General features: G+C 40.0%; 1 protein-coding gene across 7 annotated transcripts; it reads right to left on the minus strand.

Moving 5' to 3' along the window:
- Window positions 1-48,279: 48,279 nt before the first annotated feature.
- On the minus strand, window positions 48,280-103,574 carry cenpe (centromere protein E). Of its 7 annotated transcripts, none has more exons than XM_036144653.1 (47): window positions 103,434-103,573; window positions 99,706-99,818; window positions 99,530-99,619; window positions 98,223-98,341; window positions 96,105-96,224; window positions 95,863-95,944; window positions 95,702-95,769; window positions 95,546-95,620; window positions 95,412-95,463; window positions 95,180-95,267; window positions 94,229-94,358; window positions 93,309-93,428; window positions 93,059-93,211; window positions 92,842-92,983; window positions 92,641-92,737; window positions 92,017-92,509; window positions 90,305-90,361; window positions 88,906-89,064; window positions 85,476-85,685; window positions 84,047-84,250; window positions 83,281-83,484; window positions 80,688-80,891; window positions 79,090-79,293; window positions 77,488-77,691; window positions 76,739-76,942; window positions 72,827-73,027; window positions 71,232-71,435; window positions 69,619-69,822; window positions 68,753-68,836; window positions 68,514-68,627; window positions 68,206-68,427; window positions 68,031-68,126; window positions 67,539-67,619; window positions 67,116-67,238; window positions 66,798-66,992; window positions 66,490-66,699; window positions 61,131-61,337; window positions 60,796-60,999; window positions 57,951-58,154; window positions 54,400-54,576; window positions 54,206-54,306; window positions 53,104-53,198; window positions 52,591-52,726; window positions 50,194-50,294; window positions 50,038-50,112; window positions 49,635-49,667; window positions 48,280-48,445 (listed from the first exon to the last, which is right to left on the minus strand). In XM_036144653.1, exons 1-47 carry the CDS (start codon window positions 103,487-103,489, stop codon window positions 48,360-48,362), a joined length of 6,801 nt encoding a protein of 2,266 aa, XP_036000546.1. In that variant the 5' UTR covers window positions 103,490-103,573; the 3' UTR covers window positions 48,280-48,359. The 7 variants fall into 7 exon arrangements, with proteins under 7 accessions (XP_036000546.1, XP_036000545.1, XP_036000549.1 ...); XM_036144652.1 differs by having other exon boundaries at window positions 50,038-50,115; XM_036144656.1 differs by lacking the exon at window positions 57,951-58,154 and having other exon boundaries at window positions 50,038-50,115.
- Window positions 103,575-144,179: the final 40,605 nt, after the last annotated feature.

Genomic DNA, 144,179 nt, shown 5'->3' on the forward strand with positions numbered 1-144,179 from the left:
TTTAAAGAAAGAAGTTTGAGGGCATTCAAATCAAAAATATTTATTTTAATTATGCAACCATAATGAATATTTGGTGGGATGTTGGCTCTGAATGTAAATTAAAAACACAGACACAAATCCGAAACCCCCATGGCAAAAAAATAAGAAGGAAGGTTCCTAGAGAAGACCCCCAGAAATGCAAAAACACAATATGAAAAAAGCTACGTTTAAGGTAAAGCTATAAAACAAAGGAGAAAAATGTATCAAAAGGGGAACTATACTGTGCAGTTATTAGATAATATACCATATTAAGATAATGAGACGTTCAAGAAGGAAAAGAAGATAAGCAACTATCAATTCGCAGAGCGATGTAAAAAACATCAGTTTGCGTGAATGTAAAAGAGAATTACTCTGAGAAGCTAAAATGTGTGCCAGTAGTCATTAGTATCATACAAAAGTGACATCAAGTTAAAGAGGAAGAAAAGTCTATTTACAGAACAATGTAAAAAAATTGTGCAATTCGCTTGAATGTCCAAATAAAACCTCCCTGAGAAAATAAAAGACCACAAATAGACACCAGCATGTGAGAGACAGTTTAATCATTCTCAGTCGGATCAAGAACACGTGGAAGCAGTAGGAATGCTATGCTTGTAAACATTTAAACATGGTAGCCTTTTCAGATTGTGCTTGGTAGAGTCAAAAGCATTGTAAAAATCCAGAAGAAGGATAAAACCATCACCCTCTGTAAGATGATTGTAATCAAGGATGTCCTGGATAAGGTGAATCTTATTATTATGAATCCCTTCCCCTTATTATCCCTTCATAAACCCAGATTGTGCATCACTGATGATATGATGCATGCTTGTTTTTAATCTGTTCAGAAATATCCGTGTGAAAGGTTTAGAATCAGCATTTAATAATGCAATTAAATGATCTAAAATAGTAATTCTAAAATGGTCCTTACCGGATTTGGGGATGAGTGTTATAATGCCGTGCTTCATTGTGAATGGGAAGGAAAGATTATTTACTGCTTCTGTCATCATTAGATAAAAGGGTCCTCTTGGAACATCTCAATTTTTCTCTCTATGGCTCTGGAACATCCCAATTCTTTTTTAAAAAGCCAACTGTGAGGCCGTCACATCCATGGGATTTATTTAAGGGATAAACTTTCTATTGCATTGTCCAGTTAACTACTATTAATATCTGCATCACAAAGCTGAAAGAAGTCACAGTCAATGTGGGGGATAAATAATAATAATAATAATAATAATAATAATAATAATAATAATAATAATAATAATAATAATAATAATAATAATAATAATAATGATAATAGATTTTATTAGTAATGCACTTAACATACCCTGCGATAGACTGGCGACCTGTCCAGGGTCCACCTCTTGCCCATTGACAGCTGGAGATAGGCAGATAAGCGTGTTAGATAATGGATGGATGGATGGTTGGATGGATGGATGGATGGATGCACTTTACATTTCCAACAAATATCAAAGTACAGTTAATAGAAAACAGAGAATAAAATAGGCAGAGGGATATTAAAATGTAATTAAAATACACAAGTAAAAGTTTCAGGACAAGAAAACTAAAAGAAAAACAAAGCGGGACCATTAAAAACATTGTGTAAATAGGAAGGTTTTAAGGCCTGTTTTAAAATGTGACAGGGTCTGTAGAACCCTCAGATGTGAAGGCAGATTGTCCCACAGCAGTGGGGCGGCGCAGGAAAAGGCCTTGTATCCCATGGTGCGGGATGGAGTACAGGGAACGTGTAAAATATCAGTGTTAGAAGAACAGAGAGTGCATGAGGGACAGTAAAGAGTGAGAAGGTCTGGATAAGACGACACATTACCATGCAGGCACTGGAAGGTAAGCAGAGAAATCTCATCAGGATCCTGGCAGCGCAGTTTATTTAAGTTTATTTGGTAGGGACAGACACACATCGACATAGACAAACTGAACAAAACAGCAGTCCCGTGTTTGCGTCATAGTGCAATAGCAGCAGCTAATTCGCAGCACTTATCCCTAGTTCTGAACATACTGTAATTTCTGTGTGTTCTTGCCAGGAATCTGAAATAGAAGTGCGTTGCAGTAGTCAAGTCTGGAGGAGACAAAGGCATGGATGAGCCTTAATTTATTTCAATCAAAGAAAGGTTTAGAGTCATTAGTAGTGAAGGTTGTAGAATATAGTTTTGAATAAAAGGACCCAATTTTGTAAATTCAAGAGGATTAGTTGGGATCTGCTCATCTATAAGTGAAGTCTTAATAGAGTTTCTATCCGGCCTCTTTTTTACCAGACGACATAGGTAGGCAGAACGTCCCTCTCCTTTCCCGATCCATTTAGCCCTGGATCTTACATAAGCCCCCTTAGCGTTCTTCAGATAAATATCATTTAGTTTAGTTGACAAGGTTAATATTTTCTGCTTATCAGTCTCAGATGGGCTAGTTTTACAGTGGAGGAGGTTTATTTATTTTTTAATATATTTTGTTAAATCATTTTAGATGCTTTGTTGTGATCTTGGGGCAATAGTGGCGCAGGAGTTATTCTACAGCGTTAGGATGTTTGCAGCACCATGGATCTGGTCAAATTATGTACACAGCAAAAGTCAGTGAGGATGGGATTGAAGGAGCTATCCTGATATTTTGATAGGACTTTGTCCAAGTATTCATCACAAACCAAATTAAAGTCACCTCCAATGATTATATATGCATTTGGGTAAGAGAAGTTTAGGTCTAAAAAAATTTTTGACAACAGTGTCTTAATCAAGGAGGGATTGATATGAATATTAAAATGTAAAATTGACCATCTAAGTCTAAGAACCATGAGAGCCAGTGACTGTTTCCACTTGAGCTGCATGTAATTACATTACCAAGTGAGTTGTAGAAAAGAATAGCCACCCATGCACATGCAGATGAGCCTTGGTCAAATAAAAGCTTGCCACCCCACTGATTAATACAAAACCTCTCATCCACAGTTGTTGAATGTGTTTCTTGCAAAAAATAACATTTTCATTATTGCCCTTACAAAAATGAAATTAAAGATTTTCTTTTTCGAATGTCTCTGAAACCCCTTGAATTTAGAGGAAAAACAAGAAAAGGCATCCACAAACCAACTATAGACCAGTGACTGCTAGTTAGAAAAGTAAAGTTAGCCATCCCTTGTCTATATTCACAGAATTAACCATCCAACCAGAGGTAATAATTAAACAGAAGCACATAACAGCAAACATTTAGGTGATTTCCTTCCTTTATACCTTGTTCATATCATGTGGTGATTTTTTTTAACCTTCGATGTATCCATCTCCACTCTGGTAAAACGTTGTTTCGCTGCAGCTCTTGCAAACCAAATATAATTTATAAATTCTGTGCATATTTTTCACATTTTAAATACTGAATTAAAGGATAACTGTGGATGAAAAATATAAAAGGAATAGATTATATTCAATATGAAATTAATTGCATAAGTACACTAAAATAATAACAACATTTAGCTGTATTTGAAGTAACGTGATGATAAGCCATAGTTGTCCAAAAACATGTGCTGTAATTAGATTAAAATGCTGAAATTGTGAAAAAGGGTATAGAAATTCTTGGGATTAAGCAGCCCAGTGATTTGACTACAGTAGAAACACTGTTATGATTAAAAAGCTTGTAAACAAATATTTTGTAACTGTATTTAAGAAAATACCAGCTTGATTAAAGTAATCATAATAGTTGAGTCTGGAAAACATTGTATCTTTTATTCTTCATCTAATTTTGCCAGTACACTATCTACTCAGATTTCTGACACGCAGAAACAACAAGTACTTTTTTTCTTTTTTACATAGATATACATTTAGGCATCAGGGGTTAATTCTTATCAGCAATATGTTCTCCAAATAAGCAATTTATTGTAAATTTTTTTGATTTGATTGAAGTTTCAGAAAGTATCTTTTTTGAGCAGCTAAAGTTTGTTTACAGTTAACCACAATGATATACCTGGCTGTAGGATGTTCGTCAGACTCAGCTTGGGGATAGAAACTGGCTCTGTGTCAGCTCATTTTATCCATCAGCGCTCTAAGAGTAAATGTCTGAATAACCTGTGACCAGGATGTGTTGGGTTGACAGCTATGCTGGCTGTCCTTTACTGGCTCTGGACCTGTACATGTCAAGAAAGGATGGAAGGACAATCATCATGGTCCTCTACGCAGATCCAATTGTTTGTTTGCAGGTTACATTTGTAACGTTTTGTGGATGAGATGGGCCACACAGAGATGGATGAGCACAAGACGGACTAAATGGTGGCAATGTAGAAGGTGATCAGTAGCTCCTGCAGAATGTTGCACTTCTTAATTTGCTGCATGAAGTCCAGTCTCTGCTGGACCTTCGTACTAATAAGTGTCAAGGTGTAAGGACCATCTCAGGTCCCGAGAGAAGGGGGTTCCTAGGAACCAGAAGTGATCCAGAGTACACACAGTGTTGTTGAGGATAGTTTGGGGGGGGGGGGGGGGGGGGGGGTAGAGTGGTGGGGTTCTCCTAAAGTCCACCATCATCTGAACTTTCTTTGGGAGGATTAGCTCCAGGTGGTTCTTGGCACACCACTGGACCAGCCGATCCACCTCCTGTCTGTGTGCAGACTCATCACCGTCCTGGATCAGACCGATGACACTGGTGTCATCTGCAAACTTCAGGAGTTTCAGAGGGAAGAGAAGAGGGGAGGGGACAGACCTCTGGGGGGCGCCGGTGTTGCTTGTTCTTGGGTGGGAGGAGATGCTCCCCAGCCTCCCCTGCTGCTGGCGGTCGGTCAGGAAGCTGGTTACCCTCTGACATGTGGAGGGCGGCGCTGTGAGCTGGGTGAGCTTCTGGTGGAGGATGTCAGGGCTGATCACGTTGAAGGCTGAGCTGACGTGGACAAACAGGATCCTGGCGTACGTCCCTGGGTCGTCCCAGGTTGACGGCGTCCTCTGCTGACTTGTTTGACTAGTGAGCAAACGGCAGGGGGTCCAGCAGGCGGACTGTGATGCCTTTAAGGTGTTACAGCACCAGGCGCTCAAACGGGCAACAGGTCCATAGTCATTTAAACCGTGATGGTCCGTTTCTTAGGGACAGGGATGATGGTAGAGCATTTTAAGTGGGTGGAAACAATGTTCTGGAGACTTATGTAGAACATGTTGGTAAAGATGGGACTCAGTTGATCACTGCATGTTTTTAGACAGAGGGGAGGGGGGGGGGACGCCATCAGGATCTGGAGCTTTCCTCCCACTCAGATGCTTGAAGACCTTGTTGACATCAGCCTCTGTGATCCTAGGTGCAGGCAGCGGTGGAGGCCAGGCAAGTCCAGGCCATTGCAAGGGCAAAGACAGATTAAGATAGAGGACGGCCTTGATGCTTGCCACACTCAAGCGTGAAGCATGCAGAGTCTGTGTTATCTGTACGAACACTAGCTTTTGGGGACGTTTAAAGCAGTCTCAGTTAATGAATTTCTTACCTAGTGCAATTTGTATTTATTTCGTTTTTCAATAAACATGTAAGGCCACTCCACTCTATCAAATGGCTTCTGGGCATATAATGAAATTACTATTTGAAGTAAACCATCAGACGGTGGAGTATTAATAATAATGAGAAGAGTTTGAGTATCAGAAAATATATAGCGTTCTTTAATGAAATCCTGGTTTTCCTCAGAAATAATGTGAGGCAAAATCTTCAGTCAAAGAGCAATCATTTTGGTCAAAGGTTTGACATCCAAAGGTTCTTCATGTCAGCAGCCAAAGAATGGAGCACAATTAAAGATGTTCTCCACAATCAGAAGAACTGAGAAGCATTAACCTGCAGATGCTGGGTGTCTTTTTGCACAATCAGTATGACTTTGTTTTAAGAAGACTGAGGCTGGGTGTTTTAGCAAGATGATGGAAACTATTGGAGAGGCTGTATGGCCTTTCCTAATCTTGCTTTTCTTTCTGTCTTTTCCTTTTGAACATTGAAATATTTTCAAATAAAACTACGCTCATATCACACCAACATATTCTGCCAGTTTTCTTTCTGTTAATGACCTCACTTACCACTGGCTGCGGCTCTTTAACAAGCTAGCACATCACAACAAAGAGTATTGAATGAACATGTACGTTCAGATTATAGTAACCAAACCCTGTATTCGTAACTGGGTTTAGATGGAAAATACTTGAATGTGTTTGAAACAGTGTACTTAAGCAAGTTTTCATTATACACCCACTCTTTTCTGAGCCCTTAAGTTTGGTTTGTGCTTGATGCTGATATGTCCCGCACAAAGAAATTAGAAGCACTGAATCAAGCCGACACCACTTTTGCAGCATTTATACTCCGTGCTGCTTTTTCTCGATGTAGCCAGTATTCTCCGAGACCTTAGAGAAGTGGTCTCAATCTTCAGTCCCCGAGGCTCGGTGTCTTGCAACTTTTGGATGCGTCTATGTTTCAATACTCCTGACTCCAAATCATTAGAAGAGCCCTGCAGAGCTTGGCTGCATGCTAATGTGGTAGTTTAGCCATTAAGTAGATAACACAGTTGTTTCTAAAATTTTTAATACCTTCTTGTGTTTTTCAACGGTGACATAAGTTTCTTTCCAAGAATTGTTCATAATCTGTTAATCATGCTGTTCTTATTTGTTGGATTATAATGGCCAATCACCACTGACAGAAGTTCTTGCTCATCCGCCATGTTTATTTACATGGGATTGTAGTTAGAAAACTTCCTAGGCTCACGGTGTGGAAAATCGGGGCATCGTGGAGGCCGTGCTGGTTGCTGAAATGATGTACGTTGGCTGCGCTGCGCCGGGTGTCAAGCCAAAACCAAGCTTTATTGTAAGGAAATGTGGAAATTAACATTTAATAATATCCAACAGCAGTCATTCGTTTTGCACAAATCAACTTCCCACTCGGATTAGAACAACAAGGGAAACAAGTAGGCTATAACATACAATCTTTCAATAACACACATTTAAATTCTATGTAAGAAATGTGGATTCATGATTATAACTCTAAAAAAGCCAAAGATCCAGCAACTCTAATAGTTAAAAATAACAATCAAGCACAACTGATCTTCTCTATTAAATGTGCCAAGCACATAATAATTCACTGTAAAAACATACAAATCCTAGACAGACATGAAAGAATAAAGCCCAATTAATTTAAGACAAAAAATTTAATGGAATTTAATGGATAGATACATATTTACCAAAATAAAAAATAAGATAAATAATAAATACATAAACAAACAAACAAACTGTCCATTCACTAGATGGCAGTAAACTCCACATCAGGAATGTGTCATAAACCCTTTCCTGTTAAATTAAGAAAACAAATGCCTCCTGCATTTCCTAACATGCTCATATTGTCACTATCTAAACAAAAGCTTCAGGCTACTACCCTGTAACTATTTACATGTGTCACAGGGGCTTCAAAAACCACTTTATACTCACATTTTCAGAAGTAATGCTTTTGAGCACATTGGCTGTAAAACTGTTTTTCTTGTAGGTCCTGTTCTTAAAACATCTCTTCCCTTCTTTTTGTCTGCTCGCACCTTTTTATGCTGCAGTTTCAAGTTGCAACTACAGTGCAGGGAAAATGGGTTCTTTTGCTTTTGCCTTTTCTGGCACCCTTTCACATTATCAAACAAATTGTATTATCAGACAAAGATCACCTGAGCAAATTAAAAACCTTAGATTTTAAATGAAGAAGAAAGAAAAAGAAGAAGCTCTCCAAACATGCCTGGCTCTATGTGAAAATATAATTGCTCACTTGTTAAATCTTTAATGAGCCATGATTACGGTACATACATTGTTTAGGTTGCATTTGACTAACTACACCTTAGCCTTATTATGGACTGAACTGTCAAAAATACAATAACTTTATTTATATAGGATCTTTAAAAAAAATGCTTGACAAAGTGCTTCACAATATGAAAAGCTACTAAGAACCAATACAAACTGGATAAAGCAAAAATAAAAAAAAATTATTTAAATTATTTTAAATTCTTGCACGAATCTGGGCAAACCCAGTCCCTACTGGGGATTTTCATAAGAACGCCCATGGAAACAATATTTACTTCTGCATCCTTCGCACTCTGCTCCTTGCAACGTTGCAAAATTGTCTACATTTTTCAGTTTGTTTATAATGGGCTCATATGGGTTTTCTATACTTCAGATTGTCTGATTTTAATTACTGCATTATTGTATAAGTAAGCAGTTCGTGAGTATTGTACAATCCAGAGTCAAATTCCTTATATGTGTACACACACCTGGCAAATCGAGATGATTCTGACATATGATAATAGTTGTATTTTGTAGTGGTTGTAGTCTGTTCTTCATCTGTAAGTCATAGAGCTTTGTGATGCTTTGTCTTCTTGTTGGACTTTTCACTCTGCACAGCGTGGGACCACAGAGCAGGGCTCCACGTTGGCTCCTTGGCATCAATCTGTTGTTGAAGCTCTTCAGAATGTGTATGACGACAACAGAAAGTCTACAGTAATCCTTTGGCACTTCTGCAACTTGCACATTTTGATCCACAAGACCAGAAAGACGCATTTCATGTACACTTTAAATTGTGGATTTGAGTATGATAAAGCAAAGCCATGACTTAGAGCGTGTTTGTGTGCTCAGTAATATTTGCATGTTGTGAGAAAAGCACTTCGTGGTGATGTATGGTTGTGGCATTAAAACCTAAATGAGTCTGTACTCTGTATGCATGAGCAGAGAAAAATCATCCCCCCCCCCCCTCCCCACATACATGTGTCGGCATGCAGCGGAGACGCATAAAAACTGAGCATTCATCTTTTCAGCAGATGCCTCAGCTCTTACACTTTGCAAAGCACATCTGATCGATTTCTCTCGCCTGCTCATTGATTGCAGATGATGACAACTATTAAACGTTTCAATTTTTCTCTGCTCTCTTTTTTTTTCCCCCACTAAAAATATTCAGAGCATGTCTCAGAGGACATTGAACCTTTTCTAGCCTTATGTTCTTGTTAGCAGCCTGCTCGGCTGTGTTCCTGTTTAATTGCCTCTTCTGACGCAAGAACTCGCTTTGGTTTTGGGATTTGACACGCTCTTGTTAGAGAAGAGTTTCAATTACAATGATCTTTTAGCACTTTCAAATTAAAACTGTGATGAGGACCTTTATGTGTCTGTGCTCATGTGAGTGTGCCTGGGAGGGGCAAGGACGAGCTGACGTCTAAGTCAATCCTAATAAAGAACTGACCCGGTCCAGTGCTCTTCATGAAATTACTAAGCAGAGAAGAGCTGTAAAGACTCAGTTGTTAAATCCAGAATAGACACAAGCAGTAAACCAAAACTTAAAGAAAGGTATCTGGCACACACTCCTTCTGTTTCAGGCTTTTATACACAGCACAAAATAAAAATGAGGATAATGTCAAGTGTATAGGAAATGGGCAACAAATTCCTAACTGGTTTTATGTATTCAAAAGTGAAGTTAAGATGGAGAAACTTCACATGAAAACCTAAGTACACCCATGGTGTCTCTCTAGGATTAAGGCGAAAAAACGGAGCTGGCCCTTTAAAAGCTGAGGGTTTTTGGCTGTTGGCTGGTTTGGAGCACAGTGGTGCCAATGCCAAGGAGGGAAGGAACATCAGCAGTGACCTTTAACAAAGACATTCCTGCTGCACATCAATCTTTCCAAACAATTTAAAGTCCATTAAGACATAATAAGACTGATTTCTCACAAGTCGAAAACATTTAGGATGTCTGAAAATGTTCTGGAGAATTATATCCCAGCATCTTTATCCCAAGGTCAGTTCAGCATTCACATAAAATGCAAAAAAGAAAAGAAAAAAAAAAGCCCAAAAACAAAACATGAACTACATTTCATACCCTGCAGGCCCCAGTCACTGTGTTGGGTGTTAAGATTCATGACAGCCCAATTAGAAAAACTCTCACTAAGAACGTCTCGTTTGGAAAGGTTGTCAGGAAAAAGGCTCTTATCTCTAAAAAGAATATGACAGATCAGACCAAATTAGGGATTTCTGGCCATATCGCACGCTGCCATATTTGAAGAAACCCAAATGCAGCACATTCAGCGCGATCCCTTTGTTCCAGCTGTCAATCATGGAGCTGAGAACCCGATGATGTGGATTTGTTTTGCTGCCACTGGGCCCAGGTTCCTTGCAAAGGGACTCCATACATCAATGTGTTTCAGAGTCAAATATGAGGTCATCTGTCTGACAACTAAATCTGGGCCAGGAATTGGTGATGAAACAAAGGTTGTTTAAAGAAGACTGAACCAGGGTTCCTACACAACAATGTGAGACAGACATGAGCAAATTAAAGCTACTGCTAAATGTGGATAATGTTACATTTAGCATCAATGTATTTTCAAAACAGTCTATTTTGTCTAAAATGCTTCGACTGCTGATTTGTAATTTGTCTTTCTTTGGTCCAATACTTCATGTTTTAGAGCGGGGTAACACACGTCTGCCAGGTTTATATTTGTTTTCCAGTTATTCAAATTCAAGTTGGATTCTGTGGATTCCTTATGTGTCTGTAGGCCCCATCCTTTCCGGTGCTGAATGAATGTTTGTCTGATTTGCATTTGTTTCTTGGATTCCCTGCCTTGCAGCACCTTTGTTATTAAAGTTGTTTAGTTTAGTCAGTCTGCTGGCTTCTTTCTTCACCATTTGATTCCTGCCTCATCAACCTGTGACATATTGTCGATATTGTGGAGTCACACTGAAGCAAGAACCCTCAGGAAAACACGAGAGAGGTGTCTGGTGCAACTTTCTCAGAAGCAGATATGAATTGTAAAACTTATTTGACTAGGCCCCAGGAATTCTCAGGAAACCCTGGGTAAATTTACAGACATGTTTTTGGTCGCTGTCCTGCTTCTGGATATAGTTTTGCTTCAGCTTATTTTTTCTTTTATTACAGATTATCTTATTTTTTCCACAAGCTCCCTCTGATAATTTATAGTGGATTCTGTGACAGGGAGCTGGCCAGGTCCTACTGCAACAAAGCATTTCAACATCATGACTCTTAGTATGCTCTTTATTTTGTCGTCCCAATTATTATATTTTAAAGACATCTGTCCAAAGAACAATGTTCCGGGACCATGGTCTTTGTCTACGCCCTCTCTGGCAAACTTCAGTCTGACCCTTCCTGTTTGTCTTGGAAACCAAAGGATTCCTTCTTGCAAACCTCCCATGATAGTAAAACTTGCTCAATCTTTATTTTTCAACAGTAAGTTCAGTCTGCAGCGTTTTTTGGAGACTTCTTTTAGCATTTTGATTAATCTGCTTTCAGGAAGAACATGCCTGGATAGCAAGTTGGGCATTTTTACAAGTTGTTTTTGACTGTCCTCCACTATTTACCTTACAGTGAAATGGCAGATTTTTTTTTTTTAGATTTCTTTAAACCCCTTCTACACATTTAATGTTACAATCTTCTTTCAGAAGGTCTGAAACACAGCTGTCAAGCTGAAAATTGTTTCCTCTCATTTCAACACGCACAAGCACACCAAACTAAATGTCTGGGCATACATCCAAATGCAGAGAAACAATGTTCTGATCACATGCACCTGATTTGATCCCACTGTGTGAAGCTCCAGCTGTATAAAGTAGGGATAAATCGAGAGTGTTCTCATTTCTTTATTAGAAATTGCATTTAATTGCATCTTATCCATGTGTCAAACTAAGATTAAAACACAGAGGCATTTATAGGCTGTTCTGTTTTTTTCATGGCTGCACGTCACTGTGCGGCTCTGGGAAGGCTTATTGTAAAATATGTGTTAGAATAACTTGGAAAGGCTAGTCTTCTCAGCAGCAGACTCTTTGATTTGAGCGTCTGATGTTTATTACCTATGACTGCTTTGATTCTTTCATAGTCTGTTGGAAAGGGTGGGCAGGCAGGTGAGTTACATCAGCAGGTTGGAAGAGTAGGACCTACAGACCTTAGTGTGCAGACCTGAGTTTGCAATATTGTTGTGGTTTGAACCAGGAAGTGAATTTAGGATCTGAGGAGGCCTCCATGTTTCAGGCTGGTTGTTCCTGAGCACACAAGGGAAAGAATGAGTCACAGGAAATAAATAGGAGCACATTGACTTGGAGAGCTGAATTACAGTAGCAAAGTTGGATCCTCTGTCGGCGCTAAAAAGTTCTGCACGGTGATGTTCTCTTTGTGAGCAGGTACAGGATGAGGTTATGGGAAACAGGTGAGAGAGGAGCACAACAGGAGCGACCATCGTCCTTGGAAAGAATCGGCAGGGGTCACGACACACAAAAGCATGCAGCCATTGAACTGCTGCTCACATATCCAATTGGACGTTGAAATGCAAGACTATGTATTTTCATCTTTATATTTCAAAATAAATCCAAAAATCCCCCCAAAGCCCTCTGAAGGGATAATGCCCAGACATCCCACAAGAAAAAAAGTCAGAATTAATTATTTAAAATTAAATATAAGACTTTTATCAACATTAGAGTTGCAAAGCAACAGAAGCATTAAGCCTAGTCTTTCATAAATCAAAGACATCTCCATTATTATCCCAAATGATAATGTGTTAATAATTCAGTGCTTAATTAACATGCCTGATTAAAACACTGACTGCATGCACAGCAAGCAACGAGGAATACATAATATCAGTTTAACTACCAAAGATTGAGCTATATTTCAAATTCCAAGGCACTCCAGTTTGTAATGTTGCAGCATTTAAGTAAAAGGCAAACATGTCTTTATGTCATGGTTTTATGACCTTCAATCATGCTCTAAGGATGTGTCAGGAGCAGCAGTGCAGATGAAATAGCTTTCCAAACATGATTCTTAAAACAAGAGTGTCATGATTAGGCCATGTTAAATTATTTTAAGGTTCATAAACCAGTCTTACAATCTACCAAAAATTAATAAACATTATTTTACTACATACACAAGCGCACACACACACACACACACACACACACACACACACATATATATATATATATATATATATATATATATATATATATATATATATATTTATATATACTATATATATATACATATCTATATATATATATATACATAAAATATATATATATATATACATACAACATATAATATATCATACACAAATATATACATATATATACACACAAACACATATATATATATATATATATATATATATATATATATATATATATATATATATATATATATATATATATATAAATAATACAAAAATGTACTTGACCTAAAAATTAGAGCAAAAATCTGTATGGGCCTGTAATCAAATAAATTACAAAATGGATAACAAATAATTTCCCCCACTAATAATTTCACTAGGCGAAAGAAAAACAAACAGAAAATATACCAAACTATTTCTGCTATATAACTGATATTCAAAATATTATTGACTGCACTGATTAAATATCTGATACTTATCAGCCATCTTTGGAGAATTTGGTGGGCCCAAACGTGCAAGAAGGCAGAATCATGGGCATGTTCACTTTTAATGGCAAAAATATCAAAAACTAAGGAAGCCACTTTAGGAAAACAAGGAGCCAGCAATTGATCTCATGAAGTACATTCAGAACTATGAGGAGGAACCACAGAGGAATCCAATGTACATTGACTTAAAAACAGATACTGACGAAACAGGACACTGTAATTAACACAACACACTGTACCTGTTAAGCCAGACATACACTGTACGATGTTTTCAATCGTTGTACTCAGATACAGCTTAAACTGTACGACGAAACTGCAGGGTTTAAAAGTTCACACCTCACCATATCTGTTCTTAAACTGTACGGCCCAATGCTCAATACAAGCTGGCTGCTCACACAGTACGTCTAAAAACCACACGTTGGACTTAGCCCTGTAGAGAGATCGGACAAGTCTATTCGGAAGCCAAACGTAAACAGTAGAAGAAGAAAAAGACGGAAATGTCAATGCTCACTGTTAAATATGAGGCTCACTAGAACATTGGCAATTCTGAGTTGCTGCTCCGTAGTTTGACTCCATGTCAAACGTACCGCTGCCCTGCTTCTCTCCACTCCTATGTTTTCATTTGAGAAGAAGGAGAAGAAGAATTTCCTTGTTTGCACATGCGCAGTGCGCGAGGTTGGGGACATCAGCTCGTAGTCGCTCGTAGCTCTGCTTCAACAGCAGGATGCACTCACGATCATTCAGAATCAAAATCAAGTTTATTGCCAAGTAGGTTTGCACTTACAAGGAATTTGACTTGGAGTTGATGGTGCAGACAAAAAAAATTAAAATAAAAAATATAATAAAATAAAATGGATACAATAAAATGGACTCACAGGGGCCGACTGAATTTCAAACATGTTTGATTTTCATCCGACCGTTCGATTCCTGATCAAGAGGTGGTCGTGAGAGGCTAATTGCTTCTCGTTACCCCCTATATACTGCATGACGCAGGACGCCTGATGAAGCTGAAACTCAGCCCGATCCAAAAAATTCTCGTAGAGTGCCCAGCTTTAGGGGAGAGAGACAGAAGCCTTACAGAGAAAATGACTAAAAACAGGATGAAAGCACATGGATCAGAGGACTGACAGGAGACAGCAAACATGACCCCACTTCTGCAATGACACTAAACTGTAAGCCAAAACGACTAAGTGTAGCATGACAAGGAACTGGGAGAGGATATGGTGCTATGTTAAGGCCCGGCTGTCTGCCCGCTCCATCACTTTCCTTCAGAACCTTGATAATTAATTTCATGCACCTGTGAGCTCTACGCTGCAGCTCAATCAAGCTAACCGTCTGCATCTGTTTACCTGCCTTTATATACTGGGTTCCCACAGCCTCCTGCTGCCAGATTACTGAAAGCCTTTGGTTAGTAAATGTCCAATGCTCCCTGCATACCTTGCTGAGTGTCATGATCTCGGCACCGATGCTGGTCTGATTACTCACTCTACACACCTGCTCAGCTCCGCCCCGTTTCTCATTACCTCTCACCTGATCCACCTGCACCTGCCAGTATATAACCCGTCTTCAGACCAGACATCAGTGCCAGATTATTTCGAGCCTTTGCTGAGGCTTATTCCAGCATTCTTCTGATTCTGATTACCTGATCCTGACCATCCTCTTGACCTCTGAGCCTGCCTGATCCCTTTCTGAGCTGATTGCCTGTTGCGTCTGCCTGACCTGACCACCTGTCTGATCTCTGCCTGCTTGTGTACAGAATCAAACCTGCTACCTGACCACTGAGCCTGCCTGACCTCGTCTAGCCCGTTAGCCTGACCGTGTACCGCACCTGGAACTGTGTCCCAATCTTGTCCTGAATTTCCCTCTGGCGCTCCATCGGACATCTGATCACCTGGCTCTGACCTCGGACCTCGTCCCCGACATCGGCTTCTGGTTTGTCCTCCTGATCATCCTGCCTATAATTGTCTCCATGGTTCTGACCCTCTGCTTGTCCTCTGACCACCGTCTGTCTGCACTGGAACTTCCCAAGCTGGACCGCCGCACCGCCTCAGCAGCCAGCCGGCTGGAGCCCACACTTATCACATGTCCCGGACTAAACACAGAGAAAAGGTTAGTGACCAATAGGTTTGTGTATTATCAGTGCCAGATAAACGTGGTCACTAACCTGCTGTCTCTGTCCCCAGAGATTCCTGCCGTAGACGCAGACGCAGCTTGCTTCAGTTTAGTTTTAAATAAACTGTTACGAATCCTACCCTGCTTGTCTGATTTGAATACTGGGTCCATTAGCTCCGTTCACTACACTGAGATTCTGAGCAAGTTCTTGTTTCTATATTTTCTCATTTCCCCTTGCCCTTGTCTTGCACCTCACTGGCTTTCTGTTTTGCTGGACATTAAAGAGGACTGTTTCACTACCATGGTCATAGCCAAACAAGTAAGCATGCCATGGACCCCGCTATCAGAGAGTGTCTGCCCAGAGCAAAGAGTCATCTGAGATCACCTGCCCTGAACCATCAGGGATGATTTAATTTATTTCTAATAAACCTTTTAAATCACAATTTGGGCTTGTTGCTTATGTTTTTTGGACTGATTAGCTGATCTCTCCTCGGTCCCTTCTTCACTCTTCATAATCAGCATCACCTGCTGTCACCAATTAACACCAAGCTGTTCCACCTGTGACTCTACTTAAACCTGCCTCACACAACCACTCCCTGCCAGAACGTCTAATCTTGCTGCCTGCTTGGATGTTCCACTGAGTTTGTATGCTCAGTCAACCAAGCCCTTATTCCTGTGCTCGCCCCGCCCTCATTGGTCTCCCAGTGCCTGTGTGCATCGCTGCTATCCTGCGTTCCTGTGTCTGGTGTGCTTTTTTTTCCCCTCTTGAGCAATTAATTGGCTGCCTTGCTTTGGTCATGACCTCTGATTATTGGAGTCAGCCAAGCCCCTAGGACTGTTTCTAGAGCCTGCTCACTCTCAACCTGTTCAGCCAGCATCTGCCTCTGAAACCTGTCTATACCTGGTTCTGCTCTCATCTCCTGTACTGCTTGTCACCTTTTAATAAAACCTTTTAAGCGTAACTCCATGTTCAGTCGAATTATCGGGTTCTACATCTGCTGCATTACAACAATACCGTTTCTGGCTAGAATATTGGGTTCTCTGTTTGCTCAGGCGCCATAATAGGAGTCGTGTTGCTATGGGGCAGTGCCTTCTGGGGGCATTTGTTAGTCTTGATCCTCAAAAAGTTCACTCATGATTTAGGATTTTTTGGAGTTCGAGTTTTTGGAGCGTTGCATGTTTCTCACATGATCATTTCCATGGGATCATTAAATCATCATGAATTTATTGACCTACTTCTAAATTCCAATCTCTTCTTTTATCTGGAAGAGGAACTGAAAAGGGAAAGGACCAAGACATTTTAACTGCTTTGACCTGTCAGCTTTCAGCACCAAAACCACCACCACAGAATATTAAAACAGTGCCCTAACTTCCACCAAATGTGTCTGTTATCTTTCTCAGAAACATCTTGGATTTTTGCTTAAGTGATTCTCTCCTGATCTATACCAGTTGGAGGGATAGTCACCTCACTCCTTAACTATGATTCAGCAGTTGGTACTAGTCTCCTCTGACTTATGGGTATCTGGAGATACTTTACTCTGCATTACGATAGGAAAGCGGTTGAAGAAAAAAAGTTTATTTGCTATGTCAAGTACACTCTCAACTATTTAGAGGAAACTGAACCTCGCAAAGTAGACACATTTAGACACATTTAGCAAAATGTATGACTCAAACAAAAACATTTACCACAACCAAATCTGAAAAATGGATTATGCTCATCTCCGATCCGGTCAGGTAAAGCTTCTTGGTAGGTTCTAAGATTGGGTCTGAGTCACAGAACTCAGCAGGTTGTCAACAGTTTGAGCTTCTGGCAAAAAGACGATCTGAGGTGCTGATCACGCAAGTAAAAAAAAAAAAAAAAAAAAAAAAAAAAGAATTCTTACTATTTTTTTTAAAACCACATTCTTAGGACCAAAGGAGACATTGCAAAGCTTCGAAAATATTATCACCTTAGGTATATTAATTAATCCCCGAAGCTGTTTTCACATTACTTTTACAACATATAAACCTTCCACTGATTTAAAGACAGTGTAGTTGATGGTTGTTTGCTCATCTTGAAAATGCCTATGTGACAATGCGCCAAGGAAAACACTCTGTTGACACAGACCAAGGGAAGATTTTATTCCAAATAGGCCCATATACACAATACGGCACTTGTAAGCCATTATAAGAAAAGTTTGTTTATTGTAATGCCAATAAAGATTGCTAGGTAGTGATGTGTTTAAGACCCCACCCACTACATCTTTGTCCTTGTTAGCCCCTTCACCGCTCCGATTCTCCTTTATTTCTATACTTGCACTCTGTCTTGAGGAGATAAAGGCATGGAAGCAAAAAACATTTTCTCAACTCTAATGGTTAAAAAACTGAAGTGATTCAGACTAGTACTTAAAATCAAGTTCAACAAAAAAAAAAAGAATTCTCAGTATTACTTTTTCTGGCTGCATAATATTTCCTTCCAGTATGGTCATCAATCTAGGTGTTACTTTTGATCCACAGCTCACCTTTGAAAGCCACATCAAGCGCATCTGCAAAATCTCATTCTTTAACCTCTAAAATATTGCAAAACTACAACCTTTACTCTCCCTTTCGGATGCAGAGAGGCTTGTCCATGCCTTTGTCTCCTCCAGACTTGACTGTTGCAACACACTTCTCATTGGGATTCCTGGCAAAAACATACAGAGATTACAGTTTTTATTAGAACTGCGCCACCAGGATCCTGATGAGAGCATGTTAACATGATCATGTCACCCCGTTTGCTACGCTGGGTTCCCGTTTCTGCCCGGACCACTCACAAAATTGCTCTGCTCACCTTCCACTGCTTGCATGATAATGTGCCATCTTATTTACAGGGCCTTTTCCTGTGCTACCCCTCAGCTATGGATTACTCTGCCTCCCCTTCTGAGGGTTTCACAGACTGTGGCATGCTTTAAAACCTTTTATACAATATTTCTAATCATATCACCTAAATGCTTTGTTCTGTGTTTATATATATATATATATATATATATATATATATATATATATTGGTTGTCTCTATTGCTAGAATGGTTATATAGATGGGACTTTTTTGCTATAGTTGTACTTGGTTTCATTCCCAGCCCAGGCAATTTCTTCCCCCTTCGCTGCCATGTTTCTTTTTAACCTCTGTTTAAAGATAACTATAGCCACAGATTCTTTGAAAAACTATGTATAACCACATAATATAAACTCCATCCATCCATCCATTTTCTTACTCGCTTTATCCCTCATGGGGTCGTGAGGGGGGCTGGTGCCTATCTCCAGCATTTCAATGGGCGAGAAGCAGGGTACACCCTGGACATGTCGCCAGTCTGTCGCAGTAATATAAAGTCAGTGAGAGAAATCAAATATCCTGATGTCACGTTACAATACAACTTTTTTTCTGAGATTGTATGAGCGAGATTGTTTGTTGGGTAGTCTCTCTGTTGCCTCAATTTACTGACAGGGGGTTTGAGAAGACAGAGCAGAAATACAAAAAGAGCACGGAAGCACCCATTGATCCCAGAATATTTTCTATGTTAGAGAGGGTAATGGCAGACAATCACCACCCCCCCATCCCCACCCCACTACACACACTCCATACACACACACATAGGATGGTGTCACAGCTAAACAGAATGACAGGCCAGATGTACCCACTATGAAGAGAAAAAACAGAGAGAACATAAAGTCAACATAATGTGAACAGGCTTAGGTTACTCTGAGCTATCTCTAAGTTGTGCTGTTATAGTCTTAGGCTGCTGGAGGACATCAGGGTCTATTTTTCTCACTCTGTTGATTTCTCCTACTGTTCTTCAATTTACATTGTTTATTTTCATAGTAGGTACACCTGGTCTGGCGTTCTGTTAGCTGTGACATCATCCACTGGAGGCAGATCATCCGCTATTACCATCTAATGTACAAAGTATTCCTGGATCAATGTGTGCTTCTGTGCTTTTTGTGTCTCTGCTCTGTCTTCTCTAACCTTCAGTCGGTCGAGGCAGATGACCGTTCATACTGAGCCTGGTTCTGCTGGAGGTTTTTCCTTCCTGTTAAAGGGGAGTTTTCCTCTCCACTGTCGCTTCATGCATGGTCAGTATGAGGGATTGCTGCAAAACCATCAACAATGCAGACGACTGTCCACTGTGGTTCTACGCTTTTTCTGGAGGAGTGAATGTCAAGACTCGATGTAATCTGCTGAGTTTCCTTAGATAGGAATGTTTTTGACCAATCTGTCTGTATGATTTGATTGAAATTGACTTGTGCCTTGAGATGACATGTGCTGTGAATTGGCGTTATATAAATACAATTGAATTGAACTGAATGTCCTCCAGCAGCCTAATCCTATAGCAGCATAACTACAGAGATAGCTCAGGATAACCTAAAGCCTTTCTAACTAGATGCTTTGTCAAAAAGGAAAGTTTTAAGCCTGGTCTTAAAAGTAGACAAGACATTGGCAGTGTTTAGTCTCAAAACAAGGCACCCCCCCTCCAAAAATACATAAATAAATAAATAAATAAAAGAAATAAAAAACAACAACAAGGAAATAAAGCAATACGTTCCCTCTACCAGATTCATGACATCCATTTAAATATTTTAATGTGCATCAAGGCTAAATAGATAAAATCAGCACTCTGTGATGCCCCTAATGGAGTTCCATCACCTTTCTCTGCAGAATGCTGAAGTGATCCATGCATACTGATGGCTTCTATTAGGAAGGCAGGTGGTGTCAGTCCAAATATTGATTTGATTTCTAAATCTAAAATATCGTCAATACAAAGACTGACAGGTGCGTAATTACTGTTCAATCCGAGCCTGCGCTCGATGACATGGAAAATCGGACTTTTGGTGCTGAAAACTTTTATGACATCCTTGAATTAGGAATCAGTGATGCGCGTATGATCATTGCAATTTTCTTCAAGATTACATCCGGTGCGGCCTGGGGCTAATATATAAAATAATAAATAGCTTTTCCTTTGACGGTCTGAACAGAAAGTACTTGCAATTTATAGTATTCCGGACCTATGCCCATGAAAAATAAGACTGTAATTTTATGATATCTAAAGGACCAAGACTGCATTATTACTGCAGTTAGACATGGTACTGGCAAAAAAGAAATGCAGAAAAAAAACTCTAAAAGGGTACAATAAAATTGACATCAAGGTAAATGACATCTCATTCAGTGGTCGTTGCCTAAAGCAGAATGCTTCGAGGGACGTTTTGGTTCCCTGGCAACAGAGCATCTTGAATAAAATCCATCCCATTTTCAGGAGAGGCAGGTGGCAAGGCATCCACAATTTTGCATTGGAAGGGGAGACAGCAAGATGAACAGAAAACCTATAACCACTGTCACTGATGTAATGATAGGGAGATAGAAATGTACACAACACAGCACAACAGCCTCATCTATGAGTTTAAAGACCTTTTAAAAATATATCCAATTAATCTCCCCTGTATTTGTTCTTAAAGAAATAAGCAAGGATTCAATGCCGCTGCAAGATGTGCACAACAACAGGAAATATTCTATCGGTTCCCAAGGATACACAGAATTGTTTGTAACCATGTTGACTGCATTTGTCTTTTATAATGTGGTGCGTTAATTTTCTGACTTTTGTAAAGAGTCATTCACTGAAGACAGGTAGAAAGCACTGCGAGGAGATGACGGAGAAACAGGTATGAGAAAAATATGCAAGCACTTTGATGAAAAGACAGGAGAGTAAAATTGAATGGAAATAAGCAACCCTTGTGGTCTGTGGTAACTTTACTATAAGATTACAGATGCTTAAGCACTTGTCATTACACCGATTTAGGTTTCATTATGGGGGAGATGCAGGTGTATTCACACCAGTAAAACCTGTATTCAAATTCAAACTTATGTGGAATGTCATTTGTAGGAATCCACAGCCACTTAACAACAGGATCAGAAAAATAAATCTGTCATGATTCTTTGGTGTAAGCCCTTGATTTTCATTCATGTGTGTGCTCTCTTTGTCTCCCTGTGGTTTATTTTGTGCTATAAGGTCTTGTCATATTCTGTAAATTTCTCTGTGTTGATTATTCTCTCCCTTGTGCCTAGTTTCATTATCTATTTTTTCATTCTGTTCTGAGTGTGTTCCCCTTTGGTACTTGTCCTTTCCACTTGGCTAAAGGGCCTATATCCTGCAAAATCAACTTTGAGCTTTTAACTATGTTATAGTGCTAGTCTACCGCCCTGCCTGTAATGATCTGGAGTGGAGATGAGCCCGGTATTCAGCCAGACACGGTAGTAATGCTTTTTGCGGTGTTTATTGAGGGGAAGGTGAGGGAATCAGACGGGCAAACAGACATGATCCAGACCGATGGTAAGGCAGACATCCAGGCAACAACTTGACGGGTAAACAGACAGGACAGGTTAATGAGCAGGATGAAGGTGCTGGGAGCTCTTACCGGAAACAGGACCGAAAAAAGGGGATGCACATATGGGTGAATATGTGCATCCCCTAATGAACCGACAGGTAGCAGAGAACTGAGGGAGGTTTAAATGAACGGACAAACAGGTGAGCGGACTCAAACTAATAAATTAAGAGCAGGTGGGAACAATCGAGAGGAGCTGACAGGTACCGGAGAATAAAACCTAGGACTGAACAAAACACAGCTGAAATCAGAACTAATAAAGAGACCAGATAACTAAAACAGTAAACGGGCTAAACATGAATCCAACACAATACAAATAGAAACAGAAATAAACCCTAAGGCAGGAAAGCTAACTTAACCAAAATAATATGAAGCAGAACAGAACATTACACTGCCCATAAGCAACACGGCCACTTTCTCCTGTACTGCTTGAGAGTAACTGCCCCCCAACCACCCGCTAGGCTAATCGTTATTTCTTTAAATTAAAACATTAAATATGTAATAATCACTGCTGGTGAACCACAAAGGTGAGGAAGGCAAACAGAACCAAACTAGGCAGATGAATCTTGGCTGAAGGTGCAGGCAGGCAGGGATGAGCAGGAGACCAGAGGATGCAGGAAGATAAACATCAGAACAGGCAATGTGAACTGGGGAACCACCAGAACAAGGAGAGCAAGCGGCTGAAAAATCACGGGGAAATAGGCAGAACTGCAGCACTCAGACAGAGGCAACTTTAACTGAGGAGTCCAGCTGGCTGAGCCAGACTATGCAGGTCTGCCTAGGAACTGGTAGAGGAGAAAGACGAGATCAGATCAGACATTCTGGCAGGGATGAGTTGGCTAAAGCAGGTATATGTAGACCGGTGAGCCAAGTTGACTAATTAGTGGCAGCAGGTGGAGTGATCTAGAGTAGGGTGATGGCTGGAGAGGAGACTGAGCTGATTGGATGATGACGGGTGGCTGAGAGACTATGAGTCTGTTAAATAAATAAATAAATAAATAAATAAATATATATATATATATATATATATATATATATATATATATATATATATATATATATATATATATATATATATATACCCAAACAATATCAGTGACACATTATATATATTTTTTTATCATTAAAAAGTAAGATAGTAAATACACAAAGCCCACGAGTGAAAGCGAATAGGATGAAATATGAAATAAATCAGCATATATTTTTTTAATAATAATAGGTCATTATCTTAAGTGGGCCAGTCTGAGGCATGAATCTCCAGGGCTGAAAATGAGTCCCTCTCTGGCCATGACTGTCAGCCGCTACTGAAGGGCGCCAACAGCTCCTCTGAGAGCGCCAGTGAAGAGATGGCAGGAGGCAGGACAGAGCAGAGCTGTCTCCCTGACTTTTTATGAAAAGGAAAAAGCAGTAATAAGGCTCAAAGTACCACGTAAACGAGGTCCAAGTATGGAAGCATGTGCGTTGTGCAGTGTGTAAATGTATCGTTCTGCCTAGATGAATGATATATTTGGTCTAAAAATATCTCAGGTTAGGTTATAACTATTGACAACGGAATAGCACTGAAATATTTTTGTTATTAGCAGCTTGTGGCTTTTACCTGGAGGCACGTTCACCTATCTTTTCTCTGATGGTTTAATGAAAGTTCTGCTGCTTTTCCCCACTTGCATAGTATAATCAAATGTAACCCTGTCTCACTAGCGAGCCACAATGATATATTTGTGGAGTGCAGCAATGATTTGAGGAACGTCATAGGAATGAGCTGAAACTTATAATCATGCAGGTCTCCTGCTGGGCTTCACAATGCCAGATCAGCTCCCTCCGTGTGCGCTCTAAGATTGCCATGAGAAATGAGGAGCGGCACTGGTGTTGAGAGAAGGGTGGTGATTACAGGCTGACGTGGGTGAGTGGACAAGAGTTTCAGCTACTTTATGTTTCAGTGTTATAGCAAAGTAGAGCTCAGTGTCCATTTTCTTAGCTAAAGAACTACGGTACATTTGTGGAGAGGTCTGTCTAAAAGTTACTAAAAGGAAATTTTGTGTCACTTTACAAACTATAGGCCACCAGTTATAAGTCCTAGACGAAAAAAGTTGTGCAAATACCACACAAAAGCCAAAACGTATATGGTTTTCAAAGTGTTTTACCAAGAAAAATCTGAGAAAAGAAGGGAGGGAAACTGAATTCACATCATGATGCTCGTGTGTGTGTGTGTGTGTGTGTGTGTGTGTGTGTGTGTGTGTGTGTGTGTGTGTGTGTGTGTGTGTGTGTAAGTGTTAGGTCTCTCCAGGGCACAAGATGTTTGTTGGTGGGTGTGGTCTGCAGCAGCAGCTAATGGAGATCTTCTCATCAACCCGCTAGAGTTAAAAAGAGCTGTGATATTACCCTGATTTAGTAACAAAGGTTGTGTGGTTGTTAAAATGTTGCTTGTTTTGCAGTCATTAGCCTGATTGGGTCTTGTTACGCTCCAATCTTTATCCTTGAATTTTTGGGACCAAAATTAATAACCTCTTTATGAAGCTGGAGAACATTCTCTTCCATCCACTCCTTGATATTATGGACATGCTGACTCAGTGACTGTGTTGGTCTGTGGTTAAGTAGTGGCACAAAGATATACACTTATGTTTGTCATCAGCATACATATAAGAAATATTGTAGTTTTTAAGACTGTAAGATGGCGGGATCTATAGATGTTAAAGAAAAATGTCCTGAGAATGGATTACTCATTAGCCGCTCAATTGACTTTTGCTTGCCCAAATTGATTTGATCAAGCACCAACTTAGTAAGTCACCTTCCGCTTGAAGCAACCATCACTAATGAACAAGACACCACGATAATTAGAGCCAGATATGTCTGAATTGCTTGCAAATAATCAGAATTTGCTGGACTCCATGAAAAGGGATCAAAACCACAGCCTGGAGAGTATAAAGCATTAATGTATTGCACGTTACTTATTTAGTTGTTATTGTATTTAGTTTGAATGCATTAGAAGTAAGAGTGAACAGGACTGCTTAGAGCTGCGTTCTACTTGTTTTACTGCTGTTAGCAGATTGAAATCAGATGCTAACTTCATGTTTTACACCTGAAACAGTGTCATGTTCAAAAATGTTCAGTGTGAACGTGAACTAAACGAAGCCGTTAAACACACAACACTGGGTTTAGCAGGTGAATGGTTGTTGAGAAAGTGTTTCATCTCTCAGTAGGGTAAGGATAACTCCTGACAGAACATATGTATCTATTTGTATCATGTTTTTGTGTTGTTCAGGACCCAGGGGCAGAGAGGAGGCCAGCAGGAGACTACAGAAAAAACATGTTTTGATAACAGAACATTTTAGCTTCGAATGGACCGGAAACGTCAGGTTGTGGACAGAGGCGTTACCATGAAGTAACTGAACCAGGGAGTATTTAGACTGGGAAGTTTGGTTACTGAATGCTTAACAGCTGAGTGAATGAACAGATGGGGAACAACTGTTTAAAACCAGTGCATATATTCTCAAGAATACTAAGACTAAAAGTAGCTCTTATTGACAACATTTTAAGAAGAATCTTAGAATTTCCAGAAGGCTATGATTTTTCTCCTGATTGTACGTCAGTAAGATAAAAGTTATTCACAAAGCACCCTTGGTCTTAAGATAGCTAGTTGAGAATGTATGACTTTATTTTAGTGATGTATAAACTTGAATTGCATAGGTCCCCTTTTACCTTCTGGGAAAAAGGTAACCCGTAGAGGTATAAATCACACCATGGATAGCCCTCTTGATTTGGGCAGGGTTGAAAGCTCGTGTAGGCTCTCCAGCGGATGTAACAGGAGAATCTAACAAAAGAAAGAGAGAAAGTGAAGCAAAGGAAGGACGTTCCATACGCTTAATAAAAATATATGTAATTTAAAAATAGAAATTGTTGTTATACACCACTGTGTCTGTGTAACAGCAGTGGTGTATAATGGAAGTGAATCAATCCAAATGAAGTGGTGAAATAATTGGGCATTCTCCACCCCACTGAACTGAGTCCCCTAAAGTATTCTGGTGTGAAAACACCTTGGGTTCCTGAGCTTGAGGCACAGTACATCCTTCTTTGAAGGAGAACCATAACTGTAAACTTAAGGGACTTTCTATCACCCATGTCTACGCCACACCACCCTGTTTAAATAAATGAATAAATACAGTTTTTGTAGAGAATTTCTTAAGGTATATATTTTTTATGCAATGCCTTGTAGTTCACAAACAACCATTTTCACTCTCACTGAAACGAGTGGGAGCAAATCCAAGCCAGTCTTTATCTACTCCATAAACTCTGTAGGATGCGTGCTGTAGAGTGAGATAATTCACATTTTTTTCCAGTATGGAGGAGGTGTTTACAGCTGCTTGCCATCTTTTATTTGACCATGAGAATCTTGCAGTGGCAAGCCACTTGTGCTTTGAGATAGAGACAAAACTCCATAGGCATGAACTGAATTAATGCCTTCATTTCCATATTTCCTTTTGAACTGTACGAAATGACTTGCAGGGATGGTTAGGGCACGATTTCAGCCCACAGACTTACAGCTATAAACATTTAACAGTCAAATATAAGCATTTGTGCTGCTGCAGTAAGTATTGGACTTTTCATAAAATCCAACTCTGAAACATTTTGAAAACTAAACTAAAGTGAAACTCTGACTTCACTTCAAGATGGTTGTTGGGCCTTGAGTCAAATGCGTCGACATTTCCCGAGCTCATAAGGCTTCAGTTTTGCCTCTGGTAAATGTTGATGCACACTTGATGGTCTGCCTGATTGAGTGTCACCCCTAATTAAGAACTTCTTACCTGCTCCTTCGCTCCTCCGGGGGATCACGTGGGAAAAAAAACTCCTAAATCCACTCTGGTCTTATTTCTTTCTACTGAGGCCTTCCTCTTCTTCTCTTAAATTTGTAAGCGGTTCGCTTCTTGCGATTCTCATGTTAAAAATATACAGTGAGAGCAGTGGAGCTACAATGAACGGCTAACACTGAAGCTAACCGCTAAGCTAACCGGATACATAAACACTAGCAGTGCGCATACGCAGCCAGCAAGCGGAAACTAACCAGGAACGTGCACACATACTGGTGTAATGTGAGCATGTCAGAATGATGGCATGTGGGACAACCAATAGATAAGGGGATACCCCTGAAACTCGAGGGACAGAGGGGGTGAGGGCAGGATCAAAGCTCTGACCAATCCCTGCCATTGGGTCCAAAAGACAGGACTGGTCAGAGTTTTACAGGCCTACTGCTCTCACAGAGATCTATTTTTGAATCCTTCTTTCTCTGAACACATAATGTATTGACAACTGTCAGGATGGAGGGCCCATTTCAGCCAGTATAAGGTGTACATTTACTCATTTATTGAAAAACAAAACAATTACTGGATACAAATAGAAGCGTGATAGAAGGTCAAGTAGAGCGGCTGCCTTGCTGGCTGTGCATAATCGGATTAAATGCTAAACTGATGCTGCTACAATTTACACTGGCTAGTGGGGTGACCAGTGGGGCGGCCAAGAAATGGCATGGGGGGGCCATGGCCACCCCTGGCCACCCCCTGGTGGCGCCACTCCCCGAGACACTGCCCCAAGGTTTTAAAAAAAATACACAGAGAGATATATAGGTCATAATTTCTTTCGCAAAAAATATCACAATCAAACAAATTTTGGTAAATTTGAATTAGAAATCTCCGATCATTTCATTGAGATTTTATGTAAAGGAGTAACACAAAGTCGTCATAATTGTGAAATAGAAGAAACAGTAGAGGAAAAATAACCCTGTTTTTTTCATTAAAAAAACATTATACGAGACTGTGATATGCATTTGTTTTCAGCCTATGTCAGTTAATACTTTGTTGAACCACCTTTCACTCCTTGGAGTCTATCTCAACCAGCCTTGTACATCCATGGCTTCAACCATTCGAGAAGCGACCCAGCATGAGGCGGCCAAACATGTTGCAGTATTATGCTTTAAGGTGGAACATACAGCTGTGACAAAAGAAAGAGTTGCATTATCGTGCTTCAAAAACGTTAAAAAAGAAAAATCACTCGACATGAATACATCAGTGTTGCTATCCAAGTACGCGTGCCTTACCAGCCTAACTTGTTGCGGTTTCTCATGGCACCTGCTGCTTACAGCATTTTCATTTGATACCGTGATTTGCTAAAACCTGACTGTCCCTCCTTTCCCTGAACAGATTTGGTGAGAGCAGATTGATAATGTGCAGAAGAGTGCCACACATTATCGGTTTGGCTTGCCAGGTTATGGTCTACGTAGGTTTACACTTTGGGCAATTTTTCAGATGATGCATTGAAAAGTTCTAAGTGAAATTGTAAAACCTCGGGATACTGTTTTATAACCTGATCTTGCCTTTAACTTCCCAAAAGCTTTCTCCCTGACATGTCTGCTGGGTTCCTTCATGATGCTGTTTATTTTGTAATGTTCTCCAACAAACCGGCCTTCACAGAACAGCTGCATTTATACTCAGATTCAGTTATACACACATGGAATCTGTTTACTAATTGGTTAACTTCTGAATGCAACAGGATGAACAATTTTTTTATGGTATCAGAGTAAAGAGGGCTGAATACAAACGTTCACCACACCTGTTATCCATCACATGATATCCAAATAAAACACACTGGAGGGTGTGGTAGTAACAGGACAGAATGTAAATGAACAGCTCTTGCAGCTAACACTAGGTTTTATATGCACGGCTGATATTGGATTTGGAAGTTAGGGTTGATTAATAAAAAACAAAAACAAAACAACAGCTTTCAGTTGATGTCCGACTTGAATCTTGTAAACCCAAACTTTTCTCTGCAGACACATACATAATTATTGCTGTCACTGTCCGTGACAGCAGACAAATACAGAAGTAGTTTTGGTCATTTTCTCATACAAAGTGTAGCATCATATTTGCATCTTTGTAATCCCTCTGGTCCATACATTTACATTATATGTGTAAAACAAGTCTGGACAAGCCTGATATGCTTGAACAGATGATAAAATGTAATTTAAACAGGATTTACAACCATGCAGACTGGGAATAGTTGCACTTCTGACATTACCTCATACTACATAAATTAGACCACAATTATTTCCCTAAATTTATTTTGTTTCTCAGTGCGCAGATCACGGTTGTACATTTTCTGACATGGGTTTATAGATCAGGTGTACTGCTTTGCTAAGTGTAAAATCTTGGCACACTGAATGTGTCAGAGGCAGTCAGGCTCACACTGCTGCGTTTTCACGGCTTATTTCACTCCCGATGTCTTCTATAAAAATATATATGGACAGATTGACAAGAACAAAACTTTGATTTTTCATGTCTGACCTTCAAATGGGTCCTGACCTGAAGGGAAGATGAGTTTTTGTTGCAGCCCTCCCACGTCTTCTGTTGAACCTTTGTAACTGCAAACTGCAGACTCTTGAAGTTCTCTCGAAGCCATACAATTATTTTTTTTCTGAACAAAGACATAAATACAGGTGGAAAATCCATTTAGAGCAATCTGCCCCCAAGATATTTTTGTTGACGAAAAGTGGATGCAGGCCGAAAAAAGCAGAACGGTCAGAAGTTTCTGTGCAAGCATTCTGAACGAACTCAGCGTTTCCTGAGCTGAAAGTACATGTGCTGCAGAGAGCTGTAAAAAGTGTTGCCCAAATAGCTTGAGTAAATAAAAAAGGATGTTTTCAGATGATGATTTCATTTATCAGGGGGAAAAAAGCTATCCAAACCAACCTGGCTCATTCTGCCAAAGGATTTGTCCCTGAAAACCTAGTACCTGCCTGTCCAACCCTCTGCAGCAACAACTGCCATCAAGACTTTGTGATAACTCACAATGGGTCTTTTATATCAACATGGAGGAATTTTGACCCACTCTGCTTTGCAGGAATTATTTAATTTAATCTAAATCACTTTGGAGGGTTCTTTCATAAATCTGTTTAAGGTAATGCTGCAGGGTCTCAGTTTGATGATGTCCGAACTTGAGTAGCCCACTCCAGCTTCAGATTCAGAAGTGGAGTTGCTGGTCTGCTTTGGATCACAGCTCTGCTACATAAGCCCAGTGTGCTTGATCTGAAAGTCACAAACTGATTTAACAATCTCATTCACAATTTGTGTAATTGTAATTCCTCCAACTCCTGAAGCAGTAAAGCAGCCCAGGCCACCACACTACCACCAGAATCAGAATCAGAATCAGAAATACTTTAATAATCCCAGAGGGAAATTGTTGTTTCAGTACAATCGCCATAACATAAACAAACAAACATCACAAACATTTCAGGGGGAGATGATTTACTGAGGCCTTGCTGCTAAGGAAGCGCCTTACACGGTGCCCACATGGCGCTGCCATTACTCTGTGGAAAAATAGAGGAAGGTGAGAGGAAAAAAAACATTATTTATACTTTATCCTATAACAGGATACAGTTTGATGTATCAAAAACCTCTTGCACAAAAAGCACAAATAAGACGAGACACATATAGCAGAAGGTAAACATTTGAGACTAGTCGCGTGTACATAAGTTCATCAGTTTATATGAGCATCAGTTATGAGTGTCTGTTTGGGTGAAAGTCTTTATATTTCCGTGAACAGTCTCCAGAGGCCATTGTCCTTGATGTTATCAGCCAGTCAACAGTTCAGTTTGTTATGAGGGCAGGCTGCACTACTTTCCTGTCAGCTTTAAGTCTTTTGCTGGCTCCAAATGGTGAAATCCAATTTTCCAAATTGTTGGGCTTTTCCGTGCTTCACATCCAGATTTTATCCCAAACTCCCCTTGAGTCCAACCACCGAAGCCAGTCGGCGTCCCAGCAAATCCAGCTTTTCGGCTCTGCTCCTCCACCTTCCAGAACTGTCCGTTCACCGCCTTAGTGAGCGCGTCATATGCAGCCCGCAGCCTGATCAAGGCCAAATGGCTACCGACATATGCTGAATTTGCTGATACTTCAAAAATCCACCAGATCCAATAAGTAGAAATCCAAGTATCCTGAATCCAAACATGCAAACGTTTCAAACGTCCAGGAATGACAAAGTCGAAAGACACACCGTTTTCCATCCCACAAATGAGTCAAATCAGGACCGGACGGGTCCCCCTTTTGTTGCCTACCCCTCAAAAAAAATCGATCAATAGCATTGAGAGACCAGCCTACCAGATCCATGTTTTTCAGAGTTCGGTTGATATGAAGAAAGTGCTCAGAAATACAAGACATAGCAGCAGAAGCAGGAGAGGGTGAGGGGTGGGGTGGGGGGGGGGGGGGGGGGGGGTGGGGGGTGGGGGGGGGGGGTGAAAGCTGGAGAGGAGAGAAAGACACGACCAACCTCGAAGAGAGACAGAACAGAAGAGGCAAAACACCTTCCAAAAAGTCCCCCTCTAGTCTCATCAGCCTGCAAAATATTTTGCGAGTAGGATAATTAGCCCAATTCTTGCCCCGTTCTTACCCTTCCAACTTGTCCCGATTATCGGGACGTTTCCTAAGATAATGTTTATTATATTCCTGCAGTATGTGATGTGTTAAGCGTGATCTAGTCTACTTGGAAGGACGTCGGGACTGCATGTAGGATTGTAATGGCGTGACATTCTAGTGTGTGATGTGTTTCTAGAGGACAAACGAGCACGCAGAAATCGAGGGGAAGGAAACACAGAGAAACCCCCCACAACAACTCACCTCTATATCATAGAGCAGCAAACATAGAGCCCCCGTTCACCTGTCTCCACTCCTTTAACCAACACCTTTTCTTTTGTAATGTTTTTTTCTCTGTTAAAATCAGTCCACAAACTATCGCCATTGTTCTTCACGAGAGGTGTTTTGCAATTTTCCCGCCTGACATCTGAATGTTCCATCATAAACTGTGTGTTTTTCTGTGGTGTGTCATGCTTGCCGTCTGACCGGACACCGCATTTTACAAGCAAACCTGTTATAAATATGACTTATTTTTTTTTAAAAATTTTTTATCGAAAATTGGCTGACAATTTAAAAATCCCGCCATGTGAACCAGGCATTAGAGGTCGTCAAGATATTTTCCGGCTGACAAAGCTTTGTGTTCTTTTTGTACAGCAGGTATTTTTTCGTCTTGGAACTCTTCCATTAATCCTATTTTGCCCATCCTCTTCATGTTATTGTTGAACCATGAACACTGAGCTTAACTTTTCTTACTTGATTCTAAAGGTCTAATCAAGTATAGTGTGGATGGTGAAAATGAAGTTGTGATCCAGTCTCATTATTTAACAAGGGGGGAGTTACTGTTTCAAATAGGATGGTTTAGATAGCGTTTCCCCCTTAATAAATGACACCATCTATTGAAAGCAGCCTCTTGCATTTTCTCAGGTTATCTTTGTGTTATCAAAATCTGGTTGATGATCTGAAGGATTTAAGGAACAAACCTGTAAAGGGGCAAACCTTTTTTCATGCCATTTTATTTTCTATGTGTTCACTCTTTCCTTTTGCAATAAAATGCACCGACGTACGGCGCATGAATCCGCCTCGCTTTACAGTATGTCTACAGAGAGTATATTTCACGGCACATGTGCTCACAGCACTAACTAGTTTAAGTGAATAATCTTATTTGGCCAAAAAGGCGCCCCAGGTTGAGCTAACCAACTGGAAAAATGCCATTACGTTAAATAAATCATTGCTGTCATTTCTGCATGCGTGCGACACCAACTCTAACCAACCATTCGCTAAAATACAAATCCCAGCCATGTTCAGACACATCTAAAATACATGAGCTTCCCACTTGATGCTCCTTTATAGTTTAAAATGCACGTTTGCTCCCCCTGATCAGCTGGCCTGGCTTACCATGCGGGCCTGCGGAGCCTCCTCTCATTAGAGAACGACATGCCGAGCTGTGGCAATTAACTTCAGCACGCTTACAGTTAATGACTGGCAATGCTTTGGTGGCATCTAGAGTTGGAGAGTGATGTGTGTGTGTGTGTGTGTGTTTACTGCTTCATATGTTTTATAATAGATAAACCAGCCGCCCCTTGTGGTGATAATCACCGGTGGCATCAGAGAGCAAATGCTGCAGTGATAGCACGGAGAGCCATGAGGTGTACTGTGTCTGGGAGACTTTCTCAGTCCACGACCAGGACAGACGACAGAGAAAAGAGGGAAGTAGCTGCTCTGTCGTCAGGATGACTTTCAAGCCGAGTTTAATAGAACGTGTCCTGTCCTGCAGTGATCTGGCGGTAAAGACCGAGGCATTAATATTCAGCTTTCACCTTGCCTCCTCAGGGCCTTTATGAGGTCAGCATCCCCCACATAAAAGTGTGTCCAACCCACCAGTGAGAGCAGACAACCTCTTAAACAATTGTGGCTCGCTTGATTTTAAAAGCTTTCTTTCATTTCACAAGTAGAAAATACTTTATGTTGGTCAATCACATAAAATCCTAGTAACAGGCATTTCAGTTTGTGGTTGTAATGGAATAAGATATGAAAACGTGAAAGGTATCACTAATTTAAAACAAGATAGGAAAAAGGAGCCTTTGTGTTTCCGTCAGAATCGTCAGGACCAATGAAGGAACCCTAACGATGGTGAAAGTGAATTCCTCTTAATTATCCATTCAGAAGGTTGTTTGGATCTAAATTATGTCTGAGAATCTAATCTGCATAAATGGCTAATGAATATTCCCTTCACTTTAACTGTAGACAGACCTGAAAAAACTGAATAAGGTGTTTACTAAAGCCACCTTATTCACTGACTCTAGACACAGTTAGAGTTTTAAAGTTTAAACCTTAAATCAAGTGTATTAGCCTTGTCACAGAAACGTGAGTACCAATTTAACAGGCAGTTTTATAAACACACATAATGTCAGCTTGCTGTTTCAACAATAATTAGCTTAAGAGGCAAAACATTGGCTAAATAACTGAAGGCTCCCATTTTATTCTGGATTCATGTATAAAGGTTATGGAACCAATATGAGCTAAAAAATAATATTTTCAAAGTGAACAGAGGGGCTGATCATCTCTGTCTGTTACGTCAATGGTTCTTTGTTGATTTGAATCTCAAAACTAAATCTGAAACAAAGTAAAAAAAAAAAAATCTAAGTACTAATGTTTAATGAAAGACAACTGAAATAAATCATCCTCACTAAAATAAATTTTAGCTTAATTTATTTTTATTTTAAATACAAATTTTCATTTTTCAGATTCCAAGATCAAAATTAGACATTTAGTTTTCTTGTTTTAAGTTGTCTGTTTAACATACAAACATTATAGCCCCTCATTAGGCTCTTTAAAGTGTTTATTGCTTGCAAAGATGAACAACATTATTTGGTTCCACGGGTCAAGCTGAGGATGTCTGGTCTGGAAGAGAAGGAAACAATTGAAGGTAAGGTAAGTTTATTTATATAGCACTTTTCAATAATAAGACATTCAAAGTGCTTAAAGGAGCTCAGGTGGACGGTTTGTGATGTAGATTTTGATGATTCTTCTTCCTGGCCTTGCAGTTAGCAAGTGTCAGACGGCTGAAAATACAAAAGCTTGGAAGATAATGAGTGGTCCTTGTCTTTTATTGCAGGTAGGAGTTCTTGCTGATTACAAGGAGGCTTGGAAAACACTCGATGAGATGTAAGTGGAGAAACTGAGGACGACAAGGTGGAGGACGACAAAATGTTTTCCTTATTTTCCTTTGACAGTAGCTCCATGGATGTTACAGATAGTGAGGACCAGTACCTCCTCTAGACAAGGCGGGAAGATCCAGTGAGTTGTTTTTTTCTAAAGTGCCCTGAGACAACACTTGCTGTGAACTGGCACTATTGAAACTGAAGGCTGCAGCTAGACGTTCATTTTCGAAGTGTTACGAATATTGAAAGGTCATGAGGAGCAACTCAGAGTCCAGAGAGTGGGGTAAGCTTCGATTTATACAACTTTATTGTCATTTTCTATGTACAGAGCGCATGCAGAACGAAATTTTGTTGCATGCAGTTTACGACAGTGTAATGAGATTGCAGTTGGAATAAGATAACATTACAATATAAAGTGCAGCAGTGATGAGAATGTAACAGTGCAGGAGAAAAACAGTATGCAGAAGAATGTTCAACCATGTTTATGGTGCAAAAATAATGGTGCAAAAGGCAGTAATATGAAAAGGTTCGGTGCAGTGCAAAATAATACGGTGCAAAAATAGAGTAAACATTCCGTTGTGTTCCGTTAAGTGGGTTATAAAAGTTTGGCAACGTTGGTAGATGCAAAATAATGATGCAAGTGTGATGCAGAGTCCAGTTAGAGTTCAGCAGTTCAACTGTGTGATGGCAATAAGGAAAAAGCTGTTGCAGAACCTGATGGATCTGCAGCGGGAGCTGCTGTAAAGAGGGAAAAGAGCAATTTAATCATAGTGATCTGGGACAATTATCCTTTTTTTGTGCCACTTTGAAAATTCTGAAAATATGAACAACAATCCTTCTCCCCGTGCCCCTGTTGTTCCTCATTCTGATGGACCTCCCAACTGCTGTCAGTCCAACGCGCTGAAAAGGAAAACTGGACCTACCTAGCGGTGCAGCGAAATCAGCTGATCCTGCGTAAGCAAGTAAAAAAAAAGTTTGAATCAATCAGTTTGTGTTTGAATGAATTTGCAGAGTGTCTTAGAATAAATGTTAATCTTTTTTTTAACATGTTCCTTAAGTTACAGTTGAGCTAAGTAATGTTAGCCAAACCATAAAATAGAGCCGGTTCTGCTCAGAATACATGTTAATTTTTTTCCCCTATTACCCAGAAATAAAACATGAACCTATTTTTACAAGTTTTTCCATTCATCTTTACCCAGGATGGCAATGAATGTGCCCCCATCCATGAACAGCACCCCATTACAATCAGCGGATGAAGACCACAGCAGTGAAGATGAAAACACTATTAGTCGTAAGAAAAGGTCATCGTTAAATTTCTTAAAATAAGGCATTTTTCCTTCATTTTATCACACGTTGTCATGGTAGCACTGATTAACTAACAGGTAAGGACTGGGAAATACACCGGTGAATAAAATTGCTTTAAAGGTCAAAATTAACACCAGATTGTGTGTTCCAGTTGGATGTTCATTGATCCATCCATCCAGTCAAATCCAATATGTGAAAATAAACAAACAGCTGATCTACTATGAAACATCTTAAAAATGCTTCAAACTCTTACCCCCCCCCCCCCAAAAAAACCCCAACAAAAAACAAAAACAAAACTGATCTTAATTGTTAACATTTCTTGTTATGATCAAATAAACGCAGCATAAAAGAATGAAGGTACAATCCTCCCACATCTCAATTTGATTATCTACACTTCCTTTAGTTTTATATGTTAACTGGGAAAGTAAAATTAATTTTATCATTCGATTGCCGTCATTACAGGCTCTACTTCCTCTGCTGAGCACCATTTATATTATTCATTAATATTAACAGCTGGATTTGCTTTTTATCAGAGCACACAGTCATCTGGTCGTAAACACCAACACACAGGCTTAATGAACACATTGTTAGATCTTCAACAAAAAGGAGGGCCTAATCAGAAGCTGTTGGAAAGTGAAAAGTCTTATTTCTTGTTGAGATGATAGCTCCTATATTTCTTTTGATTGCAATGACTGTTTTGATATTGTGGTGTAATAGTCAGACGTCGGGTGTCTTAATGGCCTCAGAATTGGCACCTGCGTCTGGTTCGCTCATTACATGACAGAGCTAATAGCTGTTTCCTTTGTCAGTCAGGCTTTAAAATGAGCCCGAGGCTGCAATACTCTGTTCGTGAGCGGGAATCACACCATTAAATTAGATGCAAATGAAATATTTGTTGGAGATGAAATGGATGAGCCTCTGGCAGCTGGGATTGGAGTTAGTTATGTCTGAGGTGTAGATGCATTTTGGGATGCTGGACCTCCTTGGATACCACAAGAAAAAAAAAAAACAGAGGCCGTGTGGTGGGCGTGGAAGGCAGAAACAATCTGGAATCTAATGGAAAGTATTTGGTGGAATGAGCTTGACCGGCTACCTGGTTCCTGGAGGTTTGTGTGTGGTGTGGTACTGTACAGTACGGTGGTTTTGGTTCTTTTACTTTAGCATAAGGGATCTAAACCCAATAAGTGCCAGAAAAAAAAAAACTGTTCTGCTGAGTTGATCCTTAATTGTTCTTGCATTCTTAGCAGTTAAAGTGTCCTCCAAAAGTATTCACACCCTTGAACTTTGGCACATTGTTTTGCATTTTATAGGGATTTTAGGTGATAGAATGGGACAAAGTAGAGCATAGCTGAGAATTAGAGGGAAAAGACATGGTTTTAAAATGTTTCACAGATAAAGTAAAGGGAAAAGTGTGTTACCCAATTAGTAAATAGAGTCCACCTGTGTGTGTGATTTAATCCCCTGGTTCTGTGAAGGCTTCAAAGTTTTTTTTTTGTTTTTTTTAAACCATTAGTTTACGTGCAGCATCTGGTCTGCGACAGGGGATCTGGTCTGAGTTGTGGGGAAGATGAATGGTACTAAATAAAAATGGAATGGTTTAACTTTAAGCATATTAGTAAAAACACAATAATGTCAATTGTCATAATGCTAAGCAAAATGCCCGATAACAAGTGACAACGCCAGAGACAGGGAAGCAGTTTGAGAGCTTTTTTGGATAAGGTAGGGATGGTTCCAGGAGGAGGCAAGTCACCCACTGAGCTGAGGTCGACTGGAGGCGTAGTGGATGAGGACTGATTCTGGCAGTTCTGTCAGGGAGCGTTGGAGGGTGAACAGGCAGGTACAGCGGGATCAGTGGAGCGAAGGTGAATCAAACTTCACACAGGAAGAACATGGAGAGGGAAGGAAGGCCATAGCTGAGCCCACATGGAGGAGATCTCAACAGAAGATGGATTAGAGTCAGGACATGGAAACAAGTGGAACATCTAAGGGAGGTGATAACACAGGAGGTAAGAACAGGCTAAAACCTGAGAAGACAAGGAGCTCTATGCAGGACTAAGCCAGGTTACCACACTGTAGGCACTAACAATCTGACATTTTCCTCCTTCTTTTAGAATTTTGACTGGCGGTTGGCAAACCAACTTCAGGTGCATTTACCGCCACCTACTGGACTGGAGTGTAGACGTTGATGGAAATCAGAGGGAAAATATATATGGTATACACGGTTATGCATAAAGCAGGGGTTTTCAATAGGTGAGGTGCGCCTCCCCTGGGGGGCGCCAAAGAGTCACAGTGGAGGCGCGAGAAGACAGTGAAGAAGACAGCGCTGCCGCTCAACTCTGTAAAACTATGTAGCGATATTCGTGCATTCTGTTTGAGCGCGCAGGAACCAATCCAAGCGCGCAGTGAGACAACTCTCAACGCTCAAAACCGGTCTGGCACGGTCTGAAAAACTCTTCTCAACCCACTGTCCTCGCGGTGAGCAGTGTTGGGCAAGTTACTTGTCCAGTGTAGTGAGCTAAGCTATCAGTTACTCAAGAATAAATTAAGCTTCACTACACAAAAGCTACCACCTATAGAAATATAGCAAGCTAAGTTACACAAATGTGTTAAAAGTAGCTTAACTACATCAGAAGCTACTTAACGTTGTACCAACCTAATGTCAGAACAATTCAAAATGAGTCTGATACACTGGTTAAAACATTTATTAAAGATCAGCCAATGACCTAACACAGTGTAGACATTGCTTTATGAGCAGCATAATAAAATACAAACTGAAGTAATTACTGCTAGAAATAAAACAAAAAGGTTATTGGCCTAGTACGTGCGGTGGTGTTAATAAAGTTTGGTGGCGTTTTTTGCATATTATATTATCAGGAGGTTGTCTTTTATGTGCTCAGCCACTAGATTTAAAGGTGTTTTACCCAATAAGAACACTGCAGCACCAGACACAACCAGGAGGTCCCTGATCGTTGGGGAAAGGCAGAAAGAAGATGCACCATAAGCTTCTTCATATTTCTTTTGTTATTTTAAACGTGAAACTACCAAAGCACAAGCCAAGTAGTAGAACTTAATGTTGAAAAGAAATTAAAAGCTAAATAAAATAAACCAGGTCAGAGTGAGTTTTGTGTAATATCAGACTTTATTATTGAACTAAGCAGGATTTAGACAGGATCAGAAAGGAAGGTGCAACTTCTTTCTGCCTTTCCCCAACGATCAGGGACCTCCTGGTGGTGTCTGGTGCTGCAGTGTTCTTATTGGGTAAAACACCTTTAAATCTAGTGGCTGAGCACATAAAAGACAACCTCCTGATAATATAATATGCAAAAAACGGGTTGGAACTGCACGTTATTGTAAGGACGATAATTTGCCTAATCGGCTTGCCATAAGTTCCACTGCCGTACGCATGTGCATGTTTCGATAGATACAGACAGGAGAGGCAAAGTAGAAGCTCGCGCATGAACATGTCCAACCAACAACTCAGACTGATTGTTCACTCTGAATGTTGTTTCAAAATAGCAAACCTGGTTTCATTTCTTGGTTATGTCCTGGATTTTGTAGCGTTTGTGGACGCTACGTCGCTACTTGATCAAAAAAATAACGTCACTACAGGAAAGTTACTTGATTCATAAAGCAGCGACGCTACGGTCAAGCTACTGGAAAATGTAGTTTAACTAATAGCTTCGCTACATGTAGCGGCGCTACTGCCCATCACTGGCGGTGAGTTCCATCTCTGGAAGTAGCGCGCGCACCTGCTCATTCCACGCTCAACACCAGCTGTGCGCTCTCTCGGCTGTTTCAGTCAATCACAGACAGTTTCCATCCAATCAGAGTATGGCTTGCAAATACTGCATTCAGATGAATTAAATCAAAATGCTGCAGCCTTTGGCAGAAATTATTAAACATCACCGAGGGATTGAAGAAAAACAAATAAAAAGTGTAATATTTTAGCCTAAAATAGTTTAGGCTAAAGTATTTAGACTAAAATATTAGAGTTACTAAGTGAGGTGTGAAAAAGAGACAAAATGTTTTTGTCTCTTTTCTTTCCAGCTTCTGGGAGGTGATGCAAAAGTTTATTCTGATCATAATCATCATCGTTGTCATCATTATTTAAAGAACACTTTAACACGAGGTAAAACAAAGTGCCAAACATCAGAAATAACAACTAACAACTAATAAAATGCTTGTTTGTTAAAATAGCACTAGGTCTAATTTGTGTATAATTAGCCTAAAAAGTAGATTGGAATATGGAATATGTTGACGTCTGTTAAATTCAGGTTATCTTTTTTATTATTATTTCAGTTGACATCTCCTGTTGACGTGAGTTCAGTTTGACATTGGCGTCTGTTTAATCCAGTTTGTCCGCTGTATGAATTTGCTCTAATGACAGTTCAGTTTTAAAACTAAGCCCTCTGTCTGTGATGTTTCAGTAAAAGTAGCATGTAAGATGGAAATATTTGGATGTATATTTTCTGAATAGGCCTTTTTTATGAATGTACTTTGTTAAAAGAAATACAATAAAAAACATTTGTTGGGCTATCAGTTGTTTTTGAAACACAGCATTGTAGGAACACAAAAGAAAGATGCATTTACTGCAGGGACCTATGTGTGGTAGGTTTGTGGATGGGGGGGGGGGGGGGGGGGGGGGGGCGTGGTTATCTTTACCTATTCCAAGGGGAGGCTCACATTGAATGAATTTGAAAACCCCTGGCCTAAAGGTATACATGAATTAATTAACCAATTACATAACTGTTTAAGATAGCTTATTAACTGATTCCTGATGTTTTTTTATATATTCCCCAATTACTTAAATTTTTTTTTTTAAACAATTACGTTCTTCTCTGTATTTGCTGCATTCTATTAAGACATGTTTAACACTTTCTAATTGATTACAATAATTACAGATCCCCGTTTGATGTTTTTCTATTCTGAAAAGAGTATTATGAAGACCGGTGTGTCTGATTCTTAATCGTATTATAATTATTTTCTCTCTTCAGCTTCCATTACTAGGTCTATGACCTTCTACATTTCTTCCAATATAGACACAGGAAGGCATACAAATGCCTTCCTGTGTCTTCACTTTCCCATTGTTCCTGTCATATCTTAAGGACTTAGATATAAATAAAGGAGTTCCCTTCAGTTTTACTCAAAGACATGTTTAAGTCAATCGGATCCACCTTGATGGGCTCTTTAGCTAAATATCCGCCTCTTCATTACTTTTTAAATCTACATGTGCTGCATATAAACCTAACAAACATTTTTATTACTTAACTGAAATAATATGTGATGGATTTGAAACACTAAATCACTACAAGATTTACATGATTTGATGATTAATAATGCAGCTTGACTATCTGATCCAATAATACTTGGTTTATTTCCCCAGTATCATTGACAAACAACCACTTGACAGCTCGTGCAATGGCAGCCAGTTCAACAGTATACACTGCAAGATAACCAGTTCCTTTGATGCTATACTGTAGGATGTCTGCTGCAGCTCCTGTTCTGCCACTGTTTGGGTTTTTAGATCCATCAGTATATATCTGTCACAATTTGTTCTGATGAATCCGAACACAACCACACACACAGCTTCGCTTCAAGAGTTTTATTGAAGGTTGATGGATTATGGAGGATGAGAGCCAGAGAGTCTTTACCAGGTGGAGCAAGTGGATGTAGATGGCAGGAGCTGGCAGACAGGAGGAAGCTGGAGGACCGTGGGTGAGCCCTGGGACGGAACCCAAGGCTGGCTAATGAGCTTCAGAACAGGATCCAAGCAGGTTGCGTCTTGGCGTGGGATCCTGAGCGCTTCGAGGGAAGTGGAGAGAAAAGAGACGAACCGGCAGGGAGGAGCAGACTGAACTGAGCTTATATAGTAGGGCTTGCAGGTGGAAGTGATCAGGTGAGTGGAAAAACTGGGCTGCATGGGAGGTGGAAGGTGCTGGAACTGTCCAGGGTGAAGCAGGCAAAAACTGAACCCTGACAATATCAGCAGACTCTTTTCCAGTTCCTCAAAATATGTTTTAACTGGAAACAATTAAGGAGTGTTCCTGCTTTCCTTTCGAAGTGCCTTTTGTTATTGGAAGTCAACTACTGGTTTAATTAACAACCATGGGGGATTTGGTGAGCAAGGTTCTGCATGATTATATTGGAATTGAGTCAGGGCCAAATTTTGAGCTTTTATATCTCCAATCCATCAAAAAGTTTTGAAATCTGACTCCTGATGCTCCCATCACTTTTGTAGAAGAGCTTTTGCTGGATGATCATAGGTTATGTCCCTGAAGAATTATCCAATATGCAAACATTCGTTTTATTCGTCTCAACCTAAGAGGAAGCTCTCCAGCCGCAACTTGCAAAGCAGTCACAGGAGATGACCTAAAAACTAAACAGCAAATACTCAAGCCTTGAATTGCTCTTTATCAAGCTTGCTCAGGTGACTTTCAGCTGCTGCCATGTATGCAACACAAGCATAATCAAGAGAAGATCCTTCCCAGACAGACATCTGAATAAATTATTACCCTATTTACATTTATTTTGAACATATTCGATATGCTTCTTCCAGATAAGCTTTTCATCAAAAATGCCTCCTAAAAACCGTACCTCACTCCCTGACACCTTCCTCCTGGTTCTAGCTCCTTATAAAGCACCACTGATGAGCGGTAGATGGAAAACACCTGTGGAGCAGCACCTTCCAGTCACACCCTGCAGAGAGGAGGAGGAGAAAGCAGCACCCAAACAGCACAGATCTTCACATAGCTAAGTGGAAATGACATCCATAGAGAATCTGTGCCAAGGCTTGAAAACTAATATTCATAGATGCCCTCTGTCCAATCTGACTGAGGCTGAACTATTTTACAAATGAGCATGATTTCAGTCTGCAGATGTCCAAAGCTGTAAAACATGTCAAGACCATGCATCCTTTTCCTTTCACTTCACGAGCATGTGCTGCTTTGTGCTGGTTTACAGCAATAAAACCCCATTAAAATACATTGTGGTTGAAATGTGCCAAAATTTGAAAAGGTTTAAGGGTTATGAAATGTCTTCCCAGGCGGTGTATCTTAAGTTAGACATTCTTTGGTCTGTTTAGGATGAATGGACTGGGCTCCTTGTGCAGTCAGAGGCTGCCTGGTGAGAATATAAAGTCAACATTGACATGGTTAAAACCAGAGGTCACTGATCTGTAAGCAGACAGCTACACTCTGACTTGGCAAGTTGGATTATTCAGGATTCATTATGGAACCACTACAGAGCTCTCAGTCAGTTCAAAAACATCAGGCCCAAATATTCAAGAAGGTAAAAGTTAACTTATGGCTTTCTCAGGAGAATATTTGTGTGTGAACAATTGTGCATCTTCCAGTGTGCACAAAGATTATGCAGCCACACAAAAAATGTACATTTTTCCAACATGTTGGTTTAGTCCAGGCAAAGAAAGAGGCCCATAATTAAGTGTGCCTTTCTTTCTTACCATGTTTCTTGCAGTCCTATTTATAACAAAGCATTTGATAATTCTGTAATCACGCTCCAGTATCTTGGCAATTTTAGGAACACTGATCCCTCTGAAAGACCTTGCATCATTTTTGACTTTCAGAGTCAGTTAAATCTCTTTTGTGCCTGGTTATAGCCTGAGCAATAGAAACCAGCTAATATATATGCACTCTGTCACATAAGGTGTTGATCACCTTAGGGCATAAATCCAGAGGTGGTGGTAACTAATTACATTTACTCAATCACTTAAAAAAAAATCACTTATTGGATTAGTTTTACTGCACTATACATTTTAGTTAATTTTTTTTAAAGCATGTTAATATAAGTAATATGAAAATATTTGCTTGAGAAAAAGATGGACAGCCCTCTAGTCTCCCCTCCATGAGCCCAATATGTTTTTGAGTAGTGAATAAAGGTACCCAAGCTACAGGTGATACTTTAACAAGGTCATGGGTTGAAGAATGGAAAAACGATTGGCAACGGGAATGGTGAAAAAAAAAAAAAAACAACTTGCAAAAATATGTTTTTTTTAAACTGTTGTAGACAACAAATAGCAAAACATCATTTCACATGCAGTTTTTCCACTAAGGAAACAGTAAACAATGAACAAATGAAAAATGTTAAACACAAAAGTAACAAAGACATGAGATTTGATCCCATGTTCAGCCTGTGACGTCTGTCCTAATTCAAAAATGATTTACTATGAACAGCAGTGTTAGTCTGTTAATCTAAAATAATTTGCAGAATTTCTGCAGACTTCGATGAGCTTTGGTTTTATTGACCTCCCTATGAATCTTCCCCAGAAAAGCTAAACTTTTCATGATCACATTGTTCAGTTTCCTCTGGAAAGTCTGACATTTATGATGTTTTTAGGGGTTTTCATCAAACAAAACAGGACAAAAATAAGTATTATTCTAAGAGAACTCTATAGGATGAGTCCTACTTTTGTATTACACTGCCCGTTATTGCATTTTACTCATAGCACTTTAGTTAATTTCAATCCCACTTTAAAGCTATTGCCTGTTAATTTTCCTCCTTGATAGGTAAAAGTTATCTTGTGAGGAAGTATATCCATCATTGTAGATACAAGATTAGTTTAATTTTTTTCAGGATTTAAAACTCTCCTCGTACTTATAGCAATGGTTTTCAAAACTTTAATATTGAGAATTTATTTTGGAAATAAAGAGAAATACAATGACAAATCCCTTATTGTTGGTCATTTCCATGTGGGGGCACCACACATTTGTGCTCAGGGCCCCCAAACAACTAGCACCGCTCCTGTTCTTACCGAGGCGTTTGTGCAGCAGCAGATCTCCGTTTTCTTGTGCAGTGAAGGACTGTTCAGAGTTAACTCTGCTACAGTTCAGGTCCTCTTTGAGCCCTGCTGCAGCCAGCTGAACATCACAGTCGTGAACGATTTCCTCTGCTTTTCCTCAAGCGTTGTGCGCCACAGCAATGGGTTTCTTAGGAGGTAATTTTTTCTTTGAAATAACAAATAGGCTACAAGCTGTAAACTGTGGAGAGGTCATGTGGGGTGGGAATGCAGGTAGAAGTCCCAGTAATCACCGCATGTAGAAAAGAAGTCCTGGTATGCTGTGGGGTAAACTCTAGAAGTGCCGGTGCTGCATACCGATCCATATCGTCTCACTTAAAGCACTGGCAGTAACGCTGCTCTTGAGGGCAAATTTTGGCTACTCTACCCACATCTGCTTAAATCCAATAAGCATTCAAGTTTACACAGCATGGAATTGGAATATAAGCACCAGAATCATTGCCAGATCTGGAGGGTCAAAATCATTTAAATAAAACCTGTCTAACTGTAATGTGTCAAAGAAACTGGACAGACTGGTGAGCGTAGAGGAGCCTGGCAGTGGTGACCTGGCTGCTCACAGCAAGCGGTGACGTTCAGGTGGGCTGAAACTGGAATCCACCAGGACATAGTGGACATCCATAACTTGTGGCAAGGGGGATTTTTCTCACTCCCTCGATGTTGCTTACAGGCTTTGTACAAAGAACAGATATGTTGTATTAAATTATGGCCCTGCCTTGTTTAATATTTTGGGTCAAGTGGCTGTTGTGAGGAGTTGGTGGAGGTAAATCCAGCTGATTAGAGATGAATCTCGCTTTAAGTCTGACTGTACACTCCCTTCCCAAACTAAACTGTCAGAGGGAGATCAGGGAGGAGCTGACAGTCATCTTCTCCAAGTTTGATGATTGATATTTAATTCTTTAAATTTGAGATACTTAAATTGCACTATAAATGTTCATTATCATCAAGGTTACTTTTTTTTAAATGGTCACCATCGTTTTTACCTCTAACTTCATTGCTCAGAACTTCATCTTTCTTTTACAGCCACTCTCAAACTGCCAGTAGCACATGCAGTTTACTCATTTAAATGGGGTGGACCGAGTTGATCACCCGCCACACGCCTACCTCTTGCACATAGTTTATCTTTTTTTGCCCACAAAATGTAGCACTCCTTATTTGGAATGTTTGAAGATCAGATTTATGTGGATAATTATTTAGGCATTAAGGAGAGGTGCGGGAGGATGATTTTGGAATGGGCTAGTCGAAATCTGGACATCAAACTGATTCAAATACTAGAAACATCCTTAAAAGCCCTAAGGATTAGGATTAATTTAGCTAAAATGGCAACACCTTACAGATAACAGAAAAATGAACCGAATATGACAAGACCTCTTAGTACATAATAAAATACAGAAAAATTGCAGAAACACAAATACAAAAAAATCCCCCAAACCCAAATAATTACGGTTTGTAACACAGTGATATAATTTATTCATTGATTTGCTTAACGGCAGTCAATGGTGCCCAGGGTGGAACGGCCTGTTATTAGATTTGGGGGCAATTACTCCTTCATGTTTGGCCATGTTGATTTGGACAGCTTTTTCTTTAACTTAATATATACAAACATAATTTGAAAACTGAATTTTCTATTTTTTATGTATTCACAACTAATATTAAAGGTCAGAACAAAACTTTAATAAAAAAAGAGAAATCTGAAAGGTGTAAACACTTTTGAACAGCTCACGACTTATAAAAAAAACCTACCTAAATGATACCTACTTGTTTTCCATGATATTTTAATGCACAACTGTCCTCCATCCAGACAAATTGTACTTGAAGTTGAAAGATAAAGTTGTTGGAGAGACCTTGCAGAAGGCTCATACTGACGTAAATTACTGAAACAACACAGCAGCCAATACTGAATCACAACAATAAAGAGGATTTCTGTGTGCTTGCCAATATGACAGAAATGACCATGAAGTGGTAGAAATAACTAATGCCCCTGAGTGGCTCTCAAGAGACTATAAACAAATATCCAGCAGACAAGGCCTTGCAACTTTGATTATAGGATACTGATTGCAGATGTCACTTTTTTTCTGCCTGTTGCAGCTTCCATTTGCTCGCCATATGGCACTACAAAGCCCCTCATTTAAGATATGACTGCCCCTGAAACCATGCAATTCTAACCACTTACCCTTCCTGATGAAAGAAAAAGAAAACTAATATTCAGAAAACAATCCACTGAAAGCCTGCATGCAACCTTAGCTCTAATGCAGTTTAACAGAAACAAATACCAGGTGTCCATCAAAAACTCTGAAGCTGTGATCAAAGGGACTGAGAAGGAACATTGGACACAAAGCAAATCAAGGTATAAACAGGCACGAGTTTGTCTCTGAGAAAAAAAAAAAAACATTTCAGACAACGCAAAATAGTTTACTAGATGGTCTACCATCTAATTATAATTTATTAATGAGATATGATGGAATGCTAATAAAGTTTTTTTTATTTCCTGCTTTAGAGTAACTTAACTAGGCAGTGTCGTTGTCAACTGTTACAGATGCAAAACTTAACTCAGACTCAGCCATACTTTAATGATCCCAGGGGGAAATTACTTTTGTTACATGCTCCAGAACACACACATTGTTATATATATATATTTACAACATTCCACACAAGGTATTACCATATCACAATAGTCATATTACTTCCTTTGGGAATCCCATTGAAGTGATGGTGACTTGTGCAAGAACAGTGCAGAGAATGCATAAATGACAGTTACAGAGGGGGGGTGTTAGGATAACTGAGGGAGGAGTTGTAGAGATTGATGGCCACAGGCAGGAATGATTTCCTGTGGCGCTCTGTGGTGCATCTAGGTAAGAGGAGTCTCCTGCTAAAAGAGCTCATCTGCTGGGTCAGTGTGTCATGGAGAGAATGTGAGACATTGTCTAAGATGGACTGAAGCCTGGACTGCATCCTCCTCTCTGCCACGGTCGTCAGAGTTTCCAGCTCCTCCCCCACAACATCCCCCGCCCTCCTGATCACTTTGTTCAGTCTGTTGTTGTCGGCAGCCCACAGCCCACTGCCCCAGCATGTGACAGCAAAGGGGATCTTGTGTGACAGTTCCACAGAAAAGTAGTGTACAGTTGTGAGATAGAAATTTCAGTTTGACAAATAGAAATCTGAAAAATGTGTGGAGTGCATTTCTACTGTGCCCTTTTCACTGATACCCCTAATGCCCCTTTTCCATGGGCTTTATTTAAGCCACACAGCTCCACTCCACTTGGCCTCACTCCACTCTACTTGGAACCTGTTGTGTTTCCATTGATCCAGTAAGGGCTGGGGGGGACAGGACGGACACCAGGTGTCATATGCCATGTGTTGTGTTTCATAATGTTAGATATTATCTGAGACTACAGATTGTTGGAGCTGCTGAAAGCAGTTACTGAGAAATAACCAGAGCTCTCAACTCACGCAATGACCGTGACACACGCATTTCCCTGACTTCACATGCACACACATGGCATTTCTCATGCATAAAAAATAAGTCATATAAGTCTATATGTCATCCGGAATGCCAACTTGCCAAGCACAGATCAGTGTAGTTGGAACATAGGAATAATAATCGATACATCGATGTAGCAGACGATTCGTTACACACACACACAGACTAATTATTTTTTGCTTTTTATAAAAGTTTCTTTGCTTTTTAGTAGAACGTTTCTTTGCCTTGAGGTAACAAACTGACAGCAATGTGAAATACATTTATTTATTACAAATTGTTAAACCATTAAAAAGAGTTTTCAGTTCACTTAAAACATTACAAATTACACAGGGTTACTGAGACTTGCAGTAATCCTGTTCTTTTGGAGAGCCTTGCAAAATGTCACATGTGTCTGGTTCCACTTCTGCATCTGTAAAGGCTGAGACAAAAAAAAAAAAAACATTTACCAGACAGAACCATGCGCATCATTGAAGGTTTATAAAGCTAATTTGATCCAACTTCTTTGCCGTTGCCTAATAATTTCATACAATTATAATAATAGTAGTCTAGATTTCTCTATATTTTCAGAACAGTTTGTTGTGTTTTATAATATAATCAAAAACCCATTTCGATAAATAAATTGAAAGACTGAAACTGATAGGCTCCAAGTGCTCAAATTTGATGATTAAGACTCATAGCCAAGGAAAACCCAAAATTCAGTTTCTCAGAAAATCTGACTATCTATAACAAAAGTTTTTTTTTTTTTATACAGGAATATCAGCCAACTGAAAAGTACTATAAAGCAGAAAGGAGGAGCAAGCAACAAGCAGATGACATCCCATATAATCAGACTGAAAACTTCTCACTGAACCTGAAGCCCTTGAATTCTGTACCGCCCCAGTCTTACTCCAGAATCTGCGATGTTCATTTCCAAAAGGAAAATTGCTAAATGTACTTTTCTCTGAAATAAAGACTTTTGAATGCAGTAAGCCATTATACTTAAAACTATTTGAGATAAAGACTAATATATTACTCTCTAATAAAGATATGAACAATGTTATCTGAATTAAATTACTAAAATAAATGGACTTTTGGATGAATTTTTAATTTATCAAGATGTTCTGAAGTGTTTCCACACAAGAGTCAATGAATATATATTGACAGAAACAAACTAAGTGCACCGACTTCAGACAGCCCCCACCCCCCCTTTCTCTCAACCTTATTTATTTTCTTTCAGCCTACTTTCAAATAAGGCCCACCGGTGCCACAACAAGGAAAAAAACAAATTGAAAATAATAGTGAATGTTTGTGAATCAACATCCTATTCCCAACCTAATGCCCCCCCCCCCCCCTTTTTCTCTGCTTCCAGCTACTGGAATGAAAATAAATAAATATTGAAGAAAAAAATACCAAAAGTTCAAATTGAACAGGACACAAAATGACAGATATTAACTATTAGAAAAGAAAAACAGATGATTTTATGTCTGTGGATGTGTCTCAAACCAAAGTTACCTTTGAGATTAATATTCAGTGTAAATTAACTATTTGATGAACTGTTTAAGTCCCAGCACCGCTCACAGAAAGTGACAAAAAGTGACTGCCCCACAAAACATTTCTATATGCTTTACCTTCATCACTTGGGGCAGGAACATGGGAGCTTTCTGACAAAACAAACAGCCCAGGTATATGTAAGGGGATTTGTTCAATCTCTACACTGCAAAAAGGGAACTAAAAGTAAGTGCAATTTTCTTGAAATTAGTATATTTTTCTTTGATTTAAGCAGGTAAATAAGACTATTTGCCAATGGAATAAGATTTTTGCACTTAAAATAAAAACAATTCATCTCCATCATCTTATTTCAAGTGCAGGATGTCTAATTATCTTATTTTAGGGGTAAAAATACTCATTCCATTGGCAAATAGTCTTATTTAGCTGTTCAAATCAAGGAAAAATGTACTAATTTCAAGAAAATTGCACTTAATTTAGTTCCCTTTTTGCAGTGTACTGTAAAGCACCACAGACCACACCCACCTGGTTTGATTCCAAGGTCAGAGTTATCGAAGAAGTGTCTGGGTCGGTTTCTGGACAACGTCTCTGAGCTGTCACCTGCTACAAAAAGAAATTATTTTTTTAAGTCAAGTGAAGAACAAGTTAGAATCAAAGTTGTAGGAAGGCCTCTGTTCTTACATTGGGATGATTGTTTGTCCAGCTCAGCTTTGCTCTTCCCTTTGAGACTGATGGCTCTGCTCTTCCACTTATTAGTCTCTGCTTGCTGGCTGGAAACCAGGCTGAAGGGAGAAAAGGTACTAGAGGTCAGAAATTACAGGCCTGACTTTTCCCAGCACTACACCCCAACAGCAGCTTTTCAGTATTTTTTCTGGTCCAGTTCAGATAGAGACCACTGCATGCAAGAAGGGTTTGAGTGAAATAAGTTTTACTGAAAATAAAACCAACTTATTTTAAAGTACAAATGGCTCCCAAATCGACTTTTTTTCAAATAAGCTGTATACATGGATGCCTTATGGTGTGCGTTTACCTGTCCCGGTCATTATGTTGACAATTTGGTAAACATTTGTTGGAATATATTTATTAATAAGGGACAATGCATATTAATGGACATGTACATGCAAATATGCCAGATTATAGCCTATGGCTAATTTCCATCTGTAGTCCCTTCAGCAGGTTGAGTCAACATAAAGTAATAAAATAAATAAAACAGTAATAACAATTAGAACAGGGTCCCAGTTTAAGAAAGCTGGGTAATTTCTGGGGTAAATTCCTGCATACCCTGGCTTTTCCGTTTCAAAAAACTCAGAAGCGTTGACCCTGAGTTGAACAAATTACTCTGGGAAATAACTTTGCTCGGTAGCAGGGTAGTTAGGGCTAACTCAAGAGTTTTTCCTCCTTTTTAGCTGAGATCTGAGAAGGACGTGTCGGAAAAGGCGTGTTCTTTTCTGGAGGAGCCTGTATACTGGAGCGCAAATACTCCACAGAAATCTCTGTTAGGAGAGACTGATCAAACCACAATTAAATGTCTTTTCATTTCTGGATTAATATATTACATTATATTGCGTTACAGTTTTTTTTACCGCCATCAATGATTTATCTCAATATTCTCAGCGCGCATATCGCTTCAACAGAAGCAGGTTTTTGAAAAATTTACTTATGAAACAGGCCTGGACGAAAATTATGTTACCCATAATATTTTGTTGCAGAACCTTTTGAGACAATCCCTGCAATCAAATGATTCATGTCTTCATGAATCATGTCTATGAGACTTCTGCACCTCTCAGCGGGTATTTTGGCCCACTCCTCATGAGCATAATGCCCCAGTTGTCTCAGGTTTGAAGAGTGCCTTTTCCAGGCGGCATGGTTCCTTCCACAGATGCTCAATAGAATTTAGGTCAGGGCTCATAGAAGGCCACTTCAGAATAGTCCAATGTTTCCTCTTAGCCATTCTTGGGTGTTTTAAGCTGTGTGTTTTGTGTCATTTTCCTGTTACAAGACCCATGACCTGCGACTGAGACCAAGCTTTCTGACACTGGGCAGCACATTTCTCTCTAGAATTCTCTGAGCGTCTTGAGATCTCATTGCACCTTGCAGAGATTCGAGACACCCAGTGGCAGATGAAACAAAGCAGGCCCAGAACATAACAGAGCCTCCTCCATGTTTCACAGTAGGGACAGTGTTCTTTTCTTGATATACGTCATTTTCCCATCTGTGAATATAGAGCTGATGTGCCTTGGCAAAAAGTTACATTTTTGTGTCGTCTGTCCACAGGACATTCTCCCAGAAGCTTTGTGGCTTATCCACATGAAGTTTGGCAAATTCCAATCTGGCTTTTTTATGATTTCTTTTCAACAATGGTGTCCTCCTTGGTCGTCTCTCATTAGGTCGACATTGGCTCAAACAACTACGGATGGTGTGATCTGACCCTGATGTTCCTTGAGCTTGAAGTTCACCTTTAAACTCTTTAGAAGTTTTCCTGGGCTCTTTTGTTACCATTCGTATTATCCGTCTCTTTGATTTGTCATCAATTTTCCTCCTGTGGCCACATCTAGGGAGGTTGGCTACAGTCCCATGGATCTTAAAATTTTGACTAATATGTGCAACTGTAGTCACAGGAATACCAAGCTGCTTGGAGATGGTTTTATAGTGGTTACCTTTAACATTTGTCTATAATTTTCTTTCTAATCTCCTGAGAAAACTCTTTCCTTCTCCTCTGGTCCATGTTGAGTGTGGTACACACCATGTCACCAAACATGAGTAAATTTTTTAAACCAGTCTTTTGAAGCATGGTCGAAAAGTAATGTCTAACTTTCATTTGTACATTTTTATAGAATTTTTATTTATTACTACTACTTTATTTATTATTACTACTACTTTTGTCAGATTCAAGTTATTTCTGTGACCATTGTGTGTTGTTCTTTCATTAAATGAGGGGTACAAACAATTTTGTCCACATGTATATGTTATTTTGTATAAAGACGAATTGCAGTGCATGAACCAAATGTAAACCAACTACAATACTTTTCTTTTACAATAAAAACAGGAAGTACAGAATCTCAAACAGGATCATGTTACCTTTCTAGCTCTGTGATTCTTAGCTGAAGCTGTGTAACTTCTTCTTCCAGCTTGGTCTTGTCCAACAGGATGCTGCTCTGGATCACCATACGTCTGGGGTTGGTTAGTCGAGCATGAAGTTCCTTACCTGTGAGAGCTAAAGATAGAGAAAAAAAATAAACTACATCGACAGTTTCTTCATGTTGTCAGTTTAATATTTATTCATTTCTGACCCTTTCCAAAATCAGCACCTGGATATGCTACGTAAGAGTTTTATTTATTGTTTATGTTTTTAATCTATTTTTGGAAATCCCTACATTACAGCAATTACAACATTAAAGAGGAAAACCCTTAGCATGATCAAAATATCAGTCAATTAAAGGTTTTCAGGTAGAAAGAACAGGTAGAAATCAAAAGGCAGTTTCTAACGGAGAAACAAGACAGAAAATTTAGCTACGTAAAAAATAAATAAATAAATAAAACAAAATACCTTAAGTTGCATGACTAAAGACAGGTCCGAGACCGGTGACTTACATGCCTCCCCGGACTGCTGCTGTGATCTCAGTTCCTGCTTTAACTTTCTCAGTGACTCTTCCTTTACACTCAACACCATCTTCATCCTCTGTATCCTGAAAGAACAAGAACTTAGCATAGTAAAGACAAAAAAAATTCCCCAGGTGCAAGCAGCCCTTAGTAGCAATCACATCTAGGTGTTGTGATGGCCAATTGAGGACGTTGAGCAGAAACAGGTCCACCCCTTTAGGGCCCTAAGGGGTAGACCTGTTTCTGTTGAATTTGCATGTTATCTAAGCCATCAAGTATAAAGCTTAATGCTTCACATTACTCCAGACTTTTTGAATTGAGAAAGTTTCCTGGATAGGAAGCGAAACGTCTTCAAACTACGGAAAACAAGTCCAGTTGCTTTGTTTTTTACTCTTTTTGGAATGATAATGACCTGGTCGACTGAGAATCTTCACCAGCGTCTCCTGTGGAACCAACTACCACTTTTCATCCGTCAAGCACCCCGTTTACTTTTAAGATTAGGCTTAAAACTTTCCTTTTTGATTAATTTATAGTTAGAGTGGCTTAGGTTACCCTGAGCTATCTCTGTAGTAATGCTGCTATAGGCTTAGGCTACTGGAGGACATCAGGGTCTATTTTTCTCACTCTGTAACAACCTGAAATCCTTAAGGGAAACTGTGAAGATTATTCTGATTTTTAACACACTAAAGCACAAACTGATGTTGCACGATAAAACACAGTATCTGCTAAAACCTGCCTTGAGTGTATATAATCAAAAGCACCCTCACTGTCCCAGTTTATGAAGAACCACTTTGGAAAGGCCAAAGAACATTGTTTGGCTCTGGAGCTTCAGGTTGCAGACCCCTAGTTTAGGGGATAGCTGCTAGAAATTTATTATGCACATTTTCACATTTATATATGAAACTGGTTTGGACTTCTATGGTATAGGGGTAGTTTTTATTCATTTTGCTACACTTTTGTAATTTTCTTTAAACATTTATTTTGAATGTAAAACTAGCTTTTCTCTGCCTTTAATGCAAGTTGATGCGAGTAAAAACTGGTGTTGCAAGGACCAAGAATTGACAAAATTGAGGATAAATCCATGGGCTCTTACTCTTCCTGGTGTTCATCAGTTAATGAGGCAAGCTTAACCTCCATTTCAAAGAGCTTCCTCTGGAGGATCGCCAGCTCAGCTGCACTGGGTGATGACTTCTTCTACACAAGAAAGAACAAAAATATTTATCAAAGACAACCTAAAGCTAACAAAGTTATGTTTACCAATGTTCCACAGATAAATTTCAGCCATACTTCAAACTCTTCCAGTTTGACCTTCAAGGTTTGGATTGTGCTCTCCTTCTCTTTCGCAACCACCCAAGCGTCCTGCAATTCAGTCTGTAAGAGCTGAATGGCCCGTTTGTTGTTGGATTCAGTCTCTTTGGCCGCATTAATTGCCTCCTCTAGGTGTCCAATTTTTTCACGCAGAGCCTGAAAAAGAATACAATTAAAAATACTTAATCCTAAACGGAAATGAAATGCTGGTGTAAGTCAGTGGTTTCTTTAGCGAGTTGTTTTAGATGGTGAAGGCTGCAGGCAGGATTGATCTCCTGCAGTGGTCTGTCTTACAACGAAACTGGAGAAGCCTCTGACTAAAGGCACTCTGTTGTTGTACAACAGTCTGATATAGAGGATGCTTAGGGTTGTCCATAATGTTCTTCATTTTATGAAGAATACTTCTTTGCAAAGTCATCTCTAGAGGTTCTAGAAGGGACCCCAGAACAGAGCAGGCATTCTTTTTAAGCTTGTTGGACTTCTTTAGGTTGGTTGAGACTCCCATCTTCCTAAATGTGTACCGCACAGTCCAGAAAAGGCAACAAGGGGCAGGAGCAGTTTTCTTTTTCAGGGCCAGCCCGGGTTCCTCCGGCCCTGCTCAACAGCAAGGTCAAACCGAGTGGACTGTAGTGGAGATTTAAGTAAACACAGCTTTTCAGTGATTGCCCGAGGGACTAGGAGAATGGATGCTGTAATGCAGTGAATTGATGAGGACTAGACATTTAAAAAAATAAATAAAAATAGACACATTATTATGTTACAAAATTATATTAGGAGAGCCCTGCATATTATTGAACACAAAATCAGCTCAATTATTCTCAGCCTTGATGTGGAAAACATTTATGATTCAGTGTGCTGGGACTTTATTTGGCAATGAAAATGTTTGTGTTTTGTACAGACATTTTAAAGTGTAGCCCTTTACTCATATCCTACCGCCAAAATCAAAATTATTGGTAGTCGTTCCGATCCTATAACCATGGAACATGGCTGTAGGCAAGGATGTCGTGCAAGTCTGTACCTTTTCAATGTGTTTATCGAACCCCCAGGAAGCAACAATAAAGGGCATTCAAATAGGTATGGAGGAATATAAAGTTTGCCTTTAAGCTGGCGATGTTCTAGTCACAATCATGGATCCTGTTTCAGGCAGCATTAGCAGCATATTAGGTCCCCAGATAAGTTACGGTTACCACCTAATAAACCTAACTACGGTGTTTAAACCTAATGCTGGTTTTCGTTTCACTCTGCCATCATTCGAGTGTTAGTACAGAATTAATAGCGAACATTAATGTTGATTTAATGGTGTTTGTGTAACTTTAGGAATAACCCATCAAGCTAATGACCGGTCGTCTACTGCAGCGCCCTCTCGCGTCCAGAGTTACAGATTTGAGTCTGAATTATTTCCTTGAGAAATAATCACATTACCACATTTTTCAGACTATGAGCTGCACTTAAAATCCTTAAATTTTTTTCAAAAATGAATGGTGCGCTTTATAATCCTGTGCGCCTTATATATGATTACCGTTGTGCTTACTGACCAATTTTAAGTGGTATAATGCGCTCGAAATCTGTTAAAATGAGGAAGTATGACTTTGGTTAGCAATGAAGCCGTTCTGCTCAATGGATATTTGGAGCATTACGGTACACTGTGTCACTACCTGATTGGACCCCAGAGCAGTCCATAAGACTGCCTGACTGTAATTTCGAAACTAGAAGCGCATGAGTGTTTTTACCACCAAGATATTTCGATATCCTGCAGTTGAAATAAGATGGAGCTGAGTTGTTTTTGAGTGCAAAAATCTTATTCCATTGGCAAGTAGTCTTATTTACCTGCTCAAATTGAGGAGAAATACACTAATTTACAAGAAAATTGTACTTCTTTTTAGTTCCCTTTGTGCAGTGTGGAGTGATATAACACACTTGGAAAAAATATTAGTGCACATTATAATCCGGTGCGATTTATGTGTGGACATAGACACACAGACAAGGTCATTTACAGAGCGTGTTATAATCCGGTGCGCCTTATGGTCCGAAAAATACGGTAATAAAATTCAAGTTTCCTAAAGATTATTGATTTTTATTGAGCAAATCATTCTTAAAAATATTTCCTCAAATATTGTTTTATATAACTCAGATTTGCATTGTAAATGGGTTGAAACACATACCAAATGTTGTTCTAAATTAAGTGATTATTACATAGCTGCCCAATTGACATCTTTGGTTTGTTGGTGCAAACCATCTTATGATGCAAAATGGACAAACATTGAAATGAGTGTGTCCGACACAATTCAGCCCAGACTTAGCTACACGGCATTGTCGTTCAAAACAATGTTTTTGGATTATCTTCCAGATGAACTAACCACAGATGATGCTTACCTCCCGAAAATCCTCCCAATATCTGCTAAATAGGCTGCAACAAAAACTGACTTAGCAAAAACCTTCCCACTACAACAAATTTTACCTCCATAGTGGAAAACATGCGGTTATTGGAATGTATGACTTTTACTCTTTGACTGCAGGGGGAATTGGGAAAGAGGCGTTGAAATGGTTGGACTTTATAAAAAGTGACACTGAATATTACATATTACAAATGTAGTGTCTGTGACGCAAACATATGAGCGCAGCAGCTCTGTCAGGAAGGAAAACTAGTCCAATTTCACCAGCGTGTTCCGCGTCCATCCAACTATCTAACAAACAAAGGAAAGGAGCTGGGATTTGTTTCTATTTTAAAAGGAGCATAGCTTAAGTTCCAGGATTTTTGTAGACGCCTGCCTCCTCTGGCGACAAGGTAAAATGACACCAGTGTTATACATGCGCATAGGAGAAGAGGAAAAGCACCTGCTGCTGTACAGGTCTTTTGTTTTATGTCTCATACACCATCAATGTAGAAGACATTACGCCTTCAAAATGTTCTGCATCATGTTGTGGCCACTAACTTTAAAACATTTACACAAGAATGATGAGTGGGGATAAAAACAAGAAGGGGTGAGTCCCATCTCGGAGCTCAGGAATGCGACACGAGAATAAAGCGTTTGGAACACGCTTTGAAAAGCATGAGAAAATGTAGGATGACGCCTCGCCTGCTAGACTCCACTAACTCAGACAGGTGGTGAGTCGTCCTGCACCGCCAGTCTGAGCTCCGCCATGGGTTCCAGGAATCCAGTCTCCAATTACCTGGGTCCCATCTTCTGAACTCCCCAGGTTCCTGCCTGCAGCCGCATCAAGGTCGTCTAGGATGATTTGCATTGTCCAAATGACCTAACGGCCGCCCTCCTTATCTCTGTCTTATCGGAACGACCTCACGGCTGCAATCCTCAACCCCCCCCCCCCCCCCCCCCCCCTTTTTTTGGCTTTTTCGTTCGTGTAGGAACCAGAAAATGAACACAACTTTTTAATTTGAAAACTACTACTCTTATTGAACCAGTCGCTCCAGTAAGGGAATACAGCTAGAAGAAATGTGCACTATAAAGAGGAATATGACACATCTGTTGGCATTAGTTGTTAGTATTTGATGTGAATGAAATAAAACAAACCATTTGGTTATTTTCCTCAAGTTGTGCTTGGAGTTTCTTCTTCTCCTCTGTCAGCTCTTTCACCACCATGTCCAGTTGATTTCTCTCTTCATTGATAGCCATCAGGTCGCATTGCAGCTTCTCCAGCTTTTCTGCAGAGGACTCCTTCTCAGCGAGCAGCTGGTCTTTTTCTGCTAGCACACTCTGAAGCTCTTCAGGTAGACCCTTTATCAAAGTGTGAAAACAATTCCTCCTTAGCTTTAAGTATGCAACGTTAAACCATTAAAAACATTATTACTTTCTTTCAAAATCAACAGAACGAGTACAGAAACATTTTGCAGTTTGGATGTAGAATTTATATTTGGATTACTACTATTTCTACCATCCAAGATAGATTATGTTTTGTGTATTTTTCTGATGTAATCTGTGTGTGTATTTGGTTATGTTTACCATCCCATGTTGCTGATTTCCCTTTCTTTCAAAATGTCTATAAATTAGGGCTATCAGTTTTAACGCGTTATTAACGAGTTAACTTTGTTAGACCATAATGTCAAAAAATTTTTTGCCGTGCGTTAATAGCGTTAATGTTTTATTCCCTGCAGCGTTCTCCAGACTTTTTTTTCTTCCCCTTGGTGCCTTCCGTAGTTCCAAGAATTCTAGAGACTGTAGCAAAACAGACCCGTGCTCACTGTTGCCAAGTCCGCCAATTTCAGACTACTTTGGGCTTTTTTTTCTAAACTCGCTTGTAATTTTCACGAGTGGCGGGTTTCAGTTCTTTTGGGCTTGTTTCTGAAAGTTAAGTCGCTTATTTGGCCTCTAAAATAAGTGGCGCTGCCGCACTAAAGACACAGTGAGTATAACCAGCTGAAATATCCCTCCACCTCATTACGCACTGGAGCGCATCCTGACATAGGAGCCGAGGGAGTAAAGGCAGAGAGAGCAACTCTGCTCGTATTTTCTGCAGTTTCCGGTTGTAATAACTGTTGATAACTGCTGAAAGTAGATTAGGCGGTGCAGATCATTTTGAGCTGAGATTGGTTCTGAAGCTGAGTTTTTACACGCTGATAACATTGCAGAAACTCAACCCATAAACTTTACTTTAATGCTTGTTAATTTGTTTTCTTTATATTTGACAAACTAAGGCTGAATGACATTGCCAAACGAAGTACCTGGAGTTACAGCGTCAGCATATGAAGCTGCGCTAAACAGTTCTCTTTCAAGGGTATTAAGCTCCTGGCCCCGTTGCAAGCAAAGTGTAAGATACTGGAATGACCTGGAAATTTTAAACCCTTTTCCAGGCTTTAAACTGTATGAATGTGGATATAAACAGCATGCAAAAATATAAGAAGAAATTATTGTTGTTGGTGTGAAAGCTCAGGATTACCGTATGTGTGTGTGTGAGAGTGATAAAAATAATAAAACTTGTGACTTTATTAAAATGTAAAATTAGTATTACTTTATATGTAAATGCTTAATACCATGTCTATATTTTTTTTCACGCGGCAACAAAAAATATTTCGGCATAAAATATTTATTTATTTACACATTTGTTTACACATGGTGTAAACATCAGGCGTTATGATTAGTGATTTAGCCATTATTGGCCAGAGTTTAACATTTTATGGCACCAGGATGTTTTCATTCCAATTCTGAAAAGTGCTTGAAAATAAAAAAATAAAATATTTTTTGTACAAGCATGTTTTTTTACTAGTGTCATTTATTGCAAAACTGCATTTTAAAATGCCTAAATAGGCTTTTACACTTTCAGAAATAAAAAGATAAGATATGCGATTAATTTGCAATTAATCTTGAGTTAACTATTGAAATTATGCAATTAATAGCGATTTAATTTTTTTTAATCATTTGACAGCACTACTATAAATAGAAACGTACAAAAAATTAACAAACAAAAGAAAACTCACAATTGCTTCGCCAAGGCTGCTCTGATGAACCCAATCACCATTCAGCCCAAGGAGTAAGCTACTCTTCAGTAACACAAAACAACCATATTTGGACTATTTAAAACCTGCCTTTTAAAAAACATTTGTGTGTACATACTGATATGAACATTTTGTTTTATTAAATCTTATTTTATTTCCAGTAATGTTGATGTATTTCCTCTTAATGTTTGTACACTGTGAGAGTGTGAAGCTGAAGTCATATTCCTCCTTTTCGCACACTTGGCCATTATACCCAATTCTGAAAAGCTATGTTTTCATAGAAAAACTTCTAGTTATATGTAAATCTGGCAACTAAAAAGTCCCTTTGAAAATATTAGAAAATGAACAGAGTATTTAGGTACGCTTTTTATAATCTGTCGGAGTAAAATATTTCCGTTGAGGTTTGAGCTGTCTACAAGATGTAGTTTTCAACCATGACCCCATGTAAGGTGGACTAATACTCCTCAAAATCCCCCAAATCCCATTTTGTGTTTAAAAAAAAACAAAACAAAAACTTTACTAATCAAATTGTTTTTTAATAGAATGTGCAATCTGTGTAAAAAACCCCAATTCAAGTCAGAGCGGTCTACATATGTCTGATTTTGAACGTGAAGATATCAGAGGTTGTCTCTCGTTAGTAAATGCAGCGGAATAGCCCGGAAGTGCTGAAATATGGAAGCTTTGAATTGATAGCCAAATTTGCCTCACCTTGTGGGTTTACTTTAAATCTAAGAACGGACTCAGCTGTGCCATATTACTAACTTGTACCTGGACAAATATAGATTTTAAATTTTCATCCCATTATGTGCAAAGCTCGAAAAAGCCAAAATGGCAGACAGAACTTGGCCAGAGAAATAGATTTTTATGAGGCAGTAACAGACACGAGTATTTAAGGTCTATAAATAAATATATAAATGCAGACTTACTTTAAGGCCTCTTTCTGCTTGTTGAAGCTGAAGAACAAGCTGCTTGTAGTCCATGAGTAAGGACAACTCTGTTTTTAGAGGAGTTCCCTCCAGGGCCTGCAGCAGAGTTGCATTTTTTCCTTTCTCTTCTTTAAGTTGAGAATCTCTCTGTGCATCCAGCTGCTTTAGTTCATCAAAAATCTTATTTTGCTCTTCCGTGATGGACTACCAAAGCCATACATAGAGGAAAGAAGCCAGAAATAGAAAACAAAACACGACACTTTGAAGCTCAGTTATACATTCGCTCTCACTATGATTCTAGGAAAACCTTGTAAAAGCACACTCGTAAAACATACCTGTAAAGACATCTTTCCCTTTTGGACTACTGAACGTCTGCGTTCAGCTTCTTGACTGAGGACAGGCTCCAACCCAGTGAAAACAGGCTGGATGATGGCAGCCTGAAGAGCCTCCTTGAATTTTACCCTCTCAAGGATTTCAGCTTTCCACAGCGTGAGATATGATGTCAGGTTTGCCCAAAGTTTCTCCAAAATTTTCTCCATTTTCTACAACAATAAAAAGATGTTGAACTTTGATGAACCTGTAATGTTTAATCCAAGAACTGCATGCAGTCAAAATCTACACACCAAGTGAGATGTTGATTAGCAATCAGACTGCAGCTATTACCATTTTGACAATTTTTTAAAAGCAACAAGCAGAAAGAACAAGCTACTGCTCACACCGATGGGGGGAAATAATAAGGTTTCACAGGAAATGTTTGCATGCAAAACAACTGATCTGTTGTCTTCTCTGTGGCGCGTGGTTATTTATTCCCATTGTGCACAATTTTGAGAAAACATTTACTATAAACTGACTGCATAAAGGTGCTTGCTTAGATATTGCTTCAATTTCCTCAGCCAGAATTTTAGTTTGTGAAATGCAATGCCTGTATAAAAGTTTTAGTAGGCCCTGTCTATCCAAAAGGCCCTGCAACCCCCATCCTTGCCTCCAGTGTGTTAAGATGAATTGTTAGTATAGGAGGTGTAGAGATCAACCGATACATTGTTTTTTAAGGCCGATACCGATTATTTTCACATCAGGCAAACAGATACCAGATATGTGGGGCCTATTTTTTTGGGCTGATTCTTGAAGCTGACATTGTTTTTTTCTTCTTCTATTTACATAAGAAAAATGACACAATGTTAATAAATGTTACACAAGTACCAATTTAAACCAAAAAAAGAAACTAATAAAAAAGGAGCATAGTTCCAAAGTTTTTGCGAAGGTTTTCCCCCTCTGACCAGATGTCAAAATGATACCAGTGTTGTGCATGGGAGAAGAGGAAAAGCATCTGCTGCTGCAAATGCACAGCTCTTTTGTTTAGAGGTGTCATGTCTTCTGAGATAAAACGGCTCTAAATATTCAAGTTAGGCTGTGTTCTCTCACAAATGTATCAATTACGACAGATATTCAACAAATTAGCCAGGTGAGCGAGAGCGCACTGTGTCACAGAGAACACGACCCTGATCACTCTCTCATGAACCGACTAATGAAGCCTGTAGGCATGTCCAGAGTGTGGCCCGGGGCCATTTGTGGCCTCTGTACTGATTTTGGGTGAGCAAAACCTCTTTTTAAATTTTGGATATAAATGATTTACACGTTCTTTTCCAACAAAAAAAATCTGATTAATTTATTTAAAATCATCATATTTTGTAGAGCAGGTAAAAAAAAGATTGGTTAAAAAAAACAAATACATTTTTTGGCCCTTGAGTTAATTTGACTTAATTTAATTTGACAATTTTGGCCCATATACTGAAAGGTTTGAACAACCCTGCTATAAAGGCAACTGCAGTAAAAGGAGGAAACTTCATTTTACATGTCAGGCATGTATGAGAAAGAAAAAAAAAACTAACTTGCGCAAAGCTCCTTTAAAAAAAACAAAAAAAAAACATTAACATTTAAAATAAATATAGCAAAAAAAATAAACAGTTAATTGTTTGTGTACTTCAAGTGGCAAGGCATTTCTAATGTAAATTACCTTCCTAATATTTGTAAACAGCAATATAATAATTTTTTTAAAGAAATATGAACATCTTAATCTTGGTGTTTTTTACTCCAGGTCATCAATGCAAATTGCAATTCCTGGGATCATCTGTATGATTTATCTATTAAGCCTATCTTTTTCTACTTAACAACATTACCATGTTTTATTATCGGCCAGCTGGAGATCAGACATGGGTTTTTAGACAGTGGGAAAGGTTTATACCAACTTTAAGCGACTCGACCACCATTTAAAAACTATGTGTACTCGCGAGTATCAGTGAGTTAAAGTGAAAACCCCGCACCGCTTGGCTGCTCCGTTCCCAGAAAGAAACAGAGCTGTTCCTTCCAGTTCACAGTGACAGAGGCAGACATTTAAAAAATGCAATTAAATTTGAAAACTTGTTGTTGGCAATCAGTGTTAAAACATTACCAGCCGCTCTCAGCCAGGGAGGTCGCGGCAATGTATGCGCGTCAAATGACGTCAAGGCATGGCAGCTGACTGCGCTAACAGATCAGCCAATGCATGCACCTATCGGGTGATGCGATACCAGACAAAAACTCAAATATCGGCCAAAAATATCGGCCGGCTGATATATCGGTCGACCTTTAAGCAGGTGTGCTTTGTAATACCCTAATAAAATTGTGAAAAACAAAACCAAAACACTGACCCTTGTTCATTGCCTGTTTGTATGTGTGCTCTTAGCCCGAGTGGCCATAAAGGAATGTTACCATGGTAACATGTGGTGACAAAGATTCTTTCAATCTGTTGTTGCCCAACAGCCTGATGAAGAGGATGCTCAGGGCAAATACTATTTCACTTTCAAAATGAGAAACAGTTTTCCAAAAAGTCTTTGGTCTAAGGGCATGGGGACACATAACACCCCGACCTGGAATGTTTCCTCTAGAAATACTATAATAATTTTAGGACAAATTGTACATTTCCTAATGGCCAAACCTACCAAACAAAGCCCTTTTGCAAGAAAGTTAAAATACAACCTAAAGAAAAATGCCACAATCGTCAATACATCATGTGTTGGTGGGGCCTTAAGGACTTTTTGTGTAGGATGGGGCATGGCCAGAAGACAGACAGGCTCGGAACAGGCTGGCTTTCTCCATAGATTTTTTTTTTTTTAAACAGAACTTTATTGAGAGTTTTGGAAAGACAAACAATTTAGAAAACATTGTTCAATTGTCCAGTTTACTGGAAAGCAGATTTAGGAAACCAATAAAAATAAAAAACAACACCTAGAGGTGTTGTTTGTTTTTATGTAGGTTTATGTAGGTTGTTTATGTAGGTTACAATGATTATATAATTAGATTATTTTGGTTGATTTATTATTATCTTTTTCACGTTTTCCAATGGTGTTCCAATATGTTTCAAGATCTGTTATCCTAAAGTTATAAAAGGATATGTTTTTTTTTTCAAATCATTTTGTGTTGATAATACATTGCTAAAATTATATATTTTTCAATGGCTGTTAAATTTGGATTAGTGATGATTAGAAGTCTTTCTGTCAGAAAGATATATTTTTATATTTTTTGGGAAATGGTTTCACCTTCACATCCACATCCTCAATGGTTTCACCTTCACATCCACAGAATGTACAATTGTTACAGTAGGAAGAAACATGCATATATTTGCTTTTGAAGGGTAATACTGATGTGCAAATTTGAACAGAACATCTTTGACTTTGTTAGTAATTATATACTGATAAGGTAGCAGGAAGATCAAGTTCCAGTTTCTTGTCCATGAGAGTCCACCGGTTTTTACATACTCTGGTAGAGACCGGAACAAGCTGGTTTCTGATAAAAGCATTGTTGCATCTCTTATCTGTAATTTAGAGAACCAAGTGATACAGGTAGAGAGGTAACTATTGGTATGCTCTGTGCTAAAGAGACAATACTGATGGGAATAGATTTGATCAGCATGTCAAACTCTTCGAGAAGTATCAATACCATATTTACTCTTCATAGGAGTAAAAATTATCATTTGCATTCATCAGAGTATTTACTATATTAAGAGTATTTATAAACCAGTTCTGTAGAAAAAGTGTTTTATTTTTATGTACCACATACATATTGTTCCAGAGAATACAGCTGGTGAGGTGAAATGTTATGTCTATAGATTAGATTCCAACACAACAAAGTTTGTTAATGCAAATTGGCAAATTTTACAGGGAATTTAACCTATTGAGAAAGGACAAAGTTGAGACCGCCTACAGTAACAAATAGATTTGGGATAATGTTCCGCATGCTGTTTGGGCATTTAAGGAATCTTTCAATCCAGTTAATTTTTTTAACTTGATTGAGTGAACACTCAGACCACCTTCAGGTAAGAGGTTTGAGAGAACAGATCTTTTTACTTTATTAGGCCTGTTCTTCCTTATGAATTTGAAAATAATCTTATCAAGTTGGGAGCAAGTGGATTTGGGGACATCTTAACAGGTGAAAACATGCTGCTCTTGATGTCCCTTCTGCTTTGCTCAACAGAACTCTGCCATATATGGATAGATCTATGGCAGACCAACAACTGAACTTAGATGTAATGGTTTTGATCATTGGAAGAATGCTTAAATCTGTGTTTTCTTTGGGATTTTTGCATATTTTTATACCAAGATAAGTAAAAATGTTTTCGAGTGGGATATTACATATTTCAGAATCATTGCTGTCTTTTAGTGCTAGAATTTCACATTTTCTAATGTTTAATACAAGTCCTGATTTTTTTTATAGATCTTTTCTATTGTATCTAGAGCTAGAGGAACTTGTTCATCACTTTGCAAAAATAAAAAGTAATATCGTCTGCTAATTGCGATATTTTGATTTATTTGTCAAAAACTCGAATGCTAGTAAAATTAGATCGTAATATTAAATGGTTCAATATTTGGGCAACTAGTAAGAAGACATAAGGGGAGGCTGGGCAACATTGGCGCACCCCTTTTTCTGCATTAAATCTCTGAGATCAATTTATTAGAGTTATTTTTATAAACTGTTTTTATTTCTTTGATAAAGAAGTTGCCAAGGTTTAAGAAGGATAAGGTGTCAAAACTGAATTTATAGCTACTTTTGTCAAATACCTTGTGGAAATCTAGAAAAAGAATAATTGGCTCTCCAGAGAGTAAGTGTCTGTAATAAACCAGATCTAAAACTAACCTAATATTTGAAATATGGCATCAACTATGAAGCCATTATGAGATTCATGAATCTCATAATGGCTCAGAATCATTTATTCTGTTTCAGACATTTTGCTAGCAAAGCTGGCAAGATTTTATAATCATTGTTCAATAATGTAAAACCTCGCCAATTGTCGATAGTTAAAGTATCTTCGTTTGGTTTTTGGAAGTAAAGGTTACTAGGCCTTGTTGCATTGACTGAAGAAACTCTTCATTACTTAAGGCTTCGTTAAACAAGCTTTTTAAAGAAGCATTTTCTCTGATCCATGAGGTTTCAAAGTCATTGCATTTCTATTTCCTACTGTTTAATGGTGGAGCTATTTGAGATCTTTTTTTTAAATGAAAAGTACTTTACAAATAAAGTTTTATATCATAATTACTATTATCGTCTTTGTCATTGCTGCTTGCAGTTCTAGTTTCATTTGCACCTACATTTTAACTTTAGAAATAAGCCTAAATTGATTGTTCAGGACCACCTTTAAAAGCATCGAGGAGCAATTGTTACCTGTTGGTACAGCAGGCGTTTGTCCAGAAGCTCAGTTAGTCTCTCATTCCACAGTGAGTGGAAATCCTCATAGTTGACAGAATATTTTGGAGCATCATGTCTGGATAGTAGCAAGTCCTGCAGCCGCCTCTCCTCAAAAATGGCCAAATCTTTATTTATCACCAGCTCAAACACTTTCACATAGCCATGTGAATGCGCTTTGAGTTGTCCCTAAAGATAAAAACAAACAAACAGGAATTTTGAGTTTCTAATGGATTAGCCATTTCTAGATTTCTTTTAAAAGGAAGCAGAATGGGGAGAGTATGTACAAGAATTCTTATGAGAGTCTGCGAAGTGTGCAATCCCAGCCCACAAACGTCACCATAGGTATCCACCACAGATTTTGGAAAACTGGCCAAGGAAATGTGCTTCAAGGAACACTGCACTCTTAGAACCTCCTCTAGGGTTTCGGAGTCATACTTTGAACACGTCGCTGTAAACTCGTGGAATTTTCCAAAGGCCTCCTAAGAAAACATGAATTTTGAAGGTTTTAAAAAAACAAACAAACACATTTATAAAAAAATATTGTCTTTCAGTTCAGAGGCTGACTATTTGCACTATATAAATAAAACTCAAGAGTGCATTACAACGAGGTGATTAGCGGAGTCCTGCAGGCGTGATAGAGTCTCCCCGATTACATTGGGCCTGTGTTCCAAGCTGTTCAATTGCTGCCTCAGGGCTGAGAGAGACGAGTTTGCTTCATCCAGCAACTGAAAAAAAGCAAACAAATAAAACCTTAGATGTCAAAGAATCATTTGTAGTTGATTAACAAGCACAGGCTGACCAGTGTCTGTTTGTGCTGTTATCTAATTGACAGCCTACCATTTAACTTTTTCAAAAATGAATTTCCCAAAAAGCACAACTCTTGTTGCGTGCCAAACTTTTCTTTACGGAAATAATCTATTCACAGACTGGACCATGTTGTAAAGACTCTTGAGAATGGGAAAAAAATAAATACAATAAAACAGTAAAACCAAGAATTTGACAAATTATTAAGACAGTGGACAAACCTGCTGGGAGGCATCTGATTTGGATTCAGCCAGAGCTCTTCTTTTCTGTTGCACCTGCAGCTCCTCTTGGAGGTACTGCAACTGACAAAGGCAACAGATCTTAAACTCCACCAAGCAGGACCGTAGAAGTATTAGCGCAAAAAGAATTACCATACTTCATTAAACTTTTATATTCAAACTAAAAAGCCTTAGCCAACATATACTGTATAACCATTTAAAAGTTGGGCTCATCATTTGTGGATTTGAAAAGATCAGGCATGTTAAAAAGAAAAAACAATATTATTAGGTTTTACCTTTAACTTGTGATGAAAAATTATTTGCCAAAACTAACTTGTCAGTTTTGGCAAAATATTTTTGCCAAGGCTATTACTATATCAGACTGACTTGTACGTTTTGTATAGTTCTGTACAGCATTGTGTTTCCTGATTTAAGTACTTTAGGCAGTTAGTCAAGTTTTACTAATCAAGAGCAGTAAATAACTGGGAATAATACTTCTTGCTTTAATTTCGCTTGCTCTTCCATATTTTCAGCTTCCTTCTCCACAGTCAAAAACTCCTGCTGGGTGAGCTTTTCCTGCAAGGCCGTCATCTGCAATTAGATGAAACTAAAATTATGTGTCCTATAAATGACATTATTGGTTATTTTGTAATACAATCCACATAACTACCATGTTCATATTTTCCTGCAGCTGTGCTCCAAGCTGCTCCTTCTCCTCTCTCAACCCCACTAGCACCTCCTGCAAAGAATCTCTCTCCTGACTGAGAGCCATCAAGCTGAACTGCAGTTTTTCCATTTCGTCTTTGTGGCTTTGGAGGTTTTTCCATTTTTCAGACAAAAGAAAATTCTTCTCTGCTTCAACGCTTGCCAAACTATCAGCCAATTCTGTGACCTGTGACAAAAAAAGTAAAACAAAAATAAGTTAGTGGTGTTATACAGCACTGGAGAGGGAACAAAAGAAAACAACACTACTTTAACCTTTTGGTCCACAGAAGACTTCTCGTCTATTATTTTCTTCAGCTCACAGTTGAATTTTTTTTGTTCATCCAAGTCATTTTTGACAGCCTTCAAAAGTTCTTCTGATGAGGATGCCTTAACCAAAAGAAGATGAATACAAAGTCCCACACAAACACTTTCAGCTGGAGATGAGGTACAGAAACGGAAAAAGGGTAATGCATAGCAAACTATACATTAAGATAACACTCCTTAACGCTCACCTTTTCTTCAAGCTGCTGTTGGTGTTCCTCTAACTGTCTCTTCTGGTCAGTGACAATTTGTACAGACATATTCAGCTCCCCAATCTGGTAATACAGGAACAAAGGTCATTCCCCAAGAGAAACAAAAATGTATCATATCAATCAAAGTTCAGTAGCAATTATTTGCAACATCCCATCTGGAGCCTTACACATTTTTTAGTCTTCAGTGGAGAAGGGATGTTGAAACAGAAAAAGTACAGACGATAAATGAAAGGTAATACATGCAGAACTTCAAATGGGTAAGCAGAGATCAGATGTGAGCTCAAGACAGCTATAAGTTAGGGCTGAACGATAATTCAATAACGATATATATCCATTGATAGACATATATTGATGATAGAAAAAAGCGTCAGTAAAAAGTTCAATAGAATAAAAGTTTTCCTTTCTTATGCATTTTAGCCATGTTAGTTAACATCATATCATAACACCCTTCCAACCAATCACAAAAGCAGATTCAGGAATGCTCTGTCACCAAGCCCCGCCCCCTTCAAAGAGTGTTTTTTTGTAAAAAGTTGGTTGAATAAAGGGTTGAGTTTGAATTTAGTGTTTGTGTGTTCTTTATTTAAAAATAGGTCACTAAGCAGCAGCATAATATGGCCAGGGCTACACTTAACATATGTTTTGAATTTGTTGATAGTTATCAATATTGATCAACAGGGTAGGAAGCAGGAATTGAACACAACTTTTTCATTTCAAAACTACTACTCTTATTGAACCACATTTGTTCCAGTAATGAAATACAGCGAGAAGAATTTGCACTATAAAGAGGAATATAACATCTGTTGGCATTAGTTGTTAGTATTTGATATGAATGAAACAAAACAAACCATTTGGTTATTTTCCTCAAGTTGTGCTTGGAGTTTCTTCTTCTCCTCTGTCAGCTCTTTCACCACCATGTCCAGTTGATTTCTCTCTTCATTGATAGCCATCAGGTCGCATTGCAGCTTCTCCAGCTTTTCTGCAGAGGATTCCTTCTCAGCGAGCAGCTGGTCTTTTTCTGCTAGCACACTCTGAAGCTCTTCAGGTAGACCCTTTATCAAAGTGTGAAAACAATTCCTCCTTAGCTTTAATCATTCAATGTTAAACCATTAAACCATTATTACTTTCTTTCAGAATCAACAGGAGTATAGAAACATTCTGCAGCATGAATGAAGAATTTATATTTGGATTACTACCATTTCTACCATCCAAGATAGATCATTTTTTGTGTATTTTCCTGATGTTTCCTGCTTCCACATTGCAGCCACTTTTACCAGAGAGCAACTCTTAAGCATCAGGGACTCTTCTCTGGGCCCCTTTCTACTTTTCATTGAACCAGAGAGCTTCTGAGATGCTAGCCGGAAGCGCGGCAGCTCTCTGTCAGGAAGGAAAACTAGTCCAATTTCACCAGCGTGTTCTGCGTCCATCCAACTATGTAACAAACATCTGCTGTCTGGTAAACAAAATGGATGAACCGCTCCTTCTCTGCACAAAGAACTCCGACTTTCAGCAATCTGCTGCAGTGTGCTTCACGGAAACATGGGTGACCGAGCAAATTCCAGACACCGTACTGCCACGATTCCTGCTGTTTTATGCTGATCACAGCATGGAGCTCTCAAGAGGAAATAAATGAGCTGAGATTTGTTTCTATATTAAAAGGAGCATAGCTTAAGTTTCAGGATTTTTGTAGACGCCTGCCTCCACTGGCGACAAGGTAAAATGACACCAGTGTTATACATGTGCATAGGAGAAGAGGAAAAGCACCTGCTGCTGTACAGGTCTTTAGTTTGAAGGCGTAATGTCTTCTGCATTGATGGTGTATGAGCCATAAAAGTGTTCTACATCATGTTGTGGCCACTAACTTTAAAACATTTACACAAGAATGATGAGTGGGGATAAAAACAAGAAGGGGTGAGTCCCATCTCAGAGCTCAGGAATGCGACACGAGAATAAAGCGTTTGGAACACGCTTTGAAAAGCATGAGAAAATGTAGGATGACGCCTCGCCTGCTAGACTCCACTAACTCAGACAGGTGGTGAGTCGTCCTGCACCACCAGTCTGAGCTCCGCCATGGGTTCCAGGAATCCAGTCTCCAATTACCTGGGTCCTATCTTCTGAACTCCCAGGTTCCTGCCTGCAGCCTCATCGAGGTCATCTAGGATGATTTGCATTGTCCAAATGACCTAATGGCCGCCCTCCTTAACTCTCTGTCTTATCGGAACGATCTCACGGCTGCAATCCTCAACTCTTTTATTTTCTTATTTTTATTCATTTTTCGGCTCTTTTGTTCATGTAGGAAGCAGGAATTGAACACAACTTGTTCATTTGAAAACTACTACTCTTATTGAACCAGTTGCTCCAGTAAGGGAATACAGCTAGAAAAATGTGCACTATAAAGAGTAATATGACACATCTGTTAGCATTAGTTGTTAGTATTTGATATGAATGAAACAAAACAAACCATTTGGTTATTTTCCTCAAGTTGTGCTTGGAGTTTCTTCTTCTCCTCTGTCAGCTCTTTCACCACCATGTCCAGTTGATTTCTCTCTTCATTGATAGCCATCAGGTCGCATTGCAGCTTCTCCAGCTTTTCTGCAGAGGATTCTTTCTCAGCGAGCAGCTGGTCTTTTTCTGCTAGCACACTCTGAAGCTCTTCAGGTAGACCCTTTATCAAAGTGTGAAAACAATTCCTCCTTAGCTTTAAATATGCAATGTTAAACCATTAAAAACATTATTACTTTCTTTCAGAATCAACAGGAGTGTAGAAACATTCTGCAGCTTGGATGTAGAAATTATATTTAAATTACTATTACTACCATCCAAGATAGATAATTTTTTGTGTATTTTCCTGATGTTTCCTGCTTCCACATTGCAGCCACTTTTACCAGAGAGCAACTCTTAAGCATCAGGGACTCTTCTCTGGGCTCCTCTCTACTTTTCATTGAACCAGAGAGCTTCTGAGATGCTAGCCGGAAGCGCAGCAGCTCTCTGTCAGGAAGGAAAACTAGTCCAATTCAACCAGCGTGTTCCGCATCCATCCAATTATCTAACAAACATCGGCTGTCCGGTAAACAAAATGGATGAACTGCTCCTTCTCTGCACAAAGAACTCAGACTTTCACCAATGTGCTGCAGTGTGCTTCACGGAAACATGGGTGACCGAGCAAATTCCAGACACCGTACTGCCACGGTTCCAGCTGTTTTATGCTGATCACAGCATGGAGCTCTCAAGAGGAAATAAATGAGCTGGGATTTGTTTCTATATTAAAAGGAGCATAGCTTAAGTTTCAGGATTTTTGTAGACGCCTGCCTCCACTGGCGACAAGGTAAAATGACACCAGTGTTATACATGCGCATAGGAGAAGAGGAAAAGCACCTGCTGCTGTACAGGTCTTTAGTTTGAAGGCGTAATGTCTTCTGCATTGATGGTGTATGAGCCATAAAAGTGTTCTGCATCATGTTGTGGCCGCTAACTTTAAAACATTTACACAAGAATGATGAGTGGGGATAAAAACAAGAAGGGGTGAGTCCCATCTCAGAGCTCAGGAATGCGACACGAGAATAAAGCGTTTGGAACACGCTTTGAAAAAGCATGAGAAAATGTAGGATGACGCCTCGCCTGCTAGACTCCACTAACTCAGGCAGGTGGTGAGTCGTCCTGCACCGCCAGTCTGAGCTCCGCCATGGGTTCCAGGAATCCAGTCTCCAATTACCTGGGTCCCATCTTCTGAACTCCCCAGGTTCCTGCCTGCAGCCTCATCGAGGTCATCTAGGATGATTTGCATTGTCCAAATGACCTAATGGCCGCCCTCCTCAACTCTCTGTCTTATCGGAACGATCTCACAGCTGCAATCCTCAACTCTTATTTTTTTTGGCTCTTTCATTTGTGTAGGAACCAGGAATTGAAGACAACTTTTTCCATTTGAAAACTACTACTCTTATTGAACCAGTCGCTCCAGTATGGGAATACAGCAAGAGGAATTTGCACTATAAAAGGAATATAACACATCTGTTGGCATTAGTTGTTAGTATTTGATATGAATGAAACAAAACAAACCATTTGGTTATTTTCCTCAAGTTGTGCTTGGAGTTTCTTCTCCTCTGTCAGCTCTTTCACCACCATGTCCAGTTGATTTCTCTCTTCATTGATAGCCATCAGGTCGCATTGCAGCTTCTCCAGCTTTTCTGCAGAGGATTCTTTCTCAGCGAGCAGCTGGTCTTTTTCTGCTAGCACACTCTGAAGCTCTTCAGGTAGACCCTTTATCAAAGTGTGAAAACAATTCCTCCTTAGCTTTAAATATGCAATGTTAAACCATTAAAAACATTACTTTCTTTCAAAATCAACAGGAGTAAAGAAACATTCTGCAGCTTGGAAGAAAAATTTATATTTTGATTACTACCATCCAAGGTAGAATATTTTTTGTGTATTTTCCTGATATTACCTTTCCTCCACATTGCAGCCACTTTTACCAGAGAGCAACTCTTAAGCATCAGGGACTCTTCTCTGGGCTCCTCTCTACTTTTCATTGAACCAGAGAGCTTCTGAGATGATAGCCGGAAGCGCGGCAGCTCTCTGTCAGGAAGGAAAACTAGTCCAATTCCACCAGTGTGTTCCGCGTCCATCCAACTATCTAACAGACATCCGCTCTCCGGTAAACAAAATGGATGAACTGCTCTGTGAGCAGTTCATACAAAAGCAAAGGAATTTCACACTTTCACGCAGAGACAGCCTCTCACAGCAGGATGCCCTGCAATGAGCCTAGACCACTCCTCACATTATTTTCACTTCTTCCTGGGACTCTCAAGGAGGAAGAGTCCGCCCTGGACCAGCCAGCCATGCATGGGGGCTTCATGGGACTTAAAGAGGCCCACAAGCTGAGTAAATGTGCTTTCTGTGAAACTCATCTCCCCTCGCTTCAATGGAGCAACAAAGGGGGAATTTCTTGTCCTCCGCGGAGCGGAGGACCTGACTGGCATCGGGGAAACCGACGGCCAAATCAGAGTTAAGTCTTAACTTCGGCGTCGGACGCCAGAGCAAAGAATCCCTATGTCAAAATCAGCTTTGTTTATTCTCCTCAGCTGTTGCAGGAAGCTGATTCCAGACAACGTAGAGCGGCCAAAAGCCAACACAGGACTCAGTTTCCCAAGCTTAGAGCTCAGAGACTGCGTGCAAGACATCGGACCGGCCTGCTCCGACCGCATTTTGGCTGGCTAAGAGCCGTATGTCTGCTGTTGCTAAACAGCTATCCCCTGCCTTCAACTTCTTACAATTGAATGCCCAAAATGAAGCGAACTGACACAGACAGGTTTGAGAGAGAAACAAACAGGGACAGTTAAATGGTTTATTTAGAAGGTTCACGTAATGCGTTCACGTGGCTTTTTTAAACTCATGGAGCTAACCGACGTAGGTCCCGTCAGTACTCTTCAAACCACACCATGGCTGATATGATAAGAGTGTGTTTTATGGTTATAACAAACGTTATCTCCACAAGGGTTTTATACATAGATGGGATATTGATGTTTGTGTTTATCCAGTCCGCTCATTATGACTAAAATAACGCCAAAGCTTTTTAAATTCAGCGCCGAATGTCCGCTAGCCTAAATGCTATTAGCTTCCGGTAACTTCTGGCTTCCCAGATGCTCAACTACGATTAGTTTCAAACATAAGGTTTATTTCGCTTTGCTATACTGTCGTTTGATAGTGCTATGAGCGTTATTGCCGCATTAATACGGAATATTTATGTCTATTTAAAGGTGCTTTGTGTAACTGTAGGATTAACCTATTTAGCGACTGATCGCTACAGCGACCCCTAGCCACCTGGCGGTATAATCACATTACTAAGATCGAGCGTCCTGAAAGTTTACTGATGATTACTGAGAAAATCATTCTTTAAAATTTTATTTCTTCAAATAATATTTTGTTTAACTAAGGATTTGCATTGTGAATGGGTTGAAACACATACCAAATGTTGTTCTGCATTAAACTAATTTAACCTCAATTCACATTCTTTAAGATGAACTTAGGTTTTTTAACTCAGATCTGCAGTGAACCAGGATTCATTGAATTATTCTGATGATGACCAATTACTTTGTTTTGTCTTTTGTTTCTCTTGTGCGTACATAGTAGCTTAGTTTCTTTTTCTCTTAGTTTTGCTAAGTAGTTTAGTTAAGTTTCACTAGCCTCGTCGAGAGGATATGTCAATTGAAATATAGTGTTAATTCAGATAAACAGCATTATATAGTGATGTTCATGTTAGAAAGACAGAGCAAGCCGGGTTTAGTTGTTTCCGCCCGGACCGCTAACAGTGTGATATGCTGAGAGTCGGCATTTCACGGTGGATATTTGTGTGCGTGATAAATAAAGTAAGTACTTTTAGAGATTAGTTTACTCTTTAACTGTTCTTTATTAGTATCATTGTAGTGTGAATCTGTGATTTGCCCATATTTATGTCAGGGCAGTCAAACTTTTTTACAGTAGCAGGCCACACACTATCAGGTAGGAGGGTGCACTTATGCATGTGCCCGAACGCCGAAGAGGAGAATTTTGAAAAATAGAGTCTCCCTGATGTATTTTGGAAGCTTTCAAGACAGGTGATTATTTAAATAATAGAGTCAGAGTGCATGTTTTAAATTGAATAAAAAGCAAAAAAAAAGAAAAAAGTGAATTATCAATTCTTCAAAAACAACCTTTGTTTTTTTATTATTATTCTTAAAACATTTTTTCACATGTTATCATCATGTTTTAACAAGGTTTTGAACAAATTTGCATAAAATTAGTTGAATTTGAATTACTAGCACCATATAAAAGAGATCAGATTAGGTGAATATATGACAATTTACTAACTTCCGAACGCGCAGTGAGACAACGCGCGTTCGCTCGGTTCCTTCTCTGCTCGCGCGCTCGACCTGCTCATTCCATGCTCAACACCAGCTGTGCTGTGCGCTCGCTTGGCTGTTTCTCCACGAGCATCGTGCGAGAAGAGTTTTTCAGAGGTGAGCTCGGATTGGTTGCTGCGCGCTCAACCAGAAGGCACAAATATCGCTCCATTATATAATCGGGGAAATGTAGGCGGCGGCAAGAGCTGCTATAGACGGCGATTTGCCGCTGTTGACTGGCTACTTTTGACTGTCCTGTTTATGTTTCCTGCTTTTCTGGTAAGATATTATGATTGCTAGCGCCTGTTAGCATTAGATGCTAATGCGAATTCGGTTAATACTGTTGCTGCTCAGAGTTGCTGTAGATGAAGTTGTGTGACTTGTGTTGTTACTACTTATCCAGCAGCAATTGCAGGGCTTGCTGGGGTTCTGATTCATTGTTCATTTCTGTAAATTTTTGCTAATTTGTTTAGAGAAAGCAAAGTGCATATGAGCCTTATTAGGACTAGGATTGTTTCTTTCACAGACCACACTCATATGCTCCATGAGCCCCAACATGTAACATGTGTTTCACATGTAATTCTGCCACTCAGGCTATTATGGACCATGTTACGTGTTTGGACTTATATTAAAGTTGCCGTTGTTGATCTCCAGTCTCATGATTCTCTAATCGGAATCTCCCATTCATGGTGCCACTTCAACCAGCATCCATATTCTAATTCAGATGTAGGAGTGTTTCCTACAGTTCATTTTATTTCTGTTAATTAATTCTTGAAGAGAAGTGGTCACTCTATATTCTATGTGTGTGCAGAGTTTGCTGTTAAAAGACCCCCAGTGCATGAATAATCCCTTTCAAGTATTGTCCTGATATGAGCTCTAGAGCTCATTTCCACCGGACTATACATAACAGAGTTATTTATTTAAACATTAGATAACTTTAAAGCAGTGTATAATTGCACAACAACTACTACTCTTATTGAACCAGTCGCTCCAGTAAGGGAATAAAGCAAGAAAAATGTGCACTATAAAGAGGAATATAACACATCTGTTGGCATTAGTTGTTAGTATTTGATATGAATGAAACAAAACAAACCATTTGGTTATTTTCCTCAAGTTGTGCTTGGAGTTTCTTCTTCTCCTCTGTCAGCTCTTTCACCACCATGTCCAGTTGATTTCTCTCTTCATTGATAGCCATCAGGTCGCATTGCAGCTTCTCCAGCTTTTCTGCAGAGGATTCCTTCTCAGCGAGCAGCTGGTCTTTTTCTGCTAGCACACTCTGAAGCTCTTCAGGTAGACCCTTTATCAAAGTGTGAAAACAATTCCTCCTTAGCTTTAACCATGCAATGATACACCATCAAAAACATTATTACTTTCTTTCAAAATCAACAGGAATATAGAAACATTCTGCAGCATGAATGACAAATTTATATTTGGATTACTACCATTTCTACCATCTAAGATACATATTTTTTTGTTTATTTTCCTGATGTTTCCTGCTTCCACATTGCAGCCACTTTTACCAGAGAGCAACGCTTAAGCATCAGGGACTTTTCTCTGGGCTCCTCTCTACTTTTCATTGAACCGGAGAGCTTCTGAGATGCTAGCCGGAAGCGCAGCAGCTCTCTGTCAGGAAGGAAAACTAGTCCAATTTCACCAGCGTGTTCCGCATCCATCCAACTATCTAACAGACATCTGCTGTCTGGTAAACAAAATGGATGAACTGCTCCTTTTCTGCACAAAGAATTTAGCTTTCACCGATCTGCTGCAGTGTGCACTATAAAAGGAATATAACATCTGTTAGCATTAGTTGTTAGTATTTGATATCAATAAAACAAAACAAACCATTTGGTTATTTTCCTCAAGTTGTGCTTGGAGTTTCTTCTTCTCCTCTGTCAGCTCTTTCACCACCATGTCCAGTTGATTTCTCTCTTCATTGATAGCCATCAGGTCGCATTGCAGCTTCTCCAGCTTTTCTGCAGAGGATTCTTTCTCAGCAAGCAGCTGGTCTTTTTCTGCTAGCACACTCTGAAGCTCTTCAGGTAGACCCTTTATCTATGGAAGTGTGAAAACAATTCCTCCTTAGCTTTAACCATGCAATGTTAAACCATTAAACCATTATTACTTTCTTTCAGAATCAACAGGAGTATAGAAACATTCTGCAGCATGAATGACGAATTTATATTTGGATTACTACCATTTCTACCATCCAAGATAGATAATTTTTTGTGTATTTTCCAGATGTTTTCTGCTTCCACATTGCAGCCACTTTTACCAGAGAGCAACTCTTAAGCATCAGGGACTCTTCTCTGGGCTCCTCTCTACTTTTCATTGAACCAGAAAGCTTCTGAGATGCTAGCCGGAAGCGCAGCAGCTCTCTGTCAGGAAGGAAAACTAGTCCAATTTCACCAGTGTGTTCCGCGTCCATCCAACTATGTAACAAACATCTGCTGTCTGGTAAACAAAATGGATGAACTGCTCCTTCTCTGCACAAAGAACTCAGACTTTCACCAATGTGCTGCAGTGTGCTTCACGGAAACATGGGTGACCAAGCAAATTCCAGACACCGTACTGCCACGGTTCCTGCTGTTTTATGCTGATCACAGCATGGAGCTCTCAAGAGGAAATAAAGGAGCTGGGATTCGTTTCTATATTAAAAAGGAGCATAGCTTAAGTTCCAGGATTTTTGTAGACGCCTGCCTCCTCTGGCGACAAGGTAAAACGACACCAGTGTTATACATGCGCATAGGAGAAGAGGAAAAGCACCTGCTGCTGCACAGGTCTTTAGTTTGAAGGCGTAATGTCTTCTGCATTGATGGTGTATGAGCCATAAAAGTGTTCTGCATCATGTTGTGGCCGCTAACTTTAAAACATTTACACAAGAATGATGAGTGGGGATAAAAACAAGAAGGGGTGAGTCCCATCTCGGAGCTCAGGAATGCGACACGAGAATAAAGCGTTTGGAACACGCTTTGAAAAGCATGAGAAAATGTAGGATGACGCCTCGCCTGCTAGACTCCACTAACTCAGACAGGTGGTGAGTCGTCCTGCACCGCCAGTCTGAGCTCCGCCATGGGTTCCAGGAATCCAGTCTCCAATTACCTGGGTCCTATCTTCTGAACTCCCCGGGTTCCAGCCTGCAGCCTCATCGAGGTCATCTAGGATGATTTGCATTGTCCAAATGACCTAATGGCCGCCCTCCTCAACTCTCTGTCTTATCGGAACGACCTCAATCCTGCAATCCTCAATTTATTTTTTTTTTGCCTCTTTTGTTCGTGCAGGAAGCAGGAATTGAACACAACTTGTTCATTTGAAAACTACTACTCTTATTGAACCAATCGCTCCAGTAAGGGAATACAGCTAGAAGAAATGTGCACTATAAAGAGTAATATGAGACATCTGTTGGCATTAGTTGTTAGTATTTGATATGAATGAAATAAAACAAACCATTTGGTTATTTTCCTCAAGTTGTGCTTGGAGTTTCTTCTTCTCCTCTGTCAGCTCTTTCACCACCATGTCCAGTTGATTTCTCTCTTCATTGATAGCCATCAGGTCGCATTGCAGCTTCTCCAGCTTTTCTGCAGAGGACTCCTTCTCAGCGAGCAGCTGGTCTTTTTCTGCTAGCACACTCTGAAGCTCTTCAGGTAGACCCTTTATCAAAGTGTGAAAACAATTCCTCCTTAGCTTTAAATATGCAATGTTAAACCATTAAAAACTTTATTACTTTCTTTCAAAATCAACAGGAATATAGAAACATTCTGCAGCATGAATGAAGAATTTATATTTGGATTACTACCATTTCTACCATCCAAGATAGATCATTTTTTGTATATTTTCCAGATGTTTCCTGCTTCCACATTGCAGCCACTTTTACCAGAGAGCAACTCTTAAGCGTCAGGGACTCTTCTCTGGGCTCCTTTCTACTTTTCATTGAACCAGAGAGCTTCTGAGATGCTAGCCGGAAGCGCGGCAGCTCTCTGTCAGGAAGGAAAACTAGTCCAATTTCACCAGCGTGTTCCGCATCCATCCAACTATGTAACAAACATCTGCCGTCTGGTAAACAAAATGGATGAACTGCTCCTTCTCTGCACACAGAACTCAGACTTTCACCGATCTGCTGCAGTGTGCTTCACGGAAACATGGGTGACCGAGCAAATTCCAGACACCGTACTGCCACGGTTCCTGCTGTTTTATGCTGATCACAGCATGGAGCTCTCAAGAGGAAATAAAGGAGCTGGGATTCGTTTCTATATTAAAAGGAGCATAGCTTAAGTTCCAGGATTTTTGTAGACGCCTGCCTCCACTGGCGACAAGGTAAAATGACACCAGTGTTATACATGCGCATAGGAGAAGAGGAAAAGCACCTGCTGCTGTACAGGTCTTTAGTTTGAAGGCGTAATGTCTTCTGCATTGATGGTGTATGAGCCATAAAAGTGTTCTGCATCATGTTGTGGCCGCTAACTTTAAAACATTTACACAAGAATGATGAGTGGGGATAAAAACAAGAAGGGGTGAGTCCCATCTCAGAGCTCAGGAATGCGACATGAGAATAAAGCGTTTGGAACACGCTTTGAAAAGCATGAGAAAATGTAGGATGACGCCTCGCCTGCTAGACTCCACTAACTCAGACAGGTGGTGAGTCGTCCTGCACCACCAGTCTGAGCTCCGCCATGGGTTCCAGGAATCCAGTCTCCAATTACCTGGGTCCTATCTTCTGAACTCCCCAGGTTCTTGCCTGAAGCCTCATCGAGGTCATTTAGGATGATTTGCATTGTCCAAATGACCTAATGGCCGCCTTCCTTAACTCTCTGCCTTATCGAAACGACCTCACGGCTGCAATCCTCAACCTTTTTATTTTTTGGCTCTTTACTATGTGTAGGAAGCAGGAATTGAACACAACTTTTCCATTTGAAAACTACTACTCTTATTAAACCAGTCGCTCCAGTAAGGGAATACAGCAAGATGAAATTTGCACTATAAAGAGGAATATAACACATCTGTTGGCATTAGTTGTTAGTATTTGATATGAATGAAACAAAACAAACCATTTGGTTATTTTCCTCAAGTTGTGCTTGGAGTTTCTTCTTCTCCTCTGTCAGCTCTTTTACCACCATGTCCAGTTGATTTCTCTCTTCATTGATAGCCATCAGGTCACATTGCAGCATGTCCAGCTTTTCTGCAGAGGATTCCTTCTCAGCGAGCAGCTGGTCTTTTTCTGCTAGCACACTCTGAAGCTCTTCAGGTAGACCCTTTATCAAAGTGTGAAAACAATTCCTCCTTAGCTTTAACTATGCAATGTTAAACCATTAAAAACTTTATTACTTTCTTTTAAAATCAACAGAAGGAGCATAGAAACATTTTGCAGCTTGGATGAAAAATGTATATTTTGATTACTACCATCCAAGATAGATCATTTTTTGTATATTTTCCTGATGTTTCCTGCTTCCGCATTGCAGCCACTTTTACCAGAGAGCAACTCTTAAGCATCAGGGACTCTTCTCTGGGCTCCTCTCTACTTTTCGTTGAACCAGAGAGCTTCTGAGATGATAGCCGGAAGCGCGGCAGCTCTCTGTCAGGAAGGAAAACTAGTCCAATTCCACCAACGTGTTCCGCATCCATCCAACTATCTAACAAACATCGGCTGTCCGGTAAACAAAATGGAAGAACTGCTATGTGAGCAGTTCATCCAAAAGCAAAGGAATTTCACACTTTCACGCAGAGACAGCCTCTCACAGCAGGATGCCCTGCAATGAGCCTAGACAACTCCTCACATTATTTCCACTTCTTCCTGGGACTCTCAAGGAGGAAGAGTCCGCCCTGGACCAGCCAGCCATGCATGGGGGCTTCATGGGAGTCAAAGAGGCCCACAAGCTGAGTAAATGTGCCTTCTGTGAAACTCATCTCCCCTCGCTTCAATGGAGCAACAAAGGGGGAATTTCTTGTCCTCTTCGGAGCGGAGGACCTGACTGGCATCGGGGAAACCGACGGCCAAATCAGAGTTAAGTCTTAACTTTGGCGTTAGACGCCGGAGCAAAGAATCCCTATGTCAAAATCAGCTTTGTTTATTCTCCTCAGCTGTTGCAGGAAGCTGATTCCAGACAACGTAGAGCGGCCAAAAGCCAACACAGGACTCAGTTTCCCAAGCTGAGAGCTCAGAGACTGCATGCAAGACATCGGACCGGCCTGCTCCGACTGCATTTCGGCTGGCTAAGAGCCGTATGTCTGCTGTTGCTAAACAGCTATCCCCTGCTTTCAACTTCTTACAATTGAATGCCCAAAATGAAGCGAACTGACACAGACAGGTTTGAGAGAGAAACAAACAAGGAAAGTTAAATGGTTTATTTAGAAGGTTCACGTAATGCGTTCAAGTGGCTTTTTTAAACACATGGAGCTAACCAACGTAGCTCCCGTTAGCATTCTTCAAACCACACCATGGCTGATGTGATAAGAGTGTGTTTTATGGTTATAACAAACGTTATCTCCACAAGGGTTTTATACATGGATGGGATATTGATGTTTGTGTTTATCCAGTCCGCTCATTATGACTAAAATAACGCCAAAGCTTTTTAAATTTAGCGCCGCATGTCCGCTAACCTAAATGCTATTAGCTTCCGGTAACTTCTGGCTTCCCAGATGCTCAACTATGATTAGTTTCAAACATAAGGTTTATTTTGCTTCGCTATGCTATCGTTTGATAGTGCTATGAGCGTTATTGCTGCATTAATACTGAATATTTATGTCCATTTAAAGGTGCTTTGTGTAACTGTAGGATTAACCTATTTAGCGACTGATCGGTACAGCGACCCCTAGCCACCTGGAGGTATAATTGCATTACTAAGATCGAGCGCCCTGAAAGTTTACTGAGAAAATAAATCTTTAAAATGTTATTTCATCAAATAATATTTTGTTTAACTAAGGATTTGCATTGTGAATGGGTACTACTGATCCAGCAGTGATTGCAGGGCTTGCTGGGGTTCTAATTAATCGTTTATTTCTGTAAATGTTTGCTTTCAATAAACAAATTAGCAAAGTGCCTATGAGCCTTAATAGGACTAGGATTGTTTCTTTCACAGACTACACTCATATGCTCCATGAGCCGAAACATGTAAGGTGTGTTTCACATGTAATTCTGCCACTCAGGCTATTATGGACCATGTTACGTGTTTGGACTTATATTAAAGTTGCCATTGTTGATCTCCAGTCTCATGATTCTCTAATCGGAATCTCCCATTCATGGTGCCACTTCAACCAAAATCCATATTCTAATTCAGATGTAGGAGTGATTCCTACAGTTCATTTTATTTCTGTTAATTAATTCTTGTAGAGAAGTTGTCACTCTATATTCTATGTGTGTGCAGAGTTTGCTGTTAAAAGACCCCCAGTGCATGAATAATCCCTTTCAAGTATTGTTCTGATATCAGCTCTAGAGATCATTTCCACCGGACTATACCTAAAAGAGTTTTTTTTTTAAACATTAGATAACTTTAAAGCAGTGTATAATTGCACAACAACTACTACTCTTATTGAACCACTCGCTCCAGTAAGGGAATACAGCAAGAAAAATGTGCACTATGAAGAGGAATATAACATCTGTTAGCATTAGTTGTTAGTATTTGATATGAATAAAACAAAACAAACCATTTGGTTATTTTCCTCAAGTTGTGCTTGGAGTTTCTTCTTCTCCTCTGTCAGCTCTTTCACCACCATGTCCAGTTGATTTCTCTCTTCATTGATAGCCATCAGGTCGCATTGCAGCTTCTCCAGCTTTTCTGCAGAGGATTCTTTCTCAGCAAGTAGCTGGTCTTTTTCTGCTAGCACACTCTGAAGCTCTTCAGGTAGACCCTTTATCAAAGTGTGAAAACAATTCCTCCTTAGCTTTAACCATTCAATGTTAAACCATTATTACTTTCTTTCAGAATCAACAGGAGTATAGAAACATTCTGCAGCATGAATGACAAATTTATATTTGGATTACTACCATTACTACCATCCAAGATAGATATTTTTTTGTATATTTTCCTGATGTTTCCTGCTTCCACATTGCAGCTACTTTTACCAGAGAGCAACTCTTAAGCATCAGGGACTCTTCTCTGGGCTCCTCTCTACTTTTCATTGAACCGGAGAGCTTCTGAGATGCTAGCCGGAAGCGTGACAGCTTATCCGAACCACCTCATGGCTGCAATCCTCAACTCTTTTATTTTCTTCTTTTTTTTTTTTTTTGGCTCTTTCGTTCGTGTAGGAACCAGGAATTGAACACAACTTGTTCATTTGAAAACTACTTCTCTTACTGAACCAGTTGCTCCAGTAAGGGAATACAGCAAGAGGAATGTGCACTATAAAGAGTAATATAACACATTTGTTGGCATTAGTTGTTAGTATTTGATATGAAAGAAACAAAACAAACCATTTGGTTATTTTCCTCAAGTTGTGCTTGGAGTTTCTTCTTCTCCTCTGTCAGCTCTTTCACCACCATGTCCAGTTGATTTCTCTCTTCATTGATAGCCATCAGGTCGCATTGCAGCTTCTCCAGCTTTTCTGCAGAGGATTCCTTCTCAGCGAGCAGCTGGTCTTTTTCTGCTAGCACACTCTGAAGCTCTTCAGGTAGACCCTTTATCAAAGTGTGAAAACAATTCCTCCTTAGCTTTAACCATTCAATGTTAAACCATTAAAAACATTATTACTTTCTTTCAGAATCAACAGGAGTATAGAAAGCTTCTGAGATGCTAGCCAGAAGCGCGGCAGCTTTCTGTCAGGAAGGAAAACTAGTCCAATTTCACCAGTGTGTTCTGCGTCCATCCAACTATCTAACAAACATCTGCTGTCTGGTAAACAAAATGGATGAACCGCTCCTTCTCTGCACAAAGAACTCAGACTTTCAGCGATCTGCTGCAGTGTGCTTCACGGAAACATGGGTGACCGAGCAAATTCCAGACACCGTACTGCAACGGTTCCAGCTGTTTTATGTGGATCACAGCATGGAGCTCTCAAGAGGAAATAAAGGAGCTGGGATTTGTTTCTATATTAAAAGGAGCATAGCTTAAGTTCCAGGATTTTTGTAGACGCCTGCCTCCTCTGGCGACAAGGTAAAATGACACCAGTGTTATACATGCGCATAGGAGAAGAGGAAAAGCACCTGCTGCTGCAAAGGTCTTTTGTTTTATGGCTCATACACAAATCAATGTAGAAGACATTACGCCTTCAAAGTGTTCTACATCATGTTGTGGCCACTATCTTTAAAACATTTACACAAGAATGATGAGTGGGGATAAAAACAAGAAGGGGTGAGTCCTATCTCGGAGCTCAGGAATGCGACATGAGAATAAAGCGTTTGGAACACGCTTTGAACAAAAGCATGAGAAAATGTAGGATGACGCCTCGCCTGCTAGACTCCACTAACTCAGACAGGTGGTGAGGCGTCCTGCACCGCCAGTCTGAGCTCCGCCATGGGTTCCAGGAATCCAGTCTCCAATTACCTGGGTCCCATCTTCTGAACTCCCCGGGTTCCAGCCTGCAGCCTCATCGAGGTCGTCTAGGATGATTTGCATTGTCCAAATGACCTAATGGCCGCCCTCCTTAACTCTCTGCCTTATCGGAACGACCTCACAGCTGCAATCCTCAACTCCTTTATTTTCTTATTTTTATTTATTTTTTGGCTCTTTCGTTCATGTAGGAAGCAGGAATTGAACACACAACTTGTTCATTTGAAAACTACTATTATTGAACCCGTCGCTGTAGTAAGAGAATACAGCAAGAAGAAATATGCACTATAAAGAGGAATATAACATCTGTTGGCAATAGTTGTTTGTATTTGATATGAATAAAACAAAACAAACCATTTGGTTATTTTCCTCAAGTTGTGCTTGGAGTTTCTTCTTCTCCTCTGTCAGCTCTTTCACCACCATGTCCAGTTGATTTCTCTCTTCATTGATAGCCATCAGGTCGCATTGCAGCTTCTCCAGCTTTTCTGCAGAGGATTCCTTCTCAGCAAGCAGCTGGTCTTTTTCTGCTAGCACACTCTGAAGCTCTTCAGTTAGACCCTTTATCTATCAAAGTGTGAAAACAATTCCTCCTTAGCTTTAACTATGCAATGATAAACCATCAAAAACATTATTACTTTCTTTCAAAATCAACAGAAGGAGCATAGAAACATTCTGCAGCTTGGATGAAGAATATATATTTGGTTAGGGGGAGAATTGCCTACCAGCCAGTCTTTTTCAGGCTTAATCGCTAGTTGGTAGTTGTTTTTCTTCTTCTTTCTACCCAACAATAAAACTAGACCACAGTGATGCGTGGTCACAAAGCTGCCCTCGTGCACGGCACAGTAGGCTATATCAGACAGTCAATCAGATATTATGGGAGATACAACAGGCCCCTCATTATAAAAAGAAAAAGTAAGAATTAACCTGGAGTGACTTAAAGCAGCAAAGTTGCTGGAAAGAAAGGAGTAGACTAGAATAAATGTCTGCAGGATGCAGCCTGTGCGCAAAATTGACCAGCTACGTTTTAACCGCCTTTTTTTTAAGTGAGTCCAATCATCCCGGCCAGTAATGGACCGAGTAGCATGACTACAGGTTAGCAAACACTGCCTACATGGTATCATCCCAGACTTGGCAAGATATTATGTTTGTGTTTTACATTAAAGGTTACACTATGTGTATAAATAATTATTTTAAAACTTGTCTTCAGAATCAGAAGCAAGTTTAATCGCCAAGTAGGTTTGCACTTACAAGGAATTTGACTTGGTATTGATGGCGCAGACAAAAAATAAGAATACAGTGAAATAAGTAAAAGGATATATACACGGAAGCTGTATACACTCAGCAGCCTGTGCGTCAATGTAACACAGAAGCCTGTAAGTCCTAAACGGGGGAGAGAGACAGTGTCCAGTTTCTCGGGCGGCTCTGGGCCTTGTTCATAAGGCCGGTAGCAGATGGGGAAAAAAACTGTTCTTGTGGCGTGAGGTTGTGGTGCTGATGGACCAGCAAAGCAAATTCAGGCCAGTTCTACCACCAGTGGCACCTAAACAGTCATTCATCTAGAGTACAGAATAGAGCAAAAAATGCACTTTCTGAACACTGTGTGATTGAATAATTCTGTGCACTTTTCAGTTTCAGACTTTTTTTGTAACAGGTGCAGCTGCTAAGAATACAGCATTTATTTTTGTTTGTTAACTGGTTTGGCCAGTGTCATTGTTATGTGTGTAAAGCATAGCCAAGGAAGGAACACTTAAGTTAATTTTTTATTTTTTTTTAATCAAGCTTGCTTAATATTGTGCTAAGCATACGACTTCAAAATATTGTTCTTATTGTGTATTAATTCATTTATTTGTATTTCTGTTAAATTTTGGGGTCTGTGTTTTTATTCTTGTAGTATCGAAAATGCTATCGAGTATCGAATATTTTCCTGAGTATCGTATCGAGTTAAAAATTTTAGTATCGTGACAACCCTACTATCTTTTACTTCTTGCCTGGGGACTCTCAAGGAGAGGGTTTGCGCCAGCTGGCCATGCGGGCCGCATGGAGCTCAAAGACTTAGAAGCTGAGTAAAATGTGCTTTCTATGAAACTCATTTGCCCATTGCTCCTGGGGCAACACAGGGGGGAAACTTATCCTCTGCGAGCGGTGGCCCAAAGTGAAGCGAACTGACACAGAGGCACAGACAGGTTTGGCAGATAAATAAATAGGTAAAGTTAAATGGTTTGTTTAGAATGTTTACGTAATGCGTTTTCACTGTATTTTTAAACACATGGAGCTAACCGATGTAGCTCCCACTAGCTTCTTCGAACCATGCCATTGCTGATGTAATTCGAATGTGTTTTAAGGTTATGACAAACGTTATCTCCACAAGGGTTTCATACATTGACGGGATAGTAGTGTTTATGTTATCCGGTCCACTCATTACGACCAGAATACAGCCGAAGCTTTTTAAAATTAGTGCCGAATGTCCGGTAGCATAAATGCTATTAGCTTCCGGTAACTTCCGCTTTCCTGGATATACAACTATGGTTTGTTCCAAACTTCAGGTTTGTTTTGCTCCACCATCTTTCGATAGTGTTATGAGCGTTATTACCGCATTAATATGGAATATTATTGTCGATTTAAAGGTGTTTTGTATAACTTTAAGATTAGCTGATTTTAGCGATCGATCGCTACAGCAACCCCTAGGCTCCCGGAGGTATAGTCGCATTAATAAAATCGAGCGTTCTAGAAGTTTACTAATGTTTAGTGAGAAAATCATTCTTTAAAATGTTATTTCATCAAATGTTTTGTTTAACTCAGGATTTGCATTGTGAATGGGTTGAAACACATACCAAATGTTCTGAATAAGTTAAGCTAATTTAACCTCAATTCACATTCTTCAAGATTAACTTTGGTTCTTTAACTGAGATCTGCAGTGAACCAGGATTCACTGAATTATTCTGATGATGCTGATGATCAACCACTTTATTTTTTCTTTTGTTTCTTTCGTGTGTACATAGTTCCTTAGCTTCTTTTTATCTTCGTTTTCCTTAGTGAGTTTTAGTTAAGTTTCACTAGCCTCCTAGAGAGGATTTGTTGATTCAAATATAGCATTAATTCAGATAAACAGCATTATATAGTGATCTTCTCTGGATGTTCATTTTATTTCTGTTAATAAATTATTGAACTTGAAGACAAGTCGTCACTCATTTATTCTATATGTGTGCAGAGTTTGCCGTTAAAAGAACGCCAGTGCTCGAATCATCCCTTTCAACTATTGTCCTATATCAGCTCTTGGGATGATATTCACCAGACAATACCTAAAAGAGTTATTTATTAAACATTAAATAATGGTAAACAGTGTGTAATAGCACAACAAGCATAAAATAAAGCAGAACCCTTCTAATGTACTTAAGAGCCAAGTTACACTGCTTGCTGTTCCAAGGGGGGTAAGTGATACTTGCAATAACAGCATTGTAAAGAGAGAGAGAGAGAGGGGGGGGGGGGGGGGGAGACCAGAAGCCTTCACCCCTGTTTAGTAACATCCGTTTCTTTTCACAAAGATGGCTTTGTTTAGTCCCCCTTCAAATCAATTTTCTTCAACATTATGTTGCTCTTCTGTGCTTGGCCATCCTTTTGGCCAATAGCTAGAGGACCCAGCACAGACGAGCTACATCAGCAGAGCTACACCAGCGCTTACTTTTTTAGCAATGAAGATGTTTGCATCTTAAGTCTTTAGAGAGGAAAAAAAAACAGGAGAATATTTGCCATTAAATTTGCTGGAAACAAAGTAGTTAAAATGTACCTCTTGTTCCTTTATGACCTTATTCTCCAGACGTGTGAACTCGTTCAAATCCTTTAACTCTTTCAGTTCTTCAGCTTTTTCCTTCTCTAATCTCTTAGTGTGTTCTAGGAAGATCCCCAGCTCCTGTTTCAGATAGTCTCGCTCAGCAATAACCTTTTCCTGTGGAAAAGATGTTTAAAAGTCAATAACTCCATGTAATCTGCTGGGTAGATGAAAAAGTTAACCAATCTGTTTATATGATTTAGTGAAAAATTTAGTAATACAATACATTTACATTATTTTGCCTTTGTTGGAATACACCTTGTCTTTGTAAGTAATGAAGCCTATTTAACTTTATTAAAAAGTATCCCTCTTGGTTTTCCCATTGAAACCGTCATCCCTATGACTTTAAGTCAGATAAGACTAAGACAGGGCCTGCAGGGAGTGCAAGTCTTTAGGTTCAGTTTCTTAAAATACAAAGCAATCAGTTAGTAATGCATTTGTTAGTGTGACTAATGCTGCTCCTGTCACTCCTAGGAACGGTTCATGGAATTAACGTAAAGAGCTGGTGTTAATACGGCTTCCATCAATGAGATCTGAGGAATGGTAGAGGTTCACTTTAGCGTGACATGTTCTGACGCCATCTGGTTAACTAAAATCTGACCATTTGACCCTCTGAGCAGTGCCTATTCCACACTGAGGATAATGAAGACAATTCACATAACATTTAATGATGTTGAAATTACCTACCGAGCATTGCCACAAGAGAGGCGTAATTGATTAATCTGTTGACTATTGTCTCCATTAACTAATTAATTATTGGATAACAAAAGGCTTTTACAGGATTTAAACCACCTGAAGCTAAAACTATGCATATTTACATAGATTTTTCATCTTTCATGTAAATAATTTTTGTACAGTTTTAGCACAATTATGGGTCTGACAGGGTTGTTTTTCCAGCAAATGGTACATTTTAGAGTATATTCTAGTTAATGATTATGTGATTATTGATTTAGTTGATATGAGTAATCAGTTGAATTGTTTTGGCCCTACTGTATCTAGAAACTCTTAGTAACTCAGCCCTTCAGAGTATGTCCTACTAGTAACCCATCCTGCATTTCTTTCTGTCTGCCCTATTTCTACATATTCTGCCATAAAAGAACCTGACATATAGTCTTCCTTTCAAGTAGCTTATTGTTTACTTTGATATTAAAGTCATCATTATATGCTCATTTGTAAGTCAATTTTTGATGAAAACGTCTGATGAACAAATAAACAAAAATGAAAATAAATTGTGGGCTTAATGAACACATTTTAATTGTAATGGTTGCCCTTTGCAGCAATTACAATATTTTGAGTTTTTAACATATCAAAATTGCTAAATTGGAAATGCCTCAAAAGCAGATTTGCCGATCATTACCTTCTCTGCAGCCAGGAATTCACACAGCTGAACACTGTCTGCAAGGCATTTTCTCATCTGGAAGGTAATACATTAGGATTAGAGTTGAAACCTTTACATTTGATAAAAAAGTGTTTTTAATCTTTTAATGTAGCCATCTGACAAAAAAAAGGGGGGATAGTGTAGAAATAAGATTGTCGTTTAGCCACAATAAGTAGGGTTGGCCTTAAGTGCCACCCTACATATGGTGACCTAGTGGTTAGTGACCTAAGTGTTTGCATTTTGGAAAGGCTTCAAGGGTCGTTAGTTCGAAACTCCATCCATCCATCCATCCATCCATCCATCCACTTCTGCTTATCCGGGGTCGGGTCGCGGGGGTAGCAGCTTCAGTAGGGAGGCCCAGACGTCCCTCTCCTCAGCCACTTGGGCCAGCTCCTCAGGAGGAATCCCAAGGCGTTCCCAGGCCAGCTGAGAGACATAGTCCCTCCAGCGTGTCCTGGGTCTCCCTCTGGGTTTTTCTCCCAGTGGGACGTGCTCAGAACACCTCACCAGGGAGGCATCCTAACAGGATGACCGAGCCACCTCATCTGGCTCCTCTCGATGTGGAGGACCAGCGGCTCTACTCTGAGTCCTCCCGGATGACTGAGCTCCTCACCCTATCTCTAAGGGAGAGCCCAGACACACTATGGAGAAAACTCATTTCGTCCGCTTGTATCCGGGATCTCGTTCTTTCGGTCATGACCCAAAGCTCATGACCACAAATGAGGGTAGGAACGTAGATCGACTGGTAAATCGAGAGCTTCGTCTTTTGGCTCAGCTCTCTCTTCACCACAACGGATCGGTACAGCGCCCGCTTCACAGCAGACGCTGCACCAATCCGCCTGTCGATCTCCCGCTCCATCCTCCCCTCATTCTCACACTATCTAGTGCTGTGCTGTATGAATTACAAACAACATTGCCATTAAATGCCTAATAACTACAACAGAAGCCGCTGAGTATCATACATACACACGGAGGGAGAGGGAGACAAGCAACCGAGCCATCTCTGCCAGCCAGGAGGACCGAGTAGCTGTTGGACAGCGACTGCAGTCTTTCTAACATAACAGCAAAAATAAACTTCACTGTTACATTAAATTAACTTACCTGCTGTCTAGCAGAATGCATGTAACCTCCATATCAGTTTTAAATCCCCGCTCCCTCATGAATTATTTCCACCTGATAATAATAGCTGTGCCAATATAGACTGATTTTTCCTGATTACTACTTTTTCCTTTCTTGGTTACTTTCTCTTCCCTCTGGGCAAAGAGTATGGATAATACACCATTTCAACAGAAAACGGCAAATGGAATGCTCTCTGGTCGTCTTTGCTTGTTTTGTACTCCTCCTCAACCGACAGTCCATCTTCATACAGAAGCCAGATAGGGAAAATGTGTAAGGCTGACAAGTTTGGCCCCTTTTGGCTACTGAAATCAGAAATAGTGTCTTCCAGTGGGTGCATCGACACCTATGTATTTTGAAACTACTAATTCTAAGTTATGAGAATGTTTTAGTTTTTGTTGCGGCATTATTAGACTTTGCCAGAATATGTATTTATAAAAACAATGCTTAATTTTTGCAAATTAAAAGCCAAATTAGTTACACACTGTCCCTTTAAGAAATTGCAACCACCGATAACACTACACACAACATTACTGCCCCAAAGAGATCACCCATCGATCTAAAAACCAGCCTACCTGATCAGACTCTGTATGCTTCTGCTCCTCCAGTTGTCTCTCAGGGTCCGATACTTTTAACTTCAGCATGTCATTGCATTCCAGCTTCTGCTCAGTTTCAGTTTCCAGAACCCTCTTCAGTTCAACAAGACTATGTTCTGCTGCTTGCATTTGCAACACAGCCTCTAGCTTTAGCTTAGTTTCACTCTGCAGCTGAAACTGCAGATCTTCAATTCTTTGCTCCATAGTCTGCATTTTTTCCAAGGCGTCCAACTTCTCTTTAACTTCATTTTGCAGCAACACTTCTGTTGCTTGCGTTTTCTTTACAGCTTCCAGTTTCTGCAAAGCTTCTGATTGAACATGCAACAGCAGCTCTGCTACTCGACTTTCCAACATTTCTACCTTTTTTACAGCCTCCTCTCTCCGTTGACTCTCGATTTCAAATTGCCAGTCAAGGTTAGATATTTTCTCTGACTGTGCACATATTCCATCAGAAGAAACCAGGCCTGTGGGGCTAGAAAAAGATAAAACATGTGAATTTTAAGAAGACGCTCCAGCACCAAAGCCTGGTATCAGTGCAGTCAAGGACTTTGTGATGCACAAGTGATCTAGAGAAGAAAACTGCCAAGCTGCTAACAAACACACCTTTCTCCAAAGCTGCGAACAGTCACAGAGCTCTGACTCATCTCCATTTCATCTGATGGCTCCTCTGGAATCTCCCAGTGGGGATAAAAGTCCTCATCTGTCAAAGAAAAGCAAGCTTGTGTCCATCATTTTACACAAACTATTCGAACAAATTTAAGTTCTCTTTGCATGTTTAGATTTTATGTTGCACTGCATCTTCACCTGTCTCTGAGGAAAATAAGCGATCAGCTTTCCTCTTCCAGCCAAAAGTCATGTTCATGCGAGGCATCCCATCATCATTAAAGGCAGACGGATGGGTATGTTTAACCATCTTGCCCCCCCATGTCACCCTACGTTTAGGCATCTAATGGAAAAACAAATTTTGCATCTTTGTTCACACAGGCAGTGCAGAGAAAGGTGTGCTTAAACTGATAGTTACCTTTGGATAAGAGACGGGGTTGGAACTAGTGACCAGCAGTTTAGTAAGTGTTTTAATTCTGTCTTCTTGTTCTCTCTGAAGCTGCTCTTTTTCTTCGAGCAACTGAGCGAGAACTTCTTTTTCTGTCACTGCGGTATGTGTAACTGAAGACACCTGTAAGAAATAAACGTGCATGTCAATCCAAGAGATACAGAGAATGAATAAAAGTTAAATCCAAAGTACCCATTGATATTAGTCAGTCATTACTTACCTTGTTAAGTTGACACTTGAGGTCTAAGATCTCATTACGATACCTCTTGAGCAACGCTCCATCACCCAATACCTCTGTCACATGAGGGTCATTCTTCATTTTCTTTGCAGTGCTGGCAAACTATTAAAAAAATAATTAATTAAAAAAACTGGTATGTTTCACAGATATACTCAGAGCTGAAAAAAAAACAACATGCCTCAAATAGTTGGGAGTACTGCAATAACTAACATTTCTATACACAAATATTCTACTTCGAGGCTTTGTTAAGTTTTGTTTAACCATTCAATGCACTTTGTTCTGGCCAGGTAGTTATTTGTGTTGCACAATGCTGTCACTTTTGCCAATGATAGCCTATGGGCCTGATATGTGGATCCCAGGAGAGTGTATCGCATAAGGGAGATGGGAAGTGACAAAAAAAAGCCCCAGAAAATGCCAGAAAATGTCTAAAAATGTGGGATCAATTTAAACTTGACAGAAAAGAAATCACAGTGCTGAGTGTATAGCCAAAATTGATTAGCTTTCCATAATAACATGTCTTTGATGCTGCAATAGCTGAGCAGGAAACATCCACTGCAGCATTTAAACAATATAATCTTGATAAAAGAAAAAAAGATTGAATTGTTTACTTGCATTTGTCTTCCATGTATTTCTATTACTCATATTATAAAATTGACAATATGTCGATTTTTCAGTTACCTACTTAAACTCATATTACTTAATGTCAGAATAATCGACAGAATACTTCATTAATAAGACAATTTGATGCAACCCTAGTGGTATATGTTTCTAATCATTATACAATTTTATTAAAAGAACAAATCTAAAAAACACATTTCATTTTGGATCATATAGAATAAAAGGTGATGTTTGCAATTGTGCAGTAACCTGTGAAATAATAGAGTTATAACATCACAACAAACCTGAAGAGTGCTCAGAGTCTCATCTAGAGAAACTGGAGTGATGGTGCTAATGATAACAGTCTTAGCATTGCCTCCCAAGGAGTTCTGCAGGATGCGGGTCAATTTGCTGTCTCGGTAATTGGTAAAGCCCCTGGAGAAAATTTATCAAGTAGCACAACAAAATCCAGCAATCAGTACATTCAAAAATAAATGGTTTATTGAGAACTTGACAGAATCTTAATTATATTTAATACAATGAAATGTGAAATAAGCCATACTAGCCAAGTTCAATTTTATATGTAGATTTCTTTTACATTGAAAAGAATTTTACCACCTGATCCTGGTTTTTATTTCTGTTACGTGGTTCAACGTTATATTAAAAACACACATAATGTGGAGCAAGTCCTAATGTTTTAATATAGCAGACAATATTAAGACCACATCATAGCAAGACTAAGTAAGGCAAGAAGAAAGCACCACAGCCTTGACGTAAAACACGGAGGAAACGCAACATGACTGTTCAGATTGTGGTCATATCCAAATTAGTACCACATATTGAAGTGGCACAAATCAGATTTTTTTGGGGGTGAAAAGATCAGAACAGGGTCGTTTACACTGCCGGAAAAAGCACGGATATGAGTTGCATATAGGCAAAAAGATCCGATTTGAGTCGCATTTCCCTGCAGTGCCAAGTTAGCCCAATTGTTGACTCAGTAAAACTGATATGTTAACAGGTAAAGAACAGAGCAAGACAACCCGATTGAAGAACACTTAAGCTTCATTGATGATTTCACAGTAACAAAATCCAGAGTGAAGGCACAAGAAAATGTGTTCCTTTAAAACTACATCTGAAAAAGAGTCATTATTATTGCCAGTTTCAAGTCTGCAAAAGCAGAAGATTGTGAATACAAGCACAGTTTAAATAATTAAAGTATGAATAAAATCTGTACATATCTGAATATTTTTACTCACTTCTGGCTTTCATCAGTGAGTTTCTTGATCACTTGTCCAAGCGTAAACAAACTGAGGTTGATATTGCACCCTTCTTTTAAACGAGCGCCTATGGATTTAAAAAAAAATGTGAGAGCTTTATTTCAAATGAACCAACTCAAGCTTAAACTCAAAACAAGATATCTGACTGGGTAAGCCGTGTATGGGGCTAAAAAGACAAATCAAAAGAAAGATAGAATTCAGTCCACTTTACCTTCCGCCCCCGTTTGACTGGCTCTCTCAGATCCAGCTAGATCCACTAAATTCTAAAATAAAATAAAAAAACGCTTAAAGAATAAACGTTTAAAGAGTGCAATTTAATAGGAAACAAAATAAAAAGAAACTTACTAAATGGGAAACAAAAATGGCTCCATCAGCATTTTCCCCTAAAGCTGGATCAGTCCTTTCCCTGCTCTCCAGTATCTAGATAAAATAAGTTATACTTTAACAAAAATATTAGTCACAAATTCTCCTTGTTACGCTGCTTACAGAAATGTTACGTACCATTCGAAATATGGTGTGTGACCGACTGCTCCACTGGTTCATTTTAGTCTTTCCATAATGACGGTTTGCTGTGGAAGCACATTATTCAAAAAGACACCGTTTACATGCAGCTAGCAGTTAAAGCAACTCCTGAAGAGCTATAGCAAACCATAAACTCTTACTCTCTCCCTTCCTGATCCAGGCGAGAGCTTGTGCAGAAGATGTAACTAGCTCCTCTGTCAGTTCAGCCACATAGATGGTTTTCTGCACAGACACAAAACCACAATGATCACCAAAAAGGGGCCAAGCCTGTTAAATTATGTTATGATGTGCTGTGCCCACACTATATGCAAATAATAATTGCCTTTGTACTCTGTGAGGGCTTTAAATGTCAGAACAGAACAGAAACATCTAGCTCACTTACATCGATTGTTTCCCGAACTTCCAATGGTTTTCTCTTCCAACTATCAACAAGCAGGTCCGTCACAGTTTCATTGTATATTTCCATGTAAGACACTCGGAGAAGAAATTCTTTGTTTGGAAACTTGAAAGCAGAAAGAAAGCAAGATTCAACAGTAAAGGCAGAGGAAACTGTAAATAGGTACATGGAATAAATGTACAGTATTTTTATTTAAATTATGTAGTAGCTTACAACAACTAACCAACAAATTGCTTTAGATTAACAAAACAAAATATTCAAAAACTGCTAAAATGCCACAGTGCAATAAAAAAGGCCTTGCACATTCAAAGGGTCTTAAGTTTAGACTTCAAAAGACCCAGGCCAGTAACTGAGTGGAGTTCCAGAGGGACCTGGCTACAGAGTCTGGGTGGCACAACTGAGAAGACCCAGTAACCCCAATGTTTACGAACTGCTAAAAAAAGTGAAAGGAACACTTTTTAATAGGAGTATAATATCAAGCCAGTTAAACATCTGGAATATTGATCTGATGAGCTCAGTAGTAGAGAGAGGTGTTTATCAGTGTCAGCCGTTCTGGTATTAATGAAAATAACAGGGGTAACAATGAAAAACAAAAAAACAAAACAACAGGAGACATTTTTCACCTCTTTTTTACTTTTTTACCATTTTTATAAGGTGCATAGCCACGTTATTTGACTTTTTTAATTTTATTTATATGTCAGTAGCTCACTCTGGTTGCATACAGATTATCACATCCTGCTGACGTATTAGTTGGTATTTTGGTGTTTTCTGCTTTGTTTTTGCTAAATTTGTTAATAAATAAAGCCTTTCGTGTTTATTTACGATTTTAACAGAAGTACGTAATGCGCAGCAGGAGTTAAAACAAGGAAGCGGCTAAAGGCTATTAGCATCTCCCAGTGAAAGAATGGTCCATGATCCAGTGCAAAAAAAAAAAAATATGATTGCAAGAGGGAAAAGACTGGAATGTCGCTGGGAATACAGTATGAACATTTGTGTTCACTGAAGCGGACGCCAAATCTGCAGATTGCTCAAATGTGACTGCAGAGTTGACTGATGTGAGTAAATGTTCTCATATAAGATGCTGTTAAAGTTTTTGTAGTTTTGATAGTCCTTCCACTATTAGTGTATATAGCTTTATTTTATCATGATCAAACTATTTTTGGTCTTTTTTTCTTTTTCTATAAGCACATAACATGGGTATATACCTTGAAGCAGTTTTGCATTTGACCATTGTCAACATCACTACTGGTAGTATGAGGTGAATCCTAGACCCTACAGAAGTTGCACAGGCAGTCCAACTCCACCAGGATGGCACATCAATATGTGCTATTGCTAGGATTGCTGTGTCTCCCAGCGCAGTTTCAATGTGTGGAGGATATTCTAGGAGACAGACAGTTACTCTAGGAAAGCAGGACATGGCTATCAGAGGTCCTTAACTAATGAGCCGGACCGGTATCTGGTCCATTGTGCAAGGGGTAACATGAGGAGTACTGCCAGAGCCCTACAAAGTGAGTGCACCCTGATGTTGCCAAGCATGCAAAAAGCGTGTGGGGCCAATGCAAGCTACTTAAGACTATTGAGTTGCTGCAATGATATTTCAGAAAATGGACCAACCTGCTGAATCAGTTTTACTTTCTCTTTGACTTTGGACTACACCCTCTGTGGGTTGAGCATTTTCAGATGCATCAGATGTTCCTTTTGTTCCCAACACATTACCAATTGCATATCAGTAAGGCTATGCAGAAGAGTTTTTTATAAAGTGTTCCTTGAATTTATCAAGAAATAAAGACACTGCTCAAAAAAAAAAAAATAAATGAAAGAAGAATTGGGAAGATTATCTCGGCGATCAACCCCACTAAATATCTTAGGGTCAATAAATTATAAATTCAGCGCACTGTTGTCCTAGACCACTAAGAGTAGTTTTTTTAACAGTCTCATTTACTGACACAAACAAATGCTCTCAATTATACACTAACTGGAGTTGTGTGCTTTGCTAAACGCCACAGCGACATGTGACAGTATATAAGGCTGGAATCAAAGTCAAAACTTGCCAATTGCTAGATGACAAACCTTTCCAATGAGCAAGACCCAAAAAGAACTTACATTTTTAATAGTTTGGAAGACATCATCTACAGCCAAAGGAATGACTCCAGGATTACGATCAGAGCCCATCATTGTGAATGTTTTTCCAGAAGAGGTCTGACCATAGGCAAATATTGTTCCTTCCAAGCAAGCACAACAGACAGGAATCAATGAAAGCCACATAATTAAACTGAGTGGGATACATCTATGTCTAAATGGGACATTCCTCAAATGACATCACATTTGTCTGAAGACAGCCCTGTTTCCCGGCTGGTCGGACAAGAAGAGTGCAAACTTGAATGGCCACAACCTCGAACACTGATATTTTTTGGAACATGATGACGTCCCAGGAGCTTCATTTGAACCTGCTTTAAGCGAGAAACACAGCAACAGCTTAAACGTTGGTTAAATCACTATTTTTGCGCGGCCTAAAAAGCAACTTCACGTTCAAAAACAAGCCCAAGAAAACGCAATCACTGACTCGCGAAAGTTACAAGTGACTTCAGAGAAAAGCAAACCCATAGTTGCTTATTGACGAGAATACACTGAGCCATATTTTCAGTAATTGTGCTCAGATACAGCTCAAACTGTATGACGAAGCCGCAGGGTTTAAAAGTTCACGGCTCACCATATCTGTTCTTACACTGTACGGCCCGACGCTCTGACGCAATTTGACTGCTCTCACTGTAAAAACCACACGTCTGACTCAACGCCGTAGAGAGATGCTGCTTGTCGGACTCGTCTATATGGAAGCCAAATGTAAATAGTAGAAAAAGAAAAAGACGGAAGTGTCATGCTCACTGTTAAATATGAGGCTCACTAGAACGAAACGCGCTGCCTTGGCTATTCTACGAGTTGCTGCTCCGTAGTTTGACTCCATGTCACATGTACCGCTGCCATGCTTCTCTCTCCATTGCTATGTTTTCATATGAGAAGAAGAAGAAGAATCATCTTGTTTGGTTGGGGGAAATAAGTTTGTAGACACTGGTAACTCTGCTTCAAATGCAAGATGCATGATCACTTCACGAGGGCCGACTGAAATTCAAACAAGTTTGATGTTCATCCGACCGTACGATTCCTGATCGGGAGGTGGTCGTGAGAGGCTAATTGCCCCTCCTCACCCCCAGTATACTACACAACGCAGGATGCACGATGAAGCTGAAGTTTGTAATTTGACGTCATTTGAGGAATGCCCTATTCATAGTAAGTGTCACTTTATCATTGCCCCATAGGGAAATTTGCCTTGCAGCAAGGTGTTTAAAAAAAAAAAAAAAAAAAAAAGCCTAAATTGACAAAGCTATCACCTCAATCTCATTTCCATCACATACCATTGTAGCCTTCAACAGTGGATACAACCAGAGGTTTTGCAATGTCCATATATAGCTGGCTTGTAGATTCTTCTGCTGTAAACACTCGGTCTGCAGACAACAGAAAATTGGACAGTAAATTCATGTCACTGGGTCAACACACACACCACACCCACACCAAATTATTTAAAGCATACCAAAACTAAAGCTCTTGCTGGAATTTCCATCATCAATCTGACAAATGGATTTTTTGTCAGCTTTCCAAAACAGCTGAACAGGCTGGGCCTTTTCTGAAGCAGCTTTTTCTTCCCTGAGAAAAGAATAGCAACAATGAAGAATATATATAAAAAAAAAAAAACACCATAAAGAGATATAGACAGAGGTACAAATAAGATCAAATTGCATATCTATATTTTGGAAACGAGATCAAAATGACAAAAGTTTTGTTTTGAAATCATATGGCTGATATACATAATTTTCCCATTTAATTAAGCCCAAGAAGCAAAAGCGCTGAGAAGACCTGTTCTTATTCAAATTTTTATTATTTACCTGGCAAATGAATTGGGTATTTGGACACCTAAACATATACAAAATACTAAACTTTGGACAAAGATGTGCCTGATGAATATTTTCATATCCTAACGGGACTGAACATGGGCGTGACCAAACAGCTTTACCGCGCCTGCTAAACTGAGACAGACCGACCAGTATATTGTAGAAATTTAAAATTTGGTATATAGGCAGAACACTCAAAATGAAGAGGGAAAAATCTTGGAAATATGCCCTAAAACCAACAGGAAGCCAGTCATTTTGGGTCCAAGGGTCATTTCTGTCTGTTTCACATTTCTCCTTTAACAGAAAAATACAAAACACAGAGCTGGTGTAGTTATGGTACAAACCGAAGTGTAAGGAGCCCCAAAAACACGTTCAATAAATTTTAAAAAACAACTGAGGTGGTAAAGGGATTATAGAGAAAATAATTAAATGCATAATTACAACAATAAAAAGATACTAGACATGATCTTTTCCAGTTGAAAGCAAGTCTGGGCTTAGATCACTGGACAGGTTTCGCCACTTAAATGTGCACTTAGACGGTGGTTACCGTGCAGCTGAGCAGACATGCTCAACCTGAACTATCTTACATATCCGTATTAATATGGTAACAACAACCTTAAACCAAACTTTGGACCAGGCAACTAAAGCTTAATAGGCAACTGATGTGGAATGGATACATAGCTTTGAAACAAAGACCAAAAGACGGATAAGAAAGACGATAAAACTATTGCTAACAAAGAAGTGGTGGCTAAAGCTAACACTAGACGAGGCAAAACAAACATGGCTGCTCTTAACATGAACTCAAATCTGGACGACTTGGAAGCTGTCCAGTCCAGAGAGATGTATTTGCAAGGGTACTCTGGGAAATTCGTGAGTTAAACAAGACTGTTTTGCAGAAAATTGACTCAATTTGGGCACAGCTCCAAACTTCCACCAATGGAGTGAAGTTTTCAACTTTTAATGTAGTTTTTAACTCTCTAATTTATCTGTATCTGGTCTATGAAAGTCTGTCTCTTTCTCACTGTGATCAGGAGGAAACAGTGGTGTATCTGTTTTTGTATCTAAAAACACACGTCTGATGGCCAGCTGGTGAGCTGCCACTGATGTGCGTGTTTGTTTCCATGGAGAATTATGTATACATAAAAATAATTACCAATCACTACGCGTACAGCATCTAACTTTACATAAAATGTTGGTACACTGCAGTGGTGGCCAGTATTTTTTCTCCTCCTTCCCCCCATTGAAATAAAGAAGCTCTTTTTTTTTGCTGTGACAAGTTCATTGAGTGTGAATAAAGCACTGCCATAACAGTTGTGACTAGTGTTGCGCCGATGCCATTTTTTGGCTCCGATACCGATACCCGATACCTGGCTGTGCAGTATTGGCCGATACCGGTTTGAAATTGATGTGTGTGTGTATATATGAAGAACTGCATACTACTTAGGGTAGTACTTTTTATTGCCTACCTGGAATGGGTGACAATAGTTAAACTTTTGGCTCTCAAAGGCCAAAATAGTGCATCATTTGTGAAATTATAACATGTATAATAGTAGTGCAACAGCAAGACAGTAAAATTACATTAATAATTGAATAATCTCTTTTAAACCCTGAGTTTCGGCTCTCAAATGCCAAAATAGTGAAACTTTCATGAACTTATATAAAATGTATAATACTAGTCGGGAGAGAGAAGGCTGCGTTCAAGTGACATACAAACATCAAAATGGTATCGGTGCCCTATTTGTTGGTACTCGCCGATACTGATACCACCATTTTAGTGCTGGATCGGTGCCTTGTCTGATACTGGTATCGGTGCAACACTAGTTGTGATGCATGTTTTTGTCTCTGTACCTTTCAAACTGCAGTCTGAAGCTTATTGTTCTTATTAGCATATTTAAAATGAAGTTTTGATACTTGTGTAACATTTGTTATCATTGTCATTTTACTATGTAAATGGAGTAAGAAAAACAATATCAGCATTAAGAATCAGCCCCACATATCGGTAGGGCTAGGTGTCACGATGAGCCGATTCGATACGATTACCGATACAAAGCTCAGCTTGATTTGATTTGACTTCAATATCGATATTACTTATATTAAAATTTTCAATGGTGAGGTCGTGGCCGAGTGGTTAGAGCAGCGTGCTTGCACTCAGAGAAGGATGCAAGTACCTGGTTTGATCCCCAGTGCCGGCACTCTGGGTCCCTGAGCAAGACCCTTAACCCCAGATTGCTCCCCGGGCGCCGCACAGTGGCAGCCCACTGCTCACAAAGGGGATGGGTTAAAAGCAGAGAACACATTTCGTTGCTTTGTACTTTTGACAGTGCAATGACAATAGAGTTGAATTCTATTCTATTCTAAATTAATGCTCAAAGTCATTCAAGCACCAAAACCAGTCAAATATTATATTTATGTTCAATTTATTATACACCACTATATTAACAGGAAAATAAAGTGCATTTGGTTCAATGCATTTAACGTATAACAGAATACCCAAACGTCTCACATTAGGGACTAAGGCGCTTCTAAAACCTGTATGGTGCGCTGTATTAATGCTCGCTAGGGCTTGGGAGGTATATCGATATTGAAAGCCAGAATATCAACATTAAATATCGATATCAATCTTTGTATCGATTTTTATGCACAGCCCTACATATCGGTATCGGTTAGACTGATGTATCAGTATTGGCCTTAAAAAACCTGCATCGGTCAACCTCTACTTTTTCAAAATAAAACAATAATCCCTGTGAAAATAATAATAACAATAATAAACTCAACTCAAAACGTTCTTTTTTCTAATTTATTGAGTAACATCCATCACAGCCTATGTGACAGGACGGTTCTAAATCTGAGCAAGCTTGGTGCAGATAAATCTTCAAAAGGTTATTTTATTGCTATAATCTGGTTTAGAACGTAAATTTGGACATATTGAATGATAAGGACAAACACGTAAAACTGACATTTTTGCGGCGAGAAAAGGGTGAAAGAGACACGCCCTTGCTCCATCCTTGGTCAGACAAATATAACTGTTTTATTAGTGTTGTTAATATTGTTTGACTCCCAACAACTAAACCACCGAGACAGAAACACGACAGGCAAGGTCCTCCTCCCGCTCCTCCGCGCCCGATCAGACCATCACAACAACGACATGGGTAATTCAGCCAGTATTACAGAACCTACAGCATGGAGGGCACGAATGTGCGGGTTTAGGTCGCCTCTCCGTAGGTTTTTGCAAAAATGGTGTTTAGTGTAAAAAGGCTAATGTGGCATAGAAAAGCACAAACAGTAGGACGCAGACTGACATGGTGTTAACTGTCGGCTTAGGGAAAGACAGCAAATCGTCTTCTGTGTGACTTGGCTTTTAAAAACTCACCTCGCAACAACAGGGCGAATACGGACACAAACTTTAACAGCTGATTCCGCTGCCATGTCTTCTCGTCGTAAAACACACAACTCGACGAAAAAGGACAATACATACGAACGTTGAAGTAACGCGGAAGACTAAACAGTTTGAACATGTGCAGCTTGGATTTGATTGGATAACGTCATCACGCTGACCTCTTCTTCTTTTCCTTTGTTTGGTGGATTGCAAACAACTTACAATCCACCATACCGCCACCTACTGTACAAGAGTGTGTACCTTTATAGGTTCCACACACTATAGTCTATTTTTGAATTTTGTGTTATGTAAAAATAAAAACAATGCTTTATTAATGACCCTTATTTTCTCCCTATCCCCATCTGTCCCCAATATTTCCATTCTCTGCCTGTTTCCGTAATTACTTCCCTCATCCGCTCTCTTTCAGTTGCATATTTATAACAATTCATCAAAACATGATCCACATTTTCTTTTCCTCCACAACCCTCACATTTATCATCATTCCTTTTCCCTAGTATAAACTTAAACTCATTCAAGTAGGTATGACCAATTCTTAGTCTAGTCAAAATTACCTCTTCCCTTCTCCTTCTTTCTCCATAATTTTTAAATATTCCAGATTTTTTAACTCTATGTAATCTTTCTCATCTTCATCCTATATTATTTACCATATTTCTCTTTCTTTCTTCTTAATTATTGATTTACCTTCCCCTTTGCCAATGGAATCTGAACCATTATCCTTTCCCAAAGCCTTTTTAGCTAGCATATCTGCTGTTTCATTTCCTCTCACCGTTTCATGGGCTGGTACCCAATAGAACTGAATGTCTATTCCACACCTAAATAACCTGAATAAACCCCGATGGATTTCTAAGACAAGGCCTTTCCTATAGTTTCCTTCTGAGTGAATGCTTTCTATAACTGCTTTTGAAACTGTGCATATCACCACCCTGTCCAGTCTAACCTCCTCCATCCACTGTAAACTAATAATAATTGCAGCCATTTCTGCTGTGTACATAGGCAGAAGGTCCGTTAATCTTTTACAGATATGTATATTAAACTTTGGAATGTATATCCCTATTCCCACATTTCCCTTTGAATTTTTTGAACCATCTGTGTGAAATTTTAAATACCTATAATACAATTGTCTAATATATAAGCTAGTTTTAACCCCAACTTTGTTATGTTTCCATTCTCTTTTCGTTTCATGTAGTTTCATGTCAACTTTTGTTTCTGGAAACAACCATAGTGGTACACCACAAATTGGATTACTATTAAAAATTTATTATCTTCTTACTCACATATTTTTGCCCATTCATTTCTTGTCCAGCCAAAACCATTTCTTTTAAATTTGGAGTATTCCCAACAGTTTTTTTTAATATGCTTGTTGCTGGGTTTTCTTTTCTACTACTTTTAATTTTTATCCAGTAAGAAAGTGCTATTTTGACTCGTCTCCTTTGTAAAGGAGTCTCTCCAGACTCTACTAAAACAGCGTTGATGGGGCAATCTTAATTGCTCCAGTAGCTATTCGTAATGCCCTGTATTGCAATTTATCTGCTAATTGTAATGTTGATTTTGCTGCTGCTCCAAATACCATACATACATAGTCGGTTGCTGATCTCATAAGATCCCTATAAATATTAAGTAGTTTGTGACTCCTTATCAGCCCCCAATCATTTCCAGCCATGGCTTTCATGAGGTTTACTACTTTCTTGCGTTTCGTTTCTAACTGCTTGATATGGCTTTTCCATGTATATGACCTATCTAGCCATAATCCTAAATATTTGAATTCTGCTACTCTTTTTAAAGGCTGATCATATAATTTTATTCTTCCTATATCAATATTTCTTTTATTAGTTAAAATCATATGACAGGATTTACTAACTGATATTTTGAATCACCAATCATATGACCATTTTAGTATTTTATTAACTGCTCCCTTTATTTTTCCTATTACATGCGAGACATTCCTCCTCCTCATCTATATGGCTCCATCATCTGCATATCGTGCTGATTTAATGCAGTCATCTAGGTTTGAAATTATATCATTAATCATAATGTTAAATAGTACAGGACCTATTACACTCCCTTGTGGAGTGCCGTTTTCTACTTTAAAATCTCTTGGATATTCATCCCCAACTTTAACTCATATTTTCCTATCTGTAAAGAAACTTGCTATCCAATTGTACATTTTTCCACCTATTCCCATATTTTCCAACTTTATCAATATACCTTCCCTCCACATTGAGTCATATGCTTTTTCTATGTCAAAGAATACTGCTATTATCAATTCTCTCATTTTTAGTTGTTTTCATTATTGTGTTCATTACTAACTCTCGCCAGTGCATTGTTGACCTACCTGTTCTGAATCCACATTGATAGCTACAGAATAGCAGCCTCTGTTCTAAAATAAACCCCAATCTATTCACTAAAATTTTCTCTATCCATTTACACAAGTGAGATGTTAATGCTATTGGTCTGTAATTGTTTGGGTCTGATGAGTCTTTCCCTGGCTTATTAAATGGGGAAATTGTTGCCATTCTCCATTTATTTGGAACTACACCGTCTCTCCATATTTTATTAAAAAGTTGTAACACTCATTTTAATATTGCTTCCGAAAGCCTTCTAAATATTGCATAAAAGATTATGAACTCCTGGAGCTGAGTATCCAGAATCTTTTATTACATAAAATTCTTACATATAATCGTTATTACTTTTAATGAACAGGTAAATATCATGATCAGTTAGTTACGTCCGGAAGATAACGAAACATGTGCGACTGACTTGGTTGCGTCACAAGCTTGCATCTGACACGTTAAAAAAGGCATTTTGTGTATTACTAGAAAGGACAGAAGCTGTTTGAAAGAGGAAAAATTCGAATGGGATTATTTCAGAGCTCCAGATCCACTGGGTTATTTTTTACTTTAAAGACATTGATCTACCTGTATAAATGTCTGTTTCCTGTGAACAGGTAGGTATAACATTTTCTGTTGCAGCATCTTTTATTAATTCCCCTCTCCATCAAACAGCAAAAAACAAAAAAACGGGAAAAAAAAAAACAATGAAACTGCAAACTGATTCAGCAAATGTGTTTTATTTATTTTGTCAATTGATGGTTAATACATCAAAGGTGATGCAAAACCAGTATGGATCTATAGAAGAGTCTAAAATGGAAGGCCTTCATTTTGTTAAGACTCAAATAATAATCAAAGTTTAGATGGGATCCTCTTTCTGTACTAGTTTTGATATAATTGTACTAATCTTTTCAGGTATCTTGGAGACAATGAGCATGGCGTTATCTCGAAGAAGTCCCATTCCCAAGCGTTGCTGAGCAAACTGCAGCAGAGGGTGAAAGCAAAGACAGAGTTTAACAAAAGAGAGAGAATGGATTGAAGAAGAAACATAACAGCAGGGAGTCAAAGCAATGTCCAAAAATGAGAGACAAAGCAATGGAAAGCATCAACTTCACAAGAGAAAATCAGAAGTTGGAGTTTTCAGTGATACAGCCACTAACAATTATGAGTCTGTGGGAAAAAAGAAGAGAAAGGGAGTATTAGATGTAACGCATAAGAATCAACAGTCAGGTGTGATTTTTTTTCTCTCTTCTGTATTTACTCACATATTTTAGATCATGCATGTGCATGATATTCCTTTATTGCTATTATGTTTATTTGCCTGATTAAGTTTTAATTTAACCCTGAGTGATGTGATGAATAGATCCCAGTCTCCAACCAGTTATTATTCAGCAGACACACTGTAAATAACAACCGATTCTGGAGCAGACCTTTACCCTCTACTATATAGCTGGCTTACTTTGCTGTCATCTCAAGCAGAGATGCTTGTCAAGTCAAGATGGGCAATATTGGCAAAAAAATTACCAAATTATTTTTTTTGTCTTAAAGAATTTTGATAAATATGTTTTACTTGACATAATTTTTTCAACAGCATTTAAGCCAGAAACTCCACCTACATGGTTAGGAAGTGGCATAGTTTGGAGGTAGTCCTTAGATGGTTAAAAAAGACAGTAATGTGGTAAACATAAGGAAGCCAATGTCTCAAAATGCCCGCTAGCATCAGGTCTTCTTTAAGTTGGTCATAGGATACAAGTCATAAATACCATGTCCTAGGTCTTAGGCTACAGGTCATGCATCTGGTAATCATAAATCTTAGGTCATAGGTCACAAGGTCATAAATCTTAGGTCATAGTTCACACATCCGGTAATAATGAATCATATTTCATAGGTCACGTGGTGACGTCATGCAGGAAGTGGGAGGAGGGTAGGGTTGGGACTTCTGGGGACAGGACTGGAAGTGGGCGTGGCATCGGCCACTTTGGAATGTGGGTGGGGTTTCAGTTTGATGACAAAAGTGGGGTCACCTTCTTTATATCACATCATCACAAAACGTGAACGTTTCTTTGCAAATGTTAGCAAATGTTTTGAACAATATTTTTACAGAGCAAAGGTGATGTAAAATTATTTAACAGAGGCCATGTGATATGATTAAAATTTCTTTAAAGAAAATCCGCAGTACGTTTCATTTTCACGTTTTTGTTAGATTTAGTTACACAAACTCATAATAGGTGATTTTTGTTTGTAAAAGTTTTTCATTATTCACTTTTTCTTATACACACATACATACATTTTTACACGGAAATAAGAAAACAATTCTTATAAATTATACTAATTTATAAGTAGTATAATTATCCATCCATCCATTTTCTAACCCCTATTATATTTAATTATACTTTATGTAAAATCTACTTTTACGTAGAAAGAATCCAAAATTATACTAAATAATTACCAACATTCTGAGAAATATGTGATTTCACCCGCATTGTCCTACAAGTAAATCAGGATTCCTTTACGAAGCTGCTTGCCCTGTGACTTACTTGTCTTATGGCATGTTAGTCGACAAGGTTAGTTGGTTAGTTTATAGCCGTATTTATCCGTTAATGAACCGTATACATCCTAGCATAAAACCTTTCAAGGGTAGGTAGGTAAGGTTATGAGACATCTGGTTAGCCGAGCGTTGCAGCAGGTTGAGATCTAGAGGGGGTGTGGGCCACCATGAAGGAATTTATGATCAGAGAGAAAACATGCGTGCCCCTATTTCATCCATTTTCCAACACCATGCATGAAAAGGTAAGGCCATTATGGTTCTGAATATTCTTCTGTCTGTATTGAAAACTTCCAAAACGAACAGATCTAGGGATGGAAAAAGCTCGTTCCCACGTCTGCTTGCACATAGAAACCACAAACCATCCTTTGCTTGTTGTAGTAGCTCTTGTTTCCGTTACTGTTTGATGTGCCTTCTCATTAACGATTATTACAAAGGTGCCCTTGAACATAGAAGTCAGCTTTAGCTTTAATAGAGCAGCCGGTTTGTTGCCAACTGTTAATGTAATTACATTGGTCCAACTTGACTTGCAAAGTTTGAAAGTCAAGTTGAGCCCAGTTTACAGAGGGGACTTTCTTACTTTAATTCGTAGTACAGATACACATATGGCATATAGACATTTTTATTAATTTCCATTGTAAGCCCTGAATTTTTTAGTGGCTAGTATTTCAAGTAAATACAAATTTTCTGATCATTAAAAATCTATTCTGTCATATTCCGACCATGTCAAACAGAGGAAAAAATGTAGCAACCCCTTGTGAAGATATAAAAAAAACATTTTTGCAAATTTGTGATTTATGGCAGAAACATAATCTGACTTTGAAAAGCTTAATTTATTCATCCATTATATTCCATTTATCTGAGATTGGGTCACTGGGGTAAGATGTTTAGGAGGGAAAACCAGACATCCGTCTCAAGCTCATAAAAGGGGATACCAAAGCGTTCCCAGACCAAAAAGCGTGGTGTTTAAAGTCATGATGCGTTGAGATGATAAGGAGTTGGTATCCCAGCACCTGTCTATTACATAATGAGACACCAAGATAACCTAGAGCTGGGGTGTCAAACTCTTTTCTATATTGGTTCTCTTTGGCATCAGGAAGTAATTAAAAGGGCTGGTTGCACATGTATAGATGACACTTTTGATTTCATAATTTCATTTCAGTTCACATAGAAATATAAAAAATGCACAGTAACATAAATGTAGCATGCTTAGGCCCAGTTTATGCAGTTTATCGGCAAAACAAGTTGATTTTGGGGCGACACTTTAAACTCATCGTTTTGAATCACTATTTCTCTTTTTGGACATTTCTGGGTTGTTTTAATGTGTTGTGGGAAAACTGACATCGAGTGGCAGGATGCTGTTGCTACACAGTTAAAAAACCAACATTCACTACAGGAGGAACAGTTTTAGCCACTTCATACAATTTAAAATGATAAATGCCTATACTTTATGACACGATATGCCTTTTTGGCTCTTGAGGGTTGGATACATTGCCTTGACAGGCCGGATTCGGCCCGCAGGCCTTGAGTTTGACACATGTGGCCTAGAGTATCACTCTTTTTGAACAGAACTGTTTTTATTCAGCCACATCAGAGGATCTTTGAAGATGTACAAAAGACCTTTATTTTGTGTGCTCTTTTTACCCATTCAAAGACGGGCTGCCTGGTGTACTAATTGTCAGGAACCGATAGCCAGATATTCTGCTTCAGTTTCCTGGTAGCTACCAGAGTTCATGGTTCCTTCAATTATGAAGAGTCTTTAGTTTATGCAGCAGCAAAACGACCCCAGACCGGTACACTACCTCCACCATGTAGCATAATGTTTTTTTTTTCTTTCTGAAATGCTCTTAGTATTATGCCAGACTTTTTTCTTGTCAGTCTACATTATCTTTAGGGGAATCATCACAATGAGCCTTTTTAGTCAGCAATGGTTTTGCCCAAGCTCTTCCTTATTGCTGAGTAAAGCACCATCAATTAGATAGAGGTAATTAAAGTCTGCACTCCCTTATGTGCTTTTAGGGTTGTTTTGGGAGCCCCTCGAGAAGTCGTTGATGGGCTCTTGGAATAGTTTTGGCAGGCCAGCTACTCCAGAGAACCAGAATGAGAGCTCATGCTCAAATGGAGAAAACATAGAACATTGGGCTACCTTTCCAGGAATCCAAAAGCATTGGAATGGCGTTGTTATCTTTTCAAGACTAAATCTCAATGAAGTTGTCATCTGTTCTTTAATTTCCTTAGACTGGTGCAGACCGTGTTACTTTTACAGCTCTTTTTGCCAACGTAATGCTATAAGACAGCTTCAACTTAAAGGATTTCTGGAGTTCACAAGTCTTATCAGGCCTGGTTGTGGCTGATGAAAATGTATTTAGCTATCATGAAAAAAATGGCTAGCCACAGCTACTTCTACACATCACTGTATCAAATCAGTTTGGCAAATATCTTTTCTAGATGATTAATTTTAGTTATTTTTTTTTCCTTTTACAAACATAATAACAATTCTACAAGCAACCACTGCTTGTGGACCAAGATTTCCACTCACTTTGTAAAATATAGATTTCATTTTCAGTTACACTTGTTTATTTGGTGGTAAAAAATCAGAGGAAATTGGAAGCAAATCATCAGCAAAGCTGTGTACAATAACAAGGAACAATGTGTGGCTTGTGTTTTGACAAGGGTTTGGAGGGAGCTTTGACTTGCTCCATAGCAACAGATGCTCTTTGAAGTCAGAAAAGATGGAGACTCTCAGAATCAAAGAAACCCATGCAGAATGCCAGAGCAGCCAATTATTCCAAAAGGCTGTAGATGAAAGAACGTTAGGTAGAAGGCAAAGAAATAACAGAAAAAGATGAACAAAAACAAGGACAAAGTAAGGAAGAAAGGACAACAGAGGAATAGAAAAGATAAAATGTGATCCCTAAAAGCTGACGTGGCTTCACTCTTTTTCTTCCTTCTGGCTTTTCCTCAGGTAAAAGTTGGCTGTATGGCTTTGTGCCTGTTTAACGTCCTCGAGGCATTGTAAACAGACCACCAGAAGACTGTCAGCCAAAGCGGTTTAGCATGACTACGTTTTAAATCCATTATATTTGAAGCCCTTTATGGAATCTGAAAAAGAAGACAGGGTTTAGCTTACTGGATTGCTTTGATTAACACTAAAATCGGTATACTTTCAATACAAATGTAAGTTACACATTTATGAGCTGGTAGAATTTAAACATGTAATAAACTCGTATGTTTAGCTGCAGTTCCAGCAAAATGACTCTTCCTTATGTCCTTGGCCTCCATGGGCCTAAATATTTAATTCTGCCTTATTTTCTGCTCTCAGGCTAGAGGATTCTCGGCAACATGACCAAATGCATGTTCCAAGGCCAACATAAAAGTATGTATAAGAGAACATTAGTGGTGTTCTGTTGGTTTAACTTTGTAGCTGGCCTTACAAATTGTCTTGTCTAGCAGTGTAATTCATAAACAACGAAGAACAGGTTTTCAAAAGCAGCGCTCTATGAAGTGAATGATGAAGGCTATAATGTCTCCTGTTTACTCCCACATGTCTGTTTGGTCCTCCTACTTGACTGCTGTATAATGGAGTTAAGGTAAGCAACATCCTAACTGGAGGACACTTGCATGGTTACAAAACTGAGCTGATTATCTTTGACCTGGATTAAAGAATCATATTTCAGCAATTAATTCTGAATTTAGAGTAAAAAAGGACTGTTGATAGTACAGGGGGAAATTAGATTCTTAAATATAGCCATTATGTATTTTAGTGTAGGCAATGATAAAGGCTTATATAAAGGTAGACAATTAAATCTAACACCTGAAATGTACTTTTAATTATTTGTATCAATTCTATCAATACATCTTTTTCCTTATCAGTCTGAAATCGATCACTTATCAGTCTGAAAGATCAATTATTTTCCTTAATCAGTGGGCTCCAATTGCCTACTTTATCAAAATAAAATATTTTATATATGTATATTTATTCTTAGCTCAACCAGCAGATTTTCATTGGGAGTGATAAAGATGGAGAGGATAAAACCTGTTCAAAGTAAAGAGGCAAAGCTGAGAAGGTTGAGACAAATGCAGGAGAGACAGTTAATATGATTGTTTATTCATTTCTTTTACTGAGTTTATTAGACATAGACACAATATCAAAGACAAACCAAGCAAGCAGCAGTCCCATCAAACAATAATAAAAGAGTTGACACTGATACTAACAACATATACAAATACAAATACAGCAGGGAGGCTATAGTATGGCTGTAAAACATGTTAAACATGATTATGATGCTGATTTTGGCACAGCCAGGATTTGGTACTATAAAAAAAATGTTGAATCTGGTTAGCCTCCAAATACGGTCACAGGACTGGCGTGCTGACCAACATGACAGTCAAGGAGGTCAGAGCTGCAGGAACCAACTCCAGGCCAGATGCCACCGGTTTTGTGATCAATGTGGGTAGATGAGCCAGGTACAAACCACATGTGCGCTGGTTTTCTACCCACTGATTCCATAATTCTTCTGTCTTGCAGGTAGTTGAGGACAAGACCAACAGGGCCCATGGATATGCACAGATCTACCTTGAAACCACAGAGTTTGCCTGGGTGGAGAAGTGGCTTTAGCTCCAGGCAACCCTCAACGCAAGCATCAACCTCATGTTTTCCACTGGCTCCACAGCGCCAGAAAGGACCTTGGTCAGACACTTGCAGCTTGCATGGGCTGAGATGTGTCATAGTACCGCTACTGCTGACAAGTTTTACGCCATGCACACAGGCACAGAACAGTGTGGGGTGATTAGGAAGCTGTATGAAGAAGCACTTCTTCTTGCTTGCTCTAGCCCCGCTGCTGCTTGGCATCCTTCTGCAGGTATCTATTGATCCCGCAGTCGAGCCGGTGGGGCCAGCTTCTCCCCCGAGCCTCTTCTCCATCCTACCCTTGTCCCTAGATCGAATGGGTCCATCTCCACCCGGCCACCATTTGTAGCAACATAAGCGAAAGGCCCCGGCTCAGGTACACCTCACCATGGCCCCACTACGGCCTCGCTGCTGTCATGGGTTTTGCTTTTGCCTCCACCCTGTCTGGATCTACCACATCCCCATCACTGCTAGTTCTCGTCGCGGTGCCGGTGGACGGTGCTTCCCTGATGATACCTCCGCTGGTTGCTCCCAATCACATCTCGCTGGCCGGGCACCGGCGGCTGCTTTCCTGCATGCTCTGTCTCTCCTCTCGTCGCTGGGTGTGGCCGCCCCTTTTCTTCCCGTCTCCCATCATGAGTGATGGGAGACACCTGTGTAATTAGTCACTGGTCAAAGGGAGGGAGTAGGAACCGGTGTCTCCTTCAATAAGCATGCTCAGACATTTACAACAACCATGCAACAAAGCAAAGCTAAAACCAAAACATGCACATAAAACAGCCACCTTCCTTGAAGTGGCATAGTACTGCTCAGTGGCGGCTGGTGAAAAAAAATCTTGGTGGGGCTGGCCAATAGATTTCCCTGCCTAACCCAGTACATGCATTTAAATTAAAAGTCGGAAAATTACTATGATTCCACAATAAACATTTAATTAATAAAAAAAAACATTGTTCACAAAGGATTATTTTGGTGTTTTTGTCTTATTAATCCTTTTCACAGACTCATGCCAGAGGGTTTGCATACATTGTACAAATACGTATATTATTACGAAACGAACGTTTACGTCTTGACTTAAATATATATCCTAATTTTTTATTTATATGATGATTTAAGTAGAACAATGACTAGTGCAAAATTAAGTTGTATTTACCGGAGATGAAGTTTAGACTGCAAATTCAGTCGTGGTATGATGGCTCCCACAGTTGATTGAGATTGTCTGCCTGCGTCCTTTTCATTGAAATTATCAATTTCTTTCTTCTTTCTTCATCCTTCGGTAAACGAAAGAAACGATTTGGAATACCTCTGTGTGCAACCGGGAGCACAACAAGTCGTAGGCATGGTTTAGATTCCAAAAATAAACTAAAAGTACGCTCTAATTAACCCGTTTTGTCACGCTGGTAGGCAAAAACAGTGCTGTGTTTGTGTCACGCGTGAAGTGCACCTATCACTGTGCAGCTAGGGCTATGACTCCAGGAGCCCCAAAGCCATTCATTTTGGCGATGCTGATTGGCGAAATATTTATAAATCTTCCCTACCAACAGTATACGATTGGTTATTTCGCTACACTTGTAGGGCTCCTTGCGTGACAGCCCCAAAAGTGTAGAAGAAGAGAAATGATACATTCTGTTGGTGGAAATGCACTGTTAAATGAGAGTCAATTGATAGAGTCAATTAGTAGAAGTGTTTTAATAATTCTTATTACATGTAGCCACGTACTATTAAGTAAAAACTGATATTAATAATACTTTTAAAATCTATATATATTTTGACTTTTCCCCTCCACATCTAGGGAGGGCAGCGCCCGAGCGCCCCCTATGGGCCAGCCGCCACTGGTACTGCTGTATTTCATGCCTGATGCCTGCTGTGCAATTGCTCTCACCTGCTGTGTGAACGGTCTGTGATATTGTCAGGCGAGCAACAACAAGCAAAAGTGGCGAAATTGTGGTGTCAATGTTAATGCACCCTAAGTCTCAGGATCAGCCAAACAATGGAAAAAAGTGCAATTTATAGTCCAAAAAATATGGTGCATTTTAAGTTATTAAATAAGGACAGGCAGTGAGCGGATGAGAAAATGTTGAATTTCTATATGAACATTGCAGGAAAGACTGGCGACCTGTCCAGGATGTACGCACACTCTCGCCCAATAACTGCAGGAGAATGGCACCAATCCCCACGCAACTCTGTACAGATAGGTGGGTATAGATAATGGATGGATAGACTTTGCAGGAAGTGCTTATATTTTGAAAAGATGCAAGTACCTTTGTTTGTTATCCCTTTCAAGATCCAAATTACTTAAAGTTCCCCTAGATTTGTTTTTAAGTCTTAGGTAAGTCAGGATACAAAGTCTGTTAAAGAGTATAGGTTAACAGACATCTTTGGGGTCCTTTTATCATATTAAACCTTCTCTAACATCTAACATTTTGCCATTTAGACCACGTTCTAGTGGCTAATAAATCAAATGTATCCTTTTGAAGACTATTTTCATCAGAGTAAGCATGTTTTTAACCCATATTGTATTAGATAAGGGTTGTATATGAAAGTCTCAATTTCCTCAGTCCAAGTCTCAGACCAGAGTCATCATCTCTTCTATATAGGGTACTGTTTTCCTCCCTTCCTGCTACAGATAAGCTGTTTACTTTGCCTGTTTATCCCATTTTAGTTCACTCAGCATGAATAGTACTTGATTTCTGCTGCAGTGGCTCCTTCATTCATTGCACCAAAGATAGATGTTTAGATTGTCTTTTCTGTTTATATCTACTACATACTTGAATTGCTTTTAGTACTCTATGCTTAATCAAGTCGTGGTTATGTAATCTCCTCTTCCATTTGTCCTGTGTTTGCATCACCCCCAACCACTTGACATGAGTGTCATATATAGAGGTATTGAATAATCTTTCTTAAATAACTCTGAGGTTTTCAAGTTTTCTACTTGTGACTGTTTTGTTGCTGTACCAATCATAACTTTTTGTGTATTTTTTAACAGTTTGTAAATCTCAGAAACACAAAATACTACTTGATACAGTGGATTAGGCCCAGGTGAACAGACAGTCAAGAAGTTAACACCTTTGTGATGTTAGAAGATCTCTTTAGGAGGCCAATCTATTTCTCTGTACTGCTTCTATTGATAGATCCAGATGACAGCTAAGGACTCATGTTTGTCAACGTAATATGCTGGCTAACGTCTTGGAGTCATGCATGTATAGATATCTAGGTATTATCAGAATAGAATAAAACTTTATTAATGCCCAAGGGGAAATTCCAGTCTTCAAGCAGCTCAACATAAAAAGACAACCCAAACTTTCAACAATCCACAGTACTATAATGTAGAACAAATAATATATTTATACAAGTTTAAAGCACAAAGTTTAAGAGCTTAAAATTACATCACCAGTCTTCCTATGTCTATGGATGTGTATGTGTGTGTTTAAGCATTTAGAATGAAGGTGTACTTGTGTGTGCGGCTGGATTCAACATAGTTAAACAGTGTCTTTGTCTTCGAGATTGAGGATCTCCTGAATCGCTCAGTTCTGCAGTGCAAAAAAGGGGAGCAGACTGCTGATCCTTACACCCCAGATAATGGGGAGGGAGTCTGCCATTGTTCAACATGGTTGTCAGTTTGTTCAGTATACCCTGTCCACAGATCTAAGAGGGTCCAGCCCTTTTGACAGGTGTTTGTGTTTAGATTATCTTTTGTGTATTTCTCTTTGAATGAATAGTTAAATTTTTTTCAGATTATACTCTCTTTATATTTATTATATATTAAGTGTTTATTTATATTTTAGTTCTTACCTTTGTCAAGTAGTTAGCAGATCATTTTCTTATCTTATCATATTTCTGTATTCCCTTTCAGTTCATTACTCTCCTCCCCTCAGCTCATCTGTCTCCTCAGTCTCAGCTGTTCTTCATTTCTTTCTGATTGATTTCACCTATGTTCTGCCTCATTTTTTCTATGCCTCCCTCTGTATTTAAACTCTCTGGTTTGATTACTCTTTGCTGGTTTCTTCTGCCAACTCCGTGCTTCCTGAAGTCCAGTTCCTCTGCCAGATGCTTGATTTTCTCCTCCTCCTCGTGGCTTGTTTCACTGCCCTGTTCCTCGTGTGCTGTGAGTTTTCTTTATTTTATTAAGCTTTGTGTCACCATCATGGCATGTTTTTAACCAGTTTGTCCAGGTGCTTGGAGTTCTTGTCTGTGAGGCTGTAGCATAAAAAATGTACTGGTAAATACAGTGTGATAGAACATGGTCAACAAGTCAAATTTGGAATGCATCCTTTCAAAGAATATGTGCATCAGAGTAGGAGTTACAGCTCTTCAAAGTTGACATGTCTAGACGTTCTCCATTTTGGCACGGTTTGGATTCATTAAACACTCGTATGTGAGAGGAGCTGATTGGTGTGCAGCTAATACAAGCCGGTGGAACTGGGCTTTTACTCTCCCTCGTTCTGTCTGCCCTGAACAGATGGAAGCCATCTATAGCTCCTTTCATACACAAGTCCCAGTAATTTACTGGGACCATATTCCCGAACATGAAGTAGCACCTTTCACACATGCAATTTAGTCCCAGTAAATTACTGGGTCAGCTCTTTCCACACTTAAACCAGCAACAGTGGAATGGATGTACCTACTATCACCTGCAGGTAGCAGTAATGCAAGGAAAATAACTTTAACTGATCAAACCAACCTCTTCAGAAGAATTTCAGCCGGAAAGCAGGTTTGTCAAAACGCTGATTAGCCACAAAAAAACAATGACTTCGGGACCTGTATTATAGAATAACTGGTGACAAAGATTAACTGGTTAGAATCTATGCACCACATAGATGTGTAAAGAACAGGTGTCTTTGGTGATACCTGTTTAAAAATACTGAAACTGTAACAAACCATTTAGAAAATGTTGGGTCTGTGGTTTCGCATTCGGTACCGGTGGCAGTACCTTCGTTGTTTAAAACGGCTTCAAGTGTTGCTTGTCTCTGATGTTTCTCCCAGTGTCTATCACTCACAAGGTGGCATGGTTTAGGCACTTTATGGATACGGATTTGGCACGGAGTAAAGTTTTGTGTTTTTGTTAAATCTCTTTAACTCTCTTACCAAACTCATCAGCTGTACAATCCTCTTTTTTTAAGACCTGATACAGCTCTATGAATCTCACGCTGGCATTCACTCTCACTTCAACAGTCAGGAGGAAACCACCGTAAATATCTGAGGTTAGAAAATACCCTTCAAAATGCTGAGTAACAATGTTGAAATCATGTGCACCTGATGTGAGAAGCTGTGTGATTTTAGCTGGTTTAGAAGGGAATGGATGTCCTAATTTATTTTTCACCAGAAATAACCACATATTCCAATTTAAAGATACATTTAAAAGGTCATTTATTTAGCTTTCATAATTTGAATGGATTATTTGAATTTCTCAGCATTTTTGTTAAAATATATTTGACTCAATATGTTAAAACCCCCAAAGTCACTCTGATTTCTTCAAAATTGTACATATTTTAGATGGTATGTATCATTATGACCCTGTGTAGATCAGAGCACATCACACCCACAATAAAACGAAAAGAGTGCATGTATTATGAATAGCAAAACGAAATAATAATAATTGAACTCACAATGGAGAAATTCACTTCTGCATCTTAACCCATCCCCTTGGGGAGCAGTGGGCTGCCACTGTGTGGCACCTAGAGAGCAATTGGGAGGTTAAGGGTCTTGCTTAGGGACCCAGAATGGCAGCTTGTGGGAGTTGAACTCAGAACCTCTAGGACCAAAGCTCTGTGCTCTAACCACTAGGCCACCACTCAATATTGCACCTGAGTAGTAGTAGTAGTATATTGTATCATCCTTCCAGCCTGGAAAAAATATGGAAAAAGTGCATCATAAAAGCCCATACTTATTATGGCACTTCTACCAATGGTGAGAGTATTTAAACCTTTGAGAGGAACTGCAGATATCGCCTTTCTGTTTTTGGCTTCAGTTCTTTAGCCCAAAGGCAGACACATAACAGGAGACAGAGCTGCTGCTTCTGGTTTTGTGTATCAGACCAGCATCTTAAAAGCTAAATATTTCATGTAAGTTGATGCTATAACAGTTTTTGATAAAACAACTTATTGGATGTAGAAATGCATGTCTTTAAAACAAAGTAATCAACTCGAAGAATACTTTAAAAGCCCAAATAGTTCCAATGTTATTTTTGCATGTCCTGAGCAAGTGAAAATACTATTCAAAGCATTCTTGTGGTTAATTTAATGAGGCAACCTCAGTCTGAATAGCGAGAGGATCTATGACAGCATAGATTCTTCAGACATTAATTTATGCATCCAAAAAGTTCTAATATCAAGCCCACTCTAAAACTGACTAGTGTGACCAAGATAAGTTATTGTGGTTTTTTCCCCCTGTAACTTCTTCCTCTACCACCTTGCTGAGTACAGCACAAAATGTCTTGGAAAAAGAAATACTTTCTGAAAGCCTAATGAGGCAGGAAAATTTAAGATTTCTTTTATTCTCACATGGCTGACATGTCTTTGTGTTTAATATGTGAAGCAGGTATAATTTTCGAGTGCACTGGACTATAATTAATCCCCGTTTGTCAGTCAAGAGGACACAGAGACAGTAAATCATTGCAGCCTGTCCTGTCTGGCAGCTACAATTGGACGGATCACATCTATATTTTGGGAAGTTCACTCATCAGAGACGAGGCTGATAAGACGAACCGATGAGGTCATCATTAATCTAACACTGAACAACTAATGAAAGGGTGACCACACACACACACACACACACACACACACACACACACACACACACACACACACACACACACACACACACACACACACACACACATAAAAGCAGAGCAGTTGCTAACAGACATCGGAACTCAAAGCTGTATGGTCGTCTTCAGTATTGCTCCCAGAACAAAATAGAATGTTCTTTTAATGCTAAATATACGAAACAGTGCCCACATATGTCATTCTTTGTAAAATTGCAATCATCAAAAATATAACGGGTTTTTGTAATGTAAAAAAAAGAAAATGCTGTAATTATCTCTCAAAGCTTACAAACTAAGTAAAGAGATCAGTAATATGTAAAGAAGCGAAACGGACTATGTAAAGAATGAAACAATGTTTATAGATTTAAAATCTAATCTAATACCTCGAGTCCATCAAAATTGTTTATCTGAAGGGAATTTCTTTAATCTATTCTGTGAACTCTACAGGGTTCTGTAATGTTCTAGTAGGTCTATCTAGTTGTTGCGACACTCATCTTGTACCATTGCAATCACGATTATCTGATGCACCTGTGAGCCGTCTCCTGTGGCAGCTCAGTCAAGCTCATCTCCTTCACCTCTTTATCTGCCCATGTTTTTTTTTTACTTCGACAGACAGGCAATGCCAGATTATTGAAAGCCTTGAGTTACTAGATGTCCAGCATTTTCACCTGCCTGATCTCTGTTCATGACTACGGCCAACTTCCACAGATTTCCCTATCTTGCCTACCCCTTGTCAGACATCTATGCTGCCTTCAGTTTTCTGGACACGACCTGGACTGATAGCATGACCAATTGATTTAATAACAAATGTACATTTTCTTTACTGGTGTGCAACATAATTTGTTAATGTTAGGCTCAGTACAGGTGGACCCAGAATTCGACAAACAGAAGAAGTTTAACAGTTTATTAAACTCAGAGATGGAGTGGGTGGCGTTGGTGTCTGCAGCGGGAATCTTTGCAGGGGAAGACAACAGGTTAGTGACTGCATTTAGCTTGAAGTGCTTGAGCACAAACGTGTAGGTCACTAACCTGGTCTTAATGATCAGTTCTGGTCCAGAGGTTGAGGTATAACCCAGCTGACGGATAGCCAACCCAGTGCGGCGGTGGCCGCTCAGCGCGTCCCAGACGCAGGTGTATCGGAGGTCAGAGGACAGGCAGATGGTCAGAACCGTGAAAAGGAACGTGAGCAGGATGAACCGTAGAACAAAGCCAAAGCTGAGGTCGGGGACGTAGCCGATGGTCGATGCCAGGTCATCAGAGAGCCGATGAGGTGCCGAAGGACAATCCAGGACGGAGTTGGGTCACAGAATGAGGTATGACACATGGTGCAGCAGACAGGCTGGACGAGGGCAGGCAGACTCGGTAGTCGAGGATAGGTTCAGGTTGGTACAGAAGCAGGCAGGTAGTCAGGTCAGGTAGAAATCAGTAAACGGGTCAGACAAACGGAATCAAACGGGAACAGACAGGCTCAGAAGTCGGGAGGCAGACAGGTCAGGACGGGTAGAACGCTGGAATAAGTCTCACAAAATGCTTGAAATAATCTGGCACTGTGTGGGAGCAGGTGGAACAGATCTGAGGAGATGAAGAATGGGCGGAGCTAAGCAGGTGTGTGACAAGAATAATCAAACCAGGTATCAGTGCCGAGATCATGACAGTTAAATTGATGTTTAGAAAGTCTCCTTATTAGCTCATAAACCCAAAATAAGCTCCCTTTTCAAACCATTTACAGTAATGCGTGTTCAGTAGCCGACATACAATCAAGCTGAACAGTGGACATAGTATGTGTAATTTCACAGCCTGTGGCTGTTTGTTTGTTTCTGCTCTGCTGCATTGTGGATGACATCACACACTGCCATTCCATGCAATGTCGCCACTTTTGCATGCTGTCACTTGCCTGACATATCGCAGGCCGTTCGCATGGCAGGCGACAGCAATTGCACAGTGGGTGGCAAACCAGAAATACAGCAGTACAATGGCACTATCTAGTGACGCTTTTGCTTAATTGCCACTCCAGCCTTCTCACTCACTTTTCTGCAGGTTTGATCCTTTCTGGGCTTGTCTCGGTGGTAATAATTGGTTGAGTTATACAACTCAGGCCAACTGCAGAACGCCACAATCAGCTTTTCTTCCATGTTGAGTGAAAACAACTTTGTCTCTGCTGCAGACCTTTACCCCACATCACAGTCACACCATCCAGTTCCTGATTGGTTGTCGCGACCCGAGAAGACACAAGAATTCTGATATTTCAACTCCAGCGATAGTCGCTTTGCATCCATTGCAGGTGTTGAGTCACTCTGGCTTCGTTTTAATCACCAAAATTGTGCATGTTGCGTTGCTAGAAATGCATTTGATGCCTCGCCTGGCATTGCACTGCAGTTACAGGGCATGTATGGAAAAGGCTCCATTATAGGCTCCGTTAGTCAGTTCTTGAGAGAGTGATTCCACTCGTATCCTCTGGGCATGCTTGTGGGTGGGACCCGCTGCGCACTTTCGTTCATCTGGCTACTTTGTTGCATTTCTGCCATGATCAATGCTTTAGCGAGAGAACACAGGTTAGCCTCAACATTTATAATTTTCTTACCTCAGAAGACATTACGCTTCTAAACAAAAGACCTGTGCAGTCGCAGTGGCAGATGTATTTCCTCTTCTCCCATGCGCGTGCACAACACTGGTGTCATTTCAATATGTCGCCTGAGGGGGCAAACGTATGTTAACATATGATTTGCTTATATACAAGATACATAGTTTTCACCTGAGTCTTGTGAAATTAATTGTATTACATTGTATGACATAAATGCAAAAGTGCCCACTTTCAAGAGTAAATCACATAAGCCTTATATGACATGCAATATAGGAAACATAAATTGAAGATGATTGAACATTAAAAAAAAATTATGATTTGAATAAAGGAGGAGCCTTAATAAAGGAGGATGACAGTAACAATTTAATGGAAATAAAGAAAACTTATTGAACACAAGGACATGGGCAGAGAAAGCAAACCATAAAGAGAAGCAGCGGCTAAAATATAGGCAGAGGAACGGGATCACAGAGGCAAAGTAAGCAGAGAAACAAGTGGAGATCAAAGAAAGACAGAGAGAACCTTGCGCTTTCTGAGGAGAAAGCGGGCAGAAGAAGAATTAATCGAGAGGGATAAGGAACAGCAGTAACTGAGTGAAAGGAGAGCAGTCAGGTGAATGAGAAACAGCCAAAACGATAAGCTGAGGTACAGAGTGAAATGAACAAAACTGAAGCAAAACGCAGAAGGGATCTAACAGGGAATATAACAAAATGTACTGAGTCCTGTTAGTGAGTGCAATTGGGTGAACATAGCTATTAGTGTAAAGTTCTTTCGGTGGTCAGTATGACTAGAAAAGGGCTATATAAATTCAGGCTATTTACCATTTATGCAGTACTGATTAGACTAAATATGCCACACTTTTACAATTATAATCTTTTAAAAATATTTTTCAACAATTTCTCTTTACTTCCACTTCACAATTATGCACTTCTTTGTGGTGGTCTGGGGCATACAAAACAAGCTACATTGAGGTTTGTTGTAATGCAACAAGATGTGAAAATGTTTAAAGGCGATGAAACACTTTTCTAAGGCTCTGCAGTGCATAGGTGACAGATAGCAGGATGAATCTGCTTATTAATGAGACGGTTGATTGAGGTGGATCACTCAATCAGCCATCATGAGAATCAGGAAATTAATGAAATTATCACATGCGCTCATGTCCTGCTCAGCATTTGTAACCAGGGACATGAGTCTAATTCTGATGTGTTGCTGTGGAGGATGATCCATATCTTTCTAGAAGGGTAGAAATTATTGAAGTGTGCAGCCCATATGAGCAGCCACAATCTAGGCATCTCAAACATCAACACATGACTTATGCTCTGTTCTTGGGACACAAACATAATTTACTCATATATTTTTAATCCTTTTCAAGTCCTTTCACAAAAATAAAATAAAATAAAATAAAAAAATAAATAAAATAAAAAAATAAATAAAAATCATTCACTGTATCCCCTTTTCTTCAACTGAGACTTTATGGCTAACATTGTCCCCATAATAAAATTCAACAACTGCTAAAAAAAGGGATGTTGCTAAATTGTCATAATGACTTGATGACATAAGAAGGAGCTAAAATAATACGTATCCATATGGAAGAGAAAAAGAAAAAAAACACGTTTTTTTACCCTTTTTGATTATGTTATTAACAATTACAAATGGATATTTTGATTAATATGTCATGCCAATCAACAATTTTTTTTCAAATGGTTGTGATTAAGGACTACCAGCCTTTAATGATTAACCTAGCAATTGGCTTATTAATGAACCTTATTTAACCTGGAAGATTGGTGTCTAGCCTGTTGTAGAACTGAGTTAGACTCCTCCAGTAAATGTCAATAACCTGGACCACACCCACACCCAAATGGAAGCCTTCAGCTTCCATTTGGGTGTGGTGGCTAGGAGTACCTAGTGCGTAAGCTTGCTGTCTCGGCCGCCGCCATCTTGTGCAGGGCAGGGAGTGACCAGGGCTAATCTTTGTTGGCACTAGTTTGTTATCTGGGTTGAAGCCATATCGAGGCCCTTTGCTGCAAGCTATCGTGAAGTCAACTGTTGCTAACGGGCTAGCCATCGTTAGCCGCCCACCACTTTAAGGCCTTGTACTAGAATTATATTGAAGCTAACTGTTGAGCTAAGCATTGCTTAGGGCTAGCTCATTTGTCTGAGGCGCCCAACATTTTAAGCTTTTGGGCCAAGTGTGGACCAGCCATTAAACTACCTCAATGCTATAAGCCAAACCCCTTTTCAATGTTGTTTACGTCACAGGTGCTGCTATTTTGATGGTGATAGTTACAACTTTAATTAAGCAGGACTCAATCAACTGTGAAATTAATTACAAATCTCTACCTCCACAATTAATCCATTTTACTGACATTTATTTTCATTAATTTTCTATTTGTGTATATTATTTAGTAGTAGTGTGTTCAACTAGTGTTGTTAAACAGAATAATTGTTGTAACAGAAAATTATTGGTTTAATAAATTTTTACTTGCTTATAGACTTTATTGTCATTTTGAAATTGCAATTTTGTTGGATACAGCTTACAACAATGTAATGAGATTGCAATTGAAATAAAATAACATTACTATATAGAGAGCAGCACTGATAAGAATGTAACAGTGCAGGAGAAAAGCAGTTTTAAAAAAAAGTGTGCAGAAGAATGTTCAACCATGTTTGTAATGCAAAGATAATGGTGCAAAAAAAGGCATTAATTCGAAAAGTGCCATGTTGGCAGTGCAAAGTAATAATGGTACAAACAATGCAGTAAATGTTCAGTTGTGTACTTTAAATTGAAATTGATTATAAAAGTTCAGCAACATTGCCAGTGCAAAAATAATGATGCAAAATGGCCATAAAGTTCAGTTCTGTGCAGAGTCCAGTTTAGGGTTCAACAGGGAAAAAGCTGTTGCAGAACCTGGTCGACAAGCAGTGGATGCTGCGAAGCCTCTTCCCAGAGGGCAGCAGGAAGAACAGTCTATGGTGGGGGTGTGAGGGGTCACTGATGATGTTACGGGCTCGGGACATGCAGCGCTGAGATGAAATGTCCTTAATGTAAGGAAGATGAGCCCCAATGATCCTCTCTGCAGCCTCTACACCACACAGAGAGACAGCTGGTCAGAATACTCTCTATGGTGCTTCTGTAGAAGGTCGTGAGGATGGGCGGGGGCAGGTGGGCTCTCCTCATCCTCCGCAGGAAGTACAAGCGCTTCTGTGCCCTCTTGACCAGTGATGTGGTGTTCACAGACCAGGTGAGGCTGTCTGTGATGTGCACCCACAGGAATTTGGTTGTCTGTGATTATTTTAAACCAGTGATCAAATGGTCTCCAAGATTATCGAATCATCTCTCGTCTGATTTGACAACCAAATATATTTAGACATTTTGCTTTGCAGGTGGTTAATGACTAATAATTAAGGAGCTATAAGTAATACTGACTCAAATCGGTACTACAGCTTGCCAATCATAATCTAATATGCCATTTTTAAACAGTGTGAAACCCTTCTGAATTTTTACTAACACAGGATAGGTCTACGATGTTGTATTCTGTTCCATTTCTGGTCTGCTTCTCTTACTGGCTTCCATGTTCGCAGGCTGCTGCTCTTTTGCCAAGATAAATACCAAATGCTGCGCTCTGCGTTGGGAACCCTGGGAAATATCAAATGAAGTAGTTCTGGACTGTACCTCCAGGTTTCAAAGGAGAAAAACGTGACTAATACATTGTTGATGGATAGGACCGATTGTTAACAGAGAATGTTACTTCCATCCCCAGTGAAAAATAAGAATGATTTAAGTTGATTTTACAGTAAATATCTTAATTATAGCTCCTTTAACAATTCCAATTGCAATCATAATTTAAGGTTATTGACATTTACTGGAGGAGTCTAACTCAGTTCTACAACAGGCTAGACACCAATCTTCCAGGTTAAATAAGGTTCATTAATAAGCCAATTGCTAGGTTAATCATTAAAGGCTGGTAGTCCTTAATCACAACCATTTGAAAAAAAATTGTTGATTGGCATGACATATTAATCAAAATATCCATTTGTAATTGTTAATAACATAATCAAAAAGGGTAAAAAAACGTTTTTTTTTCTTTTTCTCTTCCATATGGATACGCATTATTTTAGCTCCTTCTTATGTCATCAAGTCATTATGACAATTTAGCAACATCCCTTTTTTTAGCAGTTGTTGAATTTTATTATGGGGACAATGTTAGCCATAAAGTCTCAGTTGAAGAAAAGGGGATACAGTGAATGATTTTTAATGGAAGCTGAAGGCTTCCATTTGGGTGAGGATTCAACTCGGACCGCGGTTACTAGCTAACACAATGATCTCCAAAAAAAAAAAAAAAAAAAACGCAGCCGGAAAAAGAAGCGAAAAAGAGTAGGAGGGGTTAATCCTGAGCTAATCGGCGCAGCTTTCCACACAAAACCAAAACAACAACACCCCCCCCCCCCCCCCCCCCCCCCAACAATTTAGCACATGAATTCAGTCACACATTAGAAATATTCGACAAAGTTCTACAAACTCTCTTCAGAGTAAATTTCAGCATTGAAATCTACTTCTATTAAGATTCTGCTGAGGCACAAATATCTGTATAAAAGAAAAGAAAACTCTCTTTACTTTGGTCGCTTCCTGGTGAAAGATTGTTGGCACACATCTCAGTGTTTCTGGACAGGTTAGTGGCTGCAAGACACAGTGGACTGTTGATATAAAGCAGGGGTGCCAAACATACGGCCATATATATATATATATATATATATATATATATATATATATATATATATATTTTTTTTTTTTTTTTCCCCAGTGTCCTGTCTGGCAATGTGGCAATAAGATGCCACAAAGAGCTCATCAGATTTGACTTTCACAGGTGGACAAGATAAAAGGAAGAGAATGATAAAACATTTATTGAAAAAAACATGTACTTTGTTTAATAGAAAATATGCAGTTCCTATATTGTCCACGAGGGGCGCTGTGTTTTAATTAGCAGATTAAGCTTCAGGTGTGGAAAAATTCAAATAATTTCTTAATTTTTATCTGTTTGATGTATTTTGTCATGCAGGACAGTGTTTTTAAGTTCCAAAAAATGTGAATAAATGTTTTTCATCATTGTATAATCACTGTGATCAGTTCTTATGAATAATGCATATTGTTGAAATTGCACATACTTTTCTTAAAAACGCAGAGGTTATTCATAATATATTGTGTAAAAGTGAAATAACTTAATATAAAAATCAACAAGTCCACATTTATTAGCTCTATTAAATCTTGCAATGAGTTTACTCGTGTGGCCCTCTCGAGAGCAGATTAAGCTGTATGCGACCCCTCAAGCAAAATGAGTTTGACACCCCTGATATAAAGCCACTAACCTTTACTAAATCGAGGAGAGGGTACTGAATCCAACGTTGTGCAATTTATGCACATTTTGTAATGTTCTGCTCTGGTTTATGTTTATTAATGGGTTAAATAGCTCTTTCCTGCCTCTGGGTTTATTTCTGTTTTTGGATTCTTGTTTAGCCTCTTCACTGTGTTAGTTATCCGGTCACTGTATTAGTTCTGATTTTAGTTCTGTGCTTTGTTTATTCTGTTTTATCTTAGGTTTATTATCTAGTGTCCTGTCAGCTCCCTTAATCATTCCCACCTGTCCTTGATTAATTAGTTTCATTCCGCTCACCTGTCCGCTTATTTAACCTGCTTTAGTTATCTGCTCCCTGTCGGTTCGTCACTTGTCACCCATTCGTTCGTGCCTCAGTTTTGGTAAGAACTTCCCACACCTTGATCCTGTCTGTATTTAACCTGGTCTGTCTGTTCTGCCCAGTTCTGTTCGCTGTCAGTTTGTTGTCTGGATGTCTGCCTTACGATCTGTTGGATTCTGTTCACCCATCTGTTTCCCTCCAATAAACAACGTCAAACGCATGGAGACCGTGTCTGGCTGAATACCAGGTTCATCCCCACACAGATCATTACACATTTTAAAATATTTAATGTTTATCAAATAACTCTGTCTGTTCAGTATTGTCCAGTGAATATCAGACCAACTGGTTTTGATATTAGGACAATAGTTGAAAGAATGATTCGAGCAGTGACATTCTTTTAACAGCAAAGACTAGACACATACAGAATAAATGAGTGACAACTTAACAGAAATGATATGTTTACCTGAATTAACCATATTGTAACGACTGGAAACAGAGGACCCAGAATTCAGCCAAACAAGATCAGATAGTGTAAAAAATAGTTTATTGAGACGTAAACTGCTGCAGATGAATCACCAGCGTCTGGGACAGGAACCACTTCTCACAACCCGGAAACAAGCTGGGAGGGTGAGTGAAAGCTCCTGTTGGTGAATGTCGGTGTTGAAGCCCAATGTGAGAGTCCGATCAGGGCAAACTGAAGGATCTTACTCCTGGGACTGGCAGGAAATCGATAATCGAAAAACTGGCACAGGGTCAGAACAGTAATAGAAAAATCAGGCAAGATAGTCTGGGGGGAATAACCAGAGTCCGAAATCTGAGAGCAGAGCCAGGAGATCAGAGATCCAGAAAAATCCAAAGCAGAATCCGGGGGCAGAGTCAGGGCACAGAAGCAGGTCAGAGATCCAGACAGCACAACAATCAGGTCCGACAGGGTGAAGGCAGGCTCAGAGAATCAGAAGGCAGAAACAGGTCAGGTAATAGGCAGGCAATCAGGCTTCAGGAACGCTGGATTAAACTAACCAGTGGCTCGTAATAATCTGGCACTCAACAAATCCTCTCTTCTAGGCTAGTGAAACTTAACTAAAACTAGTAAGCAAAATTATGATACGAGAAACTAAGGAACTATGTACACACAAAAGAACTATTAAAAATAGTTGAAAACCATCACCATAAGAATGATTCAGTGATCATTGGGTTCACTGCAGATCTAAATTAGAGAACCAATGTCCATCTTAAAGACAATGGAATGAGGTTAAATTAGCTTACTAGTTTAGAGCAATATTTGGTATGTTTTCAATCCATTCACAATGCAACTCAGAGTTAGATAAAACATTATTTGAGGAAATAATATTTTGAAGAGTGATTTGCTGAATAAAAATCAATAACCTTTAGGACACTTAATTGTTATTAATGCAATTAATTTCTGAAGAAATAATTAATACTGAAATTGGTAACTTAAGAAGCTAGAGGGCACTGTAAGTGGACAATCGACCAGAAATACTGTGTGTCGGGGCACGTCTGGGCCTGAGGAGAGAGTGGCCTTTCCAGTGCAGCTGACAACCAGGAGACAAAAAAGGGAGATTGGTCAGGGTAGCAAGGCCTTAGTAGGCACCCTGCTGTGAGGTGCAGACCCTTTGGGAGGGAGTCTACCCTGCTTCTTATAGCATTAGAGACAGTCTGATGTTATTGTGAGTTTGAGCCAACAGTCCTATATTTACGTTCTCTCTTGGCTGATTTCCCAACACCAAGCATTGGGTCAGAGGGTCTTGCTAGTTTGATGCTCGGGGGAAACACTTCGAGTCAAAGAGAGCTAGTGTGCTGTGTAGCAGAGAGTAGGTAATCCAGAGAACAGTCCAAGGCCAAATACAGAAAGGCAGAGTTAGAGGGGGGTACCAGAGGGGTGGGCAGAATGGTTAGTCCGGTGACGTTCCGGGGCTTCAGTCCACAAAACACACACACAGGCCGAGGTAACAGATGGATTAGGCAGAGGCTTGATCACAATACTAGCAATAGTTTAATGTCCAGAATCAGAAGGCCAATGTGAGAATCCAACAGGTGCAAGACAAACAGGTAGAAGTTCACAGCGAACTGGGTCAATCACAGGAAGGCAGACAAAGAAAGCTGGGAGGTCTACTCACACGGATGGCTTTTGAGAATCTGGCGGTTACCCACTGGGAGAGCCAGGCATAAATAGACCAGTTCATTGTTATTGTTTTGATCCGGGTTTTTCGCGCATGCGTGCCGGACTGGTAGGCAAAAGGCGAACACAATGGCGGACGCAAACAAAGGAAAGGACGTGTTCTCGACGTATTTTTCTTCTTTAGATAACGTATCACAAGATCGTTTTATAAGTAAGTTAATGGTTGATGGTATCAGATTGCCAGATCCACACAGAAAAAGCCTGAAGGGATGGAGCGAGTCTGTGAAATGCTGGCCAAGTGTTCTGTACGACGACATACAGCTGCCTTATAAACACGGCAGGCCAGTACAGACGAGAGAGCATGAAAGCCATGAAACCACTGGACGGCTACAATTATTTTATATCGGGACATAGGCACCAGCAACCCCCGCGACCCCATGAGGGATTAAGCGGGCCAGAAAATGGATGGATGGATGGATGTTCAGACATGTTTGTGTAACATACAAAAGCAGAGTCAGACACAGACAGCGCCTCAGCAAAGAGGAAGACCCACCACCGTTAGGTTAAAAAAAACATTGTTCACTAAGGATTATTTTGGTGTTTTTGTTTTATTAATCCTTTTTCACAGACTTATGCCAGAGGGTTTGCATACATTGTACATGTACGTATATTAATACGAAACAAACGTTTACGTCTTGACTTAAGTATATATCCTATTTTTTTATATAATTATTTAAGTAGAACAATGACTAGTGCAAAATTAAGTTGTATTTACAGGAGATGAAGTGTAGACTGCAAATTTTGTCGTGGTATGATGGCTCCCACAGTTGATTGGGATTGTCTGCCTGCGTCCTTATCATTGAAATTATCCATTTCTTTCGTCTTTCTTCGTCCTTCGGTAAACGACAGAAACGTACATCCGACAATTTGGAATGCCTCTGTGTGCAACCGGGAGCACAACAAGTCGGTGGCATTGTTTAGATTCCAAAAATAAACGAACTAAAAGCACGCTCTAATTCACCCGTTTTTTCATGATAGTAAACAAGAACAGTACTGTTTATGCCTACCCGCGGGAGCCGGATGTAGCGCGGATGTAGCGCTACATCCAGGAGTTGCTGCTCCTCCCAGGTGCAGCAACTCCAAGCAATAGGAGCTGCCGCAGTTTTAACCACTCAGACCTAATTACAGGAGTGATTGCGTCCTGGAGTGACTGCTGCAGGGCTCTGTGTTTGAGTCCCACACTGCCTGAGTAAGACCCTTAGCCCCAGAATACTTCCTGGGTTCTTCACAGTGGCAGCCCACTGCTACCTAAGGGATGGGTTAAATACAGAGGACAAATTTCATTGAAATGTACTGTATATCACAATGACAAATAAAGATAATTATTAACATCTGCCTGCAAAATTGTCCTTTTTCTGGCTCCACCCTTTCTCATTTGGCGTTTCAATTTGTATCCTCCTTCTTCAGGTGCATTTAGCCGTCGCGTGGTGGTTGAAACTAGAGAATTAGGGCACACAAAATGTTATTTAATTGAAGCGTAGCGGTTGAAACTAGAGAATTAGGCTGCACCAAACGTTATTTAACTGAAGCAGGAAAGCTGTCTGTATTAATAACTGGTAGCCAAGAAGTGCAGAGCAAATGCAACTTGAAACATTTTAGCTGTTTTACAAGTCTGTCAAACATTTAGAAATTTTTCTTCCCTCAGTGTTCAGGTTGAACAAGCATATGCTTGTAAAACAAACTTGGTTTCAGACACCACCTTGCTGCTCTTTTTGCACCATTGGGGCTGTTATAAAAACGAGGAAGTGCACAACTGGCCTTGTCAAGAGTGTAACCAGGTATGAGAGATGAGACCCAACGTCAGAACAAACATTGTTTTATGACAAACATTTTTTTTTACTTTCCTTGTTTATTCTACAGGTCTAGCAGTACTAAGGCTTTTTTATTTATTCAAGAAAAAAGGCCTTCTAATCCATCTTAGCTGTATGTAAAAAAATAATTGTTAAATGACGACTGTGATTAACCAAGTTCTTTAAGTTCTGTTTCCTCAGTTGCCCAATCATCATTCGAAAAGTGCTTTTTGTATTTTTTCAGGAATCTTTGTCCCAGATTGAAATTATTTTGATGATCTGAAACATCAAAGCATGATGAAAAAAAGCAAAAACAGAACCAATCTGCAAGGAGGCAAATGTTTATTGTTCACCATTTCTTGTATTTGTAAGACTAAACTAGTGAGATTTACCGTAGAATTAAATTTGCCGTAAGATCCCGAGGACGGTGACATCTGATTTCCCCTCTCCCACAGGTTGGTGAAGGAATGGGGTAAGCAGCCGCTCTCCCTCTGATACAATACTGCATTAATCAAAGTGCAGTGAATGCAGAAGGGTAAATTAGGTTAATCAAAAGCTTTCAGGGGATTTATGAAAATGCATCAACCCTGCTGACAGTTTTCACAGTGGCTAATGCAACACAGCACTTAACTGGCTGAAAGCAGGCCATCTATGGCGGCTGTCACACAAGGCTCACGGGTCTCATCCTGTAGTCATTCTTTTGTTCATTTGCGTTGTAATTTTAGGAATTACACAGTGCCTAATGGAGAATGGGGAAATGGAGCATACACAGACCTGGTTTGATGAAACAAATTGTAAATATTAGGTGCTCAGCAGAAGCATCTCTTAAATAAGCAGGGTTTGTGGTCTTATTGGCTTGTTGTCTTTAGTGCAATGTTTTCTGGAAATTAAAGAATTTGAGTAAATTGGGTGAAATTGTGAAAAGTGTCAGCAGAATAGTAAACATCAAATCTGCTCCTGCGAGTCTGTGTAAATAAATCAAAATTATTTCCTGCAGTAAAGCACAGTAAAGTTAGTTACTTTTCTGTTGCAGAAATTTCACTCTTCTATCTTTAGAAGTGATTACATTTGTGTTTATGTTGCTGATATTTAAAAGTAATTAGCTGCTTCACATCCAATGCAGACAAACACAGCCTTTCCTGACTGTGCTTTTTGTGCTTACTTGCAACTAAGTGTGACATTTTGTTTACCTTCACCTTCATGTAGTTCACCTCCCAGCAGGATAACAATCTGAAGCATGCAGCCAAATAAATTTGTGAATAACTGCCCCTTAGTAGTCAAGGTAATTTACAAATTAAATATTTGCACTCAGAATACTCCGAATATTTGCACGGATCTGTAGACATCAGTGAAATAAAAACCCATGTTCTCTGGTGGAGACTGAGTGGATAATGGACAAATATGGGATAAAACACCAAAGGGCATGTGTTTAAAGCTAGCCCACAGCAGTCTCAGACATTAAGCTATTTCATTCTGGATGGCTTTGTGGATTTTCAGGAGTATACCTCTCATCCCTGCAATGCTGCTCATTGTTTGACCTGCAGCTGACTAACAAATAACCTGAATGCATCATGAAACATGGATATTTGTTCCAACAAAAAGCTGCCTGAGGCTAAAAAAATTCATCAGCTTGATCTAGAATTGTTCCATTCAAGGGGGCAGCATGATGGAGTAGCTCTGTTGCGTCCATTCTGAAACACCCTTTTTAAAGCCTTTAATTCTTTCTTTTATGGATGAAACTTGCTTTTTAAAAAAGCTTAGACCAGAGTTTTAAACAGAAAAACAGTCATAGAAGTGGTAAAGGGTTTCTAGTCAATTTTTACAGAAAGTCAAATCTCTAAAAAGCTTCAGACGGATGCCAGTATAGAATTTATTTTAATAAAAGCTTTAAAGCTTTAATGAAAAAACACAGAATTTTACACTTTACTACAGCCAGCGATCTCAAGGCTTCTGTTGTAGAACGGTTTAACCGTACACTGAAAAAGAGAATGTTGAGATATTTCATGGCTAATAACACGCGCACATACATCGATGTACTTCAGAATCAATCTGGTAAAAAGCTATATTCATAGCTATCATTCTAGTATAAAATTGGCCCCCGCTTTAATGATCTCGACACTAGTGCTGGTCTGATCATAATTCCACACACCTGTGAAGCTCCGCCCCATCACCATCTGTGCTCATCAGATCCACCTGCTCCTGCCACTATTTAACATGCCCTTAGACCAGACACTAGTGCCAGATTATTTCGAGCCATAGGTGAGAATAATCCAGCATTATTTTTCCAACTATCTGCCTGCCTGTTTCCTGACCAGTTCTGGCTCCTGTTTCTCTGAGCCTGCCTGACCCCTGTGTGATCGGAAAGCCTGTCTGTTACCGGACCTGGATCTGTGCCCTGACTCTGCCTTGGATTCCCTTCTAGATACTCTCTAGACCTCGGATCGCCTGGTTTGGACCCTGGTCTACTTCTCGGATTACGTCTTCTGGAAAGTCCCCTTCAACATCCTGCTAGCCATCGTTACCATGGTTCTGACCCCCTGTCTGTCTTCTGACCACCGAGAACCAGCCAAAGTCTGCCATCGGGTTTTCCTGATGACAATAAGGTTTGTTGGTGTGTCGACCAGACACCTGGAGCCAACATTCACTATCCCTGCAAATCCCCGGATCGTGATAAAGTTAGTGATCTATACATCAGTTACTGTTCCATCCCGAAAAGCCTGTGAGGTCACTAACCTGTCTCCGCTTCCAGAGGTTCCTGCCATGGACGCTGACAATTACCCCATGACCAGTGTCAGGATGCAGCTTATTGGCTGCATGCTGAGCCTCTCTCCCTCTCTCTTGTTCCTGCGCAGCCTGATCAGTTTCACCTGGCAGGCTGCAATTAACCCACAACTGCTTCCACCTGTTCCCACCGCTTTATCAGACTCACCTCTTTCTGTTCCCGTCGCCGGTCCATAGCGTTCACTCCCGCTCAGTCCCTGCCAGTTTTTCTTGTCAGCTCCGTTCGTACCCGTCAACCTGAAGACTCCGTTCACCTGGTCATGTTACAGTCAGCCCATAGACTTTCCGACAGTTTTGTTTCCTCCAGTATTCAGCTCAGACGTTCAGACCTCCACCGCTCGGCTCAGACGTTCAGACCTCCACCGCTCGGCTCAGACGTTCAGACCTCCACCGCTCGGCTCGGACGTTCAGCCCTCCACTGCACGGCTCGGACGTCCTGTGCTCCACTACTCGGCTCTGAGGTTCTGCTCGCCTCTGCTCAGCTCTGATGCTCTGCTCGGCTCTGATGATCTGCTCGCCCCTGCTTGACTCTGACGTTCTGCTCGCCTCTGCTCGGCTCTGATGATCTGCTCGGCTCCGATGCTCTGCTCGGCGCTGACGTTCTGCTCGCCACCGCTCTGCTCGGCTCAGATGCTCTGCGCTCCACGGCTCTGCTCAAAGGTCCTGCTCTCCAGTGCTCGGCTCCAGAGTTCCTCCCGGTCAGTCTCTCCACACTCCTCGTGCCAGCCAGCTTCTACACCCTTCACCTCCGTCCGTTGAAAGACTCTGGTCTCATCCTCCATCTTCCAAACTATTCAATAAAACTCACTCATAAGAACTGACTCTGTGTGTGCGTGCTGTGTCCGGGTTCATCCCAGAAAAATATATCATAACATTATGGACCGGCCAAGGGATGAACCCGAGCACGCACAGAGCCTGGTGTAGAAGCTGGTAGGATCTGCCTCGCCTCCGGTTCGTCTCGCCTGGGTCGCAAGGTTGCGACGCCACGCTTCCGTCTCGCCTCGCCTGGGTCTCCGTGCGGCGACGCCTTGCCTCTGTTTCGCCATGGTCGCTGGATTGCGACGTTACGCTTCTGGTTCGTCTGCCGAGGTCGCATCCGCGACGCCCCGCTTCTGACTCTGTTTCCTGGTTCGTCTTTTGCAAGTTCCGCCTCCTACGCTGCGCAGCCGTTAAAGACGGCGCTCCTCGTCGTCGCTGCCCAGCGTTGACTTTTGCCGCTGCCCAGCAGATTCAGACTTTGCTGCCCAGCGCCTTCTGGTTTTTGTTTGGAGTTATTTTTTGGTGTTGTGTTCTAGATCTGCTCTAGTTTCTAGTCTTTTTGTATATTTTTTTTATTGTTTTAGAAGATTTATTTCCGCCTTCTGTTCTTTGTTTTGGCTCAACCTTAGTTTTTGCTTTACTTAGGATTTTTTGAGATTTATGTTGCTTTTGAGTATTGTGTTTTATTTTGTTGGTTTTGTCCGAGTTTTTGTGTCCCAGGTTTACTCTAGTCGTTCGGGTTTTTTTTTAGTAGTCTAGTTTTTGGTTTTCTTAGTCAGCTAGTTCGGGTTTTGTTCTCCGTCTTCTTGTTTTAGCCATAGCCCTGATTTAGTGTTCTAGGTTCGCCTTAGTCTTCTGAGTTTTGTTTTTGAGTTCCAGTTTTTTATTTTAGACTTCTTGCTTGCTTCTGTACAGATTTCTAGCTTTAGTTATCTAGTTTTTCATTAATTTAGTCGTACTTGCCCTCATCTCCCTGTTCTGTTTCGTTTCATAGTTTTGCTTTAGCTTTTGGTTCCTTTCCTAGTTTACCAGTCTTGTTTTGAATTTTGAGATCCTGTAGTTTCGTCAGCCCTGTAGTTTCGTTAGCTCTGTAGTCCCTGTCTAGCCCCCGTAGTTTCAGTCTAGCCCCTGTAATTCCAGTCTAGCCTCTGTAGTTTTCTGTCCTAGCCCTGTAGTTCTAGTCTTGTTCTGTATTTGTTTTTGTTTTTTGTTTTTTTTTTTTGTTTTTTTTTGTTTTTTTTCTCTTATTTTTAGTTTTGTTTGGTCCTTATTTTTCCCCCCTTTAGTATTTAGGTGTCAGGGTTCCTGCGCCATCTGGGTTCCTGCGCTGTATGGGTTCCTGCGTTGGATGGAGTCCAGCGCTCTTAAAGGTCCCTGCGTTCTTTAGGTCCCTGCGCTTTCTAGGTCCCTACACCCTTCTCCTGTTTTCGTTGTATGTTTTGCCCTGTTTAGGTTAGTTTAGTTCCCTTCCGTAGTTGTTTTGTTCTGTCTTGCCCTAGTGTATCTGTGTTGTTCCCCTGTTTAGGCGCGTGCAGGTCGCTGCCAGAGCCCTCCGGCGCACCCATGTCGCCGGCTGAGCCCTCTGGTGGGCCAGACTGTCGCTGCCCTGCGCATGCAGGTTGCCGCCAGAGCCCTCCGGCGCTCCGATGTCGCCGGCTGAGCCCTCTGGTGCGCCAGCCTGTCGCTACCCAGTGCACGCAGGTCGCCGCCAGAGCCCTCCGGTGCTTAAGTCGCTGTCTGTGCCCTCTGGCGCGCCTGGCCTGTTACTGCCTAGCTCACCCTCTTGTTGTTGTACCCTTGTTAGGGCGCTGCCAGAGCCCTCCGGCGCCCCTATGTCGCCGGCTGAGCCCTCTGGTGCGCCAACCTGTCGCTGCCCAGCGCACGCAGGTCGCTGCCAGAGCCCTCCGGTGCTTTAGTCGCTGTCTGTGCCCTCTGGCGCGCTTGGCCTGTTGCTGCCTAGCTCACCCTCTAGTTCCCTGGTGTTTAGGTCCTGTTTTCCTGGCGTTTAGATTTAGTGTTCCCCGGCGTGTTAGGACGCCTTCTGATTCTCGGTTCCCCAGCGTGCTAGGACGCCCTCTGATTCTCGGTTTCCCGGCGTGTTAGGACGCCCTCTAATTCGTGGTTCCCCGGCGTGTTAGGACGCCCTCTTTTCTCGGTTCCTCGGCGTGTTAGTACGCCCTCCGTTCTTGTTCTCTGGTGTTTTAGATATTCCGGTTTCCCTTGAGCCCCGGCGTTCCCTTTGCGCCCCGGCATTCTTCTTCCTCGCGCCCCGGCGTTCTCCCCACGCCCCGGCGTTCTCTTCCCCAAGCCCCGGTGTTTCCCTCACGCCCCGGCGGGTTTTCCCCTGGCGTTTCTGTACACCAGTCGTGTTCCAGCAGGAGTTGTTGAGCCTTGGTGCTTTCGTACGCTTGTTCTTCCCTCTGGCGTTGTCGTACGCTTGTTCTTCCCTCTGGCGTTGTCGTACGCTTGCTCTTCCCTCTGGCGTTGTCGTACGCCTGTTCTTCCCTTAGGCGTTAAGTACGCCCGTTCTTCCCTCTGGCGTTGTCGTACGCTTGCTCTTCCCTCTGGCGTTGTCGTACGCTTGCTCTTCCCTCTGGCGTTGTCGTACGCTTGCTCTTCCCTCTGGCGTTGTCGTACGCTTGCTCTTCCCTCTGGCGTTGTCGTACGCCTGTTCTTCCCTCTGGCGATGTCGTACGCTTATTCTTCCCTCTGGCGTTGTCGTACGCTTATTCTTCCCTCTGGCGTTGTCGTACGCCTATCCTTCCCTTTGGCGTTAAGTACGCCCGTTCCTTCCCTTTGGCGTTAAGTACGCCCGTTCCTTCCCCTTGGCGTTAAGTACGCCCGTTCCTTCCCTTTGGCGTTTAGTACGCCCGTTCCTTCCCTTTGGCGTTAAGTACGCCCGTTCCTTCCCTTTGGCGTTAAGTACGCCCGTTCCTTCCCTTAGGCGTTAAGTACGCCCGTTCCTTCCCTTAGGCGTTAAGTACGCCCGTTCCTTCCCTTTGGCGTTAAGTACGCCCGTTCCTTCCCCTTGGCGTTTAGTACGCCCGTACCTTCCCTTTGGCGTTAAGTACGCCCGTACCTTCCCTTTGGCGTTAAGTACGCCCGTACCTTCCCTTTGGCGTTAAGTACGCCCGTACCTTCCCTTTGGCGTTAAGTACGCCCGTACCTTCCCTTTGGCGTTAAGTACGCCCGTACCTTCCCTTTGGCGTTAAGTACGCCCGTTCTTTCCCTTTGGCGTTAAGTACGCCCGTTCTTTCCCCTTGGCGTTTTGTACGCCCGTTCTTTTCCTTTGGCGTTAAGTACGTCCGTTCTTCCCTCTTGGCGTTTTCGTACGCCTATATTTTCCCCTTGACGCTGTCACGCGTCCGTTTCGCCTCGGCGTTCCCTCACGCCCCGGCGATCTCGCTCCTTGGGCCCCAGCGCTCCTCTCACGCTTCGGCGTTGTTTCTCCTTGGCGTTTCCACACGCCCGTTCCTTCCCCTTGGCGTTTCCATACGCCCGTTCCTTCCCTTTTTGGCGTTTCCATACGCCCGATCCTTCTCCTTTTGGCGTTGTGTACGCCCGTTCTTTCCCTTTTGGCGCTGTGTTGCGCCCGTTCCTTCCCTTTGGCGTTGTGTTGCGCCCGTTCCTTCCCTTTGGCGCTGTGTTGCGCCCGTTCCTTCCCTTTGGCGCTGTGTTGCGCCCGTTCCTTCCCTTTGGCGCTGTGTTGCGCTCGCTCTTTCCCCAGCGCTGCCAAGCACTCGCTTTTTCCCCCGGCGCAGTCAAGCGTTCGTGCCTTTCCCTGATGTGCCGCCCCCTGATTGTGCTTTGGCACATCAGTGTTTTCTTGCTCCTTGGTTCCCCGTGTTCTCTGGCCCCTTTGGTTCCCCGTATTCTCTGGCCCCTTTTGTGTTTGCAGGCTCTTTGGTCCCTCAGAGTTCGGTTTTGACTCTTGCCCGCCTTCCTGGGCCCCCTCCACCCGCCCGGCGTGGGGATTCTGGGCCGTCCGGTGTCCGGCCTTGGGGGGGGGGTACTGTCAGGATGCAGCTTATTGGCTGCATGCTGAGCCTCTCTCCCTCTCTCTTGTTCCTGCGCAGCCTGATCAGTTTCACCTGGCAGGCTGCAATTAACCCACAACTGCTTCCACCTGTTCCCACCGCTTTATCAGACTCACCTCTTTCTGTTCCCGTCGCCGGTCCATAGCGTTCACTCCCGCTCAGTCCCTGCCAGTTTTTCTTGTCAGCTCCGTTCGTACCCGTCAACCTGAAGACTCCGTTCACCTGGTCATGTTACAGTCAGCCCATAGACTTTCCGACAGTTTTGTTTCCTCCAGTATTCAGCTCAGACGTTCAGACCTCCACCGCTCGGCTCAGACGTTCAGACCTCCACCGCTCGGCTCAGACGTTCAGACCTCCACCGCTCGGCTCGGACGTTCAGCCCTCCACTGCACGGCTCGGACGTCCTGTGCTCCACTACTCGGCTCTGAGGTTCTGCTCGCCTCTGCTCAGCTCTGATGCTCTGCTCGGCTCTGATGATCTGCTCGCCCCTGCTTGACTCTGACGTTCTGCTCGCCTCTGCTCGGCTCTGATGATCTGCTCGGCTCCGATGCTCTGCTCGGCGCTGACGTTCTGCTCGCCACCGCTCTGCTCGGCTCAGATGCTCTGCGCTCCACGGCTCTGCTCAAAGGTCCTGCTCTCCAGTGCTCGGCTCCAGAGTTCCTCCCGGTCAGTCTCTCCACACTCCTCGTGCCAGCCAGCTTCTACACCCTTCACCTCCGTCCGTTGAAAGACTCTGGTCTCATCCTCCATCTTCCAAACTATTCAATAAAACTCACTCATAAGAACTGACTCTGTGTGTGCGTGCTGTGTCCGGGTTCATCCCAGAAAAATATATCATAACAACCAGTTGCAGTTTAACAATAAAATAAACTGTATTTTACCGTCAGCTGCTTGTCTGGTTCGAATAATGGGTCTTCTGTTTCTGACTGGAACACCGGCGGAAGTTTCCTTTGATTGGAATGCCCTTTTTTTTAATTCTTCTCTGCCTTAGACTGATTTGTGATCTTTTTATTTAAAACAGTACAATTTCAAAAACACAGGCCAAACCATAAGACTTCCTGAACAGTAAGCAAAGTAAAAAACACAAAATTTGGAGTATTTTGTCACAATGTACAGCAGCACAGCTGAAGAAAACTAAATATATCATTTTACTCTCTAAATTCTTCATATAAACAGTCAGACACTGTGGGCCGAGGGCTGATCAATGCGATCTCATCACCTGCTGGTTTTGAAGATAACCCCCAACCCTTTCAAGGAGGCTCCTCAAAACCTCTTTTCAAAACTATGAATCCTTGTTGATCAAAGATCAAAAGCTGTAGTAAATACCAAACCTGCAATAACATACCTGTGTTTGAAAAAGTCTGTAGGTGTGTTTCAAAAACCAATTGAAATCATTGTTTCAGGACCTGAAGGCGAATGTGGAAATATGAAATTTTGAATCCATGACAGGAAGCGCATTTGAAGTTTGCACCTTTGTAATGTGACTGTGTTAATTAAAGATACCTCAGTGGTGTCCCTGAGCCTGTGGCAGTCTATCTTCATGAGATGTAACTCATCTCTGTCAGCATGATTTCCTTCTCGAAGTAATTCAACACTCTACTTTTCCAAGACACTAAAGTTTGGGTTTTCATTATCTCTAAGCCATAATCATCAAAATTATGAAAAATAGGGTGTGGTGATGGCACCAAAGATAGAGCACATGGCCCATTTTTGGATGCCGCAGCCTTAAACGTGGCTGTACCAGGCTGTCGAGTCTTTTGTAAACCAACTGACACATCAGCTTCTATCATTTCCAGTTTTGCCAACAATTGACTGTTGTTTTGTAGCACTTTTAGATTCTATATGTAATGTGTATTATAAATCTATTATTATTATTATTATTATTATTATTGATAATAATAAATGATTACTTGGGTACAACATTTATATTAGGGGTTATTTCAACAAGACATTGTAGGTTCAACTCCAGCTCCAAAGATTCTTTGCTTGAGCAAGGCACTTAACTTCAAGTAGCGTACTGACCTGAGTATGAGTATATGAACATGGTATGTTGGTTTAATGTGGCTAGTTTAGAATCGCTCAGAGTGGTCAGTATGACTAGTGGTTAAGACCCTTTATCATTCTCTTGACAAGGCAGCTAATCTGTCTGGTGGAGGCTCTTTTGCAAAATTTGTTATTAAAATTATTGGAAATTACAGTTTTTATACTTTAGGAAAGATTGCCATTGAGTCTCTTCATTCAAGTGCCATTTTTACATTAGTTAATTTTTAATCTATTATCCTAAAGCAATCATATCACCCTTGGATACATTTCTGTAAAAAGCACAACAATTGAATTAGTCTGCTATTTTACTCCACATGCTTATGAAATACAGAGTGCTTAGTGTTATTTTTTTATTTTTATTTTAAAAACGATTAAATAAATAGGCTCTGGGAAAATGTTAATTTGACAAAAGTGAAAGTAGTTAAATTCTGGACTATAATGTGTATCTTGGATGCTGACCTGCTTTAAACAGAGTGTTGCTGAAAAAGCCAGTTTAAATGAAATGCTGTTGGAATTTTCTGCTGTTGACTTGCTGGAGGGCAAACAGAGAAAACAGCCCAATGTATCTGCAGCCACATCAGAATATATTTTTTGAAGGAAAAAAAACACTCTTTTGAGAAACAAGACTAATGGCTTTATTTTTCCACAGGCACAAAGCCATTTTATTTGCTGAGCACCTTTTGGTAATTTACTGACACCAAATGCTGAGGTGGGACAAGAGACGCAGTACAATTTAGAGCTTAATTTGTTAGGAAATTACATTTGAGTTAAAACCTGTTCAACCCACCACAGCTCCCAGGCAGCTGTTCTAGCTTCAGTTTAGGAGCGAAAACACACCAAGTTTATCTAATTTCCAATGCATCTTTGATTTCAAGAAGAAATCTGACTTTTTCCTTCTTGCTTTAGCTATTTGCCATCATATTTTTTTTTTTTTTTACTTTTGCATGAAGTGTGTAAATTAAAATGAATAAAATAACTGAAACAATGATAAAGAGTCTACACATGCAACAATATCCCTAGAAGTGTAATGTTGTTCAGAAAATTCTTTAAAGAGTTAGAAGCGGTACAGGGGTTTTAAACAACTGCACAGTTCTGAAAATTTGGGTTTTTGGACAGGCTTGCTATTTCATGTGTAGATGAGTACATTCTGCATTCTATATCAAGCTTAGCTCTTGCCAGTTTCCATTGGGGAGCTTTCATCACATCTTTTGATTTTTCTGCCTGGAATTGGTTTTCGATAAAGACCATAGTCTCGCATGACTGTAAGTTCTATAAGCAAGTGCAAAATGATCATAGACTCAAGCAGCGGCAAGGGCAAATTTTGCTTGGCAGAATTCTCAGCTAAGTGTTCCAGTTAGTTTTCAAGGCTGCTGTTCTGAAAACAGAGAGGGAAAAATCTGGGCAAATCTAAATCCATTTGAGTCTTTTTTGTTTGCATCAAAAATGTGCGCCAATAAATGGAAGACACAATGAACTGTAGATAACAACTTCATTGTTTTCATTGAAATTAAAAATAATCTTGAGCTTTGGACACTCCCTTTCCAGAGCTGATGTTGAACTTGAAATGAAACATTATTAAAGTGTCTAAGTTTTATAAATAAAATATATGTGTATGATTATGTAATCCTGGAAATATCACTGGTGGTAAAATATTTATATAGAGCTTGACAGTCGAGTGTCACTCGACATACATGCCCTTCAGTGTGTCAACTACTGACTGTACGTAAACTTTCTAGCTTATGCTACTCACACGCCACTTTATTAGGTACTTGGTTGGAGCTCCTGTTGTCTCTTAATACGTCTTGGCATATTTAACAAGGTATGGGAAAATAGTTTGGTCCATACCTGACTTGACATCATGATGCAGTTCTTTAAGATTTGTCGGCTGCACACCCACAATGCAAATCTCCTGTTCCACCACCTGCAAAGTTAAGATCTGAGGTCTCATCTATAAAGCTTGTGTACACAAAAACCAGGGACTAAATCTAGAGTAAGCTGCTTTCCATGCAAAGGCAGTGATCTATTGATATTGATTTATATATCGTCCCTCACGCAAACTCTCACCCATCCATACGCTTGTTTTGGAGACGGGGAAAATTGGCGACACACATTGTGAAATGGTGGATTGCAGCCACATTGCAGAACACCACGCAAACATATATTATGCATACGTTTTGCAAGAGATGTCATAAAATACATATAATTGCAGATATTTTCCTTAAATGTTATTTTTTAATGTACCGCAATGTTGGCGCAAGTTAATGGTTTAGAACCCTGAGTCCAAAGCAACTACCGTAAAAACACTGGAAAACATCACCATCTCACATCGTTCTGAGAACGCACAAAAATCTTCGGTGAAACAAAAAAATTATAGATTGTCTACCTTCCCTGAATGAAGATTATGAACATTTTATGCATATTTCTTGCTAAAAATGTCATCAATATGCATATAAACGCAAATGTTTTCTTTAAATGTTGAGTTCTCCACACAAATTATGGGCAATGGCAGCCATGTTCTTTTCTTCGTTGGGGGAATCTTGATAGTCACATGACCTGGTCGTAAGCCAGTGTAAATGAA

The sequence above is a fragment of the Fundulus heteroclitus genome, chromosome 12, assembly GCF_011125445.2.
Source record: "Fundulus heteroclitus isolate FHET01 chromosome 12, MU-UCD_Fhet_4.1, whole genome shotgun sequence".
In the NCBI taxonomy this organism is placed as follows: domain Eukaryota; kingdom Metazoa; phylum Chordata; class Actinopteri; order Cyprinodontiformes; family Fundulidae; genus Fundulus; species Fundulus heteroclitus.

Excerpts from the sequence above, each read along its gene's own strand:
- cenpe (XM_036144652.1), bottom strand. The coding sequence starts at position 103,489 with ATGGCAGCGGAATCAGCTGTTAAAGTTTGTGTCCGTATTCGCCCTGTT. Across the intron at positions 95,945-96,104 it reads AAGTTCGGGAAACAATCGAT|AAAACCATCTATGTGGCTGA; the intron begins GTAAGTGAGCTA and ends GTGTCTGTGCAG. Across the intron at positions 93,429-94,228 it reads AGACTCTGAGCACTCTTCAG|TTTGCCAGCACTGCAAAGAA; the intron begins GTTTGTTGTGAT and ends TTTTTTTAATAG.